This window comes from Balaenoptera physalus, assembly GCF_965194825.1.
Source record: "Balaenoptera physalus genome assembly, chromosome: 6".
NCBI lineage: Eukaryota > Metazoa > Chordata > Mammalia > Artiodactyla > Balaenopteridae > Balaenoptera > Balaenoptera physalus.
The window spans coordinates 104,825,235-104,969,413 of NC_138885.1; the positions used below are offsets into that span (position 1 = coordinate 104,825,235).

General features: G+C 37.8%; 1 protein-coding gene and 1 long non-coding RNA gene across 2 annotated transcripts; both read right to left on the reverse strand.

The window, feature by feature from the left end:
* Positions 1-8,457: 8,457 nt before the first annotated feature.
* LOC309663508 lies at positions 8,458-16,872 on the reverse strand. Its single transcript, XR_014265324.1, has 2 exons — positions 15,420-16,872; positions 8,458-15,097 (listed from the first exon to the last, which is right to left on the reverse strand). It is a non-coding gene; the product is annotated as an uncharacterized lncRNA (long non-coding RNA).
* Positions 16,873-31,288: 14,416 nt separating this feature from the next.
* On the reverse strand, positions 31,289-108,212 carry BARD1 (BRCA1 associated RING domain 1). The gene is made up of 11 exons (XM_082467471.1): positions 107,907-108,212; positions 95,725-95,781; positions 91,735-91,883; positions 77,787-78,748; positions 68,366-68,446; positions 66,491-66,663; positions 51,826-51,934; positions 45,505-45,637; positions 44,812-44,904; positions 34,810-34,907; positions 31,289-33,769 (listed from the first exon to the last, which is right to left on the reverse strand). The coding sequence occupies exons 1-11, from the start codon at positions 108,047-108,049 to the stop codon at positions 33,437-33,439; spliced, it is 2,331 nt and encodes a 776-aa protein (XP_082323597.1). The 5' UTR covers positions 108,050-108,212; the 3' UTR covers positions 31,289-33,436.
* Between the last annotated feature and the right edge of the window lie 35,967 nt (positions 108,213-144,179).

The window sequence follows — 144,179 nt, forward strand, 5'->3', positions numbered from 1 at the left end:
CACAAAAAGTAAGAAAGAAGGGCTTCCCTGGTGGTACAGTGGTTGAGAATCTGCCTGCCAATGCAGGGGACACGGGTTCGAGCCCTGGTCTGGGAAGATCCCACATGCCGTGGAGCAACTGGGCCCGTGAGCCAAAACTGCTGAGCCTGCGCGTCTGGAGCGTGTGCTCCGCAACAAGAGAGGCTGTGATAGTGACCCTCACACAGAAACGAAGACCCAACACAGCCAAAAATAAATAAATAAATAAATAAATTTATTAAAAAAAAAAAAGTAAGAAAGAAGAAGACAGATGAACACAGTAAAGGGTCAAGGGGCAATTAAGAGCAGAGCTGACTGTAGAGATCCCACGTGTAATAATACAGTGACAGCAGGAAGATACCAAGCAGGGCAGCAGGGGAAAGGGACAGCTACACCCACTTCGGACCCTGTGGCCTTCACTAAGAGCACGGGTGTCCAGCCAGCCCAGCAATCTAGAGAGTGTTTAGTAAAAAAGAAATAATTTTTAAAGAAAAAGTTCAATAACTGCATAAAGAATCTTAAATGGTACCACTCTGAAACCCTACTACACAGTAACAAAACTTGGGGGCAGTGAATGGGCAGTTTAATGTCTACTCATTTAGTAGCAAACTAAATTTTATCAACTCAAACTGAAATAACTGAGATTATAGGGACTAATATGTGCAATATGATAAGTTAAATGATAAGGAAGTAAGAGCAAAACACTTGGGTGTATAAGTAAATGCACAAAGCAAAAGAAGCAAAAGAGTGAGGACAGAGAGAAGCAGAAAAAGCTATAGTCATCCTAAAAGAGGAAACATGAGATTGTTATGCAATTTAAATAGAATAATGTAATTAGAAAAGAATTATCAATAAAATATAACTCTATGGAAGTATGACCTAAAGATCAGAAAACAAAAGCTAAACTTATGAAAATTATGAAAACTATGAAAATTAAGGCAATTATGGTCAAGTAAAGCTAATAAATTAGCTGTTAGAAACAATTTGAGCATCTTGACATTTTTTGAATGAATCTCAGTAAAAAAGTAGAGAGTAATTCTCTATCCCTGCTTTTTGATAAATAAATACACAAATTAGTTTTCAGTAATAAATGTATTATTTCTGAGTCATATGTATTTTCTGAAGGTGCTGATATTGTTGGAAAACCCAATATAGCTTTAAGAAGCTACATGTATTTTAAGAGGGAGAGTCAGCAAACTATACCTGTCAAACAATTTTCCAAATTCAAAGATATGTATTAATATTTATAAACATTATTAATATTTAATACTATTTCACAGGTTGGAATGCAATCCATTTCTTTTTAACACCTTTATTGGAGTATAATTGCTTTACAATGGTGTGTTACTTTCTGTTTTATAACAAAGTGAATCAGCTATACATATACATATATCTCCTATCTCTTCCCTCTTGTGTCTCCCTGCCTCTCACCCTCCCTATCCCACCCCTCTAGGTGGTCACAAAGCACCGAGCTGATCTCCCTGTGCTATACAGCTGCTTCCCACTATCTATTTTACATTTGATAGTATATATATGTCCATGCCACTCTCTCGTTTCACCCCAGCTTACCCTTCCTCCTCCCTGTGTCCTCAAGTCCATTCTGTACGTCTGCGTCTTTATTCCTGTCCTGTCCCTAGGTTCTTCAGAAACATTTTCTTTTTTTTTTAGATTCCATACATATGTGTTAGCATACGGTATTTGTTTTTCTCTTTCTGACTTACTTCACTCTGTATGACAGTCTCTAGGTCCATCCACCTCAGTACAAATAACTCAGTTTCATTTCTTTTTATGGCTGAGTAATATTCCATTGTATATATGTGCCACACCTTCTTTATCCATTCATCTGTCGATGGACACTTAGGTTGCTTCTATGTCCTGGCTATTGTAAATAGAGCTGCAGTGAACATTGTGGTACATGACTCTTTTTGAATTATGGTTTTCTCAGGGTATATGCCCAGTAGTGGGATTGCTGGGTCGTATGGTAGATCTATTTTTAGTTTTTTAAGGAACCTCCATACTGTTCTCCATAGTGGCTGTATCAATTTACATTCCCACCAATGGTGCAAGAGGGTTCCCTTTTCACCACACCCTCTCCAGCATTTATTGTTTGTAGATTTTTTGATGATGGCCATTCTGACAGGTGTGAGGTGATACCTCATTGTAGTTTTGATTTGCATTTCTCTAATGATTAATGATGTTGAGCATTCTTTCACGTGTTTGTTGGTAATCTGTATATCTTCTTTGGAGAAATGTCTATTTAGGTCTTCTGCCCATTTTTGGATTGGGATGTTTGTTTTTTGATATTGAGCTGCATGAGCTGCTTATAAATTCTGGAGATTAATCCTTTGTCAGTTGCTTCATTTGCAAATATTTTCTCCCATTCTGGGGGCTGTCCTTCCGTCTTGTTTATGGTTTCCTTTGCTGTGCAAAAGCTTTTAAGATTCATTATGCCCCATTTGTTTATTTTTGTTTTTATTTCCATTACTCTAGGAGGTGGGTCAAAAAGGATCTTGCTGTGATTTAAGACATAGAGTGTTCTGCCTATGTTTCCCTCTAAGAGTTTTATAGTGTCTGGCCTTACACTTAGTTCTTTAATCCATTTTGAGTTTATTTTTGTATGCAGTGTTAGGGAGTGTTCTAATTTCATTCTTTTACATGTAGCTGTCCAGTTTTCCCAGCAACACTTCTTGAAAGGGCTGTCCTTTCTCCATTGTATATTCTTGCCTCCTTTAACAAAGATAAGGTGACCATATGTGCGGGGGTTTATCTCTGGGCTTTCTATCCTATTCCACTGATGTATATTTCTGTTATTGTTCCAGTACCATACTGTCTTGATTACTGTAGCTTTGTAGTATAGTCTGAAGTCAGGGAGCCTGATTCCTCCAGCTCCATTTTTCTTTCTCAAGATTGCTTTGGCTATTCGGGGTCTTTTATGTTTCCATACAAATTGTGAAATTTTTTTGTTCTAGTTCTGTGAAAAATGCCACTGGTAGTTTGATAGGGATTGCATGGAAAATGTAGATTGCTTTGGGTAGTGTAGTCATTTTCACAATGTCGATTCTTCCAATCTAAGAACATGGTATATCTCTCCATCTATTTGTATCACCTTTAATTTCTTTCATCAGTGTCATAGTTTTCTGCATACAGGTCTTTTGTCTCCTTAGGTAGGTTTATTCCTAGGTATTTTATTCTTTTTGTTGCAACGGTAAATGGGAGTGTTTCCTTAATTTCTCTTTCAGATTTTTCATCACTAGTGTATAGGAATGCAAGAGATTTCTGTGCATTAATATTGTATCCTGCTACTTTACCAAATTAATTGATTAGGTCTTGTAGTTTTCTAGTGGCATCTTTAGGATTCTCTATGTATAGTATCATGTCATCTGCAAAGAGTGACAGCTTTACTTCTTCTTTTCTGATTTGGATTACTTTTATTTCTTTTGTTCTCTGATTGCTGAGGCTAAAAATTCCAAAACTATGTTGAATAATAGTGGTGAGAGTGGACAACCTTGTATTGTCCCTGATCTTAGAGGAAATGGTTTCAGTTTTTCACCATTGACAACGATGTTGGCTGTGGGTTTGTCATATATGGCCTTTATTATGTTGAGATAAGTTCCCTCTATGTCTACTTTCTGGAGCGTTTTTATCATAAATGGGTGTTGAATTTTGTCAAAAGCTTTTTCTGCATCTGTTGAGATGATCATATGGTTTTTCTCCTTCAATTTGTTAATATGTTTTATCACACTGATTGATTTGCATATATTGAAGAATCCTTGCATTCCTGGGATAAACCCCACTTGATCATGGTGTGTGATCCTTTTAATGTGCTGTTGGATTCTGTTTGCTAGTATTTTGTTGAGGATTTTTGCATCGATGTTCATCAGTGATATTGGCCTGTAGTTTTCTTTCTTTGTGACATCTTTGTCTGGTATTGGTATCAGGGTGATGGTGGCCTCATATAATGAGTTGGGGAGTGTTCCTCTCTCTGCTATATTTTGGAAGACTTTGAGAAGGATAGGTGTTAACTCTTCTCTAAACGTTTCATAGAATTCGCCTGAGAAGCCATCTGGTCCTGGGCTTTTGTTTGTTGGAAGATTTTTAATCACAGCCTCAATTTTAGTGCTTGTGATTGGTCTGTTTATATTTTCTATTTCTTCCTGGTTCAGTCTCGGAAAGTTGTGCTTTTCTAAGAATTTGTCCATTTTTTCCAGGTTGTCCATTTTATTGGCATAGAGTTGCTTGTAGTAATCTCTCATGATCCTTTGTATTTCTGCAGTGTCAGTTGTTACTTCTCTTTTTCACTTCTAATTCTATTGATTTGAGTCTTCTCCCTTTTTTTCTTGATGAGTCTCGCTAATGGTTTATCAATTTTGTTTATCTTCTCAGAGAACCAGCTTTTAGTTTTATTGATCTTTGCTATTGTTTCCTTCATTTCTTTTTCATTTATTTCTGATCTGATCTTTATGATTTCTTTCCTTCAGCTAACTTTGGGGTTTTTTTTCTTCTTTCTCTAACTGCTTTAGGTGTAAGGTTAGATTGTCTATTTGAGATGTTTGTTGTTTCTTGAGGTAGGATTGTAATGCTATGAAGTTCCCACTTAGAACTGCTTTTGCTGCATTCCATAGGTTTTGGTTCGTCGTGTTTTCATTGTCATTTGTTTCTAGGTATTTTTAGATTTCCTCTTTGATTTCTTCAGTGATCTCTTGGTTATTTAGTAGTGTATCGCTTAGTGTCCATGTATTTGTATTTTTTACAGATTTTTTTCCTGTAATTGATATCTAGTCTCATAGCATTATTGTCAGAAAAGATACTTGATATTATTTCAATTTTCTTAAATTTCCCAAGGCTTGATTTGTGACCCAAGATATGATCTATCCTGCAGAATGATCCAGGAACACTTGAGAAGAAAGTGTATTCTGGTTTCTTTGGATGGAATGTCCTATAAATATAAATTAAATCCATCTTTTTTAATGTATCATTCAAAGTTTGTGTTTATTTCTTTTCATTTTGGATGATCTGTCCATTGCTGAAAGGGGGTGTTAAAGTCCCCTCCTATGATTGTGTTACTGTCAATTTCCCCTTTTATAGCTATTAGCATTTGCCTTATGTATTGAGTTGCTCCTATGTTGGGTGCATAAATATTTACAATTGTTATATTTCTTCTTGGATTGATCTCTGAGCATTATGTAGTGTCCTTCTTTGTCTCTTGTAATAGTCTTTATTTTAAAGTCTATTTTGTCTGATAGGAGAATTGCTACTCCAGCTTTCTTTTGATTTCCATTTGCATGGAATATCTTTTTCCATCTCCTCATTTTCAATCTGTATGTGTCATTAGGTCTGAAGTGGTTCTCTTGTAGACAGCATATATACAGGTCTTGTTTTTGTATCCATTCAGCTAGTCTGTCTCTTGGTTGGAGCATTTAATTCATTTACATTTAAGGTAGTTATCGATATGTGTTCCTATTACTATTTTCTTAATTGTTTTGTGTTTGTTATTGTAGGTCTTTTCCTTCTCTTGTGTATCCTGCCTAGAGAAGTTCCTTTAGCATTTGTTGTGAAGCTGGTTTGTTGGTGCTGAATTCTCTTAGCTTTTGCTTGTCTGTAAAGGTTTTAATTTCTCCATCAAATCTGAATGAGATCCTTGCTGGGTAGAGTAATCTTGGTTGTAGGTTTTTCCCTTTCATCACTTAAAATATGTCCTGCCACTCCCTTCTGGCTTGCAGAGTTTCTGCTGAAAGATCAGCTGTTAACCTTATGGGGATTCCCTTGTATTTTATTTGTTGTTTTTCCCTTGCTGCTTTTAATATTCTTTCTTTGTATTTAATTTTTGATAGTATGATTAATATGTATCTTGGCATGTTTCTCCTTGGATTTATCCTGTATTGGACTCTCTGTGTTTCTTGGACTTGATTGACTATTTCCTTTCCCATATTAGGGAAGTTTTCCACTATAATCCCTTCAAATATTTTCTCAGTCCCTTTCTTTTTCTCTTCTTCTTCTGGGACCCTTATAATTCGAATGTTGGTGCGTTTAATGTTGTCCCAGAGGTCTCTGGGACTGTCCTCAATTCTTTTCATTCTTTTTTCTTTATTCTGCTCTGTAGTACTTATTCCACTATTTTATCTTCCCGGTCACTTATCCGTTCTTCTGCCTCAGTTATTCTTCTATTGATTCCTTCTAGAGAATTTTTAATTTTATTTACTGTGTTGTTCATCATTGTTTGTTTGCTCTTTAGTTCTTCTAAGTCCTTGTTAAATGTTTCTTGTATTTTCTCCATTCTATTTCCAAGATTTTGGATCATCTTTATTATCATTACTCTGAAGTCTTTTTCAGGTAGACTGCCTATTTCCTTTTCATTTGTTTGGTCTGGTGGGTTTTTACCTTGCTCCTTCATCTGCTGTGTTTCTCTGTCTTCTCATTTTGCTTAATTTGCTGTGTTTGGGGTCTCCTTTTCTCAGGCTGCAGGTTCGTAGTTCCTGTTGTGTTTGGTGTCTGCCCCCAGTGGCTAAGGTTGGTTCAGTGTGTTGTGTACGCTTCCTGGTGGAAGGGACTGGTGCCTGTGTTCTGGTGGATGAGGCTGCATCTTGTCTTTCTTGTGGGCAGGACAGTGTCCGGTGGTGTGTTTTGGGGTGTCTGTGACCTTACTATGATTTTAGGCAGCCTCTCTGCTAATGGGTGGGGTTGTGTTCCTGTCTTGCTAGTTGTTTGGCATAGGGTGTCCAGGACTATAGCTTGCTGGTCGTTGAGTGGAGCTGGGTCTTAGCCTTGAGATGGAGATCTCTGGGAGAGCTTTTACTGTTTGATATTATGTGGAGCTGGGAGGTCTCTGGTGGACCAGTGTCCTGAACTCAGCTCTCCCACCTCAGAGGCACAGGCCTGACACCTGGCTGGAGCACGAAGGCCCTGTCAGCCACACGGCTGCTGGTGTTGGAGGGGTTCCTACAGAGGCAAGGGGCAGCCCCTGTGGCTCACCATGGGAACAAGGACACTGCAGCAGAAGTTCTGGGAAGTACTCCTTGGTGTGAGCCCTCCCAGAGTCTCTGAAATCCATTTTAAGGACTACTTTACAAAAGTTCTACCCTAGCAGGGGCTAGTAAATTACATTCTTAGGGAATTTCACCAGTACCAGGTAACTGCTTGCCTAAATACCAATGCTTCAGGTGTCTCATAAAATATAGACTTATACATGTATAAGTTTTTATAATGTAAAAATTATAGTCGTGTCCCCAGATATGTTTTTTAAAGTATAGCTAATTTACAATGTTGTGTTAGTTTCGAGTATACAGCAAAGTGATTCAGTTATACATATAGATGTATATCCTATATATAAATATAGAATATACATGTATGTGTTTTATCCTAATTGCCTACATTAGTGGTTCTCAACACTTTTTTTTTCAGCTTTAACATATGTACTGGCCAATGTTCACAAGTTCCATTCCCTTGGTTACACAGATTTTGCTGACACAAAGAAAGAAATAGCTGGGACCTCTGGATGTAATGCAGAGTTATAATTCACATTTTTATTCATACTTTCTTTATCCTTACGGTCTTCCTTACTGTTAAAACTAAATAATAATAATAATAATTGCAACTTATTAGGATTTAAATGATTCATAATCTCTCACATATTATCAGTACATAAGCAGCAGTTGCATTTCAAGGACAGGCTGTGAAATGCAAACATTTCTCACTTAGCTAATGATTATAACTCCACTCCTTTCCTCCCATATCAGAAAGCACGCAGGAGAGAGAATCTTGGGTCTATCTTAATTTTTAACAAAAGGTAACTAACTCATTTATAAACTTTGGTACTCTTGTTAGTAACAAACGACCTATATCTGGGTTCACAATCCATTTTTATCACAGTTGCGTAAGTGTGGCTTGACATCGTTTTGAAGAACTGTTAACCTGTTAAATGCAAACTGAAGTGTCTGTAAAGAAAAAATTCAATTTCATATGTTGTGTCTTCAGAGGGAAAAAAAAAGACAGTAATTCTGGATCATTATAGAACATGCATTTGGAGAACAGGGTCAATGTATATTAATAATTTTTATTATTTTCTATTTCCCAAGGTCACAGCCTTCATTCTACCTATGGACCAGAGTTTAATGAAAACATGAAATGTTATTATAAAAGAAACAGCATAAGAAAATTCATCATCATGCAGATCCTATGCAGATTTTCAAAATCTCATTATGACCTTCATATGCAATTTCTAATGTTCCTTGTGCCTGGTGTGACATGATGGTGAGGGAGGAGCAGCAGGGAAGAAGTGGCTTAAAGTATTTAGGAGTCTGAGTTGATAGTAAAGCTCAATATGAGTCAACAGTAGCAGGAGGCAATCAAAAACTCTCACACATTCTTTATTAGAAATGTAATATTCAGAACGGGTTCCCTGCCTCACAGACTATGCCTAGATTAATATGTGCTATTTGAACCTCACCTTCTTGAATGGGATGTGGAAAAAGAAGAGAAAATTAAAAGAAAAGTGACTGGGATGGGTTTGAAATCCTGTATAAAAGAACTGTCTTGAGGACATGCTAGGTAAGATAAGCCAGTCACAAAAATTTTATGATTCCACTTCTATGAGGGTCTTAGAGGAGTCAAATTCACTGCGACAGGGACTCAGGGGAAGGTGGCATGTGGAGTGGCCATTTTATTTTATTTTATTTTTTGCACACGCTGCACGGCTTGTGGGATCTGAGTTCCCCGACTAGGGATTGAACACGGGCCACACAGTGAAAGCCCAGAATCCTAACCACTAGGCCACAAGGAACTCTGGAGCTGTCATTTTTAATGGGTATAGAGTTTCAGTTTTGTAAGATGAAAAAGAGCTCTGGAGATTGGTTGCACAACAATGTGAATGTACTTAATACTATGGAACAGTTGATTTAAAAATAGTTAAGATGGTAAATTTTATGCTATGTGCATTTTACGACAATTAAAAGCTTAAAAGGAAATCTGCTAAAAGAACAAAGATTGTTTAACCAGGAAAAGAGAAAGACTCAGGGTCAAAAGATAGAAGAAAGAGGTCAAATCTATTAATGAAGAATCACTACATGGGAAAAAAAAACAAAACAAAACACAACTTATTCTTGTGACCTTAAGAAAAAGCCAGCACCAGCTGGTACTAGCAACTGGGCTACAAATTTTAGCTCAACATACATAAGAACAATTCAACAGTCAGAATGTAGGACAGAAAGGTAGAATAAATGATTGATACCTATGATTCATGATATTAGTGACCCTGAATAATGCATGCCCCAGGAACCAGTTAGTAGCAGTGATGTAGTATAAAGAGCATTGGGGAAGGAGTCAGACGATCTAGGGTGTATGTAAGTCCACCCTTGTTACTAAATAGCTGTTACTATCTTAACATACTTTAATGGACCTTAATGTCCTTATCTGTAAATTAAGGGGTTGGAAAGGACTTCCAAGTCAAATGGCAACTGAGGTGGGCATTTAACTCCACACCACACCAATTTCTACTCAAATAATCAAAAGAGGAAAAAAATTGTGTAGCTATGTCAGAAACGAGGAGATGTGGGGCAGATATAGTGCACATAGGTCAGACCAAAAGCAGACACCAAGATGCTATCTGCAACTCTTACCAGTGAGAGAGCATCTAAAGAGTAGAAAGGATCTTGGAGCATCACGTTACAAACCTGATTATCAACATAATTTAGAGGAGTCAGAAATCAATTCATGGCTGAGCCTGGGAAGAGATGAAAAACATCCCTTTGAATCACTTTGACACTGCAGAGCATCAATTGATCAGCTGTTCTAGACTGTGGTTTGACTTTGTCTCCTCTCTTTATTGAACCCCATTCAAAAGATAGTAAAGGATAAAAGTCCTCTAAGACTAGATGGAGGCCTTCAGCAGATGGGCTGTTTCAACATATTTCTAGAAGAGAAAAAGCAGATGGAAGCGTGCTGACAAATGAGATAAAATTGTGGAAGCTGTAGTCTAGAGTTCAAACAAAGTAGGATTCAGGGCAGTAGAGAGATAATCAAGTCTCCAACTTAAGACCAAGAACAGGTAAGACAAAGGACAGGAGGGGAGAGGGAGCAGACAATAGGGTAGTTGATTGCCGGTCTGTGTGTACCGCAGAGAAGTTGATTCACTTGACCCATACTGAATGGCCCAACCCAGTCAAAGCTACAGATGTCTGCAGTCCCAGCTGACACCAGGTAGAACAGAACCATCCAGGTGAGTCCAATCAAGCCAGAGGTTCATGAAATATAACTTTTAAGCCACTAAGTCTTGTTATACAGTAATATATAACTGACACACACACCCTCCCATGTTAGACTGATGATAAAATATACAATTTGTTTTCATCTGACTTAGACTTAAAATATTTGTTGTCTCTTTAAAATAATGATTCTTAAACTTGTTAAATCATCAGGAAAAGACAATTTCTCCTCATGAATCAAAAACTATGTCTTATCTTTAAGTCCATACTGTCTTGAGCAGTAGTATAGCTGGTCATTTTGTAAATATTTATTTAAGATACGATGCTTTTCAAGAGATATACATTTATAATGTCAAAATGAAATGGGAGGGGTGGGATCGGGAGGGTGGGAGGGACGGAAATGCAAGAGGGAAGAGATATGGGGATATATGTATATGTATAACTGATTCACTTTGTTATAAAGCAGAAACTAACACACCATTGTAAAGCAGTTATACTCCAATAAAGATGTTAAAAAAAAAAAGACTAAATGGGGTGTAAAGAATGAAAAGTTTTTGATAAGCAGCATAAAAATCTCAATAAAAGACATTCTTTTGGAAATTATTTTGAGCATTTAAAGGAGAATGACATTAACAGATGGAATGCTTTCCTTCAAAAAAAAAACCAAAAAAAAAAAAAAAAATGGAAGGAAAAAAAGAAAATAACGTTTAGTAATCTCTCTGTTGGTCATATTGAATTGACCTTTGGTTTCTGATTACTTTTGAGAACATATTTCCTGTACTGTCACGTAGAGTTTTGCAAGTTTTTAAGTTCAAAGCCAAATTTCAAATTCACATATTTTTACTACACTGTAAAGAACAAAAATACATGCATTTTTTAAGATACCTCTCATGTGATTACTTTGCGATTTCAATAGTCTATGCCACTAAAGTTCCCCTTTTTAATTCTTGAAGGTGATGTTGAATATATGCGTGACTGAGAATCCAATGTAAACATTAATCTTGGCTGCAATTTATGATTATTTGATCCCAGTGAGAGTATGTAACTATGAAGAATAGCTCAAGAAGATATACTTTCTATTCTGTAAGTTTAAAAAAAAAAGAGGATTAGGAATAAAACATTTTTATTTGAGAATATCTCCTCATTTAAGAATGTAATTAACCTTTTCCAAGAAATAACTTACTACCTTAAATATGAAGGAAGGATAATAAATAATCTGAATTGAATTATTATCAGAACTGCATGATAATTGTATCTCGGTAACAAATAATGTATCTGTGATTTTGATAGAGTGTAAACCATTTATTTGAAAATATCATTGATTTTATTTACCTTTAATTACATGACATCTATAAAATATTTCAAATTTAGATAGGTGGCTAATATTCTGACAATAATATTACAATTATTGCAATCCTATATCTTGAAACTAGAGAGCATCTGGAGGTGTTATCCATCTCTAAAATATCATACCTGTTTGATGTCAAAAACTCTTCCTATTTCTCCTGACAGCCAATAACTTTGCCTGCCTGGATCAAGTACATCTATCAGCAAATTTCTTCCCTTGATAGAATAAACCCTGAATTTAGAAAGGCTAGTATGGTGTTAAAAGACTCTTAAATTATAATTTCTTATATCTATAAAGGACCTAACAATTTACACGCACATTATTACTTGATGTGCAAAGCAACCCCATGGGATAGCCAAAGATGATTATTCTTGTGGTACAGGTCAAAAAAAAGAGACTGTGAAAAGCCTTGTCCGAGTTGACAGTTAGTAAATGGCACAGTGGGGACTGAATCCAGGACATGCCCGGTTTAATGCACTTGCTACTGTATCATGCTGTTTCCAACCACACAATATACTATAATTTGAGGGATTGATAGCAGAACCTACAACTGTTGACTTAAAAAGGAAAGTGTACATTTATTTTATGTTGTATTAGAAATTACAGAATATTGTAAAGGACGGGGACATAACGTGTGGTTATTGTCAAGAAGAGCCTTTGCAAAAACAGTGCCTCAGCAGAACATATATTTCCTCCCCGTGTGTCTTCTGATTCACGTCTGCTTAGCTTACTCAGAAAACATAAATTTTTTACTACCACCCCTTCTGAGGAAGCAATCTTGCTACAGAAGAACAAAATGCATGCTATTCTGTACTCATAAATCAAAAATATAGCTGGCTAAATTCTGATTTCAGAGTCACCATTGTTGGCAATGATATACAAGCCAAAAGAAACTTTCTTTGTTAAAAAAAAAAAATGGTTTCAGTGCTATGTTCTTAATATATAAAATAAATACAAATATTTGGCAAAATGTTATATTTGAACCCTGTTTCAGAAATACTTGAATTTGTCCTGATAGAGGCAGAAATTCTTGACATCTTAATTTCTGGATGTGAGAGTGCGCTCTGATGTAAGAGTGGCAGTTGCAGATCTTATTATTAGGAGATGGTGATTTAATTTCATAAATCCTTGACTTTTGTGTGGCAGAAATATGTAGCAAAGCTCCAAGAAATTGAGAAACACTGTCCTGGCCCAATCATGCCTAGCAGTGATTTGAAATTAGGTAAAGCAGAATCCTTCAAGCCAGAGAGAGTACATCGACATAAATAACAGGAGATTCTGTGTGATTGCATCAGCTCTTATCTTTATAACGGCAAACACCGAGCAGCTGAAGCCAGCAAACTCCATCAATGCCACAATGAAATGGGCTTGACTCATAACTGCAGGACACAAATACGCCTATCTTCCTCCAAGGGCGATGACGACTCTTAAACACTAAAGGCTCAGTTCTGGATTTTCTGGTAAGATCCCAAGACAGCCCAGCACTTAAATATATCTCCAATTTTTTAAATGTTTCTTTTTCACTAGATGGGACAAATTTTCCCTCTTTTCTGCATTCTTTTGTTACTGGTACATTTTGCCTAACAAGCAAGAATCTTCTCTGAAATAGCCTGTCTTCTGAAAGGGTAAAAATGAATTTTATCGGACTAGAGGCGAAAGAAATGTATAGAGGTCACTGTCCTCTCTCAAATGCAGGCATATTAAAATCACATTACCTTATATTTTAAAGCACATAGGGGGAAAAAATCATAGTTATCTTTTTCAGCCAGGCTGTTTCCCAGCATTTCTATATAAGAAATTCACTATTAACAGTGAACCTGGGCATTATTCTTCATGGGTTATATTTCTATCTGTTCCATCCATCTTGCATTGGCACTCTTGAAGATTCCTTTATTTAACCCATTACATATATGGCTAAAGAAATGTATGTACCTGTTGTTTATCATCTTAGCTATTAAATATTGCCAATTGAATTATTTGAGTGAAACTCAGTATCATTAAAATTATTACCCTGTTTTATAGTTACAATTTCCTTGTTTTAAATCAACCTCAGAAATGTGTTTGGCATAACTGTATCTGCATTTACCCTCAGATGAACTTAAGCCTCGTCAAACGAAAAGACACCAAAATGTCATCTAAATATAATCTGATCATGTATCCACGGTTAAATTAACCTTTGATTATATAATTGTTTTGAGCAATGGAGCCTCAGCATTGAAAGTATTTTTCATTACAGATCAATAAGGCTAATGAAATCAACCATTTGCAGGGCAAATGTCAATCCACTGGACCATGTTGGTAAGGAGACCTCCAATGTGAAAATGTCACTCTAGAAAAGAATACAGTGTGCAGTGGGCTGATGACAAATGGGCCCCTTCTGATGGCCGCAAAGTCCCAAGCCAACCACGTGCCTTCTATCACCACAGACCACCTCTTGTCCTTTAGAGCAAAGATGATGCTTTCAGTTCATTATCTACTGAGTGGATGTTTTGTGGTTTGGGTTTGCTTTCCCCATGCGAGAGAAGATAGGTTGAAAAAAATCTACATTCATTACTGTCTGAACTACACTCATTTATGAGAAGGTTGGCCAAGGACAGACGATAAGGGGGCAGGTAATTAATCTCTGTGGAGTTCAAGCCCAATACAGAGGCTTTGTGATAACTCTGCCTAACCAACTAAGGTAACTTCTTAAGACGTGAATGTGACCTTTATATATATATAAAATGGCATCTGCACACCATTCTTTTGCAAGGGTCAAGCTCATTTTTTTCTGTCTTAATATTTTAATGTTTGTAGCAGGAACATCCTTTCATTCCCTCTCTAACTTATTTCCCCCGGCTTCTATGAGGTGTTGCTCCTTACGTTTGCTGCTGGCTATAGCTGCTACTGCTCCAATTCTTCCCTAGTTTTGTGGTAGTTTGTTCTTTCTGCTATGGCTTCTGGTACATAACACACACATGTAAGCTCCATGTATAAATACACATGCACACTCACATACCTATGTTGGCTAGCTCCTGCTTCGTTGCTAACAGTTCCATTTTCTTTTGTTGTTGTTAAGGGTCAACACTTTGCAGATAGGGTTATCATGTGACTTTCTGATCAATGAGACAGAAGAAGCAGATTTTAGGTGTGGTTGACAGAGCTGGTAGCTCTCCGGCTCTCTCCTTCCAGTCTAAAATGCAGATGAGATGGCCAAAGCTATAGTGAACACCTTTAATAATGCTGTAAGGTGGAGAATGGGACCCACTGTACCAGCCTTGGACCACTTGCCTCTAGATTTTTTTGTTACATAAGATAAAAATAATTCCCTACCTCATTTAGACCGCTGCCTTTCAGATCCATGTGACTGATCTATTCCTAAGACAGATTCCATGTATAATTATTACCCTATTCATGCCAAGCACTTTATATGTATTAATTTAAGCTTCATGACCCTTCAAGACATTTTTGTCCCCGTTTTACAGATGATGAAACTGAGTGTCAGACACGAATCATTTAAGTTAACTTTATAATTTAAAGTTAGTCCAGGGCTTCCCTGGTGGCGCAGTGGTTGAGAATCTGCCTGCCAATGCAGGGGACACGGGTTCGAGCCCTGCTCTGGGAAGATCCCACATGCCACGGAGCAACTGGGCCCGTGAGCCACAATTACTGAGCCTGCGCGTCTGGAGCCTGTGCTCCGCAACAAGAGAGGCCACGATAGTGAGAGGCCCGCGCACTGCGATGAAGAGTGGTCCCCGCTTGCCACAACTAGAAAAAGCCCTCGCACAGAAACGAAGACCCAACACAGCCAAAAATAAATAAATAAATAAATTTTAAAAAAAAAACAAAAAACTCCTTAAAGTTAGTCCATTATTAACCACTATACTACGTTCTCTTTCACACTGCTTTTCCGAGTTCATCCTCTTTAGAGTTGTTGCTTCAGTGAGCTTAGGGACTGATTCTTTGCACTAAAAACTCTTCTGGAGCCACATGTGCGTTCCAAGATGTTGTGGAGGGCTGAGGTAGTAAATAGTTCATGCCCTTGAGTGAGATTATCTGGATTCAAGTCTCAGCAGGACTAAAGCTATCTGTAAGGCTTTGGCCAAAGTACTTTTAAACTTTCAAAGCCTGTTTGCTTATCTTTAAAATGGGACAAAAATTGTACCAAGGAAATGAAAGCTGTTACAAGAATTATTTAACACTTGTAAACCAATGAAAATGATGTCTAATCATGGTAGGCATGCAATAAGAGGGCATTCACTGCTTTGATTACTATATAGTCCTGACTTTTAAGGAGCTTATACAAATTAGGTCATGGTTTCCTTCGTAAGAGCCAAAAGACCATTGACTTTCACCAGTAACTGGAAATAAAAGTTTTGGTAATTTTCTGATAGCTACACTGAGTCAATGTTGAAGTAAAACCCAAATTCTGGAGAGAAAAAAAGAGAGAAAGAAAAAAAGCTAATAATTCATAAGGCAAAAAAAAAAAAAAAAAGTAGTGTTTTATTTACTGAAGTGGGTGAACCTCTGATGGCTTTATAAAAGTAGACAATTCCAAGAATCCTGTGGAACCTTGTTTCCTCTTGGATGACAAAGCTAGAAAATCACTGGGGAGCATGGAAACAAACTTTTTGAGACTGAATGCCATTGAACAGTCAATGAGAAGTAAAAATACAGAGAAAGCAGGAGAATGGTGATATGGGGGGAATGGAAGTCTAGCTGAAGCCAAAAAAAAAAAAGGAAACCAAAGACAATGCAATCAGTCTCCTGTTCAAGATGTAGATGTAGGGCAGAGGTAGAGGCAGAGACCTTTCTATTAAGGAAGAATGTATTAAAAATATCTGGTGGTAAAACTGGCAATAAGAAAACACTCAAATATAAAGTGGAGAAAAATGGGGGGAAAAAAAACCCCTTAGGTCCAATTCTGTAGCCTTTTAGTTTATATGTGATGTAACATTTTATTTTTTTTTATTTTTTTATTTTTTTAATGAATAGCGCAGGTTGCTTTTTTTCTTTTTTAAAGAAATTCACGTTCTTTTATTTATTTATTTATTTATTTATGACTGTGTTGAGTCTTCATTTCTGTGCGAGGGCTTTCTCTAGTTGCGGCAAGTGGGGACCACTCTTCATCGCGGTGCGCGGGCCTCTCACCATCGCGGCCTCTCGTTGCGGATCACAGGCTCCAGACGCGCAGGCTCAGTAATTGTGGCTCACGGGCCCAGTCGCTCCGTGGCACGTGGGATCTTCCCAGACCAGGGCTCGAACCCGTGTCCCCTGCATTGGCAGGCAGATTCTCAACCACTGCGCCACCAGGGAAGCCCTGATGTAACATTTTAAACGAGACAACTGAAGCAACATGCTATATTTAGTGATCCTTAGATCACCTACAAATGGAAATGATTTATAATGGAACAAAATTTTGGAACAGGTTCAAAACAAGAGAAGAAAATGGCTCAGGATCGAGATTCTAATTCACAATTTCCTGAAACTCAACACAAGTTGACAGTATTACTCGGGATGATCCCATCAAGGACATGTTGAACTCTGAATTTTTTTTTTTTGTTCTATGGATTCCTTTCCTTCAAAAATTATTATATAATATTAAGATATTCTCCAGAGATAACCACCTGAATATGATATTTCTATGGATTATTTACCACGCAGAGCAGGGTAAGAGGTTTATTGCCCTAAACTCCCACAATATACAGATATATTGAGAATTGAATGACTATATTTTCGGGCTTCCCTGGTGGCGCAGTGGTTGAGAATCTGCCTGCCAATGCAGGGGACACGGGTTCGAGCCCTGATCCGGGAAGATCCCACATGCCGCGGAGCAACTAGGCCTGTGAGCCACAATTGCTGAGCCTGCGCGTCTGGAGCCTGTGCTCCGCAACAAGAGAGGCCGCGATAGTGAGAGGCCCGCGCACCGCGATGAAGAGTGGCCCCCACTTGCCGCAGCTAGAGAAAGCCCTCGCACAGAAACGAAGACCCAACACAGCCATAAATAAATAAATAAATAATTTAAAAAAAAAAAAAAAAGAATGACTATATTTTCTAACATATGAAAAGCCACAAAACCACAAGCTTACCTTTGAATGAAGAGGTGTAGCTTATCTGCCAATTCTTAAGAAATTATAGTGTAATTTGTGTATTTATTAAAGCAATTATTATGTATGCTTCATTTTGTTCATTCTTTCTTCCTCTTTCCTCAACCATAGTTCTAGGAGATTGATAGACTTTCTACTTGGTAGTCCACCCTCCAAAATGTCCAATTGGTCATCATCAATTGGCCTTATCTTTTTGTGTCATCATTACCTGATAGCATTCTCTTCTTATGCCCTTTTAAAATCCCCATCACCTCCCCTACATCCAGATGACTTTCATTTCATTTCAGCAGATCTCCTGTGAATACTGCCTTTACTTTTAGGCTCTAAGATTTATAAATCTCAATAGTACTACCTAAAGAAAAACATGCCTGGTCAGGAAACATTAGGTGCGAAGGCTTGCTGCTAAAAAGATTAACCATGAATATCATGATAGTTTGTATACAGAATACTACAGATGGAATCAGTGGGCTTTTCTGGGCAAAGAATGATTCAGCCATTTAAAATCACCATTCAAGGGCCCAAATCTCATTTGGAACTGTTTAACTAAGTTCGGTTAGCAAGTTGCTCCAACTAGCCTGCCTTATTTTGTCAAACATTACTCTAAAGAGGGCCAGAGAACACCATTTTAAACAAACTATGCCCAGTTATTTCCAAATGACAAAGTAGTCCAAAGCACTGTTTTATTAACTATATATAAAAGGTAAAAATTTCTGGTTTTCAGAAGAATGAGTACAGATGTTAAAGGCATTGTTCCATTGCTTGCCCCTTTCTCTGCCTGGAAACCACACTGCAGAACCCAATATATGGTGGATGAAAACAGTATACAGTAGATGAAAATGACTTCGTAGATGGGAGGAAGGTCAAACCCCAGTGCCTGCAGAGGGAACACAGACAAGGAGGAAGAAGTTGACTCACCCCTTAAAACCCCACTCTGAGGGAAAACCATTACCACCTAAGAATTATTTACCAAGCCAAATGTCAGTGGTGATGGGAGAATAAAAACATTTTTCAGACAAAATATTTAGAGATTGTATTGCTTCTCATGAAGCTACTGGAGGATATCCTCCATCAAAATATCGGTGTAAAGCAGAAAACAGGGATTCCAATAGAGAAGAGAAGCAGAGGGGTTTCCCAGGACCTGGGAGAGAAGAGAAGTCGCAGGATGAAAGCTATGCAGCAGATATTACCGGTGAGCAGTCCACACTGGAGAGGGGAAAACAGAGGGCTTAGGAGGGAAGTGTCCAGAAAAACACTGAAACCAGTCTATTACCCAAACAGGTTCATCTTGGAGAAAAATTATATTGTGAGACCTTTCTCAAAGATGCCAGGAAGTAGTGGAAGATGTAGACATAGGTTCAAACATTTGAACGTAAATTTTTAAAACTAACAAAAATTCAAGAAAAACAAAAAGGTTTGCAGAAAGGAAATGCAATCACTGCAAATAACTTGAAAGAGCAGGGAATATTTCCATAGTCATCACGGTGAAAACCCTGAAGAGAGATTTAAGTCACTTATTAGGAAGATTTGGAGAGGAAAGGAGACAGAATCTCAGACTGCCAAGATGACCATGTACCATAAGAGGAAATCAATAGGTGTCTAGAATGGATGAATCAAGAGAATGCAGGGCACACATACATACTAATGGAGAAGGCAAATACCAAAGTAAACTGCTGAAAGGGTGCAAAATGATTGTTTCTGGGGAGAGACTGAGAGAGAGATTCAGAAGACTGATGCTTTTTCATCTAAATCTTTTAGTAGTATTTGACTTTTTAAACTATGTACACAAATTACTTTGCTACAAAATGGAAATTATTTTAAACGCCAACAATCCATATAAAAAGCCTTTTTCTTACATTAAAAAAAAATCCCTTCTTAATGACTACATCTGAATTCATAGAAAACCAGCATGAATATTAAAAACATGCATTTTTTTGGAAAAAAGGTAGATGACATAATCTGGATAGCTTTAACTACTGTTTAAATTATCTTGAGATTAAATGTGATAACTTAGCAAGTTAAACACTGATAGCCAAAAAAAAAACCAAAAACCTCATTTCCTATTCATGGCTTCAGCAAGCTACACTTCCTATTTCTGACTTGACTTTCTAATTAAAAAAAAAAAAAACCTGGGCTTCCCTGGTGGCGCAGTGGTTGGGAATCTGCCTGCCAATGCAGGGGTCATGGGTTCGAGCCCTGGTCTGGGAAGATCCCACATGCCGCGGAGCGACTAGACCCATGAGCCACAATTGCTGAGCCTGCGCGTCTGGAGCCTGTGCTCCGTAACAAGAGAGGCCGCGATAGTGAGAGGCCCGCGCACCGCAATGAAGAGTGGCCCCCGCTCGCCACAACTAGAGAAAGCCCTCGCACAGAAACGAAGACCCAACACAGCCATAAGTAAATAAATAAATAAATTTAAAAAAAAAAAAAAAAAAAAAAAAAAAAACCTAATAACATATTTTTTTTTTATTTTATTTATTTTGTGTGTGTGTGTGTGTTAGTTTCTGCTTTATAACAAAGTGAATCAGCTACACATATACACACGTCCTAATAACATATTGATAAAATGTCATTCTTAGAAATATCATTCAAGGGAAATCAAAAAATGTTTTATGGTGAATATTAATTCATCTGGTCCTAAGAATGAGTCCTAGAAACCTTTTCAAAACATACCTGTCTATCCAGAGCAAACGCTGGTTGGTCCTTCTGCCAAGTCAGTCACGTATGGCTGTGTGTGAGGAAGCCTTCTTGATGCTCTGACATAGAAATGCCCACTAGGGTACAGGTCTCCACCAAGGCGTTCTTCCTGCACAGGTGACAGGCGCCAGCCTTGCCAGAAACAATACCACCTGTGCAGTCATCCCTCTATTTGTTGGCTCTCCTGCTGGAGTGTAAGCCCCTCGAGGGCTACGGCCATGTCTTATTCACCTTCATTGCTCCAAGTGAGCAACAAAGCCTGATATCCAGCAGTTTCCAGATAAATATTTGATGAATCAATGTACAAAGTAGTGAGGGAATCAGTATCAGACTCTTGTTCAACCTCCTTTGAAAACGTACATCAGATCTATATTTTTCAAATGGAAAAGGATAAAATGCTATGTGTAATTATTAGTGAATCTTTGCATAGCACTTGAAGAGGATACTTACTGAAAAAGTCAATTGCCAGTCCTTTGTGCTTCTGTCATATCTGCAAAAAAAAAAAGTCAATGAAAAATAGCTTCACACTTCATTTACTTTTCACAATGTATTAATTCCTTTTTAAAGTAAACATGATACTTATTAATCATTACTTCCACAGCCCAGAAAAATAATATGAATTTACCACCAGGTATCAGAACTCCAGCACTCACAGAAAAAAGAAATGATTATTATAGTGAGAATGATGGTTTTAAGGCACATGCATCAACCACATTCTATAGCAAAAACCGCATACCTTAGCTTTAGAAATGCATATCTTGAGGAATCAGATATATTACATACACAATATAGTTACATCTAGTCAAATACACACATGCACATTTTGCATTGCAATAGGTGCCTGAATCAGAATACAATCTCTAAATGGTGTGACCACATCACAAATACATTTCCAACAATAAATAGTACCAAAGATGTAACTTGTACTGTGGGAAGTGCAGGCATTAAAATCACCTAGAGAGCTTTTTCAAACCATATTCCTCCTTCCCACTTTCTCCCTGTCTTTGAGCTTTTATCCTCCTTCAACCGTCAACTAGGAGGGCATGGCCTCCCAGTTAAGAATCACTTCTATACTGAGCCACAATTATTGACTGGAATAGGTCCTATACTTCCCGTATGCTGTGGGGAAAGCAATGCACATATAAAGATTCCTTAAGTTTTTCAAGCATGGCTCAGTTTAGTGATGGTAAATACATCCAAACTGATAAACCAACTTGACCAGTTGGTTGTGGCTGCCTGAAGTAAGAGTTGAGAAAGATTTTAAGACCCTTTTTGGTCTCAAAAACAGAAGTAATGATTAGTAACGTCTGCTGAGGTAGAGGCGGGTGGGGGTCACAGCATGCAGGGGATGGATGCCATCTACTCTTCTAGATGCTCTACATCAGCTTAATAAATTCTTTTAAGTAGAAGTCAGATTATAGGCTCTATAACAGTGAGTGCTTTGCATTTCTTAAAGAAGCAATGTACCCTGGAAGGTGACGTGGCAGAAATAGAAGAATGCATGCTTTTAATCTGGGCCCAGCCAACAACGAGGTATGTGATCTAAAGGTCTCCAGGCCCGTTTCCTCATCTTAACACAAGAGCTCCTAATTGGCAAGATGACCCGTAAGATCTCTACCAAACAGCCAAAAATTCCTTTTCTGCTTCTTTTTCTAATTAGCTTCTAACCCATAAGAGCTGGAGTGTTCTGAACCTTACATGTAAAGCCTCATCAACTCATGAAAATCATAGCAATCAACGAAGGCTCATTTTCTAATTTTTATATTTTAAGCATAACTATAGGTCTTAATTTAAATATGTAGGATGTGCACTGCATTTTATAGGGATGGTAATGGTAGATACTGACTTGGCTTGACATTTTAAAGAAAATCTCTCCCTTCCCCCAGGACCAAAATGTATTATAAAGATGTTTATACAGCTTTATCTGTAATGGAAATAACCCAAATATTCAATAGCACAGATTTGATAAATTATACTACATGTTGTTGATAGGAACTATCAACTACAGGAAATTACATTTAAGAATATTTAATTACATGGAAAAATATGGGAAGTATTTTCAGGGTTTAAATCCTTAGTTATAAAAGCTATATGTGTGTGTGCTTGCATAGAAGAAAAGAATGTTAATAGTTGTTATTCTGAGCTGTGGATTAACTCAATATTTCCAGGGCCCAAGTAAATGAATAAAGTGGAAGCAGGGTAAGACAGTAAGGAGTGCTGGGGACTGTGGAAACCCGAAGCATACATGACCTTTCAATAGCATTCAATCTATTTTTTTACATTATGAAAGCCAAAAACCAATTTGTCAGTTTATGGTCCCTGAATTTGGCTATTATTTCTTCCTTGTGTTTTTGTATGTTGCAAATTTTCTACAGTAACTATGTAATACTTCTGTAAGAAGAGTTATTAAAAAACTTGAAGGTAGCCACATTAGTAAAATTTAGAAAAAGACCTATATATTTCACTGATGGAAGAATATTTTGGCAATATTATTTTAGCCAGCAGGCAATGGGGAGTGATTTTGAAAATTCTGTAGTATTAATAAAGAAAATATGAGTTTCACAAGTTATAAACCAAAGGCAGCAAAAAATCAACCTTTTTTTTTTTTTTTTAAGAGATGTGTAAAGTAAGTTTATCCCAAAGTCATACAGCAGAAGGGTTGAGGTGTCCAAAAGGGATTGTGACACAATGCTGACAGGAGAAGTTTGGCCAGTGCTTTCTAAGGGGCATATATTAAGTATGGAAGGTGAGTAGTCTTGGTACCCAAAGTACCCGCATTCAGGGGATGAAAGCCGAACAAAATCTTACCTGAATGGGTAGGAGAGGCTACATAGCTGGGGAAACTTCACTCACAGCTGGGGAGAGAAGTCAGACGTGAGAAATTAGCCAGACAAGCCAGGTCCTGGATGTTGTTAAGGCTAATGTCAGTAAAGTGAAGGTAGGACAGCCAGCAGCTGAGCTGGGGATGGGGACAATAGCCAGGATGATTCAGGACCAAGACGAGCTGTGCTACCCAAAGCCACTTTTCAAGAGCTGCTTTTAGAGGTGTCTCTGATCCATCTGGCTCACATAGGAATGAAAGGTGACCCTGTGAGTGCCTACAAGGTGCTCAGTGCTTTCATCCACCTTGACACCCATGTGAGACAGACAGTATTAGCCCAACTTTATAACTGTACACACAGGTTAACTAAACTAGTAAAGAGATGGTAAACAAACCCAAGTCCAACTGACTTCAAAGCTTGTGCAGGAGGCATGCCCTTCCTGGGTCTTTAATCCAACCTTCAAGCCTGATGTTAGGCTCACTGACCTTCTCAGAGTGGCTTGCGCAGGCAAACTGGAGCACTGGGACCAAAGGAATCCTTTTAAGTGCTGGGGTGTTAGTCACAAACCCTTTAAGCCAGGTCAGAGTCAGAACAGTTCAGTGTTTTCCTCAGTTCTCCCATATCACCATTCTAATAGAAACTTCCAGGTATAGAAAGGTACACTCAGAGCCTTAGAAAGCTATACAAATAATCAACAATCCCTAATTCATAAGAGAGTATGCAGCTAAGTAGCCAAACATAATACATATCAGTTGACTGGGAAAAAAAATTAGAACTGCTTAGTTTTCATTTATTAGTTGCTTTGATGTGCATATTCTTGAAAAGGGCTGACTTATAAAGATATACATTAAGTTCACAATTTGTAGTACACTCCGTCTTCAAATAAAATAGTGGCTTATTGTTATCAAATAAAAACATTATTTCCTGCCACATTTAGAGAAGAGACATTTGTGACTATGATGAGGTCCACAAACCTTTAGAACATCACTGACTCTTTTTTCTACCCCAACTCATGGAGGCAGTAAGAGCTAACGTGTAATGTGGTCCCCCTCTCTGCATCTTATTTCCACAGGAAACATCAAACCTTCCAAAACACAATCTTCATCTATGCAGAGGTCACTTAATTGCTGAATTCACAAAGAAGGCTCAAAAGAAATCAAGAAAGATGAGATAAATGATAAGTCTTACCTATGAAAATTTAAGTATCTAACTCCTAGGTGAATCATTAAAACTCTCACACATTGTTTATTTATCCTTATTTCATCCATAATTCTAATATACTTCCTATCTGGTTTCCACTTCCCAGAAAGTCAAAAGAAAAAAAAATTAACAAATTAGATAGGGTAATGTATTCATGGAAATAGATAAGTAGCTATAAAGTAGCAGCTGTCAAGGGGAAAACTGCAAGATACAGGTCGAACTAGAACTAGAAAACAGCCATGTGTAACACTGTAGAAAAGCTCCCAACCCTCTGACTTCAGTAGAACCATAAGACTCTGACAGAGGTGATTCAAGATGGAGGCATAGGAAGAGGCTGAACTTACCTCCTCCCACAAACACGACAAATACAAAACTACATTTGGATCAATTCCTTCTGAATAGAACCTGAGAACTGAATACTTGCTCCACAAGAAAAGATAAAAGGACATCAAGATGGGTAGGAGTGGCAGAGAAGCACTCTTGCCAAAAAATCCCACCCACACCTGGTGGCACACAATAAGGAGGGATTTCACCAGGCAGGTGCTTCTCCTGGAGGAGCGTGGGGTTGGGGCTCCACATCAGGCACCCCAGCCCCTAGGATCTATACCAGAGAGACCAGCCTCAAAAATGTCTGGCTTAGAAAAGGTCCCAAAGTGCTATAGGAAACTAAGACTTCCCTCTTAAATGGCACATATGTGGTCTCTCTCGAATCAAGACCCAGCTAAATAACACCAGTTTGAAAAGTGCTAAGACTGTGTGAAAGAGAGATATTTGCAAATCTGAAAGCATCAGCTGGAGGGGCTGGGATGGTGGAAACACCACCCAGAGATTGAGCTGCTGGGAGAGGCCATTGTTGCACTCCCCACCTAACCTGCTAGCACAGGTGGGCCAACCCGCCCAACGAAACTACACAGACAGCAGACTGAAACACAACCCGTCTTCCTTGTGAAAAGCCTATTTACTTAGCCTGGAGCTTGATCCTGAGGGGCAGGCTTCAGGATTTCCACAGATGTAGAGGTTAGGGGGCACCCACAGGGAATGTAAGCAGGGGACACCACCCTTATGCACCTCCTTGGTCTTCCTACAGCTCAAGGAGACTCCCCATAAAAGAGCTTATACACTCATCAGGAGCCCTAATTTTTGCAACTGTTGCTCAAGGAACACCTCTAGATCCCCTTGGAACATTGACAGGTATTAGCACACCCTGAACAACAGAGGCCTATCAGAAATAAATTAGGCAGTATAGACAACCACAAAGACCCAAGAGACAACCAAGAGCTAGTGCAGGGTTGAATGAGAAGAATCAGCACCTATACGAGGCTACTCCTTCAAGACTAAGAGAAGTAGAAGTTTTGCCTAATACATAGAAAAAATACGGAGAGCCAAGAAGAGTGAGGAAACAGAGAAATATGTTCCAACTGGAAGAACAAGACAAGACCTCAGAAAAAGACCTTAATGATACAGAAATAAGTAATGTACCTGATAAAAATTAAAAATAATGGTCAGAAATACGCTCAGTGAACTCAAAAGAATGAACACAGTGAGAACTTCAACAGAGTTAGAAAATATAAGAGGGAACCACTCAGACTTGAAGAATACCATAACTGAGATTAAAACTGCACAGATCAGCAAAAGAAAAAGAACAGCGAAAAGAAAAAACGAATTAAAAAAAATGAGAATAGCTTAAGGGGCTCTAGAACAACATCGAGCGTGCTAACGTTCACATTATAGGGATTCCAGAAGGAGAAAAGAGAATGGGGCAGAAAATTTATTTGAAGAAATGATGGCTGAAAACTTCCCTAGCATGGGGAAGAAAAGAGACATCCAGGTCCAGGAAGGACAGAGTCCCAAAGAGGATGAAACCAAAGAGGTCCACACCAAGACACATTATAATTAAAATGTCAAAAATTAAAGAGAGAATTTTAAAAGCAGGAAGAAAAAAACATCTAATTACATATAAGAGAACCCCCACAAGACTATCAGCAGACTTTTCAGCAGAAATTTTGCAGGCCAGAAAGGAGTGGCATGCAATATTCAAAACACTGAAAGGAAAAAACTTACAACCAAGAACACTCTGACAAGGGTGTCATTCCGAATATAAGGAGAGATAAAGAGTGTTGCAGATAAGCAAAAATTAAAGGAAGTCATCACTACTAAACTGGCCTTACAAGAAATGTTAAAGGGAATTCTTTAAGCAGAAAAGACCATAAATAGAAATAAGAAAATATTGATATATGAAAAACATAAATCTCACTGGTAAAGGCAAATATATAGTAAAGGTAGTGAATTAACCACTTACAAAGCTAGTATGAAGATAAAAAGACAAAAGTAGTAAATCAACTATAACTACAATAAGTAATAAAAGAATAAGCACCAAAAAGATGTAAAATATGATGTAAAAAACATAAACCTTGGGGGGGATGTAGTGTTTTTATTTTTATAAATTTATTTATTTTTGGCTGCGTTGGGTCTTCGTTGCTGTGCACGGGCTTTCTCTAGTTGCGGTGAGCAGGGGCTACTCTTCGTTGAGGTGCGCAGGCTTCTCATTGCAGTGGCTTCTCTTGTTGTGGAGCATGGGCTCTAGGCACATGGGCTCAGCAGTTGTGTCTTGCGGGCTCTAGAGCACAGGCTCAGTAATTGTGGCGCACGGGCTTAGCTACCCCGTGGCATGTGGGATCTTCCTGGACCAGGGATTGAACCCATGTACCCTGCAGTGGCAGGTGTATTCTTAACCACTATGCCACCAGGGAAGTCCCTAGTGTTTTAAACTGTGCTCAAACTTAAGCAACTATCCACTTAAAATAGATTGATTTATATATAGACTGTTATATATGAACCTCATGGTAACTACAAACCGAAATTTCTAATAGATACATCAAAAAATAAAGAGAAAGGAATCCAAACATAACATTAAAGAAAATCATTAAACCACAAGGAAAAAGAATAGGAAAAGAAAATAGGAACAGAGAATTACAAAAAACCCAGAAAACAACTGACCAAATGGCAGTAAGTTCCTAATTATTAACAATTACTTTAAATGTAAATTAACTAAATGCTCCAATCAAAAGACATAGGGTGAGTGAATGGATAAAAATAAAAAAAAAAAAAAAGAAGACCTATCTATATGCTGCCTACAAGATACTCACTTCAGATCTAAGGACACAAACAGGATGAGAATGAAGGGATGGAAAAAGGTATTCCATGCAAATGAAAACAAAAAGAAAGCATGGGTAGCAATACTTATATCAGATGAAACAGACTTTAACCAAAACTGTAACAAAAGACAAAGGACAATACATTATGATAAAGGGGTCAACCCAACAAGAGGATATGACATTTGAAAATATTTATGCATTCAACAGAGGAGCACCTAGATACATAAAGCAAATATTAGTGAACATAAAGGGAGGAATTGACAGTAATACAATAATAGTAGGGGACTTTAATACCACACTTACATCGATGAATAGATCACCCAGACAGAAAATTAATAAGGAAACGTTGATCTTAAATGACACATTAGACCAGATGAACTTAAGAGATATATACACAAAACATCCCATCCAAAAACTGCAGAACACACATTCTTTTCAAGTGCATATGAAACATTCTCCAGGACAGATCACATGTTACGCCACAACACAAGTCTCAATAAATTTAATAAGACTGAAATCATCATCAAGCATCTTTTCCAACTACAACAGTATGAAACTAGAAATCAATTACAAAAAGAAAACTGGAAAAAACACAAACACGTTGAGACTAAACAACATGCTACTAAACAATCAGCCAATGAAGAAATCAAAGAGGAAATCAAAATATATCGAACAAATAAAAGTGGAAACACAACTTTCCCAAATCTGTGGAATGTAGCAAAAGTAGCTCTAAGAGGGAAGTTCAGAGAGACAACACTATGTCAATAAGAAAATGTACACTTGAAACTAACACAATATTGTAAATCAACTATATCTTAATACATTTTTAAAAAATAAAAATTAAAAAAAAGAAAAAAGAAAATTTACAAATAAACAATCTAACTTTACACCTAAAGAAACTAGAAAAAGAAGAACAAAGCTTTCAGTTAGTAGAAGGAAGGAACCAATAAAGATCAGAACAAAAATAACTGAAATAGAGACTAGAAAAATAAAAAACAATAGAAAAGATCAATGAAAGTAAGTGCTGGTTCTTTGAAAAGATAAACAAAATTGATAAATCATTAACCAGACTCATAAGGGGGTGTGGCGGGGGGGGAGTGGAGAGAGAAAGAGAAGCCAAATAAAGTCATAAATGAAAGAAGTTACAACTGATACCATAGAAATGCCAAGGATAAGAAATTACTATGAACAATCATATGCCAAAAAAATCAGACAACCTAGAAGAAATGGCTAAATTCCTAGAAACACACAATCTTCCAAAACTGAATCATGAAGAAAGATAAAATCTGAATAGATTAATTACTAGTAGTGAAATTGAAAAAGGAATTTTAAAACTCCCATGGGAATTCTATCAAAATTTTTTAAAGTTAGTACTTATCCTTCTCAAACTGTTCCCAAAAGTTGAAAAGGAAGGAACACTTCCAAACTCATTTTCGAAGCCAGCATTACCCTGATACCAAAACCAGACACCAAAAAAAAAAAAAAAAAAGGCAAACCAAAGTCATCAACAATACATTGAAGGATCATACATCATGATGAAGCATAATGAAATAGGATTTATTCCAGGAATGCAAGGAGGGTTCAATACCTGAAAATCCATCAGTGTGATATACCACATTAACATTAACAAAAACAAAGGATAAACATCATACGATCAACTCAACAGATGCAGAAAAAAACATCTGACAACATTCAACAGCCATTCTTGATAAAAACTCAATAACGTGGGTATAGGAAATGTACCTCAACATAACAAAAACTATATATGACAAATATACAGCTAACATCATACTCACTGGGGAAAAGTTTAAACCTTTTCCTCTAAGATAGGAACAAGACAAAGATGCCCACTCTCACTACTTTCATTCAGTGTAGTATTGAAAGCCATAGCCACAGCAATCTGACAAAAAAATAAATAAAAGGAATCCAAACTAGAAAAGAAGTAAAAATGTCACTGTTTGCAGATGACATGATACTATATACAGAAAATCCAACACGCCATGAAAAAATTACTGGAATACATAAATTTAGTAAAATTGCAGGATACAAACTTTATAGAAATCAGTTGCATTTCTATATACCAAAAACAACCTATCAGAAAGTTAAGAAAACAGTCTCATTTACAATTGCATAAAAAGAGAATAAAACACCTAGGAATAAATTTAACCAATGAGGTGAAAGACCTGTACTCTGAAAGAATTTGAAGACAACACAAATAAATGGAAAAATATACCATACTCATAGACTGGAAGAATTACCACTGTTAAAATGTCTACACTACCCCAGGCAATCTACAGATACTATGCAATCCCTATCAAAATACCAATGGCATTTTTCACTGACCTAGAGCAAAGAATCCTAAACTTTGTATGGAATCACAAAAGACCCAAATAGCCAAAACAATCTTGAGAGAGAACAAAGCTGGAGGCAAACCATAAAGCTCCTAGAAGAAAACACAGGCAGTAAGCTCTATGACACTGGTCTTATCCATATTTTTTTGAACCTGTCTCTTCAGGCAAGGAAGGGACACAAAAGCAAAATTAAACAAATGGGACTACATCAAACTAAAATGCTTTGCATAGCAAAAGAAACCACCAACAAAATAAAAAGTGATGTAACCTACTGAATTCATAAATCATATATTCCATAAGGAGCTAATAGCAAAACTATATAAAGAATTTTTACAACTTAATATCCAAAAACAAAAAAACCCAAAAAACAAAAAAAAAAAGCCACCAAAAAAACCCCAGAAAAACCCTATTTAAAAATGGACAGAGGACCTGAAGAGACATTTTTCCAAAGACATACAGATGGCCGACAAGCACATGAAAAGATGCTCAACATCACAATCATCAGGGAAATGCAAATCAAAACACAGTGTTTATCACCTTACACCTGTCAGAATGGCAATGATCAAAAAGACAAAAAATAACAAGTGTTGGAGAGAATGTGAAGAAAAAGAAACCCTTGTACACTGTTGGTGGGAATGTAATTCATGCAGCCACTATGGAAAACAATATGGAGGTTCCTCAAAAAGTTAAAAATAGAACTACCATATGATCCAGCAATCCTACTTCTGGGTATTTATCTGAAGAAAACAAAAAGTCTAACTTGAAAAGATATATGCACCCCAATGTTCACTGCAGCATTATTTACAATAGCCAAGATACAGAAACAACCTAAGAGCCCACCAAGAGAAAATGGAAAAAGATGTGACTTATATGTACAATGTTTATATACAATATCAACAAATTCAGCCATAAAAAAGAATGAAATCTTGCCATTTGCGACAACATGAAAGGACATAAAGGGTATTATGCTAAGTGAAATAAGACGGAGAAATACAATTTCTCTATGATTTCACTTATATGTGGAATCTAAAAAACAAAACAGAAGCAGTCTCACAGATACAGAAAACAAACTGGTGGTTGCCAGAGGGGAAAGCGGTTGGCGGGTTGGGTTCAGGCAGATTCAGTGAAGGGGATTAAGAGGTACAGACTTCCAGTTATAAAATAAAGTCATGGGGATGTAATGCGAAGCACAGGAAATATAGTCAATAATATTGTAATAACTTTGTGTGGTGATAAATGGTAACTAGTTAACAAGGTGACCATTTTGAAATGTATATAAAATATTGAATCACTATGACGCACATATGAGACTGATACAGTACTATGTCTATTACACTTCAGTTTAAAAAAAAAATGAACCACAAGGGAATCACTGTGTAATAAATGACAGTCTTAATGATGATTCCAAACTACCGAGGTTACACTGCATTCAAAAAAGTTTATTTAAGTAATAAAGTACCTAATATACTTCAGAAATACAGCGGTCAAAAAGACAAGCTTTTGTCAGCTGAAAGATTTCCTCACAAGTCTTGCAGAGGCTCGCTCTTCAACAGTGCAGAGTAAGTCACCTCTATAGAAGAAACAGAGATGTGGAAGCACAAAGAACTTTAGTGATTTATGGTAAATAAAAAGGAAGTTTGAATCTATGACTGAAAAATGAAAATAATTACAAGTATATCTATACAGAAAATACAAGTTTCAAGAGCTTAACATCAATTAACTGCTGCCAAAATAAATATTTAAAGAAACCAAAAACAAAACTGCTTAATAGTGGGACACAAAATACAACAAAGAGGGAGGAGGACAAACCAAGAAAGTGAATGAAGGAAAGCGAGTAGCAACTCCCCGAAGTGTTTTTACAAACGGGAATTCAGATCAGAGGAACAAACACAAACCTGTCTAGGAATATGACCAATGAGGCAATAGAAAGTGACTACAAGTCAGTTATAAATCAAAAATGACAACCAAAATCCCAGAGTCTTATTAAATTATTTAATCCAGACATTATCTAACCCCTCAGATTTGCTTGGTGCTATGTTGTTCATCATTCTCCATTTGAATGAAATGTGGAACAAACACAATACTGGTTGGAGAGAGTGTTTCAGAGCTAATTCACCCTTGAAGGTCAGGGTCAGCAGTATTATTGTGTTCACATAATTTATTTCTTGATATGGAAAAATAACATGTCAAAGAAGGGATTAAAGTAAATTTTATTTTGAAATAATCAGCCGAATCTCAAACTTCAAATAAATGGATCTTAAAATGTTCATGAACTTCAGAATCTCAGTATTCTAATCTAGTGGTTACCAAACTATTCATTCCCTTTGGCCCAAAAGGGACCAAACTGGCAAGTCTCAACAGTAACACCCTTTCCATGTCTTTAATATTATAAGTACACTAAATTTCTAGAAAGACTTATTAAAGAATTCTACTTCTTAGAAAATGTTTTAAAATGATCTAATCTACCTTACTGATTCACAAATAAGAACACTCAGACCACAGTAACCTTCCCAGGTCTCCCCATTCTCAGGTGACGTCCTGTCTACTATTCTGCAGCCTTGATGGTCCTGGTATTATGAATAAGTCCTTTTCACTACTACCGTTAAACTTACTGTCATAGCCTTTTGTATCACCTGGACAAAAATCTGTTCTAAATCAAGTAATCACCAACTTCTGCCTCCCCAGCAATCCAAAAATGAAAAACAATTTATGAAGAAAGAAATTAAGACCTACAGAAAAAATTATTTTAGCAATATGTAAGGTCTACCAGAAAGACTGCTCCCTAATTTATTTATATTTGACTGACAATGTCTCTAAAATGTGTTAGAGAAAATGTTCTACACATATATATATATTATTAACACAGTTATAAGTTGATTAACAATAAGCAAATATATACAATAAAAATATATATCATGAGCCCAATGTTGACTTTCACCAACAGAGAACAGTAATGTTTAGATTCAAATCATGATTTCCTGATTAAGAGACAAGATTTTTTTTTAAAAAGGGAACAAAAATGTAGGAACAAGTAAATTATAAGTAGCAAAATAAATACAACTGTAGACAGGAGAAGAATTTAACACCTATGGTGGCACATTTAGACCAGGTAATCTATTTTCATTATAACAAAGCCAGAATAAATTATTTGACAAAATTATTTGCTTACTAAACGAAGGCAAGTATTTTTGCTGGTGGCAGGTGTGGATTTTTTTCATCAAAGAACATTAAAAGGGTGAGACATAGTGATACCACCTGTATGTTTAACCAACAGTTCTGATCCCCTCATTAATCTTTGACAGTTGATAATGTGAATAGAAAGACATGATGAATCAATACATATGCCAGTTTTAAAAAGAAAAATCCCTTAAAGCAATCTCCGCATCTAAATGGTAAACATAGAATGAATTCATAATCTGGCAAACAATTTGTTTTTTTTTAATTCAAGGGAAAAAAATGTATGAATGAGTCTACCTATTTGTAAAAATGTGAATGATCAAAACAGTGCAGTCACTGGGCTCTCACACTGTGTAAGTTCAATTTGAAATGTACGTCTGGTATAGGATTCAGCTGTCAAGAGGGAGCAACTCAAAGGACATCACACAATCTATAAACCAGCTGGAAGGAGCCATCCAGACTTTGCCCTGCCTAACTCTCTCTGGGCGATGATTAGACAAATCCTCATAGATGATATACTGTGTGCAGAAGTGCTGATCAGAATCAGGTTTGGCATGGTACGCGACTGTATTGATGGTTTGAGTCACGTCACTGTCTGGCTTGGGCTTTCTACTGAGGATCTGTCCCCCAGCTGCAGTGACAAGCTTAATAAGGTTGTCCTTTGGATGGTGTTTGAAGGTTCCCCCAAAATAGAAATAGCATCCATCAAACAGCTTTGGCAACTGAAAAAACAAAAAAAAAAGCTCATTAAAAGCAGACCAAAATATTTAAAAACACTGCATATGAATAGGGAAATAAAAATAAAAGTCACAAGCAGTTAAGAAGCTACTTAATGAGGTGCTAGGACAAGCTGTATTTCAAATAAACCATTTAGGTCAAAAAAAATACTCATGCAAATAAAGGTTTCCTATACAATTTTTTCCTTAAGACTCTGGTGCTTTTCACTCTTCTCACATTTTAGGTGTGCTCTGTGTGTGTGTGTGGTATACATACACATAAAACCTGTTCATCAAGCGTCTTATATCAGAATATTTATTCATATTTCGTGGGACTTAAAGCCCCAAGAATTCCTTCCTAGGGTATCTGAAACATGCTTCACAGATACCAAGCTAAACTTAATTGTAAGAGTAACAGCTTTTCTATGGAGTTTTCCAATTCTGCCCATCCATATTTAGGTTCCTATATACTACCAATCTAAGGTCCCCAGGGCAGTGACGTGGGAGTGTGGCCTCCAGGATTCTAGAGATGTTTTCCTTAGAACACAATACATTATAAGGCCATGGCTAGGGATCCAATTAGATATGAAACACACTTCTGTGAGCTTTACAGAAAAAGTTTCACAAGTCCCTTCTACAAAAACTTTTCTTTGGCATTTTTAATATACCTATATGTCAACAGGGTAATGGAATTTTAGCCATTAAAACTACAATATGTGGTAATAAAGACATGGCTAACTAAATCCGAGCAGTAGCTCTAAGTCTTCTCTCAAGCTACTTCCTATATCTGAGACTCACCTCAGATTCTGAAAGGTTTATGGGAGTGTTCAAGATGCCCAAAATCTAGTAACAGTATGAAATTATTACCTTCTGGTTTTTACTGCTCATTGTGATCATCTCTCAGAATCAAGTGCTTGAAATAAGCACAACTAAAATTTTAATCAGTCACCTGTACTTGTTGAAAGGGCAGGAGAAGTTTTTCCTGACGGTAATAATACTATTAAGTTATAATAAGAACAATAAAAGTAGTATCAAAAGGAAAATACCAGCTGTTCTCTGTTGAGCCTGCTTCTATGTGGTCCTTCAGGAATTTCATACTTTTCTTCCTGTTCACATTCTTTTCTTTGTAGACATGCTTTCACCCCTGGGAAAAAAACGAGGATAAAAGCAAAATAAATATCAAGTGAGCATTATTTCTTTCACATTGAAATTATGCCATTTACCGAAGTGATTTTTCTTCTTCATGGTTAAATATTGTTCTGAAACAAAAAAAGAAACCTTACTTATGCCAAAACAAAATGTAATAAAACTGGTTTTCCATATAAAGAAAATGTAAGAAATCTTTCCTTCAGAGGACTGAGCAATGAAGTAGTACTGAATACAAATTTTAGTTTTCTTTCTGAAAAACCTAAATCAGTACATTATTTCATGTACAAGGATAAAAATCTAAATTTTAATTTATAACCATTATCAAAATTAAAGTGAATAAAAAGTCCCTCATTTAGTTCAGCCCACAATGATCTGACCCTGAGGTCTTATCATCTGCCCCACTCATTCTGGCAGTCTTATGCCTAACCTCCTGTTAGACTATAAGTGATCTGACATTAAGGAAAGTACTTGAGTCCAGAACACCTCACCTTATTAAGCTGGTCAAATAACAGGGGCTCTACAGCTCTTGTTAAAATAAACAGTAAAGCAGAGTCTGGGACGTGTTTGGAATTGACAGGTACACACTGAAGTCACCAGTCTAGAGATGACTTCGTGAATATTTCAAATGTTTTAGAGATGCTTCAACTGAGATATTACAAGACGTTGCGTAATATATAAAAGTTAGAATATTTTAATGACTGAATACATCTATCGCGCCAAAAGCAGAGCTTTGTCAAGGGACTGAAGTTTTTCTTAACTTGGGACTATTAATGCATATTCCAGTTGAACACTCAACCCTGGCATATCTATAATTCCCTATCATGTGATTCTTAATTTTTTGCTAGTTTTGCCTGTGTTTTAGTCCCCAGTGTTTTCAATACAAGGATCATATCTAGCTAAGTTTGCTACGCTGAATTCTACTCTTCTCACTAACTTATCAATATGATGGTTTTTATAAAAAATTGTTGGTTTTTTGCATGTAGTAAAAATTATATTTTAAAAATAGAATTTTTAATAACTACTCACAGGGTATAAAAAACTATCTTTCCAATGAAGCTAATACTAAAATATTAACTTTACTGTATACTGAAAATGAGTCTCAAAATAAAATTTTTGACAAGGTCAAAATCATAAGAGAAACACTGACAGTGTGCTTACATGACATCATATGTTGGTTCTACATTAAACACCAACGCAAAAAACATTACCAATCTAGCCAAATCATTGACTTACCTCAAACTCATTATTTCACATATAAATTATTACTTTTACTTTTTATCACTTAAGCATGTAATCCCCTTCCTAAACCTCCTTTCCTGATATTTGAAGAGCATTTATACCAGTATCTTTAGATGAACTGTATATGCCAGCATATAAAGCCAAGGACGGAACATTGAATACTCCTATAATATCAAGTAACTGTAACAAGTAAACAGCTAATGTCTAACTACAGAAATAAATAAATGGGCTGTGCCTATGCTGGCTGCTTATCCATTTTATGGGTTTATTTGACTGGTTATTTAAACTATCAAAAAAGCATACTAAAATGGTTTCAATTGATCTGGGCAAGATGCCAGCACTAGTCAATCAACAGAATGTAGTCTTAACAGATACCAGAAGGAGATAAGCATGGCATCAAGAGAAATGAGATGGCAGACACCAAGAGGGCAGCATGGCAATACCAGAGGAAGATGCCAGTACTCTTTCAGTGTAAATATGCCTCAAGTCACAAAACTTTCAACCTTATAGCGATTGTTCAGTAAATTTCTGTAAAGGCAGAAAGAAAAATCCAATGCTCTAATTACAATTACTGAGCTAAATGAAGAATGTGCTCCTCTGATATCCTTTTATTCCAAGTAACAATTTGCCAACTCTCTCTACCACTTAATATCAGCTAAAGAAGGAAAATACAGCTTCCCCCTGAAAACTAAGGAACAGTTTCTAGGTCTATAACAACCCGTTAGAATTGCCGTTGTAGAACAGAAAACATGGAGAATTTTTTGAAACTTGGGTGTGACATCTAGTCCAAAGACTGTAACTCGAACGCCTACAAGGGCCATTCAAATTACATAATCATGTGGGGAACCTTGTGTTAAGTGGTAGGGAGTTATGGAGACTGTAACAAATAGGAAAATGTACATCCTACCTAAAGACACAAAAATTAAATGATTATGCTGAACTAAACCACATAAATTGTATCTGTTTTGGACTTAGATTGCCAATTTGAAACTCCTGATGCTTGTCTAATCAACCTCTTCATTTCATAGATAAGGAAACTTAAATCCTAAGAGATTTAAGCAGCTTTCCCAGTGATACATGTGAGATGAGAACTCAGATATCCTCCAACTTCTAGATGTGTTTTTTTACCTTTATTAAAAAAATAAAGCATCTTAGGAAATGCCAGGTATTCTCTACTCAGATTTAATATATTGTTATCTCAAAATAAATGACATAACCACTTAACAGATGACTAAATAGGAGGATCCTTATTTTTAAGAGATTAGCCAAAAAGTATACCAAAATGTCAAAAACTGCTGATTACCTGGGAGTGGGGGGTTGGAGGGGGGAGAACAATGCATTTGGCTTTGTCTTCAGTGAATCAATGAGTTTGTTTAACCTGACTGATGCCAAAGCTGCCACTCTCTCATTTGTACCCTATGAGTTTCAGAATGTTCATACTTCTCAGTAGACATTTACGATAATTATATTTCATATCAACTTCCTAATAGATTTCTTTTGAGATAAACCAATTGAACTGATTTACCAAAACAAGAATGAAATGCTTTAAACTTTCAATCAACCTAAATGCTGATATATTAACATCATCAATGAAATGAAAGAATCTACAAGCCAAAATACTACCTAATTAACAAACCTAAATAATAGATAATATTTTAAGGTTTTAATTACTCAACGTAAGTTAGTTAAGCAAACTGCAGCAAGAATTGTTAAATCTATTTTCCATGTTAAACAAACTATCAGAACTTTCTCAACATTCCTAGTCATAAACTCATCTAAAGTATAATATATACTGTAATCCTTAATCTCTATAAAGATTTTAAAACAGGTCATTTTCCACCAATTTAAAGATACCTCCTTACTGTATAGCACACAGAACTATATCCAATATCCTATGATAAACTATAATGGAAAAGAATATAAAAAAGAACGTATATATATGTATAACTGTATCGCTTTGCTGTACAGCACTAATTAATACATTGTAAATCAACTATACTTCAATAAAAAAATACATCCTAAAACTCAACCAAATTATATTTTGTATTTGTACTTAATAAAGTCCATATTATTCCATTATCTGCCAATAAAATAGTTCAGCAGAAATGGATTCTTGTGAAGAAATATGCATATGCAAAATCACTAGTTAACTTTCTCAGCTAAATAGGAGGATCTGAATCCAAACTGAAATGACTATACGTGAATAATTTATATTGTTTATGTAAACACAAGAGATTTCTGAATATGCCAGAATGATATATACTTTAAAATGTGTCAAGCCACTACCCTTGTAAAATGTATGCTTTATGTCATCTTTCTTACTTTTCACATGTTCTATTATATTTTAAGATTTTGACCAAAGCTATCATTTTTCAGAAATACAGGAATCAACTACCTATCTTATTAAAACTAAGATTCTTTTCAGTGCAGATGTATTCCGGATCATGTCTACCATTTCAGGTAAGCTTTCCTCTTGCCCTGATTTTATTACTTTTTTATATAGAGGTAAGCAGCCCAATTCCCAAAGTACTGCTTAACTCAAAGTCATTAACTCAAAGTCATTAAGGTAGCTCTGGCTACCTAAGCAAAGTCTAGAATCTGTATACTAATGCAGCTTTTGAATTCTGGGATATGATTTTTTTTTTTTAAAAGACGCTTGTACCATCCAGAAATGTATTCCTTTATTCTGAATCTCTAGTAGCCACTCTTGCCTCCTACCTCATAAAAGCACATATATCCATGGATGTGTATTTTCATTTCAGCTGCATGAACCACTGATGATGCTCATTAATCTATATTAAGCTTAGTCACTTTTCCTAGTTTTAGAAAGAAAAGAAGGATTGCACAAACGGGAGGGAGTAGAAAAAAGGGTTTCTGAATCTACAGCTACATACAAATGATTATAGAATACAATGAAGACAGAATGAAGCGTTAAAATGGAGATCTGTTAAATGCCCAAAATTCCAAATGTCCAAAGGGGAAAGTATCCCTCCATGAAGACCACAGAATGTGCTTACTCTCTTCAAAAGCTAGAGCAATAAATAAATTCCTAATTTAAAGAACTGTTATTCTTCTGGAGCCACTGGCTATTTGTAACTGAAATAGCACTGAAAATCAGAATTAAATATTACTCTTAGCCAACACTAAATGTTATCCTAATAAAAAAAAGAAAATACAGAATCAAATATTTTATGTCAAAATCAAAAATCCTAATAAATTTATGTCGTTAGATCCAAACTGGGCACTTATGTAACTCAAGAAAACCGCATATTAGTAAAATAAACACTGAAGAATTTCCTTTCTGATTGTATTGAAAATGAACACCCAAGTTGTAAAAACAAAAAAAATTACTTTTAGATGCTTTTCTAGTAGGCTTTTTAGTCAAACACGCTATGATATCACTAAACTTCAGACAAAAGGAAATGGTTTTTAAGAGGAAACTTTTTACAATGACAAAAATGGAAAAACTACTTTCACTCTCACTGTAATTTTTTAAAAATTGGATGGCAAGTAAAAGAAGAGCTAAGCCCAATACTATGATATTCCACAGGGAAGAGTGGAAGGACAATAAAATGAAGGCTGAAAATGTAAAATAAGAAGTAAATGCTCCTCTCGTGCCATCATAAACATTTAGATTTAGGAAATCACCTGTCACAGATCATTAGATTTTGTGTTTTCAAATAAATACCATTGAACAACTGTTTATTTTTGGCTACTTTTTAAGCCAATATTCTAATTATAAGCATATTCATACATAAAAATCCATTTCCTCATAGGATAGTTTGCTAAATTTATTTATTTTATTTAATGCATATTGAGAAGCAGGTCAAATTCTATCACAAAAATATATTACTGTATCATAAAATTTGCTTGGGCAAAATTTGGGTATCAATTCTAAAACCTTGTATTATGAATAATAATATCAAAACAATCCTTCTCTTTATAAATGTGGTTAAAGACCAAACTCAGCCTAATGTCCAAAATTTTTCTCAATAATTTAAAAACTCATACTTGGTGTTCTTTGTTAATCATATATTTAAAACTGAAATATTTATGTAAGACTTCCATTTTTCTTGGACAACAACCATGTTAAAATGTATCTGCTCGGTCTGCACAGCAGGTGTCAACAATCTGGTGCACCAGACCGGAGCAATATACATGCACAGGTTCTAATTTCCCTGATTAAGAATGAAACCCTTACCTACCCAATTAATTTTTAGAAAAGATCAAAAAGAAGATCTAATTGTTATTAGAACTTGAGAATTTGAACTTCTTTGTAAAAAACTTGAATTTAAGAGACATACATTGATTTTAAAACTGTTATAAACAAACAGACCTCTACCTACCGATCTACAACTGTTTTGATTGTTTCTTTCCCTGTACATATTCACACATTTATATACTGACAGTGAAGATATAATTGTTTTATGCTCTTTAAAAAATTTAAACAAATTTGTTTTTTCATATTTCACTCCTACTAGTTATCATATAAAAATAAAATTTTTTTCAGAAAACACCTTTAAGCACTCCAGAATGTTCTTTATTTTTTCATATTCCGGTTATTCCCCCCTACTTCTTGTTATAAGAAATAACAATGCAAATAGTTTTTTTTCTTTCTTTTGTATTACTTGCTTGGAGTATATTCTCAGAAGTAGGACAGATGTTATATCAACAGATGTTAATTTTTTTTTATTCTTAGACAATCTTTGTAAAATATTTCTCTAAGCATGAATTTGCCTAATCAATCTTAGCTGACAGAAATGCTTTGGTATACTTATTTTTTGATAATTAGCAAAATATGACTAGTAAAAACTACCTGTATTTTTAAAATTCCACAGCTCACTCAACATCCATTTGAAGAAATAAATTTTAATAGAAAAGTATAAGTTTATTAATCTGATCATGAAGTCATTTATAAAATGATGATATAATGATTGCCTCTTAGGCTTCATCTTCCTCATCTAAAACAAAAACAAAGAAACACCGTATCTGGCCCTTCCTCTCCTCACAGACACAAGTCCAGTGCAAAATGTCTGGCACATTCCCACAGCAATTCCCTTAGGTGCTGAGGTCTTTCAGAACTTCTATAGCAGCAATTTTATTTAAACTTAGATGAGAGTGGAGAAGAGGAAGAGATTATGAAAGAAAAGAGGACAGTCATCTGCTCTCCCCTTCACAATGAGATGAGAAATGAAGAGGCAGAATTAAATTTTTTTTTAAAAAAGGTTAGGCTAGAGGAGATTTTGAAAGCAGTGTACTGAAAGAACAGGTCAGTAAAATACATTTTCACTTTCTGAAGGCTAGTTTACATCCTTAGGATGCAATTCCACCTTTTTCATTCTCTAAGAGATGAATAAAATGGCATATTTATATATCTTCTAATCTTCATTCTAGTCACCTCTTTAATTACCAAAATTCACCCTGTACGGGGATGGTTATTAGTTGCCTGTGAGGAATTAGCACCAAAACTAGGACTAAAGCAGAATCTCAGGCACAAATTTAATCTTGAAGAATGAACTTTCTTAGCTGTGTCTCCTGTTTCTGTAAAATAAAGATAAATACCATTTGATAAAATATCTGTAAAATAAATATGATGAGACAGAATGGCTAGTACAATAGTATAATTATGCCCTATTCTTAGAATGTTCATTCAAAGTTCATTAACTATGACACTGTAAGATGCTCTATATATATATAATATAAAAAAATAAGAGATATGAACCAATTAAGACAAAGTAAGTTTCAACAGAAGACTTCCAAGAGTTAAATTTGGATCCAATGGATCCAGACTGTTTTGTATAATTCTTTTTGTTAATTTGTTTAAATTTGCTTAAGTTTTTAAATAAGACAGTTCTCTACAGAGAAAATTTAGATGAAATTTCCTCTTTAATCTACTTGGTTTGTGGAAAATGCCATAATAAGTTGATACTAAACTTTCTATATAGTTCAGCCAGTAAAGCTTCTGTCTACCAGGCAAGCTGGTGGATATACTCAAACACAAGATCTAATTTTAATAAGTCATAAATCTTTATGATTAATTTTGAAAGCTTTGGTCCACCACATCTTTCCTTAATATAGATTGTTTTCAACTAATTTTGAATAGCTGTGAACATTTTTTTAAAAATCACACTAAGTTGCCTGACATTAAGAACAACACAGAAACCATAGAAAAATGTATTAGGATAGAAAGTATTTGAGGGTTCTTGCTTTCTTTTTATAAACCCAGCGGCTATTTAAAGTAATTGTCTCAAACCCTAAACCTATTTCTCAAACCTATTTGAACTTTGTATTAGACAATATGGGGATATGAACTTCAGTAAGAGATTCCATCCATCTTTTATCCTAAAAGAACGATTGATATTAGAGTATATTATTCACTACTGTGAAAATCACCAAGCAGCATGCTATTAGGTCAGCTTGAGTCCATCAGTGATTCTATAAAAATGACATGACCAAGCCATTAAAGTGACAAAACTTCCATTTCTTAAAGAAGGCAGATATTATGGAAATGAATCATGTAGTCTGTATACGTAACCAGATGCAAGTTTGGCAAATTCACAAGAACTAGACTTACTGGGTAGGTGGTAACTGTCTTAATATTCAAAATTTCACATGGCTTCTTTATTAATGAGACCTTATTATTATGAAAATCCATTCCTTCCTATAACCACAGGCAAGGTTTCTGGCACAAGTTCAGTACAAAAACATCTATAATCCTGGAACCATTTTAAGTCATTTTTTTAAATACTGAGGCCCAATAAGGCTTGCCACAGATTAGAAAAGGAAATGAAAGTTCAAAAATAAGAGACATAAAGAGAAACTTTTTTTTCTATGTAAATGGCCAATCAGTCCAATTGTTTATCATACTTGTTTAACTGGTTGACTGGCAGAGTCTAGTAACAGATATTGATGAGAACAGATAGAGTAGCATTGCTAGTCACAGCTGACTCAGACCAAATCAGTGGAGACTACCATCACAAGAAAAGTGGTAGCTGTATTTTATACAGATGTGAATATCAGTTGCTAAAAGGAAACTTTTTTACAAACCAAGTTAATTTCAAACAACAGATTAAATTAATAATATAAAGATTTTGATTAAATCAAGCATCTCTGCCATAAAACCTTCAAAACACAAAGCTATAAAACAAAAGATTTGGGGCTTCCCTGGTGGTACAGTGGTTGAGAATCTGCCTGCCAATGCAGGGGACACGGGTTCGAGCCCTGGTCTGGGAAGATCCCACATGCCGTGGAGCAACTGGGCCCGTGAGCCACAACTACTGAGCCTGCACGTCTGGAGCCTGTGCTCCGCAACAAGAGAGGCCACGACAGTGAGAGGCCCGCGCACCGCGATGAAGAGTGGCCCCCTCCCGCCACAACTAGAGAAAGCCCTCGCACAGAAACGAAGACCCAACACAGCCAAAACTAAATAAATAAATAAATTTTTAAAAAATAAATAAATAAATAAAACAAAAGATTTTTCAAAACTAATCCATCATTTGCTTCTTAAAAGGAAAGTTTCATTAAAAATACTCACTATTCTTTTTTAACTTTTTAATTTGAAATAATTATAGATTCACAGGCGGTTGCAAAGAAACATGCAGGGAGGTTCCATGCACCCTATCTCCAATGTTAACATCTTACACAACAATAGCACAATTATCAAAAGCAAGAATTTGACACCTATACAATCCAAAGAACTTATTCAGATTTCATCAATTAAACATGCTCTCTTTTCTGTGTATGTGTGCGCGCATGCACACGTACAGCTGACATTTAATCACATGTGTAGACTGTGTAACATAACTACCACTAGGATCAAGATACTCAACTGCATCATAACAAGATTCCCTGTGTACCCCCTTTATAGCCACTATTCTTTTATAAACAATTAGCTAGCAAAAAAGGTCATTTCACTGTCCTGTATTAGCCATCATATCACAAGTAGATACTTTAGTGATTGAGGAGTAGAAAATAACCTTGCATGAGCTTTCTTTTTATTTTGTTAAGTCCTAGGTGAATCCAAGGTTAAGAAAAACAGACAAGTGAGAGCTGGGAAGGTGAGAGGCAGCTCCAAAGGTAGTGGTGTTTGACTACGTAACTAGAAAGGGGTAATGGGGACACATTTTCATCAGAGGTTTAGAGACTACCTAGTGTATTCGCCCCAAACCAGGTAGTACAGGGCAGTCTAAATTGCCAAACAGCTTCCTAAAATATACCATATTAGCTAAGACAGCAAAAGAGAGTTATACAGTTAAGTTTTTAGGAATCAAAAAGGGAAAGCAATAAACTACTTTCATTTCATAGTTGTATATTTAAAACATGCATTTATTAAGTTAAATATATCATGTAATGGTAATACAGATTGTTTAAGCTTATAGGTCTATTACATAATCCATTTACTCTTGATTAAAATAGTTGGTACTGTAGAATAAAAGATTTTGAAACCAGGACATACTTGTGGATATTTACTAAGAACATCTAAATGATACCATTAATATGAGATGCTTTTTCAAAATGCAGTGACTAACCAGGGGTAAAAAAATTAGCATAAGGTCCTTAAATAATTATTGGCAGTAGTGCATTATAAAAATGAAATTAGTCAATTTCATTTTATTTCATTACTTAATTCCTTTTGTAACTCTCCCAAATCCAATACTTGCATTCAAATTTTAGGATCCAGCAACCACTGAGAATCCCAAGCATACATTTCAGGGTGCTTTGAACTGTATCACCAGGAACAATGACGTGAGTTACTGGAAAACAAAAAAAGCAATAAGAGAAACAAAATATAAACCGAAATAATTTTTTAACCAGTCTGCTTTTTATAACCAGTTAGTCTACATTTTATAAACTTATACCTGAATTTTCTTGAAAGGCAACAATTTTTATACTTAGGTATAAGACTTCTTTTATTTAGTTTCATTCTCTATTCTGGCTACCAACATGAAAAACCAGATCATAAACCATATATCTTTTTTTTTTTTTATAAACTATATATCTTAAAGCCACAGTAGCCAACACAAATTTTTCTTTTCTATTTCAAATTATAACTAAGGAATTAAAGCATTATGCTGCATTACAATTTATTTGTCATTAGCAAACTCATAAAATTGCTCTGACGTATTGTTCTGTCTTAAAATAGGTGCAAAGCTTTAAACTTTATATTTCCTAACTAAATTAAGACTTGTAAGTAGTTTATAACTGTAAAAACATTTTAGAATTATTACCAGATTCAAAGTATATAGTCAGATCCCAATGGTTAAAACATATAAATTATCAAAGGGAGCTCTACAATGGAATTACCCATTTAAAAATTTCAACCAAAAATAAATAAATAAATAAATAATCCTCACCTGTACTGTCAAACTCAGCACATTTTTTAGCCTTAAGAATTGCTGCAAGCTCACTGAGCATTTTCTGTTGTTCTGAAGAAAGTCCACTGCCTATAAGTACAAGAGGCCCATCCCTGCGCTGACCAGTGTTTACCTGTCAATGGAAGAGGAGATGCCACAGTGTTAAAAACATTTAAAGATTAGAGAAAAATTAAACTGACTTTCAATTGATACAAGCTTGGATTTCATTCCTTAGTTTATCTAGTAATTCCCAAAAATTTCCATTGAACCTTAATGCTCAATGCATTTGAATAACTGTTTTTCTATTTCTTTACCCCCTTCTCCCAATAAAACACTACTTGGGCTAGCTGTCTATACCCAGGATGTCTTGTTTCCTTGATTCTTTTTTTTTTTTAAATAATTTTATTTTATTTTTTATTTATTTATTTTTGGCTGCACCAGGTCCTTGTTGCTGCATGGGGGCTTTCTCTAGTTGCGGCGAGTGGGGGGCTACTCTTTACTGCGGTACGCATGCTTGTCATTGTGGTGGCTTCTCCTGTTGCAGAGCACGGGCTCTAGGCGCGGGGGCTTCAGTAGTTGCGGTGCGCGGGCTCAGCAGTTGCGGCTCGTGGGCTCTAGAACGCAGGCTCAGTAGTTGTGGCACACGAGCTCAGTTGCTCCGCGGCATGTGGGATCTTCCAGGACCAGGGATCGAACCTGTGTCCTCTGCACTGGCAGGTGGATTCTTAACCACTGTGCCACTAGGAAGTCCCTCCTTGATGCTAAATTGGGTCTCTCTAGGGTTTTACAACTTCATTCTGTCACCAGTAAGCACTCCTCCCTTTTTTTAAAGTAACCCAAAATACCCACTTAAAATGATCAATTCTCTATCTCCCCCCCACTAACTTATTCCAATAGAATTAAACTCAACTTGGTCTTTTTAATTTAAACTGAGATTACATAAAAAATTAAAGAAAACTAAGTCTTCTAGAACAGCACTGATCTCAAAGACAGAAAACAAAATTTTAACACTAAAACAGTTACCTCTTGAAACCAAGAAAGTGAAAACAGACAAAGGAATACCAAAGTTACATCAGATCCACCAACAGTAGTAAGTCAATGCAGCTTATGAAAAGGGAAGTGATCTAACAAAGACTAATATTTTCATTTTAATAGAAAGACTTAGAACTTACAGAAGACAAAAAAGACAAGAATAAAAAGGAGGCACCAATGGATACCGTTAAAGATTAGACATGAAAGATTCAAAGAAGCAACGGGACAGTGTTTTCAATAGCAACCAACAGAAATTTAATAAATGAAATTGGAGTGAGAGTTAGCCAAAAGCTACCTGATAAAAGAAAAGCAATGACCCAGCAGATAAGAAAGAAAACATAAATCAGCACTACTGTATTACAAGATAAAAAGCCAAACACAATACTTTAATTTTCAAACACCATACAAAGGGTCCTCCTACATGTATGAGTGTATATGTATTCTGGACATCTGGGCTCTCAAAAGTTCCACAGAACATGAGTGAAACACTGCAGGTATAATTACCAGTATAGTTCAGCAAGTAGATGGGAGAAAATTGATATTTAAATATTCACTTCACATATCTGAGTAGCGATAATTTATCCAGTCTGATGCCACACAATATTAGACATAAATTGTTGGCTACAACTGTAAACAGACTGATCTCAATAATTCATTCACTCAAAATACATTAAGTAAGATTCTACTATGTATTTAAGTGTGTATTCAAGACATTTTAAAAAAGATTTCTATAAAAAGTTTTTTTAATGGCAATATTCAACACTTAAAAGTTCGGCTTCCTGAATTACTTCTTTCTCTAAGGTTCAAGCTGCAAAGGTTTTCCTGGATGTGCTGTGCACACACCACACACGTACTGACATCACATTTCTGTCCACTTACCTTTCCTATTCACTAAATTATAAGATGAGGTAACCATGCCTAACCTAAACACTGTAAACACTCCGTAAGATGAAAATAGTTCAGTCTACTTTATCAATCATTCAATTGCTATACAATGATAATATTAAAAAACAGCATTTCAAATATTCTTGTCACTTATACAAATAAGCGCCATAAAATAGCTCTAAATGGAACACATTACTTTTCAATTTCTATAACTCCACTTCAGCTAAAGTAGTTCTCTGCACGAAATAAAAAATGAAAAGATATCAATTCTAAATATAGCATATGATACTATTTCCACCAACCTCAGGAAAGCACCAAAGTGGGTCAAGCGTTTTCCTATCCAGTTTCTAAATTAGAATAAAAAATAGAAACTGGCACTAATTTTTCATAGTTAAGGAAAGGTCTTTAAAAAATGAATAAAATAAAGCAAACAGCTATCAAAGCCACATATCTGATGTGGGGTGGGAGGTGGGAGTGGGGAAGGCATCTGATTTGAGAGTAAGCAGAGGTCTCAGAACCAGGAGGTTCAGAAGATGTTCAGAAAACATCCAAAAGTTTCAATACTCTGCTTTTAGAGAGATTAGATATTATGTACACTGGCATTAAATACACTCTTATTTAAGGAATAATTAGATATGAAACTTTTTCTTAGAAAAATTAGTTACTCTGAATTTATCAAAATTAATGAGTTTATCAATAATAGGACCTGAAAAACTACACAAAGAGTCGAAGGGAGTGAGGAAGCATGCCATGTGTACATCTGGCTCCCTACAGTTGTTCCTGGTGGAGAAAACAGCTCATGCTAAGGACCTGAAATGGTACCGTGTTTGGGGGGGGATTCAAGAAACAGCAAGGCAGCCTATGTGGCTGAAAACGATGAGTGAAAGGGAGTCTGATAGTGGCTGGGGAAGCAGATCCCAGAGCTTGATTTTAATGAGTGCACGTAAAGAAACAACCCTTTCAACTTAAGGACTTGTTACCATTCATTATCGCTTCCTTAGCCAAGGATCTACCATTAAGATAGTAAATAACAACATTCACAGGCTATGTCCATGTGACATGAAGAAAGTATAGGTTTCTTACATTTAATAAAAACATGATAGTAATTGGATAGTTGAATTAAAAGGAAGATTGCCACTCTCAGATTCCGATAATACCATAAAGATATCTTTATTTTTGACATATCTAAAATAATCCTTTCCCAGCCTTTACATAAAAGAAACATTGGCAAATGACAACTTAGTTATGTTATGTTCTGCCAGCAGAGTTCAAGTCCAAATGAATAAAGTAAGTGCCAATTTATAGTTAAGTATGATGGGACTGAATGAATACTGACCTAAGATTTAAGAAATTTAAGTTCTAATTGATCCATTAAAAAAGTTTTTTTTCCTATGGCTGGTTAACCCTGGGCAAATCACACTACATCTCAGTTTTCTCATTTATAAAATGAGGAAATTAAACTGCTAATATCTAGGTTCTCTTCCAATTCTATAGATGGGGCACACTTAAAAGGCTGAAGTCTAGAGCAGGACATTAAGAGTTTGCAAAGTATAAGGGTAACCAGCCTGTGACAGCACCTATGACCACCTCAAATTATAAACACTTTCGGTTACCTCCTTATATCTTAAACAATGGGGTCAATCACTACTCCACTGCCCTCACTAGACAAGAAGTCTTCTCTGAACAGTTCTAGATCTCAGCTCATCCTTTCCTCTCATTTTCCCCCGTCTGAGCAGTTGCTAAGACACAGTGTGTCCACCATCCCTCTCTCTCTAAAGCCCCTCACCTCCTCTCCACACACCTGCTCCTTCCCCCGCCACGTGTAGCTGCAGTCCTCACCATTTCACACCTGGACCCCACTTCAGTAGCCTCCTAACCAGTCTTCAGTCCCGGCCTGCCCCCAGTCATCCCCTGCAGAGCCCCATTCCACTTAGAGACACGCTGAAGGTGCCCCACTAACTGGGGAATAAAGTGTAAACTCCACAGGGAACTCAAGCTCTTTCACAATCTCCTTACCTCCAATTCCTCTTTAACGCACTTCATGCTCCTCTCACACTAAACTCTAGTTTCTCAAATTTCTAAGGTCCTTCGTGTCTCTGTTTCTCTGACCAGCTGTCCCTTAGATTTGGCTTGCCATCCCTGCTTTGTACACCTGATTGCAGCAGGCAATCAAAATCCATTCCTCACTCCCTCCACACTAAGAGAATCCTAATTTTGTTCAGACACCCAATCTTCAAGGACTGACCCTATCTTCAACCGTGATGTATGCCAAAAACAATTGTGTGACCAGTTCTGACCAGTAAGACATAAAGGGGAAGTCCACCGGAAGGCTTCTGGGAAAGGTTTTAGTCGTAACGCTGGACACTGTCACATCTGGAATTGTGGCAATTATCCTGCAGCCACTAGGAGGGAGATTAGTGAGGACAAAGCCACCAAGCGGAGGATGGCAAAGTAGAACAACAGAAAGAATTTGGGTCTTTGGTGCAGCCACGTAATTGCTAAACTAACCAAATTAAGAGCTATCCTATATTGGGATTATCTTTATATAAGATAATACGCTGCCGGGCTTCCCTGGTGGTGCAGTGGTTGAGAATCAACCTGCCAATACAGGGGACACGGGTTCGAGCCCTGGTCTGGGAAGATCCCACATGCTGTGGAGCGACTAGGCCCGTGTGCCACAATTACTGAGCCTGCCCGTCTGGAGCCTGTGCTCCGCAACAAGAGAGGCCGCGACAGTGAGAGGCCCGCGCAACGCGATGAAGAGTGGCCCCCGCTCGCCGCAACTAGAGAAAGCCCTGGCACAGAAACGAAAGACCCAACACAGCCAAAAATAAATAAATTAATTAATTAAAAAAAAAAAAAAGATAATACGCTGCCTTTAAGCGTTTGAGTGAACGTTTTCTGTTATTTGCAGTCACTAGCACTCTATTAGATACCTTGCTAAAAGTTGTACCTTTAAAGGCTTACTTAAACACCTTGTCACCTTCTCTTCTGATCCTTCCTAAAGTCAGCTTCTTCCTTCATGATTCTACTGTACATCTTCTATGGCATGTATTACAAATTCACTGCAGTGTGTGATATTTTTTTTTACATCCATATTCCCCACTAAACTAGAGGTTCCTAAGGAATAGGCATTCTTTCCACAAGGCAGTAAATGGCACCACCATCTTCTCCACTATTAATTCTACTCCTTCTCCACACTTTGTATGTAATCCATCCAAAAGTTCTGGTGGCATTAACTCAAAAATACATACTGGGCTTCCTTGGTGGTGCAGTGGTTGAGAATCTGCCTGCTAATGCAGGGGACACGGGTTCGAGCCCTGGTCTGGGAAGATCCCACATGCCGCGGAGCAACTAGGCCCGTGAGCCACAATTACTGAGCCTGCGCGTCTGGAGCCTGTGCTCCGCAACAAGAGAGGCCGCGATAGTGAAAGGCCCGCGCACCACGATGAAGAGTGGTCCCCGTTTGCCACAACTAGAGAAAGCCCTCGCACAGAAACGAAGACCCAACATAGCCCAAAATAAATAAATAAATTAATTAATTAATTTAAAAAAATACATACTAATCTCATTACTTCTCATAATCTCCACTGCTGTTACCTTAATCCAGGACGGTATCTTTCTCCTGTCACAAGGAAACAGTCCTAAGTGATCTCCCTGCTTCCACTCTTGCTGCCACCCCATGTTTCTTGGTTAGAAAGCAGCTAGAGTGAACTTTCTAAAGCATAAATCAAATCATACCATTCCTTGCTTTAAATCCTATCAATGGTTTCCCATTACTCTTAGACATGCCCTATTCACTAGCAATAATGACCTTCTCTCTAATCTTCAAATACACTAAGGTCATCCACTGAAGGGCCTATATACTTGCTGTTCCCTCTGTTTGGACACTTGTCCTCCAGATATTCACCTGGATGCCCCCTCATCCTCATTCAGGTTTCAGACCAAGTATCGGTTCTTTAAAGGCCCTCCTCGATGACCCAGCTAAAACAGTGCCTTTTCTGGACCCCACTTTCTCCACTCCGTTACACTCTATAAAATCTTCTTCAAAGCACTCATTTATAAGTTCCCGAAATTATTTTATTTATATTAGTTTACATATTTACAGTCTTTTTCCTTCCTAGCTCTCACTAGAATGTAAGCTTCTTGAGAATAAGAGTTCTATCAGTCATATTTATTGCTGTATGAGTGCTGCCTAAAATATAGAGGGGGCAGATCAATAAGTATTTGTTGATTTATTCTGATTATGTCTTTGAATTTGAATTCACAATAGCTACTACACAGAAAGTGCTCAATAATTGGTGAATGAAAGCAGTTCGCTAACTGGAAATTTTGCCATTATGTTCATTTTATAGCTGATTTCAATAAAATACATAAATTTCCCAAAGCTAAAACCATACTCACTACCGAACAATGGCTAGTTGATGATGATTCATTCTTCTCTGGTAGCAGCAACAGCGATTTCATATTTTCACTGTCTGTATAATCCACAGGCCGCAGACCAAACATGTTACTGGTAAAATAAGCGCAGATGGGTTTAAGTAAATAAAATGTGTGATCTGATTCTTAACTAAATGAATACACTAGTGGAACAACTTTTTCAACTTCCTTAATAATATACAATTTTTACTAAAATAAATGACTCAAGAATTCACATAAGGCATAAGGATCAAGTACCACAAGCTGCTGAATAGAAAAAAGATACAAAATTTCAATTTGACACCAGACCATTATAGGGAGTATTTCTAACTGGATATATTGTTACTTACACATGAATTTTTTCACAACTCTGTATTCTTGTGTATTCATATTCATATTTTAAAATATAGCTTCATAATCATTAATCACTATGGGGTGAGATGCTTTCAAATGCAAATAAAAATCATTTACTATGGCTATTATAGGCTCCATAGTCTATATAAACAAATACAGAAATTAGATAAATTCACAAGATAGGAATTTAGATCCACTAGAAGGAAAACTATGCCATATGACGAACAATTTAATAAAGTAGTAAACAGGGTACTTTTAAAATTAATTTTACTATGTATGTACACTATAATCTATAATAATCACAGCCATCACAGAGCAAACTGATGTGATGCAGAGAACATGCTGACGCAGAATTCCCAGCAGGCAGTAATTCACGAGTCACAGAATATTATACTGGAAGAGATATAATACTCTCAGAAACATGGTACAATGGTTATTTCATAGATTAGAAAACAGAGAGAAAGTTTCCAATGACTTGACAAAGGTCGCATTTTCCTTCCATTCATTCCAACAATATTCCATATTGACCATAACTAGTCTTCCATTCATAAATAGTTAAAACTACAGCACCTTGTCTATTATTCCACTTCCTTACATACAGTTTCAAAATGATTTTAATTTATTATACCATGGCAGAAAAATTTTCTAAAATGAACATTTCTTTTAAAATCTTCTATGTTTTTTTAAGATTACAGGATATCTATATAATGGTCATTAATGTTCATGTAAAAAAATGCAATGTGTTAAACAGGATATAAAATGATAAACTCAGTACAATACCAGTTTTTAAATTTGTATTAAATGTATAGAAACAGATCTGGAAGGAAACGGAGGGAAACATAAGGGGAAGAAGAAGGAAGAAGGTGTCAACTCTGATGCTGCCTGGAGGGCACAGAGATGAGGGATGCGAGCATCTACCGGGTTTAGAGATAAGGTCATTAATGACCTTGGAGAAAGCTGTTTTGATGGCAGAGTAGGAAAAGAAAGCTAACAGATTAAGAAATGAACCACAGCAAATGTTTCCCTAATGACTGCTATTCATGACTATCAGGTTCAGTCACTCTTCCTTCTTGGGAAAATGCTACCTAAACACTGATCAATGCTTTGTGACCACCTAGAGTGGTGGGATAGGGAGGGTGGGAGGGAGGAAGACACAAGAGGGAAGAGATATGGGGATATATGTATATGTATAGCTGATTCACTTTGTTATAAAGCAGAAACTAACACACCATTGTAAAGCAATTATACTCCAATAAAGATGTTAAAAAAAAAAACAACACTGGTCAATGTGTATTCTCAGATTCACCTATATGCCCAGGTCCTATAACCTGTAACTTTCTTCTGGCAACAGTTTTTGTCGAACTGAAGTACAATACAATCAATTGTATTTCAACTTTCTGATTTACGGCAAAGTGACACAAGTTACTGTACTGGAAATTGGGTCTTCCCAAATTCCCATACATTAAAGCAGACAAGCTCACCTTATTTCAAAAGGTAGCTGATCTCATCCACTACACTTGATACTTCGCAATTTCATTCTCTATTATGCCCAGGTACCAAATATACAAACTCCTCACATACATATGTTTTAAGTATGTACCAAAAAGGAATCAATACTCTAGGTCTTAAATCACCAAGTGCAAAAATGAATAAACAAACCAAAAAAAAGTCACTACATGCATCAAAAAAAAAACCAAACAATCAATGCACACATAAGGACTTTTTCACGAAGACAAATGTAGATTTCTCCAAGGAAATAAAATTTAAGAGCCCAATCAGTGTACTTAATGCACAGCAACTACAGCATAGATATTTTACACAAATACAAATAAAAGTCCACTATGACAACATTTAAAAATGTTAAGTGAAACTACTTCCCAAAGAACGACTATCAGCTAACAAGGACTTTAAATCAAAAAATAACCAATGAAACAACTGTCTTTAAACAAGATGCTTTCACCATCTAAAGAACTGCTTCATAAAATGACTAGCAAGATCCTAATTTACATTTAGAGTCCTTAATACAAAAGCTTACTATGTGATATGGCTTTTAACCATGTGGTTTCTCCACTTGGACTATGGATGGCTTCTGCTTATACACAATTTGCTAAACCCTTAGCCCTCCTGCATTGCTAATGAACTGGAGAATGGCACATTAAAAATGCTACAGATTGGGGCTTCCCTGGTGGCGCAGTGGTAGAGAGTCTGCCTGCCAATGCAGGGGACAAGGGTTCAAGCCCTGGTCTGGGAGGACCCCACATGCCACGGAGCGGCTGGGTCCGTGAGCCACAACGACCGAGCCTGCACGTCTGGAGCCTGTGCTCCGCAACAAGAGAGGCCGCGACAGTGAGAGGCCCGCGCACCGCGATGAAGAGTGGCCCCCGCTTGCCACAACTAGAGAAAGCCCTCGCACAGAAACGAAGACCCACCACGGCCAAAAATAAATAAATTTAAAAAAAAAAAAGCTACAGATTGAAATAATCAGTTAACCCTTAGTCCTGCATCGTGAGAGATGGAGCCTATTAAATCCTGTCATGATTCTGCTCTGCCGTGGACCACTGAAATTTGGAATTAGACAAAATATTTTGTGACACCTTCGAAAACCATAGCAAGAGAAGACAGAGCATACGTAAGACTTCTCCTTTATTATGTGAGCACAAGAAAGTCGTTAAACTTTTTTTTCTCATAATGATATATTTGAATGGAATAATACTTTGCTTACAGATTTATGTGAAAAATCAGTTTAAAATATATATAATTACATTTATTCTTTTTAAAAAAATAGGTAATACATGGAGGACAAGTCACAAGGGACTATCAATGTGACTATTTTTTTAATTTATTTATCTTTTATTTATTTATTTTTGGCTGTGTTGGGTCTTCGTTGCTGCCTGTGGGTTTTCTCTAGTTGCGGTGAGAGGGGGCTACTCTTCATTGTAGTGTGCAGGCTTCTCATTGTGGTGGCTTCTCTTGTTGCAGAGCACAGGATCTAGGCACATGGGCTTCAGTAGTTGTGGCACGTGGGCTCAGTAGTTGTGGCTCGTGGGCTCTAGAGCTCAGGCTCGGTAGTTGTGGCGCACGGGCTTAGTTGCTCCGCATGGCATGTGGGATCTTCCCGGACCAGGGCTCGAACCCGTGTCCCCTGCATTGGCAGGCGGATTCTTAACCACTGCGCCACCAGGGAAGCCCTCAATGTGACTATTAATTGAAGACAGTGATATATCAATTATTCCCCATCTCTACATAAGGAAGAAGTGTGTTTTGTTTGTTTTAGATTTATTGCAACACCATGGACTCAGGATAAACATCAATAATTTAATTTGCTATTTTATTAGAATGGGTTACTAAGAGAGCTTATAGAATGATTTTTTTCTAAATGTTCTTAAATAGAGCATGTTCCCTATTTTCTGACATACTTTAACCTAAAACCTTAACCTTAAATTAGGTATTTTGGAGGGATACATAAAACTTAGAAAACACTGTCTTTGCCTGTAATCCTACTGAGGACAAATACTCATTCAAGAGATAAGTATAAAACTGATAAGGTATAAACCAAGGCACAAGTAATGAGGCAAAATGTGAGATGGATTTCAGAGGAGGTAAAAAAAAAAAAAAAAAAAAAGATACACATTAGCAAATAAAATGACCTCAAACCTAGGACTAGAAACTAGAATTTGGTAGATGAATGTGAAAGGCCTGTAAAGGGAATAAGCGATGTGATTGTTGAAATGGATGGAATTAATGGAAGAAAGCCTTCTATCAAGGCTGAAGAGTTTAATTACTGTATGCTCATGTGTCTGAGCCAAACACAATATGGAGAATTGATGAAATAATCAGGCATAAAGCAATAGTCATTAGAGACAAAGATAGTATGTAGCTGTGAAAAAAGAGAAGCATAATTGTCTAGTGGCTAAACTATACGGGTCAATGCAACACCAATATAATTAAAACTATTTTCAGAACACAGGAAAACATCAACATCTTCACTGCTGAATTTACATATAGTACACGACAGTATATTAATAGCTTTCAAATGCACCACTTTTGACAATTCAGTTCTCTTAATGACCTTATCAAAAAAAGCCCTTTATAATTCAGTGAATTGCAAATGATTACATACAGATATACTTTATCAATCCTAAATCATAAAAATCGGCAATCGAAACATTTTATATAGTCACTAACCAAGAAGGTATCTCTGATTCCAAATTTTTTTTTCTGTTCCTTCACAACACAGTACATTGGCAAATTTTACCAGTTTTTTTCCATCTGATATATTCGTGCTCTATTCCTTTAGCTGTGATTTTAAATCATAATTTTAAAAATATTTCATATAAAATTTTTGAAGATATGACTTTTGAAGATCTAAGTGCCCATAAGTTATTGCTTTTTACTGTCAAAATGTTACTAAGAAATATTGAAGGATCATCGTTACTGATACAGATTAATGGATTCAACATAAAAATGCATGTATATATTAATATGCATAATATACATATATCACAACTAGTAATAATCATTTATTTATTTAACACACACAGAATGAGTATATGTGCATACAGTCAGCCCTCCGTTTCCACGGGTTCCATGTCCACGGATTCACCAAGAGCAGTCAAAACATTAAAAAAAAAAAATTTTTTTTTTTTTAGGAAGTTCCCAAAAAGCAAAACTTGAATTTGTCATGTGCCAGCAACTATTTACATAGCATTACATTGTATTAGGTATTATAAGTAATCTAGAGATGATTTAAAGTATATGGGAGGGGACTTCCCTGGTGGCGCAGTGGTTAAGAATCCGCCTGCCAATGTAGGGGACACAGGTTTGATCCCTGGTCCGGGAAGATCCCACATGCCGCGGAGCAACTAAGCCTGTGTGCCACCACTGTTGAGCCTACACTCTAAAGCCTGCGAGCCACAACTACTGAGCCCACGTGCCACAACTACTGAAGACCATGTGCCTAGAGCCCGTACTCCACAACAAGAAGTCACTGCAACAAAGAGTAGCCCCCGCTCACCACAATTAGAGAAAGCCCATGTGCAGCAACGAAGACCCAATGCAGCCAAAAATAAATAAATAAAATATAAATAAATGTATTTAAAAAAAAAAAGTATATGGGAGGTTGTGCATAGGCTATATGCAAACACTATGCCATTTTATATAAGGGACTTGAGCATCCATAGATTTTGGTATCTGTGGTGGGCCCTGGAACCAGTCCTCTGTGGGTACCAAGTGGTAATTGTGTACATATAGGGGAAAAGCTACAAACATCACTTTGTACTCAGTTTGACAAACAGTCGTTCATTCAAGTACTTCTAACGACTCTTTTAGTCACTAAAGAACCAATGAGATATAAGGTCTGCACAGAGCTCAGTGGGGCAAAAGCAGAGGAAAGAAAATAGGAAGAACTTAAAAGCCTGGTGAAGCTGCTTAGATGTGAAAGGAGAAGAATAAAAGGAGGTACAGAAGTAGAATAAAAGGAGGTACAGAAGTAGAATAAGTCTCCCAGCAGAGAGAAAAGCTTGTGCGAAGGCGCTGAAGTGAGCTAGTGTGGCAAATGAGAAATGCCAAAAAATTTAAAAACAAAGAGAAGAGCAAGAAAGACAGAAGAGAAGAAGGGGGAGAAAGACAGAGAGAGAAGAGAGAGAATGCACAGAAGAATGGGGTGTTCTGGAAATGTGAGCTGTGACCAGAAACAAAAAGGATGGTACTGAAGAGGTGGACTGTCTCCTTAGGGCACAAGAAACCCTGAACAGCTCCCTAGACGGTTGCAAGCAGAAGGGATATCATCAACAGAGCAGGGTAGCTAAGAGCTAGGGTTACACAATCAGACGGCCTGAATTTAGATTCCAGCTCTGCCACTCAATAGTTGTATGACTTTAGAGGTATTTAACCTCCTATGCCTCTGTTTCCTCATCTGTAAAATGAGAATACAACCTACTTTGCAGGATTAATATACGTAAGGATCAAATGAATTAATGTATCAAAAGCACTTAAAACAGTGCCTGGCAGATAGTAAGTGCTCAATAATTGCTTGCTATTAATATTATCAGATTGGCATTTCTGGGGAGACAGATACAAAATGAAGATATAGGAACATAAGTTACATCTCCAGCGTTGACCTCTTCTCTTCATTTTCTCCAATTTTATGACATACTTCATGTATGCTTTGTAATGACAATTTAGATGTACACTAAAGGGAAGGACAGAAGCCTGGTTTCTTAGCAACATTAAAATAGGAGTAGATTTATGTTTTCCTATATGGTACAACATAAGGATAAAAAGTATGAATGGTACAATGTAAAGATAAAAAGTATAAACTAGGGGCTTCCCTGGTGGCGCAGTGGTTGAGAATCTGCCTGCCAATGCAGGGGACACGGGTTCGAGCCCTGGTCCGGGAAGATCCCACATGCCGCGGAGCAACTGGGCCCGTGCGCCACAACTACTGAGCCTGCGCATCTGGAGCGTGTGCTCCGCAACAAGAGAGGCCGCGACAGTGAGAGGCCCACGTGCCGCGATGAAGAGTGGCCCCCGCTCGCCACAACTAGAGAAAACCCTCGCACAGAAACGAAGACCCAACACAGCCAAATAAATAAATAAATTAATTAATTAATTAATTTTTTTAAAAAAGTATAAACTAGATGACTCTGAAAATTCCTTTCCTCACTAGGATTCTTTTTAACCACTAAGGCTAATAAAAAGGAAGTTTAACACTTCAGCTTTTCTTCAGGTGTTTAACATTTTGGCTTTACCCCAAAGGTAGAGTTCAGAATATAGTATAGCACTTCAATGTCCTTTTCCCCTCAAGAATGATAGAATAGACACCCACCTACAACTGTGCCCAAGATGAGTTTTACCACTAGTAGAAGGGGAGAAGGAGAGATGGGAAAATTTAAACTTGCACTTGCACATATAGATCATTCAATCCCAAACACACATGCAAAAAGGCTTTTTTACTAATGCTAAACCTATCATGCATGACAGAATACCAAGACGGCCCATGATGAAATCCTTTATGAACAACTATGAAATTGCAAACATAGATTTTAAGCTTTCAAGTCACTTGAATTGCAGTGAACAAGAAAAAGCAGAGAAATTCAAAAGAGCAACATGTTTTTCTAAAAGCTATAAAACATAAATTATCTCTGTTATAGATTAATTTTTTAAACATTAACTAGGGCAGTGGAATAATTAATAAGTCCAATGGTCTATATACTATTCTAATTAAGAATTCTACATCCTTGCAAGGAAAACTCTGTTAATAGCAGACAAAGTACCAAATCCTAAACTCTGTATTTCTGTTTAAAAAAAAAAAAAAAAAAAAAAAAGCATATGATATTCTCCAAACACTCGAAATAGTTCTGATGTGACTGGAATAGCGCTGGTTTTAAGTTCACACTGGGATGCACAGAAGGCAGTGCAGATGGATAGCCAATGAGGTTTTGAACAGTTATCAATATAAATATTCTTGAGCAACAAAGAAGTATAGAAGATATGAGAACCTTATTCTCGTATCTGAAGTTAATATAGAACGAATTTTCCTTCTTAGGTAATGGACTCTTATTTTAGTCCTTAAGAAGTAAATTTCTCATGCAAAACACAAGTAAATTCAGAGTTAAATGAATTAACACTGTATTCAAATGTAAGAGGCATTTAAAAAATGCCAAAGTTTGCGCAGCAAAAGCTCAAAGCACGTAAGAAAGTACTCTAAGCAAAATGTGACTTAAAGAAAACAGTAAAGTATTAGAATATTAAAATTAAATCAAAATAAAAGATAAAGTCAGAAGTACATATATGGCCTTAGATAAAATTATAAAATAGGTAAACTTTGTATTATAGTCCACAGGGACGATTTCAGAATAAATTTAATGGGATAACAAAAAGTCCGTTTCTCTTTAGTTCCTGTACTCTATTATTAATACATTAGTATTTCAGAGTGATAACAACTAGTAACCAAATTGAGAGAGATCTCCAAATATTATACAGTATGAGAGCTATCTAAATAATGTTATATCAGGTTGGAGACAAGGGACAGGGGATGGAAAACAGGAGGTAGGGTGGGAATTATTTCTGTAAGATACTCCATTCACATCCCCCACACCAGAGAAGGTCGAAAGCATTCTGATTATTTTTAAGAAGCTATAAGTATGATTTTCATATCAAAATCTGAGGGCAAAAAATGAAACCTAAAACAACAAACCATTCTAACTTATACCTATAGATGCAAAAGTCTTAAATAAAACCCTAGCAAACTAATGTATTTGTTTAAAGAATAACACAATATACAAAGTCAAGTTTATCCCAGGCATGCAACATGGTGTAATATTTTTAAATGTGTTAATGACATCAACAGGCAAAAAGTCTAAGATCATCTCAAAATCATTTTATAAAATAAAATACAGTCTTGTTTAAAAATGGTAAAATAACTGGGAGGAAGATTTTTTTTTTTTATTGAAGTATAGTTGATTTACAATGTTGTGCTATTTTCTGGTATATAGCAAAGTGATTCAGTTATACATACATATATACACACATATATATATATATTTTTCATATTCTTTTCCACCATGGTTTATTATAGGATATGAATACAGTTCCCTGTACTATACAGTAGGACCTTGTTGCTTATCTGTTTTATTTATAGTAGTTTGTATCTGCTAATCCCAAACTCCTAATTTATCCCTCCCCCATCCCCTTTCCCCTTTGGTAACTGTAAGTTTGTTTTCTATGTCTGTGAGTCTGTTTCAGTTTTGTAAGTAAGTTCATTTGTATCATATTTTAGAATCCACATAAAAGTGCTATTATATGGTATTTGTCTTTCTCTGTCTGACTTACTTCACTTAGTATGATAATCTCTAGGTCCATCCATGTTGCTGCAAATGGCATTATTTCATTCTTTTTCATGGCTGAGTAATATTCCATTATATTTATATGTATACCACCTCTTCTTTATCAATTCCTGTCAATGGACGTTTAGGTTGCTTCCATGTCTTGGCTATTGTAAACAGTGCTGCAATGAACATCAGGGTGCATGCATCCTTTCAAATTATGGTTTTCTCTGGGTGTAGGCCCAGGAGTGGGATCCCTGGATTATATGGCAGCTTTATTTTTAGTTTTTTAAGGAGTCTCCATACTGTTTTCCATAGCAGTTGCACCAATTTACATTCCCATCAACAGTGTAGGAGGGTTCCCTTTTCTCCACACCCTCTCCAGCATTTATTACTTGTAGACTTTTTGATGGTGGCCATTCTGACCAGTGTGAGGTGGTAGGTACCTCACTGTGGTTTTGATCTGCATTTCTCTAATAATTAGTGATATGAGGACCTTTTCATGTGCCTGTTGGCCATCTGTATGAGAAGATCTTTACTTTTAATATTGATTTTAATAGTGACTTATAAACCTACAGTCAATATCTTTTAAAAATGAGAATAAAATAAGCATGCCAACTATCAATATTATTTTATAATATTGTTCTGGAAACTGTGACAAAGGCAGTAAGAAATAAAAGTTAATAAATGACCATTAAATCCTTCAAATTAGGTGTTGGCTAGGTATAAGAGAAACACACGAAAATCAACAGCTTTCCTCTGTATCAGGAATAACAAGTTATATTTATTAACAGAATATCCACTTCACCAGGGCAACAAAAGGCTCAAATACCTAGGAAAATCTCAATAAATAGTTAGCTGCATGTGTATACAAACACACACATATAAAACAGATTAAAAACTTGACTAAGATGTATAACAGAAGACTTAAATAAACAGAGAAACATACCATGGTCCTGAGTGAGAAATCAACTTTATTAATCCACTATAGTCTATACACTTACCCAATTTTAATGAAAATCATAATAGGATATTTTTGAAACTTAACATAGTAAATCAAACTTCATGTGAAGGAATAAACTGATAAAAACAGCCAATTCCCCCTCCACCCCCCACTGCTACTGCCACCACTTTAATTCAGACTCTCATCACTTGTCCCCTAGATTATTGAACACACCTCTTCACTGAACTTCCTGCCCAGTGTGGAGGTGAAAGTTTTCAACTTAAAATTTGAACTCTTTAGCACACAAGGCCTTTCACTGCTTCTGCCCACCTTCTCTGGCCTCTCATCTCATCCTCTTCCCTCCCTTCATTCCAGTCTTGTATCAGCTCCTAGAAGTGAACCAACAAGCAGTCTGGCCGTAGTACCTTAGCACCCATCATCCTCTTTCTGAAAAGCCCATCCTCCTATTCTTTTTCTTCAAATTCAGTTGAAGTGCTACTTCCTCTAGAAAGCCTTTCATGACGTCCTCTAGTCATATTTCTAGCCCCTACCCTGGATTTTCATAGAATCTTGGGGCATTGAGCTATGAAGGCCTGTATCATACTGTTCTGTAACCACTAATATAACTGTCTGTTCACTCCTACTAGAATACAAGTAGCAGATAAAACAACTGGGGAGATGAAGAAGTAAAGGGAGTGATGGAGAAGAGAATGAGAAAACCTAACAGCATTTCACTGGAAACCCAGGAAAAGAAGGCATCTAAGCAGAAAGAAGACTTCAACTTTGAGATAATAAAGATTGCCAAAATGTCTGTTCTAGAGCTAAAGAATGCCATTTAGAAATTTAGAATAAGCAAAAGGACCCTACTTATCTACAACTTCAATTAGTCAAAGTACCAAGCCCTAACGAAGGAAAGATAAAAGAATAGTTTTTGCCCTTTCTTCTACTCTTTCTTCCACTCTAAGAGTAGGGAGAAGTTCCCTACTCTTCTCCCAGGGATGGAAAGAGTCTAGTCCTGGTTATTGAGAAAAGAGATACATTAAGAGTAACAGAGAAAAAAAAGAAAATCATGTTTGCCAACTCAGAGTCTGGAGTCTGAGATATTAATGGCTTAAAAGGAACAAGAGGGCTTCCCTGGTGGCGCAGTGGTTAAGAATCTGCCTGCCAATGCAGAGGACACGGGTTCGAGCCCTGGTCCGGGAAGATCCCACATGCCGCGGAGCAACTAAGCCCGTGAGCCACAACTACAGAGCCTGCGCATCTGGAGCCTGTGCTCCGCAACGGGAGAGGCCGCAACAGTGAGAGGCCCGTGCACCGCGATGAAGAGTGGCCCCCACTCGCCACAACTGGAGATAGCCCTCACACAGAAACGAAGACCCAACACAGCCAAAAATAAATAAATAAATAAATTAATTAAAAAAAAAAAAAGGAACAAGAACTTCAGGCAAAAAAAAAAAAAGAGTAGTAAGAACCCTATATAGTCCCTATGCCCCGCTCCCCATGCTCTGCTTAAGGGATGGAGGAAGGCACAGGAACAAACTTCACCTATTCTCACCTGGAAGTACTTAACTCTAGAAAGAAAATAGCCAGAACACTGGCAGAAAGAAAAATAGACCTTAAAAATGCCAAGGCTGGAGGAATTACTTTGGGAAATTATTTTGTGATCCCACAAAAGGTAACATGGATTCCTAATGGCCAAGAGACTAACAATTCTGCTCAGGGAGCTCACATCATTTACTCTGACATCTACCAGGAACCCATTCTACCGGCCTAGACAAGGTGCAGCTTACGGAAACTTGGTTTTAGACATTCTCTTCACAATTACAGTCAAGTTGGGAGCAGAGGGAAGCAATTCCTATTTTCAGCTCATCAGCCCCTTTTATCAAGAGAGGAAAAAATATACCATCTTTTTATGCATTGGAACACTTACCAATTCACTCTACAAATAAATGCGGGTACGGACTACGTTAGGCACTCGGCAGGGCCTGGGAGAGCAGGCACGATCCCTGGTACCTAGCGCATACGACCTAATGAGAAGATAGTAAGAGGCAGAGGCACCACCACCTCTGGTCTGTGACTGGGAGGAAGCGTCACATACAGACAAAGGATTCGGGAAAGCCAGCCAAAAAGAAATGATACCTAAGATGAAACCCAAAGAATGAGAAACTGACCACCAAAAACGAATACTCCAGAAAAAGGGAAAGCATATTTAAAGGTTAGGAAGCAAAACAGCTTGGCACATTTTAAGGAAATAAAAATTTAGAAACACTAGTGCAAAAAAAGGCTGAAGGAGAAGGGGAACAGGAGGAACTGCGGAGAGACGGGGCTGGAGGGATGAGGAGAGCCAGACCGTCTGGGGCCCCACAAACCACGTTCTGAAGTCTGACTTCTATTTTAAAAACATTAAGAGGTGCCAGTGAAGGGTTTTAAGCAAGTAAGTCATTTGACCAGAATTGCATATTTTTAAAGTTCTTGGGCTGCTTTATGAAAAGTAATCTGAAAAGGAAACCAGTTAGTAAATGGCAAAGCCAATCAGGTCAACAACAACTACCACAAAATAAAACAGAAAGCAGAAAACACAGAAAATACTTAAGTATAATGACCAATAGTCCACAAAATAAGGATGTTTAGAAACAGCTCCCACCCTGTTATACCCTAGATTAAATCGACTCTTGCATTTGCCCTATAGTTGCCTTACTATCCTCTATCCAACATCATTCCCAACTTCTGTCACCAAATAAACCTTCCTTCCCTACTATCCTAACTATATCAACCAGCTCTCTAGAATGCAGTAGCCACTTGGCATATGTGACTATTTAAATTAATTAAAATACATTTTAAAATTTATTTCCTCAGTAGCAATAGCCACATTTCAAGTGTTGAATAGTAACAGATGTCTAGTAGCTACTGAGTGCCCAGCACAGATATGGAGCATTTTCATGAGTGCAGAAAGATCTACTGGACATGCTGGGCTATCGATGTACCTAAACCTGGCATTTCACTATGTAAGCCTACTGAGAACAACACAGCTATCTGAGAAGGCACCTGTGAAGGCAGACCCGCTCACTGTCTCAGGCCCTCACCTTGTGTATTAATGAGCTTCACAATGTGGTGAAGAATCATGGTGTACACACCATAAGACAGGCCCTGTGTTTTGGCTCATTAATCCTCACTGTGCTCTGAAGAAACAGAAAAGCAGCCGGCATCACCCATGTTTTATAGGTAAGGACACCAAGGCACAGAAACTAACCTGCCTGAGGCTATGAAGTCAATAACGGAGTCACAAATAAAAGCTGGAATCCCTAATGCCCTGACCACTGCTCCATTCATTAGAGTAGTCATGGCTGATTTAAGAACCCACGAATAGAAACTGTTCTGTTTCACCTGACCCGAGCAACCACTTGCTCTATCAAATGGACTGCTATGCCCACAGGAGGGTCATATCTGTTAGATATGTATATATATGTATATACACACACACACACACATACATGAACACATACCACGTACGTGTATGTGTGTGTACGTAAAAAAACAGAAAAATTTAAAAATATAAGATATGTATTCCCTGAGCTTGCCCTATCTTATTACATGTGATGGGAAATAAAGGATATTAAAAACACTTACCAAAACTAACAGCACCAAGGTATGGTACATTCCTGTGTTATTAACTTGTTTTTCAATTACATTATATGATTACCTATGAAAAAATTACAACCTAGAAGCTCTGCATTTTGTAATCCTTATTTGCCTCTGTAACCAGCGTTAAGTCCTGACTTTTGTGTGCTCCTTTCAAACCTGTAGAAGTAATGCTGGCACAGAGAGGCAATTCTTGCATTTTCATTTCAACTACCTCATTAACTGAAAAGAGTAAAATAATATATAGGGAGACATGAACCAAGTTAGAGATTAAAGATATAAAATCCACATACAGCATTTGCTTGTGACACTCTTGACAACAGCAATTTTAAAATGCAGCCGCCAGCATTCACTAATGTGTCTCTCTGCCCTAATGCTGCAAAACAATTTACCCAGAGCTCATTTGAATGATGTAAAAAAATCTAAAATAATTTGACTGCACTTGCCTAACATCTGAATTCTTACATATTTTAACTGTGGTTACACTAAATATGCAAAAAAAAAAAAAAGGAGAAAAGGCACAGAATATTTAAAACAATTCTAAAGTATTGGGAAGCATACAAAGTAGTTATATGCTTCTAATTCTTGCCTTATTAATAAGTATGAATCACTTTATATAATATAAAAACTAAGTGAATTTTTCCAGAAAGTCAAAGTTAACTTGACAACTGTTTCTGAATTAAAAGAGCAAATCTCCCTCAAATATGTAAGTATCATAAAGGAAAAGGGTATGAATGCTGATTTTAAATCCAGAATATAATGGCCACATCTAAATTTAGTTGTGAAAGAAAACAGAGCCATCAACTTGGGTAGTAAAGTCTGTTTCATCACAGACCTTGACTCAAGAATAAGTCAGTGAAAAAAACAGTTTTTAAGTTGAACTACTTACACGGCGTTCCTGGAGGCTCCATAGGAGAGTAACAGCTTGACTATATCCACATGCCCATTCTTGGCTGCGTCGTGAAGAGGTGAGTCGTTCTGATACCCAGTGGTGTTCACCAACGCCTTGTGCTGGAGCAGCAATTCCACCACCTTCAGGTGCCCGTGATTGCAGGCTTCGTGCTAATTGAAGAAAAAGAAGAGTGATGAGGAAGAGCAATAAACAGTATCATAACAAAACCACACTTCAGAAAAATAAATGTGAACCTCAATCAGTAAATTGGTTCTTACCTAAATACTCGTACTAAACCATAAGTTGTTGACAGAGTAAAAGCCACTATTAATAGTCTTTATGGTAAGATGCATGGCGATCAAGATTTATGCAATTCATGGAAAAATATTTTTTTCATTTGAGCCTTGGGTCAAGCTCTCTTAATTTGGCAGAAAATATAGCTCTGGGCCAATTATGGCTCCTAAATTGTTCTACAGTAAGAAATTTAAAACAAGACAAAAAAAAAAAACATAGAAAATATTTAACAACCAGATCATGCATAAAATCTGAAATCCTCCAAGGCTGAATAGAACTCACCAAATCAGGGGCTTAGCCATAAGCTAAGCGGTGCACCTGCATGTATATATAAGTGCCTAACAAAGTGAATATCCTAGAGTGAGTATTTATAAGAAAAGCTTCTCCAACTGCTGAAGCTACAGATACTGTATGGCTGGTGCCAATGATAACAGAAAAAACACAGAGTAGGCACTCAAAAAGAGCTTACTGAATGAATGTTCAAAGATGCTTTACATGCACATCTTTCCTTATGTTTAATGATCTGCTAACAATGCCACTATGTTGTATTATTCTAATAAACCTCTGGCATGCCATACTTTTTAAGTACATACATTGAAATCTTAATAGGCGATACACCACATTAAATGTCTGTAGGTCTATTTCTAGGAGAAAGGGATCCAAATAAGGCATCAGGTCCTCTAAATCACTCACCAACTTCTACTACAGTTTGCCTTAGTGGCTTAAAGGAAAAATTAACCATTCTTTGAAAAGGTTAGCCAGCCTGTGGAGTCCAAACAACAAAGTGACTCTGATCCAGACTAAACACTCCCAGCTTAAAAAATTGGCAAGGAGAAGTCATTACATACAACTTTAAAACCTTTTTTGCACCTGTTCTAATGAGACTCTCTCAATTTCTGTGAATTTACAGTTCACAGAATAAGGGCATCCACCTCATCTCTTAACACTTCTATGGCTGCATTCAAGCCACATGCTACTGTCCTAATGTAATTAGCCGATATAGCACTTGTTCCCATGTATTTGTACCATTCTTTTTCCAGACTATCCTTCACACTTTTTTTTTAGTAATAATAAGCAAAGACTTTAAAAAATGTTTAACATGAGCAAAGATTTCTACTGCCTCTGTGTGTTATACCCTGGATAGGGTATAAGTGAGCCTAAGACAGATCCTCAATAAGAATCACTGCCTTGTGATACATTCCTACACCCAGTTCCTCTGACCTCTCTTTGTTCCAAGAAATGTGGTTCCAATGACATGCAATGCTGCAGAATGGAGCCTGATGTCAGCTGTAGCAGTTACCTCTCCATAAATGAGCTAAATTCAGCAATATGGTGTAATTGGATTCTCAAATCTAAATGTAGTCAGTCAAAAGGTAGCCAATTTTTCGCCCGTCACAACAGAAAAGCTAGATAAAACATAATCATTTACTCTTATTTGTTGAAAATATAAGTTCTTCAGATTACAAAGAGATTGTATATGTGGTAGAGGATGATATATAGATGACTACATAACTATAAACTATAATAACTATAAAACATAAACAGAATGATAATAAAAACAAACAACTAGAAAACTACCAATGGTGTCCATCCAGCATGGTCTTTAACATTCGGGTCACTTCCATTTTGTAAGAGGTATTCAACAGAAGGTATGTCGCCCTAGTAGAAAAATGAAAAGGTAGAAAGAAATTAAAAATCATCAAGGAAAGAAAAAAAATATTAAGATTTAAGATTTTATCTTCAAGATAAAATTTAAATCTTTTCTCTTCTATGCCTATTGCTCATGAGTCAATAAATAGTAAGCTATGTATGCATGGATTGTTCTGAGGTGCCAACTCATCAAAGCCATGTGGTCCATCACTGAACACAGAGTACAAAATCTCTGCTATTAGCAACCTGTATCAAAATTCATTTCAAAATACCAAGGACACTAGCCAAAGATCACCTGATCAAAATGAAGTTTTTAAAGTCACCATTTCGTTTGTGAAAAACATCCTTTCTGAGCATACATGAAAATGGTTTCTGATTTCCGTTTAAAACAAAATTAAACCCAAGAGAGCTGCTCAGTGAAACCAATGTTAGAAAGCCAAAAACTGTTGTCTTATTGGCAGTTAATCCACTTATCCTCGAGATATTAATTTAGTTTATATTCACTTTATTTGCTCAAAGATATTTTTTAGGCAAAAACAAAGCTTATTTTCTCCAAAATAACTGACAGCTTACTCTGAAAAAGGCTGAATAAATAAAAGTTACATATGACAAAAGTTATACATGCCAATGTTGTGTTTTGAGAAGAGCTTCTTTAGGGAGAAGGACATCTCCTCTCTCCTACCACTCCCAGCCCCAGCACTCTTCTGAAATGAGTTTTTCTCTATTGGTTTGAAAAATGTAGAAGTCACTAAGTCCCCTAAATACAGTAACATTTGCTTTTATTGGATTGTTTCAGACTACCTCTCAAATACAGCAAACCTTAAAATGGTAGCTTACTCAGTTTTCTAAAAAAAAACAAACCCGCATACAACATATATTTTTAAGATTCTAAATTAGCAAAATGACCTTAAATACTAAATGGGCCTAAAAAAACAAGTATTCTATATGTTTCAAATCAAATGCCCCACTTCCAATAAAAAAAATATTTCCCTTAGTTCCTTAGAGGTACAAATTCTACACCTCTAGCGCAAGTTAACATACACTTAGCAACTTTTGCACTATATTCAAGTCAGTTCCAAATGAGCTCAGGAAAATCTGTCAAGATACAAATTTGATTTTTTTTAAACGATCCCATGAATATTGGGGCAGATGAACTGCCAGAACCACGCACATTCCTGACCTTCAAAATGAAGTATCCACAAAAAAATACATGTAAACCTTCTCAAAAATGTCCTCAATCTAATTCTACATGGCAATCACAAAAACATATTAACCTAAAGAAGCCTGTAAAATAATATAAACACAACTGTGGAATGGAAGAGTCCCATGGAAAAGTCACAGAGACAATTAGTGACAATTTAGAAGCTAAAAGCAGAATCTCTTTTCAGGTTGCTAGCCAGTGGTATTTTTCTTTCATGTCACATCTTCATATTATCAAAGGTGTCTTCTGTTAACATTTTACCCCTATACTTCCCTGAAATGTATAGCTGATTTGCAAATTGCTTGCTTTTTATACCCGATCTGCTTTTTCCTCCCTAGTACTTAAAAGTTTGTCATATTTTCTCCTTCTACTTTATGTAAATTTAATATCATGCACATAAATAAAATTATGATAATTAGATAGGGTCCACAGTAACTGCGTAAGCTTGAACCAATATAAAGTTTCCAGGAAACAAATTAACTTCTGCTTCTGATTTCTTTAAATTACTTTCTTCTCAAACAGAATATTTTCTGAGTAATAAGAACTCACTTTTAGGCTTCTCACAACTTAAAAGAATAATTGAGATTCTCTTAAAACCACAGGGGGGGAAAAAAACCATCTAAGAAAAAAGTATTTACCAAGGCTTATAAAAAATTTTAAACAGACTCGGTGTTTTCAAATAAAACCTTAAAGGCAGAAAATAAGGGAACATGAGTGTCGCATTGAATTTTCTTATTGTTAACCTTTCCATTCAAAGGAAATATTCTTCAGACGTGCATATGGCAGTAGTATAAGTTAACTTTCCAAAAACAAATACACACACACACAAATAAAACTTTTTCCTTATAAAGGTTAGCTCTTCTAAAATACTATTAAGAATAAATATTTTTATAAAAATAGTACAGGACATTACAATTAAGTACAATAATGATGACTTACCCAAACGGTTAAGCTTTTCCGCATAAATGAACTAACCAGATACCTAAAATTTCTCCTTTTAGCAACTAGGTGTTGTTAAAAAAAAAAAAAGTTTAGTCATCTGGAACGGAGCTCTAAAGTTTATTAAACATTTTCTGAGTGTCTTAGTTATTTACTGAATAAAATAATTTCACAGATGACTCGGACAACCTAGCCATCGTGACAGTAAGTTATTGGTATTACAAAGATGGTGGGTGACAAAGGGAAAAATGGAGACTGACTCCAAGAGGTGCTCTAGAAATTGAAATCTTGAAAATATCACAGATGCCAGTTTGCTTTTGAGTCCTTTGTTATTGTCTGAGGAAGCCAGTATGGAGGATAAGTAATAACATGATTTTACACACAATATAACATGACTGCCTTAAGGTATAATGAATGGTTACTAAGTCAAACCCTAAAAGAGATGCCTCACAAGGGATTTTCTACCTAAGAGATCCTCATCACCTTTGTTATGTTAGGCATACCATCCCTTGTAAGTTGCCTTCAAAATATTATCTATTATGTCTGCACCTTAAATACATCATGGCATGTCAACTTCAAGTCACTCTTCTATTTCTAATACATTCACTGCTATGGCAATGAATTATGAGTAATCATTACCATTTGAAGAATCTGTGCTAGAGAACTTTGGGGCGGTTTATTCCAGCATCAACAAATTCTCAAGCAAAGGTGAAAAAACAGAATAACAAACCAAATTTTTCTCTCTGTATAACGAAATGTCAAATACTAAGATTCTTCTTATTAAATCAGAAGAATAAACAATGAGGGTTTATCTTAGTTTCTATGTAGGCATAACGCTTCCTCGTAAAATCTCTTGTTTATAACATAATGTTCTCAAAATCACTTTAGCCATAGGTGACATAGATATTCAAGTACAAACATGGGGGCATGAAGAGAGCACAGTGAATCTCAACTTTTGTTCTGGTTGAATAAGGATACTCACAACATCCCAGACACAGTATTAATAAATATACTGCTTGAAATTCCATAGTGTAAGAAAATAAATGTATAAATAAAGAATTCAAGAATAATCCTGTCTAAGGTATGCATTCAAATGTCACTGAATGTCCAACAACTAGCTGGCTGGCCTATAAGCCCATGATCCTGAGGAGAAAAGGATCTGAGAACTGAGAACATAAACATTATCTGCTGATGATATAGTAACTGTCTACATTCAGGCAGCCTGATATTTAGGCAGTCTGGATATTTAATAAGAGCCTTCTACTGCCAAGTATGGACCGTTTCAAGATAAATAAGGTTAACAGATGCTTTACATTAACCCAAAAAAGTCCCACTTCTAGGAACTTATCCTAAGGATATACCTGCTCACATATGAAACAAAGATTGCTCACTGCAGCACAGTTTATAAAAGCAAAACAATGGAAACACAGGCATCCATCAGTAAGGGACCAGTAGAATAATAAAAATTCATGGAACGCTATGCTACAACAGAATGTACAGAAAGTGTGTACTAATATGGAAAGCATTTACTTATATTTGTGTACAGAAATTCACAAAAGATACACAAGAAAGCAAGAAAGGGCTTGTTCAGCAAGAGGGTGGCTGAGGACAGAAATGGGAGTGAGGCTTTCCACTGTAAATACTTTTATTCTTATTTTTGAAGCATGAAGTTATTACTCACATTTTGAAATTACATTTTAAGTGGGGAATAAACTCCACATAACCACAAAGTCAAATTGAGGAGTCATATAATAAACAGAAAGCTAAAAACATATAAATGCGAACAAAACAACGTCACCATAGAGGAAAAACCAGCTCTGGGAATTGTGAAAAAGACTGATTCAGAAGGCAGGCTATAAGCTAGATTTTGAAGGTTAGATACAAAGGATCATTAGGGAAAAGGGAAAGATGCAGAGGAAAGGATATAAGAGGCAGAAAAAAGAACATGTGCCAAGTATGGGTAGCATTAAAGTTCAGTGTCAGAAGAAGAGGGTTCAGATCATGGCTAAGTGGGAAAATCACTCAGTTATTCAACAAATATCAATCTATTACATACCAGGCAATGTTCTAGACACTGAAGACAGATCACTGAACAAACAACTCTTGCTCTCCTTCTAAAGAGAAAGACAGGAAACAAAGAGATCTATAATAATGACGCCAAGAAATAATAATAGGAAGAAAAACAAAACAAGCTAAGCATATGGCAGAGACTGCTATTTTAGGTAAGTTCAGAAAAGTCTCTCTGAAGAGGTGGCATCTGAGCAGAGGTCTGTATAGGCCATAAGGAGGACTGTGGATTTTATTTTAAGTGAGCCGGGAAGTTATTGGTAGGGCAGCACAGAAAAGACAAGTTATGACTTTGGTCAGATGACTCTGGCTGTTATACAGAGCACTGAGTGCACTAAGTACAGAGGAAAAGCAGAGAAGGTAGTTCAGTGATGTGGATGAAAACTGACAACACCCACGCTGCCACCAACAATGTCCACGTTCTAATCCCCAGGGACGTGTGACTATGTTACCTTACACAACAAAAGGAACTCTGCAACGTGATTAAGTGTACAGACCTGGAGGTGGGGAAGATTATCCTGCACTGTCCTAGTGGCTCCCATCTAATCACGTGAGTCCTTAAAAGCAGTGAACTCTTCCTGGCTGGGGCAGAAGGATGGAATGCCAGGACTCCACCTGCTGCTGCCCGCTCTGAATCCAGAGGAAGAGGTCCACACACCAAGGAATGTGACAGTCTCTAGAACCTGAGAAGGGCCCTCAGCTATAAGCCAGCAAGAAAACAGGATCTCAGTCCTACAACCAGAAGAAAGTACACAGTTCCTGCCAACAACCCAAGTAAGCAAGGAAACGGGTTCTCTCCTAGTGTCTCCAGAAAGTAGCATAGCCAACGAACTGATTTTAGTGTGGTGAGACTCATACCAGACTTCTGGCCTACAAAACTGTAAGAAAATAAATTTGCCTTGTTTTAACTCACTAAATTTGTGGAAATTTGTTATGACAGCAATAGGAAGCTATTTCAAGTGGTTAGGACAAGAAAATACAGGTAGCTTCCACTAGGGTGATAGCTATGGCCAACAAAGATGCCCAGAGGTAGGTCTGGGGCAAGATATTAAAGAATTTTATTAATGACGTGACCAAGTTCAAAGATCATTCTATAAAGCCATCACTGTAGCAAGGGAAGCTAACTAGCCCAACAGAAGAGTAAAACTACCGTGGGGCTCTCTGCCCTCAGCGCATCCACCAGGCACGCACAGTGCAACAGTGCACACTTAGGATCTGGGGGAAACATGGAAAATGTGGACATTGCATGTCTACAAGATGTTTCAGGGGAAAATAACAACTACAATAACAACAACAAAATCTACCTCTGACAGCACAAAACCTCATTTGTTCTGGCTACCGGCAAAGTCATCAGGTCTGTATTCATGACTCAGCTGCAGTAACTCTTTCCTTCTCCCTGCTCCTCGTTCCATGTTATAGTACAGCTGACCCTTGAACAACACAGATTTGAACTGTGCGGGTCTGCTTATACACACATTTTTTTCAATAAATATATCGGAAAGTTTTTGGAAGATTTGCGACAATTTGAAAAAACTTGCAGACAATCCAGGTAGCACAGAACTATCAAAAAAATGAAGAAAAGTTAGGTATGTCATGAATGCATAAAATATATGTAGATAATAGTTTATCCTTACATAGACATAAGGTGATATTTAATATAAAATTAATAATGTGTTAGTCTTCTTACTGTTTTATACCTTGGCTCTCACAGAATTACGTTACCATACAAGATGCCTCTCTGTACAGCATGCCTCTCTCTTGTAATTGGAGAAACTGCCCATTAGCCTATCATCACAGGTAAGTGGTTTTTAAAAAAACGTAACGATGTTTCCAATACCGTAATATGAATATGACTGTAATACTTAGGCCATAAAATTTTATGATTCACTTATAGTGTATAGCTAGGCTACAGTGATGCAACTCTATCAATCACACTAGTCTACCATAAAGCAATCATATTGCTGCTTCTTATCAATGCATGATTCATTATACCTGTAAATAAATATGAATTTCTCTTTCACAATATCTTTACATTTTTGATGTCTAGTGTTAGTAATACATATACTAACTACAGTGTTTTGTATCATGTAAGACAACATTGATGCACGTACTGACAGATAATTCATCTTATAAACAGATGACGTAAACTTATGCTATCTAAATGCAGTACAGGGCTTCCCTGGTGGCGCAGTGGTTGAGAATCTGCCTGCCAATGCAGGGGACACAGGTTCGAGCCCTGGTCTGGGAGGATCCCACATGCCGCGGAGCAACTAGGCCCGTGAGCCACAACTACTGAGCCTGCGCGTCTGGAGCCTGTGCTCCGCAACAAGAGAGGCCGCGACAGTGAGGCCCGCGCACCGCGATGAAGAGTGGCCCCCGCTCGCCGCAACTGGAGAAAGCCCTCGTACAGAAACGAAGACCCAACACAGTCATACATACATACATACATACATACATACATACATACATAAATAAATGCAGTACAGTACCATAAATGTATTTTTTCTTCTTTATGATTTTCTTAACATTTTTCTCTAGCTTCCTTTACTGTAAGAATACAGTACATAATACATATAACATACAAAATATGTGTTAATCGACTTTGTTTTATCAATAATGCTTCCAGTCAACAGTAGGCTATTAGTAGTTAACTTTTTTAAGAGTCAAAAGTTACACGAAGATTTCAACTATGTGGAGGTCAGCCCTCCTGACCCCTGCCTTGTTCAAAGGCCAACTGTAGCTTTAACTTTAGAGCCACCTCAAATCCTTTTTTGAAGTAGGTGGATACAAAGCATAAACAAGACAGCAGGATTGCAGCATTTGGTTTTCAAGTAGGCACAGATTATTCATGCTCGGTTGCAAACAAAAAAATTAGGATAGAAAATGAAATGAATACTATTTATAAAAGGATAAATATACTGATAAATCCTTTGATTTTTCTTCAAGTATTTGTTTGATTATTAAAATCAAGCTGAGATGGGGACATGCATTCAACTTATAATAAATTTGTAAAAGAGAACATTATTGTTAAATAGGCATTTTAAAAAACAATAGAAATCAATTAACTTTTCTTAAATGTACTATATCAGAATCTGCCAATGAATGACAGTATAGTATTTGATAAGTTCAAGAGAATCAAAATGAGTAATTCTAATTCTGGCAAGACAATTGCTAAGTAAAATGACAATCTGACAAAACTTGTTTGGAGCAATCTTGAACATATCAATGGAGAAAATTCACCAAGATGGCATCATGCCACCATTTTTTCCTGTCTTAAGATTCCACTGGGCTTTTTTCCACAGCCTACGCCAAGCACAGATAAACTATAGCCTGTAGGCCCGACACCTAATTTCATGTGTAAAGTTTTATTGGTTTACATATTATCTATGACTACTTTTGCACTAAATCAGAGTTGAATAGTTAAGACTATATTCCTAAAAAGCCGAAAATATTTACTCTAATTGCCCCTTTAAGAAAGATTTGCCAAACCATGGCCTAGACTCTAGGTCCTAGAGATCCTCACTAATAAAGATAAATGATTCTTATGATTGAGTGAAAAATTATCTACCAATGAAAGCAGATGCTTAACTGCTGGTCTGAAAATAATTCCCAGTAAGCAAAATGTAGAAACTAAAGCAGTCTACATGTATGTATTAGCCAGAAAAATGAACAAAAAATATTTATTATTATGCTAGCTACTTATATCTATGAAGCATTAATAACATTATAATGTTAGGATTATTATACCTTATATATTATATAATACACACACAAACACATATATATAAATAAAACAAAGAGGACAAAAAATATAGTCTGCTTTTTAAAATCATGCTTTGCAAAAAAAACAAAAAACAAAAACAAACAAACAAACAAACAAAAAAATTAAAAAAACAAAAAAAAAATAAAATCATGCTTTGCAAAAATCAGACTAAAACGTAACCAGAGCCAACTCCAAAAATTCAAGTTGTTCAAAGGATACGAAATGCCTAGAAAGTAGTCATGTTGCAGGTTCTCCCCTTACTGGCATCAGGCGTAGAGATCCTACATTCATCATTTATTGGAAGATAAAGCAAGAAAAAAAAAAGCATTGGAAGAAACTCACTTTTGTGCGTTTCCCCTTCTCCACAGAAAAATACAGAAATCCCTGGACTCAATGCCTACTCCATGTTCTTCCCAGACACTTTATGTTGCTCACCAGCTTCATGTTCAGGGTCTCAAGGGGCTCTTTCCAGACCTCCCAAAGTTCCTTATCCATGCAAAGGACCCAAGGGTTTCCCCGTAAATTTACTGAAAGATCATAAAAGCTATGCTAATTTAGTAGTAATCTCTCCCATATTGTATTTTCATAACACTTGCATGAATTCACAGACCAAAGTCTATAAAGCTATGATGCTAACTGTTCCCCTCTACGTGCAGCACTTGCGTCAATTTCAAAGATTAACCACTGCAAGTACGTACACCACATGCTCAGCCAACTAGCCAGGTTCCGGAAAACGAACACTGCCGCATCCCAGGTGTAGAGGCAACAAAGGTAACTCAGTGAATAGGCTAGTAAAAGGAATGGGCTGACTATGGGCCCCAGAGAAGCCCCTTTATGGTGAACCACAGGAGCCATTTCTGACAATCAAATTTTCAGGTCATTGGAGAAATGTACAGACCACGTCTTGCAACCTCCCAGATCCCGGCAGTACCCACTAGGAGTGTCAACAATACAGAAGCTCATCCCCTCTCACACTGCCCCTGAGCTCTGAAGTTAGGTAATAAAGATGTGTTGCCAGCAGTAACTTGGCAGTTGTCTGTCTATATCCATAAAGCATGAGAAGAATGGGTAAACAAAATGGTGAAAACTGAAAAAAAAACATTATGGAATAGACGAAAATAAAAGCGCTTGGCAAAGCTGAAGCTGAAATACGGAAATACTGGTTTTCTCCTGCAAGATCACGCTCCTCAGGACCAGGGGCCACTGCTCTGAGGTAGGGATACAGTCCTTATGAATTTTTGCTTCTCTGGTTCACAGGGAGTATCACATCTGGTTAGGTTAATTAGCCTAGTAATCTTATATCATTTTCCACAAACTCCAAAGAAACTGTTTTATACTGGGTCTCATTCTGAAGTTGTATTTTCGAGTAAGCGTCCTACCTTAATTGAAGCAATATGGAGCAAAGTCTCTCCTCGATGATTTCTTTTCATAGCCATAAGACTACTGGGTGAGAGCTTCATTGCTGAGGGACTACACATCATTCGTCTGTAACTTGGACTATTCAGTGTAGAAGGGGGCGTACCTGGTGAGAGGCTAATGGATTCATCTAATATATTATTGCTTTTCCTCCTCAGTGTGTCACCACCTGTAAGTTTCTTTGAAGGTGGTGAAGAACATCCAGGCAATGGCACGTTTTTTGAGAGCACTGTTTGCTTAATTGAATTTCCACTGGTGCTCGGACTGCTGCTTCTACATCTCTTAGAAACAGGACTGGAACGTCTGTTGCGACGCCCATGTTTCCCATTATGACCTGATGGCAAGGATTTCTTAGATGTAAGATCGTTTTCACAGAGAGTCTTCTCAGGAGTCACTTCTTCATTCCCGCTCTCAATTTCTGGAGACTCTATTTGCTCAGCCAATGGTAAAGAGACTTCAGTTAAGCTTCTAAAACATTCAGATTCTGTTACGGAGCCACTTGCTAGTAAGTCTATTTTACCATTTATCTGCGGACTAGCAATAACAGATGGTTGGCTACAGAAGGATACTAGCTTTTCCTTAAATTCCTCTTTGGAGTCAAGTTTACCATCTTCTTTTTCTGCCTCTGAATTCCATTTTTGGTTGATTTCAGCCAAAGTTTTCTTTTTCTGTTTTTTTCCAGATTTTGTGGAAGCCTTCTTAGCCCTCTCAGAAACATCCACTGGAGGGCTTGTAGAGACAAATTCATACATGGAGGCCTGCTGAGCATTTTCATCGCTTCTCACAGGAGGCTGAGTTTGCACTGAAACTTTACTCACAACATACCTGACCTTCTTACTTCGAGGACTAAACCACATTTTTATTGAATTCTTCTTATATTCTGCATCACTAAATAAACTTTTCCTAGATGTTTCTTCTTTCAAATCTGATAGGAAAAAGGAAAAGAAATCTGTTACACGACTTAATCTCTCCCATCTTGAGCTCCCAAAGAATTTTGTTGATAGTTCTCCTAAGGTGTATCACCTTTTATTTGTGTACTTCTTCCTTCCCTCCTAGATTTTGAACTCCTTGAAAGCAGATATCCTCATTCAACAAATATTTACAGAATCCTACTTTATTTCAGACAATGTTCTAGTGGCTGGAGATACAGCAGGGAACGAAACATGGGAAAGACAAAATATACAAATAAATATTTGTATATTTATTCCACTGGGAAAGACAAAATATACAAATAAATAAGTAGAACATACAGTCTGCTGTACGGTAGTGATAAGAGCCATGGAGAAAAGCTATACTAAATAAATAAACAGACTGATAAGCAGGTATGAGATTTAATAAGCAGTAGTCAAAAAAAAATTAAGACTTATTAACTGATGCTTAATTAAAAAAAAAGACTTGAAAATCAATCAATATAATTCACTGTATCAACAAACTAAAAGAAAACCATGTGACTTTTTTCAACAGATATAGAAAAAAAAAAAATCTGGCAAAATCCGACATCCATTCATTATTTTTAAAAAGGTTCAGCATTAGGGATAAAAGGAAACTTCTTCAACCTGATAAAGGACATCTACAAAACTACACACCGCTAGTACCATCCTTAATGAAGAAAGACTGGAATTACTGTTTTGTTCCTATTATCTTGTTCCTGTCATCAAGAACAAGGTGAAGATGTCTGCTCTCACCATCCCTATTCAACGTCATACTGAAAGTCCTGGATAGCACACCAAGGTAAGAAAAAGATAATAAAAGGCACACAGATTGTAAAGGAAGATATAAAACTGTATCTATTCACAGCTGATTTGATTGGCTATATAGAATATCCCAGAGAATCTTTTAAAAAAAATTAATAAAACAGGTGACTGTAACAAGGTCATAGAATACAAGGTCAATGTACCAAGTTCAACTGCAACCGTATTTCTGTATACTAATAATGAACATGTAAACTGAAATTTTTTTAAAATCTGGTACTGTTTATAATAGTACCAAAAAAATACTTAAGTACAAGTCTAACAAAATATGTACAAGCTCTGCTTGCTGAAAATTAACAATATTTATGAAAGAAATCCTATACAATTGGAAAGACATACCGTGTTCATGAACTGGAATACTCATTACTGTTAAGATGTCAATTCTCCCAGACAGATTTATAGACTGTAACATAATCCCAAGGAAAATTCCAGTATGTTTTTAAAAAAAATAATAGACAAGCTAATCCTAAAATTGGCATGGAAAAGCAAAGTAACTATAATGTGGAAAAGCAAAAGACCTGGATGGCCAACACAACACTGAAGAAGAACAAAGTTGAAAGGACTACGCTACCTGATTTCAACTTACTTCAGACAAAATGAATCTAGGGAATTAAAGATAATAGTCACAACTCTTCAGGTACCATCTAATATAACCTCGAGCTATATAAACGAAAAACTAACAAGAATGAATGAACTATAACTATATACTCAAACATACTCTTGAGCAAAAGAAGCCAGATATAAAAGAGAACATAGAAACAGCTGTAACTAACCTAACGTGTTAAGTCAGAACAGTGATCATCCCTATGGGGAAAGGAGGCAGTGACTGGAAACAGGCAATGAGAGGGGCTTCTAGAGTACTGTTTATTCTTCTGGGTAAGTTCAGTTTGTGAAAATTCATCAAGTTATACACTTACGATGTATGTGTTATATACTATAAAAGAAAGTTTTTTAAAAAAAATACGTATTTATAATCAGGAATTAAAACACAAAGATTCGGTAGAATTTTAAAAAAGAAAATAACCATTGTCCCTAAGTAGACAAGGTGTGACATTTTGTGAGTGAGCACTCTTCTGCACAAACACCTGCTGCTTCAGCTAAGGTCATGAAGAAAGGCCTCTCTGAGGAGCTCACTTTTAAGCTGAGACCTAAATGACAAGAGGGAAGCAGCCACTTAAGGATCTAGGAAAGTGTTTCCCAAGCAGAAGGAAGAGTAAGTGCCAAGGTCCTAAGATGGGAACAAGTTTAGCATATTCAATGGATAGCATGCCATTGTGGCTGGAACTTGGAGAAGGAGCAGAAAATGGAGGGAAATGAAGTCAGGCAGGTAAGCAGAAGCATTCTATAAAAAGCTCAGTCTCAGGTTTTTTTGCTGGTACTCCTCATTCCACTAACCTCTGAAGTGGGAGGGATCAGGACTTTATCTGCAGTCTCCCCCTTAATAATCATATATATATATATATATAACATACACACAGTTATTTATGTATACACTGGCAACTCCAAATGTGTAAGTGCGGCCCAGACCTCTCCCCTGGACTCCAGGCTCCACTCTTCAACTGCCTACTTAACGACTCTACCTGCATGTCTACTCCTAGTAAGTATCTCACACCAAACATGACCAAAACTGGGCTCCTGGTCCACATCCTCCCAAACTTGCTCCTCCTACAATTTTTCCATCTCAGTAAATGGCACATCCATCAGTCCAGATGCCTTAGGACAAAACCCTTAAGAGTCAAACTTGTCTCTGTTCTCTCTCTCACATCCCATATGCAAATTGCAAGTTCTACCAGCTCTACCTGAAAAATACATCCAAAATCTGACTACTTTTTGCACCTCCACTCTTACCACCACGGTACCATACTGTCTCACTAGATTACTGCCCCACCCTCCTTTGTCCTCTCCCTGACGATGTCTTTGCCTCCTCTGCTCTAAGTCGATTCTCAACACAGCAGTCTGTGGTCCTTTTATAACTGGTCAGATCCTGTCACTAAAACCCACCAAAGACCGTCAATCTGACTCTTAATAAAAGCCACAATTTTAGTCTAAAAGGTCAGAAATAACCAGACTCTCCATTTCCTTCCTGATCTCACCTCTTGTTCTTTCCTTCCTCACCATTCCAGCCACTGGGCCTCCCTGTTGTTCCTCAAACACACAAGGTATGCTTCTGCCTCAAAGCCTTCACATTTGCTGACCCTTTGCCTGGAGACCTCTTCCCCAAATATCTGCATGGCTCACTCTCTCACCAACTACAGGTCATTGCTCAAATGTCACATTTTTTGTGAGATCATCCCTGACACTCTATTTAATTTTACAAATTCTCACCTCCTACTTATTTTACATCTCTTTTTGTGTCTTGTCTGTCTCGTCCTATCAGAATATAAGCTCTAGGAAGGCAGAAGTTTGTATCTCTACCCTGCCATTCCCCAGTGTCTACTCAATGTCTAACACATAGTAGATGTTCAATTAATACCTCCTGCTAAATGAATGAAATTAATGGGATCATATAATCCAGCTAAAGCAAGATGGATCTCATTCAGACTCAATTCAGGGAGAATAATGTTTTATGCTTTAGAATGATCACTCTGGCTGCTACTGAGAAGGAACTTTAGAAGAAAAGAATGGACACAGTGACCAATTACATAGCTATCATCCACTAGAAAGATCACAGTGGCTCTAACAAGCACTGTAGCAGTAGAAATGGTAAAATACAAAACCTAAAAGGCTACTAATTAACTAAACAAATAGGCAGGGGAGAGATGATAAAATGCTTAAAGCCCAGTAGCAAGAGGGCGTATGATATATTTCAGTAACTAAAAGACAACCGGTATACTGGCCTTGCAGAGAGACCAAGGAAGAAAGTGGTTTAAAGATGAAGACTATAAAGCAATAGCCAGACCGTGCAGGTTCTTGCTGGCAATGTTAAAGACTTCGATCCTATGCTCAGAGCAATACAAAACCAATAAATTGCTTTATATGAATCAGGTGGCATGACTACACCTGTGTTTTTAAAAGATCCCGCTTGGCTTGAATGTGGGAGAATAGGTCGGAAGAAGGCAAGAGTGGGTGCAAGAATAATCATTAAGAGGCTGAAATAGGAGTCTAAGTAGAAGATGACAGCCTGGGGAGGTGATAGTAGAAAAAGAAAGAAGTAGAATTATTTGAAAAATATTTAGGAGATAAGATTTACAGGATTTGGTGATGAAATGAATAAAGGAGAAGGTGACAAAAACAATTCATATGTTTCTGGCTTACACCACGGAAGGCACCTAGAGAAAAAACACTGATGCTGGAAGAGACAGGCCGCCCGGGCTCCTAAACATCCCTACACACTCTTGCAGGACGTACCAAGAAGGCAAGGCCCTGGCTGCTTTTTACCCAGGCCATTTCTCAGGGCTGTGTTTGCAGCAAGCCACCGTGAGGGATGCAGTAGCGTCTCCCCAGGGGAAAAAAAGCACGCCTATTTCTGCTTACTATAAAAACAGTCAGTTCCCCAAAGCTCAGAGCTCCTTTCCTGTATCGCAACCCCCTGTACGTGCAGGAAGCCATGATAGGCTCTTTGCCAAGTATCATCAAAGATGCAGCACTGCACTGAGGAATTTCAGGGGCAATGTGATAAAATATTCGCAGATTTTACATGCACATGCTCTTTCACAAAGCAACTTTACCTCCAGTAACCTATCTTACAAAATATACAAAATATTCATACATGTGCCTGCCTGCAAACATAGATGTGTGTTAATTGCAGCCATATTTGTAATAGCCCAAATTAGGAAAAAAGTCAGTGTTCACTCACTGGAAATCAGTTAACTATGGAGCATTTATATTACAAAACCTTATGTAGCCGTGATACATGTCAATTAACATGCAAACATCCCCAAGACACTTTAAGTGTAGCACAACCCTATTTACATTTTAAAAATTCTATTGTGTTTATGTCCAAATATTTTCATAAATTCGTAAAAGAAAGACTAGGAAGGTTAAACAATGAAAACAGTACCTCTGAAAAAGATTTTGTGTTTTTTGGTGGGGGATAAAGGGTGAAGGGGGGACTTTCACACTTTATACACTTTTATATTGCTTAATCAGTTGCTAAGAGAATGTTCTCTTATATTTCTTAGGTAAATTAAACAAATAGAAAATAAAACTTGCATGAAGTTATATACCTAATTGGTGATAGAGCTGGCATTTCACATGAACTGGCAGTTCATATGAACTGAATTCATATGTTTTCACTAAGTAAACATTCAAAAGTTTCACTAAGTACACACTATATGTGATATTGTGATTTACAAGAAATATATATTTGGTCTTTGTCCACTGTCCCAGGCACATAGTTCCTAAAACCCTTGTAATTTCCTGTATGAACCACAGGGGCATCTTTTGTTATACTTAGTTGTGTTCCCAGTTCCCAAAATAGCTCCAATGAAAAAGGTGAAATGGGTGTCTTTTATTATTCATAACAAGCCCCGTTTCAACCACACCTCAGTTTATGTTAATGAGGTGACTTTTGGAAAGCCCCTAATGATGGGGGCTTGTTGCCAAGGGAACCAACCTGGATTATAGGGTTAGAACTTTCAATCCCACCCCCTGACCTCCAGGAAGAGAGGAGGGATTGAGGTTGAGCCAATCACCAATGGCCAATGATTTAATCAATCATACCTATGTAAAAAAGTCTCCATTAAAAAACCCCCAAAACAGGGCTTCCCTGGTGGCGCAGTGGTTGGGAATCCGCCTGCCAATGCAGGGAACACGGGTTCGTGCCCCGGTCTGGGAAGATCCCACATGCCGCGGAGCAGCTAGGCCCGTGAGCCACAACTACTGAGCCTGCGCGTCTGGAGCCTGCGCGTCTGGAGCCTGTGCTCCGCAACGAGAGAGGCCGCGACAGTGAGAGGCCCGCGCACCGCAATGAAGAGTGGCCCCCGTTCTCAGCAACTGGAGAAAGCCCTCGCACAGAAACGAAGACTCAACACAGCCAAAATAAATAAATAAATTTATTTAAAAAAAAAACAACCCCCAAAACAGGGTTGGAGAGCTTCCAGGTTGATGAACGTGCGAAGCTGCTGGGAGAGCGGCACACCCAGAGGGGGCATGGAAGCCCCTTGCGCCTTCAACATACCTAGCCCTGTGCATCTCTTCCATCTGGCTGTTCCTGAGGTATATCCTTTTATAATAAACCAGTGATCTGGTAAGTAAAACGTTTTCCTTAATTCTGTGAGTCACTCTAGCAAATTATTCAAACCTGAGGAGTTGACGGGAGCTTCCAATCTATAGCCAGTTGGTCAGAAGCACAACCTGGACTTGAGATTTGCACCTGGGGGTGGGGGGGTGGGGAGTGGAGGTGGGGGGGCGGTCTTGTGGGACTCTTAACCTGTAAGATCTGACACTATCTCCAGGTGGACAGTGTCAGAATTGAGTAAACTGTAGGATACCCAGCTGATGTCACAGAATGGCATGATGTGTGGAAAACCCACACATCTGGTGTCATAAGTGAAATGGTACTGTATGTAACACAGTGGTGTGAGTAGAGGAGACACAAAGGAGAAGTGAGTCTTTCTCTACACACATATAGTATAATCTTTGTACGTACTGTATTTTTTCAGACCTACCGACCTTGCCTGTTAACAGACGCTCCAGAAATAGTGATGAACTGTACAGTTTTCCCTTTCTGATTCTGGCAGTGATCCCTCTTCGGATTCTCTTGCTTTGTTTTTGCCTTTAAGCCCATTCACTTTTCTTTAAAAAATATTCCCTTAAAATTCTCTTCTCTCGCCCCATACAGGCAGGTAAAACCAACCCAGGTCAGCCCAGCACAGAGGTGTGCACATAAATCGTGCTCAGAAAACACTGATGAACTGATGAATAAATTATCTGATATCCTCTCTTAAATCTTGACAGGTATTTATACAAGGGAGGTTAGAATTCAATTTAAGGGCTAGAAGAAATCTTGAGGATCACCTGTCCAATTCTCTCATTTTAAATATGAGGCATTAAAGTTAAAAAAGGAGAGGAAGGGAGTCTCCGAACTCCCAATCCAATCCTCTTCTCTCCACACAAACTGGATTATCAAGAGGCCATTTCAGGTACAAAAAAGAACACCAGAAAGGCAGGGAAACTGGAAAAAACTCCATCACCATGACCACCACCACCTGACAGGATTGACAGTGACTAACAAGTAATTTCGTATTGCCTGATACTCATTCTCCAAATTAACACAGACTGAATCTCCTATAACCAACTAGGACAACTGAAATATGTTTTATTTGTCTTATTTTTTAAAAAAGAAGGAAAAAGGACATTATTTGAATCATGTTTTTCTCCTGAGAGGTCACTCCTCATTGAAGCTGAAGAGAACTCTGTATAACAGTTTTCTTACATTATGGGATCAAGAGGAAAATCTTAATGAACCAAGTTCTAACACTAAGTTACTTTAAGAAGAAAACCAACAGCCACCGGTGCATCTTTCGCCTGTGTACTGGTAACAGCCACTGTGTAGGGAATAAGCGTGTCTGACGTTACTACAGTGTTATATAAAATTGTCAAGCGTGCTCTTCCTACAAAGCTTTCATACTTAAAAGAGACAACATAATTTTAATTTCATTTTTCTTATTGTTTCTGGGAATACATTTCAACATTTCTCATGTCTTAAAATATTAGCAAAAGAAAAGGAAGTTATGAAATATTATTTTTTGAATTCCTTTTAGATATTCTTTATTCACACAGAACACTTGATTATTTTATCAGTTTAAAATTATTAATACACAAGAAGATTAATAAACTAAAATCTCAGGTCTTCTCTAAAATTCAAAATCTCTTTTGCCTATTCTTTCACCTCATGTTTCTTAAGTACAAAAGTCCTATCTTTATAAATAGATCTGCCAAGTAAAAGACAGCACTTTAAACAGACAAGAAAAAAATGAAACAGTGGATTTTGAAAAACAATTAGCATTTATCTCTGTAGAAATTTCAGGGATATGATCCCTGCTAAGCAAAAGAATTCAAACTCCACTCCACTTCAAAGAAGCTATCCCTTCCTCCTGGAAATGGAAAAGGAAAGCACTGCACTGAAAAGTCAGTAAATGATAAACCCAGCTGGAAGGAGGAGTGGGTATCCGAATAAGAGCAGACCCTCTGTAACCCTTTTACATCCGAACTGAACATCACCTGCTCAGAAAAGTGCTGTTAGGACAGGATCTTGGAAATAAAAACAATCAGAATAAGGATCCATTCACACAGACTTTCTGTCTAAATTCAACAAGGTCTTTTCTCTGCAGTGACAAGTAGATTTCGAAACCAAGTCCTTTCCGACATAATCTCGAGACTAGAGAAAAGGTCAGAATGAAATGTTATCAGGATTACTTTTTAAGAAAGACTCAGGATTACAAAGACTTAAAGGTTAATCCTCTGGTAGTCTGTAAAAACTCGTACTTGATTTTTTAAAATTTATTATTAAACATAGCTGATGACATTTTCATTTAAAAACAATGTCGAATTCTGAAGTCCTCCACACTTATAAAACTTTCAAAATGCAGAATTAGGCATTTTAAAGGAAAATTAAGGCTTGTAGGTAGTAACAACACACTCAATCAACTAAAAAATCTAAATCTAAAAAGACAACAAAACTTCAAACTCAGGAGCACATATTTCCTAACTTACAAAGGAGTAAATGCAGAGAGCATATATTTATGTAGTTTATATGTACACAATAATCTCACTAATCATCCAGTAATAAATTTACTTAAGAAGATTTTGATTATGCATCTTGTCCTAACTAAGCAAGAACCACTACAGCAAGCATGATTTTAAGTTCTGGATTTTGCACAGTATAGCTAAGTTAAGACTGTAAAAAGCAAAAACACCACCACCACTGCTGGAACATAAATCATACTACTAACAGCTACAACCGTTTTTACGGGTGAATGCTTCTAAGCATGATAAATTATCATACTCATTTCATGAAGAAAAATATTGGTCCTTCCTCTACATAGTAAATTTCTTAATGATGACATTTTTAAAAGAATTCTACTCTCTGAATTTAAATATTTCTGAGTATACCACAAAATTTCGAGGAACACACACACACACGTTGCTAAGGAGCTGCTTAGCCAAGTGTTTTTCTTAAAATTTAGTAATAAACTATAGAAAAGGGAGGCAATTAGAAAATGTGACTTAGCTATCATTAATCTACATCAAAGGATTATAATGATGTACACTGTGTGCCTTTCAAATTATTCTCTATTATAGGTTTCACAACAGAAGTTGAGAAATCTCTTTGACAAACTAGTCCCTTATTAAAAATCAAAGGAAAGTACTTTGCTACCATCTGTGCAACATTAACGCCTTCACTAAAGAATGATTATTTTGTAAGTTAGAAGTATTCAGTTCTATTTAAAACAAAACAACAGCCACACAGCTATTCAAATGCTCATCTTCATCTATTATAAAAAAGTCATAGCATATATGAAACACTATGTAACTCGCTACAGAAAGACCAGGATCTCTCCCAAAACCAGAAAACAGAAAGGAAAGCTGGGATCCTCTGAAAGCATAATCAAAGCATTTTTTTTAATGTCACCAACACCAACATATGCTTCACAAAACCTAACCAGCACCTGCAAGGTCTGATTTAATATGATAGGGGGCAAGAGAAAATAAAAACTTCTAAATTTAACGCCACTGGTAGAAAGCAGACTACGTTTTAAAGAATAAGGTAAAATTATCCATAAATGGTTGTCAGAAAAATTTATGACAGACAACCTCTTCTCTTTAAAGTACACTGAACCAACAAAAATTTCTTCAAGCATTTAGAAGTTCATTTGAGAAAGTATTACTATAAATCAAGCTTCTTTATCTCCAATATACTATATACTATGCCCACGATTTAACAAGTTCTTCCTAATTACCCATCTTAATTATAGTAATTATATATTTTATAGTAAATGAAAGTAACAAGGTTCATTTGGAAGACGAATTGTGAACTACAGGTTTAAAAAAATAAATATAGAAAATGTGGGAGATGTCCAACCATTCCGCTTAATTCATCATCTTCAGCACTTGACTATTTAACAGAACCATATGATTTTGGAGCTAAAACTCAGGAATCACTTAATCTAATACCTTTATTTTATAATGATATCATTTTCCAATTTTCTCACTATAAAGAGGATCAACCGTTATTCGTCCCCAACTATTAGTTCCCTCTACGTATTCACCTAGTTTGCCTTATACTTTAGTTTTAGAAGTACTTGCTAGATAATAAACTAACATAAAGGTATATATACATGAAATATATTGAATAGATAAACTATAAGGAAGCAAGGGATATACTGAAAGAAAACACCTCCAATGCCCTTCAAGGCTAAATTTGTTTTGGGGGACCTTAGGAGGAAAAGTTGATAACGATGCAAGTTACAACGAGTAGAAAACGCTTTGCACCATGGAAATTACAGATCCAGATAGAAAAGTGTATGTTTATACTCTAGACTTATTTCATCTTCTCTAAATGTAGCAAAGGATGATGTCACCATTATAAAATGGATTATTGAAACCAAAACCTAAGAGTTTGTTTTAAAATCGTTTTAATTAAGTCTAGTCTCTAGGATATGAATTAGTCTTAACACTGCCAATTTTTCTCCAACACAATTCAACAAATAAAACAAATGCCCACACTTCTAACAAAAGCACCGTGTTAAATGATAAAACAATAAGCAAGAAACTGACAGCATGACCACCCTGCTTAACCTAGGCCCTCAATTTCCTCACCTACAGAATAAAGATCCTAAAATTCTGATTATAGGTTAGGCAATCAGTGAAATTTCAATTCATCTTAAAATAAGTAAAATATTAAAGCCAGCACAGCTAAAGTCTGGTAATGACTAATGTAATTATTATTCATTATAATAAGGAAAATGAACACAAAATGGCCTTTGGAAAGTGAATCACCATAATTCTCTCCCCAAACTCCACCTCTCCTCTGAGATGAAAAAGACAGCATTCCAAAAGGCCTCAGGTCCCACACAAAAACTTCTTCTCAACTCAGCAATATTCCTAAATATCTTTTTTAATGATGAAATATTAAGGCATTTCATATTCCATGGTCCACAAAATATGAAAACCATACTAATAATTCAAACATCACTAACTACAGCAAAATTTCTTGAGGAGTCATCTAATTGTTTGCACCACATGGTACGCAGTACCCCGGCATGCGATAACTGACTACAATCAACCCACTGAAGGTTATTCTGCTCCCTCATTATCACCATTAAAAATGTCACATTACTTGTTTATGGGTTAAACTGTGTCCCTCCCAAAATTCATATATTGAAGTCCTAATCCCATTACCTCAGAACATGACCTTATTTGGAAACAGGGTCATTGCAGATATAATTGGTAAAGATGAGGAAAGTGGGGCTCTATGCAATATGAATGGTGCTCCTACAAAAAAGGGAAATTTGACACAAACACGCATACATGGAGAATGCCATGTGAACATGAAGACCGCCTTCTACAAGTCAAGGAGAGGCCTGGAACACACGCCTCCCTCACAGACCTCAAAGTAACCAAACTCACCTAGCCCTTGATTTAGAACTTCTCGCCTTCAGAACTGTGAGACAATAAATTTCTGTTGATAAGCTACCCAGTCTGTGGTACTTTCTTACAGCAGCCCTAGCAAGCTAATATATTACTCTACAGCAACTGAAGAAGAATCAAACATCATGACAGCCACAGACAAAATATAGATAACACCCAAATGTCAATGCATGGCCAACATTCCTAACAGACCACACATCTTTAAGAATCTGAGGAAAGCCACTTTCACATTGACATGAACATTTTTCATATTGTACACTTAACTCAAGAGACTCGCTAATTCCCCCCGACTTTAGCTAATTCACTGCTAAAGATGCATGGATTCTTAATTAAGAACTCCTATTTTAATCGATGGTAAAGGGGTGCGGGGAGGGGGAACGGATCATACACTAATCTGTTTTAAACAGAAAATAAAACACTATCAGCACTGTCTTTGATAAAGAAGGAAAACAATACAGAGAAACTAATAAAACTTTTCCTCACTGTGCTGTTAAAGAGGTTTACTACATATCATTTTTTTAAAGTACTTTTTAAAACATGTGCATATATAATCACATCTGAAAATCAGTAAAACTTTATCACCATAGCACATTTTGTCATGGAAGAATGGTGTCTAATACAATAATCAGAAAACTAGACGAAGAAAACATTTCTTAGGTAAACTGCGATTTAAATTCTTCTCAGAAATATGGACCTTGTCAATAAGACTCAAAGTAGTTGCCTTATTTCTTTATTTTGCCCAATCAACTTCACCTTTAGTAGCTGACAATAACACATCATGTTGGAAAGCTAAGATCAAAAGTTTTCAAAACAGAAATTCAACCATTTTATATGAGCTTTATCAATCATTCATGGCATCCTGCCAGTCAAGAAAAGGTTCTCCCATAAACACAAGCTAAAATGACATTATCTGGTCAACAAAAGGACAATTTCAGTATCTGATTATGAAGATTCAAAACACTTTACTTGCTTTCCACAGCTAATTAGTTCTCAGCGGAAAGCACAATGGGAAAATATATAGTTAATACACACAGCATAAGAACAATTTGAAAAACATTAACCTCCATTTAAATAGAAAAGAAAATGAATATTAGATTTTTGCTCTTTCAAAAATGTGCAAAATTAATCTAACTAATTTGTAGAAAAGTGACACCCAAAAGGTTGTATTCTATCTTGTGAAATAATAGTTAACTGGGTTTAAGGACAAAATCACTATTCCATATATATTATACAGAAATTATTATAACTGTAAAAAGCAGGTAGTATAGGTGGTGAAAAAGTCTCTGGACTGACAGTCAGAAGAAACGGGCTCTATTTCTCCTGCTCCTGGTACTAACTGCATGTGTGACTTCAGGCAAGATCATTTAACCTCTCTGGACCCTGGTTTCTCATCTATAAAATAAGGGAGTCAGACCTAATTACCTCTAAGGTATCTGTCACCTCTCAAAATGATTCCTAACACTATAAATCTTAACATCTGAAATATGTCATTCATATTTTACATACTTTATGAAATCAATATGAATTTATCAGTTATTTAACTAAGAGAGACAGTGAAATTTCTCACCTGAAAAATCAGTGCCATGTAGCAAATTTCGCAGCTTACTGCAAAGCTGGATCATGCTGTCCAACTGTCTATTTATCTTCACATCTTGGATCCAGGCTGGGGTGTAACACACTGGACATGCGGTTCCAATGCAGTCACTTACACAATTACTTAAAAAGGATCAAAAAATATATAGAGATCAATACATTCAGCAGGATCTGAATTGAAAAAAATAAACAGTTTGAACTAAAGTAAATGAAGCAGAGGCTGTTCTAATAAACAATGGTCAATTATAAAATATTAGTTAAAACAGTGTTTTTGAAAGAGTATGACACTGACACACAAACACACACACACCCTATCTAAATCTAAAGTTGCTTATGTAATTTGCTATGTAGAGACTACACTTGGCCAGACAATAGTCTGCATAATTTTTCCCTGCAAATAAATCTATAGTTTCTAAAGAGTGAGAGTACAGAGGGAGATATAAAAAAAATATTACCTAATGCATGTAAGCCATGCATCTCAACCTTTCCTACTCTAAACCTAACACTGTGCTTCATGGAGATACCTAAAATTACTGCAAAGAAATGGGGAAAGGTGTTTTTTGTACAAGTGTCTAAAGGCTTTAGTTTTTGAGAAAAGATGTTTGGTTCCTTCAGGTACTTTTATAACCTGTAGACTCAATTAAATTACCTCGGGTTATATGTCCAAGAGTTACAGTCTCATAGTTAGAAAGGTTTTTCCTAACTTTGGGGGTTACAAACCCTTTGTGATTCTGATGAAGATGTGCACAAGCGTTTGTTCACAATCCCCCCTGAAGCCTATCTGTGAATCCTGAAATAAGAAAGCTCTAAATCCACACCTCCCTTAGCTTCACCAGATGGGCTCTAGCAGGACTGGGTAATATAATAGTCGTAAAAGCCACATCTACTCCAAACACTACGTCCCTTTTCACGTGACCCTCTCATTTGTAGGGCCAGAGGATTCTTACAATGGAGCGCCCTTCCAAATATGTAACCTGTCTTCTACTCAGCAAAATAAAGAAATCTGCAAAAATGTAAAAACAGTGCCACTCTTCTATTTTTCTTAGTTTGCAAAATAGTTATTCCTCCTTAAAAAGTGTTATTTATGTTATTATGTAATGGGTTTTTTTACTGCTATTTTTAAATGAATTAGTATTTTTTAAATGTCTCAGTTTTATATGGGAAATACACACACACAAGTAAACAAAATCTCTTTGGGGTCATCAATTTTCAAGAGTGTAAAGTGGTCTGAGACCAAAAAGTTTGGGTCCCCCTGCCACATGACTTAAAGACTTTTTTTTTTTTTTTTTAAACTTACATCTTAAAGAGAGTTCATGGACTACTTTTATTAGGGATTGGCATGAAAGTATTCTGAAGCTAGCAGAACATGTCAATAAGATAAAAATCTGTGTTCCCTACAACCTCCCCTTGACTCCAATGCTTCAGTTGCACTGCGACATATCAAAACCATCTTTTAAAACTGCATGGCAGGAGTTCCCTGGTGGCCTAGTAGTTAGGATTCTGGGCTTTCACTGCCATGGCCCGGGTTCAATCCCTGGTTGGGGAACTGAGATCCCGCAAGCCGCACAGCGCGGCCCCCCCCCAAAAAAAAGAATAAAAACAAAACTTCATGGCATTTATAGCACTGCTCAGCAGCTTTACGTATCTCCAAATCTGCAAAGAATACAAACAGCTACCCTAATTCTTGGCATCGTATAATGAAAATGAACCAAAACTACACTGAATCAATTCTTTCCTCTGTTCATATACAGATGACCATTTTCTCTTTTAAGATGTTCTCATGCCTCTCTTAATCTTTCATTGGCCATTTTAAGTCACAGACCCCTTTAGAATCCAATTAAATGTATGAAACACACACACATACACAAGCTTTACATACAATTTCATTACATACAATTTCAAGTTTGTTACGTTCCAGATTTGTCACTAATCTATCATATACAGTGAGTACAACCCCTGAAACAAATCTGCTTGCTCCAGAGTGAAGACAGGGAGTGGCCAAAATTTTATACAGGAATAATGGGAGGCCTCTTGGAGGAGGTAATATTTGAGCTGAAATGGAACTGATGAAAAGCTAGCCTCACAAAAATCTGGCAGAAGTACATTCTAGATGGAAGGAATAGTAAGTGCAAAAGTCCTGGGGCAGGAGTGAGTTTGATGTGTTTAATGCACTAAAAGGAGAAGGTGGCTGAACAGTGTGAGCCAGAGGGATGTGCGGTCCGAGAGGCAGGCAAGGACTGGGCCCTGCACAGGGTCTCGTGGGCCTCAGTGCAGAGTTTGGATTTCATTCTAATTGTAATAGGAAGTCACTGAAGGACTTTAAGAGCCGTAATGATACGAACGTGATTTACATTTTCAAAAGATCTCTTGTGAGATCACTCACAAGAACGTAGAAAATGGGGAAGCGAACCAGCTGTGAACTTTTGACAATAGTCTGAGGAGAGATAATTTGATGGTGGCTTGGACCAAAGTATAAACAGTAGTAAATATAGAGAAAAGTGGGAAAATTCAAGATTTAGGGCACATTTTGAGGTGAAACTGACAGAACTTAATGACGTGGGATAAGGAAGAAAAATAGCAACCAGGTATGACTACTGGTTTTTGCTTTGAGCAACTTTAATACCGTTTATTCCAGTGGCACCAGTTACTGCTATGAAGATTACCGAGGCAGGAACAGATGATCAACAGATCTGCTCTGAACATATCAAGTCTGAAATCCCATTTCGTCATCCAGATGGAGACATCAGGTAGGCAATAGATACTATTTCCTACCCCAACCTCCTGCTGGATATACCCTATGTAACAGACCTATGTTTCTAGAAACAAAATTGGGACCCCAAGCATAGCTGCCCTCCACATATCCCCAGCCCACTGAAGTCATACAGTAAATTACTTCCACATGTGCTTAAACTTCATATTGCAGTCTGTGCATGCCCAATAATTACAGTCATAACTTGAAATAATTAAAAGATTCAAAGGAGGATATATTAACCCTGTCTCAGACAATTAAACTATGACATTCACTCCTTTAATTGATTCCTCCTGAATAAGAAATAAGATGAGATGAAAACCTAATATTCTAACCTCTCAGCCAGGGCTTTAATGGATATAATTTTATAATAACTGTTATGGCTTAAATTGTGTCCCACCAAAAGATGCTGAAGTCTTAAACCCTAGGACCTGTGAATGTGACCTTATTTGGAAATAGGGCCTTTGTAAATGATCAAGTTAAGATGAGATCATCAGGGTGAGTACCCTAATCCAATATAATTGGTATTTTATAAAAAGAGGAAATTTGGACACAAAGACAAACACGCACACAAGGGAGACTGCCATGTGAACATGAAGGCTAAGATCAGAGTGATGTATCTATATAAGCCAAGGAAAGAATGCCAGAATCCAAAGATTCTCCACCAGAAGGTAGGAGAGAGGCATGGCACAGATTTTCCCTCATCGCCCTCAGAAGAAACCAACCTACCTGACACCTCGCTGTCACACTTCTAGCCTCCAGAACTGTGAGACAATAATTTCTGTTGCTCTAAGCCACCCAGTTTTTGGTACTTTGTTATGGCAGCCCTAGGAAACTAATCCAGTAATGATAAGAACTAAAGTTTCACAATTTGCAAAGTCTGGATTCAAAACTAACCGGAAAAATAAGAGACATATTTGAATTATACAACAGATATTAATTTTTCCCCAAAACTTAGCAAAGCCACTTACTAAGCTTTGTAACTGTCAACAAGTCACCCTCTTTGAGCTTTTAGTTTCTGATTTGTAAATTAAGACAGTTGAAAGGACCAAAATGAGATAATGTACAGTAAGTCACTTTGCAATCTATGAGAGTTACACAACATAAGGTAATACTAGTATCAACATGATTACATGACTATTACCTAGTAAAAAACATAGTTACACTAAATTTGTGTGTATGTGTGTGTATCTATCATAAACCATAATTACTTACCTACAGAAGATGTGCTCACACCCTCCTAAACACACAGGCTCCCTCAGAGTATTAGTGCTGTTTGAAGAAAGAAAAATAATCAAGACTTAGGTCGTTGTTAGATAAACATTTTTTAGTCAACATTTCACAAGTCCAAGGCCTAACACTACCATATTTCTTTCTCAAAACAGAAGACATTAAGGATGTATTCATTTGAAAGGTTGTTACTCCCTGATTAAATATTGTATCATCACACACCTGCTGAATTCAAATAGCAACTACCAAACTCAGTTCAAATTGTAACACTTTTTATAATGCATATACTGTGAAATCATAGAAAGAAGCAACATTGTTCAATATCTCTGAACCTCTTACAGGCAAAACCAACCACTGGCTGCTTCTTTCAACTAATAATGATTCAAAGTGTAGACCATAAATCTCAAAATGAGACCCACAAGTAGAATGACTATGTAGTGTATTGTCCAAATGAGAACACTTCTGAGAGTGAAGGGGAATGATAACTAGATAGAACAGCAGGGCTGCCACAGAAAAATAGGACATCTGGTCACTTTGCCCATAAGAATTTTAAAAATTTGGTTTCCGGTTGTTGCCAAGTACCCACCAATTTTTTTACAGATGGCTTATCAAAAATGCAGCCATTCTTTCATTTTATAGGAAGTTGTTTGTTTTCTTTAAAGCAACTGCAAATGGGAATCATCACGTTGGCTGTCTGCAGACAATTAAGTATTCCCAACGTTTCCATCAAAAAACACCTGCCAAGTTTGATAATCCTAAGAAGGTAATGCTACTTAACTAATAAACACATATCAAGTCATTATATCCAGAGGGCGTAATGAGGCACGAGCAAACAGGAGAAGTAAAGCTTTTAAAGAACGAACATTTTTTGTGCTTGGTTTATTATACTAACCCGAGGACCTGTAGGTATTTACACCATTATTATCCAATTACCTCTGTACACATACCATATATCAATAAAAACAGTTTTCCACACTTCTTGAAAGATCAAAAGTATCACACCGCACATTTTGATAGATATGAACATTAAAGTGAAATTGAGCTTTCAGAAAGAGTGCTAAAATCAGAGCACACCCACAATGTTATACTCAAGATATCGAAAATGGGGCTCACTGACATTATAAAACCCATCACTTTTTAAAAACTCAGAATATCTGATTTTTCTATCACACTACACAGAACATGGTGATAAAATTATGACTTGCGACGTGCCAGCCACTTCTGTGACTCTGGCAGTTCAGAGTATCCTTACTACAATGCTCATGCTGGTCCTGTAATTTTTGTTCATTACTTGACCTACCAAACCTAACCTCTGATCTCGAATCAAGTGTGCTGAATTCTACTTCATTACGAGCTCTGCCCCTAAGATCCCAAAAGTGGTGTGATCTCACTTCCTCCTATCATAATATCCCCCTTCTCTTTTATCCCATCACCCTGACCAAACCTCCATATTCAGTTTGCTTTCCACATGGGAAGACTTCCATTCAGTATTAGCTCCTTGGATTCCCTACCAGCCCAGGCCACAGAGCTAACTTGTTCTGGGCCATCTTCACCACCACCCTAATTCTACTAACCTCTTAGGCACTCAAGGATGCCAATCTATTGATACAATGCTAGACAGGCTCCCCAGTCCACTCCCGTGCCTGCTCTCAGGCTCTGAATAACCATTACAAAAAGACAGGAAGATACACAAACTTGTCTCTATAAACTCATTTGGTAGTTTCCTCACCTCTGTATCTCTACCAAAGTGATGTAGTAGATGTTCTGTGGGTAAACAAACAAATGAATAGCCGGCTATACAAACAATCCCCAGGCCCTAAATCCCATTAACGTTACCGCCACCAAGCAGTGTGAGCTTTTCACCACCAGACTCATTCCTACCTCTCCACCCATAATCTTACCCCTCCCTCCAGGCTCAGAGGAAAAGAACTCCTTCAGTCATTCTTCCTTCGTAAAATGTGCTGCTCTATTGTCCTTAGACCCCTTACCTTCTCTGCTTTCTAAGAGTCTATTCTCATCATTACAGTCACCTTTCATCTTCCATCTGCATCTAAACATGCAAAGGTAATCTCTCCTGCAAACTAAAACAAACAAAAAACCCTTTAGACCAGCAGTCCCCAACCTTTTTGGCACCAGGGACTGGTTTCATGGAACACAATTTTTCCATGGACGGGGGGGCGGGGTGGGCACGACAGGGCAGAATCAGGCAGTAATGCCAGTGATGGGGGGATGGTTCAGGTGGTAATGCAGGCGATGGGGAGCGAGGCAGATGAACATTTGCTCCTGCTGTGCGGCCTGGTTCCTAACAGGCCGCAGACCGGGGCTTGGGGACCCCTGCTTTATACCCTGCCCCCCACTCTACCGTCTGCCCCAGCTCCTCCCTTTCTTGCAGATGTAAGTTCTTGTAAGTTCTCTGTAGGTGCTCTGTACCAGCTAACTCCATCTCCTTTCCTTCCTAGCTTTAATTCCTACCACTCTGCTCAAACTGCTCACCAAAGCATCTTGTGGTCCTCTTTCTCCCTGACCCTCTGTGAAATAACATCAACCTCACCTTCTTTCCTGAAACCTTCCCTTCCATTGAGTTTTAACTTCCTTATAGCACATTTATGTGCTGATTTCAGCTCATCCTTAGCTGCTTCTTTTCCCATCTCTCCATGTAGGTTTACCCCCAGGATGCAGTCCACAGCCTTCTGGCTTTCTCTGCTAATACCTGGCTCAGTGCCTTGATTCTATTTCTAAACTTAAATTTCCATCCTAAGATGACTCTGTACCCCTTGATCTATAGTTCTTACCCTTCACCCTAGCAACAAGATGCTACAGTGCAAGTAGCAATGAATCTAGTACTACAAATAATTGATCAACTGTACTAATTATTCTAATTAGTGACCTAGAAAATACTTTTTATTGCTGTTAATAGATGAGAAAAGACACTGGGAGAGTGAATGAAAAGTATGTGCACGCATGTGTTGGGGGAAGGAGCAGAGAGAGGAGTGTTATAGCCAAAGGTGGGAGACGGCAGTGCCAAGTTCAAAAGAATTTTAATGGAAGAGCTCAAAGAATAGATACACTGCACAGAGGGTGGCACGGATCTTTGTCAAAGCGAGACTTTCTGAAAATGTCTAGAGCTTAGCTGAGAAGACACTCTGGAATAAAAGAATTATTACAACCAGACAGTATCTATCAAAATTTTAAATGTACCAAACTTTAACTCAACTATCCTACTGCAAGGAATTTGTTCTTCAGATAATCTCAGATGCTTGAAAAATTGAAATTTCAGAACACTAAAGATATCTATCTAAACAAAATACCAAAAGCTTCCAGGAACTAAGAAATAATAAAATGTCAGATACATATGTGTGTGTGTGTATATAAATATATATATATATATATATATATATATATATATATATAAATATAAATAAATATATATATATATATTTTAAAGGATTCAGAATAGCATAAGACATCTCACGGGTGACAAGGAACAAACACTTGGCCTTCACAGTAATGACTGAAAATTATTTTGTACTTTGAATTCTATATCCAGTCATCTTCCACAGTAGAAAGTTGATCATTGGTAATTAAAAAAAACTCATCTCTCAGAGTAGGAAGTTAGGAAGTTAACAAAAAATGTCTAAAATGGAAAAAAAAAAAATCTAGAACTAGCAATAGAAACACATTTGGTAATGTGGAAATTAAAGAATTAAAAGAGATGAAAGAGGTTGTATCTGGAGTATAGAACTCAAGGGTATGATAAGGGATGAGGCAAAAGAATGTTTTCATTATAATCTCTGTCCTACTGACTTTGTCAACTGTGTTCACGTATAATTCTAATAAAAAATTTTTAATGTAAAGGCACATGGACAAGGATATTCACTCCAGCATAAGTCTTGTATTTATTACAGCACAAGACTAGAAACAATCTAAATTTCTAGCAAGGAAATGGTTAAATAAATCATGATACATCTACCTGATGACTGGTACCCTCTCATCTGAGGTACAAACATAGAGAACCTCTTAAAGGATACACAAGAAACTGATCAGAGTGGGTTCTTGAAGAAGATTCAGACTTACTTGTCATTCATTTAACAAATATTTAATAACCGTATACCATGTTATTTTAATTCTTTGGCATATACATGTATTACTTTCAATTTTTAAAAACTTAATATTAAAAAGTTCTTCACAGTCTGGTTACTGCAAAGCCAGGCAACCTTTGTTCTCACTGCTCCTCAACAAAAACTGCTCTTATCAGGCCAGTCAGTGTCTGTAACATTTGTCAAACACCTTATGACCAATTCCAAGCCTAGCACTGCTCAGACTGTCCCCAGCCTAGAATATACTTCCTCCTCCCACAAAACTATTCAAGCCAAACGCATTTTCCAAATACCATCCAGGATGATACAATAAAATGACACTAAACAAAGAAGCACAGAATTTCTTGGAATTTAGTTTCCATGCCATCACTTGTGCAGAATCTGTACCCTGCAGCAGACACATACAAAGGACACAAAGTTGGCTGCATTGCACTCTTTCCTAAGGGGCTTATAATCTAGCTGGGTAGTTTTATAAGTCAAGTTAACATATGACTTAAGTACAAAATGCTCTAAAGTTCCAGAGATGGCATCAAGCTGGGGCTCTGGAAATCAATGTTGAAAACTAAGTATTTTGTATTTTATCTGCCTGATTCTTTCTTTTCTTTTCTTTTCTTTTTTTTTTAAGTCTCCAAATAGATTGTAGTCCTACAGACAAGAGATCTTGACTTTCAATTCTTCTGAGCTCCCCAACACACCGTTACCTACCTAGCATGGTGCTATGCGAACAGCAGGATTTCAATAAATCCTTAGTGAACGAACTAAGTGGAAGACTACATACAAAATGCATTTATATTAACAATTCTATTTTATCCTTACCCTATTTTTTGTTTGATATACATATATATTAGAAGGAAAAAAAATCCAAAAGAATAACAAAAGACATTTGCATGGTAACAGGACTTCTGTACCTTGAAAATTCAGCTACTTTATTTTTTTCCATCTGCAGTCATACGTCTGTTACTTTATATGTAGTTGATTTGGAAAGACCGGTACAGTCAGAGGATTATAAGTTAGGGAAGAACTAAGTAGGGAAAACAAACCTTTTTTTTTTTTTTTTTCTTTTTAAAGGTCCTATTGAGAGAAAATTTTCTTTGCAAAGAAGAAAAGGAAAGTAAATTCAGTTGAGATTACAATACAGAGGCAGACCTATTTCTTAACTGAATGACTCCCTAAGCTTCCATGAGATATCAACTGCTATTTAATATTAGGCAAGATAGCTACTACAGTGCTCTTGCGTTTTAGAAAATTCCCATGCTATTTTTAGGTGTGGACCAACACATTTAACACCAAAATGCAGAGGCTCCCCAAGCCAATTAAACAATTGGCTTTATTTTTCTTGAGGAGAGTAAATAAAATTGTTAACAAGTAAGGGATATGGATAATGACATGAAAGTATCTTATTTTGTATAGTTATTTTGTATGCCATATTAAAGTAAATCACATGGGAAAAATAGTAACTCATGTCTAATTGTTCAGTGTCAATAAATACTGAATAAATCAATGAGTCAAATATCCCCAAAATCAAAGGGGTAATAGAATTCTATGTATTAATGACTATTTATAATAGAAGCTACTATTAGGAGACAGATAAGCCACAGAGAATATCATGTATACCCAGCTCAAACAGTTTTGGTTATTTTGTCTTCTACATTCCCTTTCCTCCAAAGCAAAACAGTATCTAAGTAATTGCTGATATTCCTGTCCTTAAAGCATCACTTCCTCCACCCGATGTTCAAATATTGAGTTTCCAGGCTCAGACACAGGCATTCACCTTTATACCCTCTTCCCAGCTCACTTCCAGAAGTATGCCTTCAATTGCCACATATATGCAGATAACTTTCAAATTTGTACTCTCGGCCTGAAAACTGTCCTCTGGGCCCCAGACCTGCATAACAGTAACTTCACTTGTAAGACCATCTCCTCTGCTATGGAGGACTGTACTAAAGGGTGCTCAACGTGTCTGCTAAGTCTCCCTGGCAGTCACAAGCCCTATATAACACCAGGCATGTGTAGCCTGCAACAGGACTGTGCATGTCGTGGTTCTAGCTCTTTCCCGGGGGAAAGACCTGCACCTTCTACATCTCCCCTGAAACTTCAGTCACTGTTTACTACCAGGAACCTACGGAGGATTCTTGGCAATTCAAATGAATTAACCAGGTGTTCTGGTATTTCCACCTGCAACGTGATCCTAACTTACCCTAAATTTTCATGTCTTAATTTAACAAACACTAAGAAACTATGTGTCGGGGCTTCCCTGGCGGCGCAGTGGTTGAGAATCTGCCCGCCAATGCAGGGGACACGGGTTCGAGCCCTTGTCTGGGAAGATCCCACATGCCGCGGAGCGACTAGGCCCGTGAACCACAATTACTGAGCCTGCGCGTCTGGAGCCTGTGCTCCGCAACAAGAGAGGCCATGATAATGAGAGGCCCGCGCACCGCGATGAAGAGTGGCCCCCGCTTGCCGCAACTAGAGAAAGCCCTCGCACAGAAACGAAGACCTAACACAGCCATAAATAAATAAGTAAGTAAGTAAGTAAATAAATAAAATAAAATAAAAATTAAAAAAAAAAAGAAAGAAACTATGTGTCCAGCACTGTGACTGCAAATGTGAGCCTGTCTTTATGAAATGCGCAGTATAACTGAAGGAGCAGGTGTCAATCAAAGAATCAAAATACCACAAAAGTAAATAAATCCCATAATTTGGAGGGACATATGATACGTGAACACCAATGATTTGTGCCCTTTTCTATGTGTATGTCAAACTTCACTAAAAAGTTTTAAACAGGGCTTCCCTGGTGGCGCAGTGGTTGAGAGTCTGCCTGCCAATGCAGGGGACACAGGTTCGAGCCCTGGTCTGGGAAGATGCCACATGCCGTGGAGCAACTGGGCCCGTGAGCCACAACTGCTGAGCCTGCGCGTCTGGAGCCTGTGCTCCGCAACAAGAGAGGCCATGATAATGAGAGGCCCGCGCACCGCGATGAAGAGTGGCCCCCGCTCGCCGCAACTAGAAAAGGCCCATGCACAGAAACGAAGACCCAACAGAGTCAAAAATAAATAAATAAATAAATAAAGTAGCTATAACAAAACAAAAAAAACTCATTAAAAAAAAAAGTTTTAAACAATATTTTGCATCCAAAAGACAGTAATAATTCCAGAATCTGTGAATTGGAGACAGCCTGAAAAATCAATTCATCCATTTTCCTCATTTTACATATGAGGACACCGGAGTCCTGGGAAAGTTACACAAATTGGTCTCCTCAGGGAGTAACTATGTGAAACAATGTTAAACTTCTAACCCCTAGGATCTGACCTTGTCTTTAACACTGCCCACCTGACTCACTCCCCCTGTATTCTACATACTTTCTAGCATATTTTTATTTGCTATAACCCTCTACCCCTCTAACCCTATAAAAATCTCTCCAAGCCCCAATTCAAAAGTCCAGGAATCCTTCCTCCACTGGTCATCCTGATTTACCCTGAACTGTGTGTACACTTCATCCCTTGTAACTAAGGATCGCTCCTTCAGGGTGGAAAGCCTCACTGCATCACCACTTCCACCACTTACAGTGCCTCAGGGATTGTTTGCCCTCCTAACAATGAAGGGAGCAATCAACCCATCAAAGGATGAATGGCCTATAAGAATGCCTCTCAACATTCCAAACTAATGAAGAAAGACAAAGGCTAACGCTGGAGTCAGGAAATCTACCCTTTATTTTACAAGCATTCATATAGCACTTAGAACACAGCACACACTGCTCTGAGTACCTTACAAATTAACTCATTTAATTCCCCTAACAAACTTATAAAGTAGAAACTACTACTAACTCATCGGCAGGTCAAGAAAAGGAAGCATACAAAGATGAAATAATTTGCCCAAAATCACTGAGCCAGGATTTGAAGCCAGGGTCCAAAATCCATTCTCTTAACCACTAAACTATGCAGCCTCAAAATGTAAGAGAAAACAATCTCAATCACCTTTACTAAAACGACAAGAGATAATTTAGAAAAATAAAATCACCTATCTTAAAAATCACAAGACTGCTTTTTGACTTTTTACTAAAAGTTGATTAAAAAATCACTAGAACAACAAGGTCCTACAGTATAGCACAGAGAATATTCAATATCCTGTAATAAACCATAATGGAAAACAATATAAAAAAATGTACATATATGTATAACTGAATCACTTTGCTGTACACCGGAAGCTAACACAACATTGTAAATCAACTACAATTTTAAAATTCACTAGAGGACTTCTCTGGTGGTGCAGTGGTTAAGAATACGCCTGCCAGGGGCTTCCCTGGTGGCGCAGTGGTTGAGAATCTGCCTGCTAATGCAGGCGACACGGGTTCGCACCCTGGTCTCGGAGGATCCCACATGCCGCGGAGCAACTAGGTCCGTGAGCCACAACTACTGAGCCTGCGCGTCTGGAGCCTGTGCTCCGCAACAAGAGAGGCCACGATAGTGAGAGGCCCGCGCACCGCGATGAAGAGTGGCCCCCGCTTGCCGCAACTATAGAAAGCCCTAGCACAGAAACGAAGACCCAATATAGCAATCAATCAATCAATCAATCAATCAATAAATCTTTAAAAAAAATAATAATAATACGCCTGCCAATGCAGGGGACACGGGTTTGATCCCTGGTCCGGGAAGATTCCACATGCCGCGGAGCAACTAAGCCCGTGCGCCACAACTGCTGAGCCTTCGTGCCTAGAGTCCATGTTCTGCAACAAGAGAGGCCACCGTAATGAGAAGCCTGTGCACCACAACGAAGAGTAGCCCCCACTCACAACTAGAGAAAGCCCACGCGCAGCAACGAGGACCCAATGCAGCCAAAAATAAATAAATAAATAAAAATTTAAAAAATAATAATAATAATAAATAAATGTCACCAGAACTCCGAATTAAAATTGTGGTAGATGCTAAACCCCAGCACCCACCAAAAAACAGATCAAGAGGTATCTAATTATTTAAATTCCCAAAACAGTGTCATGCGACACCTGGGCTTTTTCACTACAGCTCCCATTTCCTGCTTCCTTTAGGAACCCATTATTCTCATGCTTCCTGTCTCATTTTCCCAAATCTTTAAATAGCTTCTATCTGGTTGTGAGGCTTGGACCTAACACATATGTCACATCTGGCCTCTTGAACAATTTCATCAGCTTCACCTTGGAGTCATACTTATGTTAAAGGTCAAGAAAAGATGCCCTGGAATGGAGCCAATCCGCCCTCACTCACAAGTAACGCTTGCTGCAAAACAGATCCAATGTGCTACACAGGACAGCTGACAGCTGGGAGCGCGAGATGGGTGACAGCTGCAAGCTGAATGTGAGGGTAATTGGGGTAGTCACTAGCCCACTGAGGAAAACTTGGAAGCTCTGTAAAAAGGACAGACACACTGACACACAATTTCAAATAATATGACACTGTTTTGAACGACGGGTAGCAAAAGCAAGAAGCAGGCCATCCTGAGTTGCTCCTTTGGAGTAATGATGTCAGGCAGCTACTAGGCAAAGCACAGGAGGGAAGAATGGGTTGGTTTTTTCCTATGCTTTACTCACTACAGACAATGCCAAACGTGCAGTGACAGGGAGAGGAACACTAATCATTTCTAAACACTAAACCCCATGGGACATAAAATTTTACAACAAAAAGGATTTTTAACCTTAAGATGTTTTACCTGTTAAAACAGTTTTGCAAACTACTGCCTATGCACCAAATCAAGCCAGGAGCCTGTTTTTGTACAGCCCTTGAGCTAAGAATTCTTTTTTTATGTTTTTAAGGGTTGTAAAAAAAAACAAGAACAGACACTGTTTGTGACAGCAAAGCCTAAAATATATACTATATGACCCTTAACAGAGAAAGTTTGCAGAGCCCTATGTTAAAATATGCACTAAAAGAAACAGCTGAGATTTAGTTAACCCATCAGTGGTTCGTATATTAATTTTTTTTTTTTTAATCACTGGAGGGAATTCCCTGGCAGGCCAGTGGTTAGGACTCCTCGCATTCACTGCCAAGGGCCCGGATTCAATCCCTGGTTGGGGAACTAAGATCCCACAAGCCGCATGGCGAGCTGCGGACCAAAAACAAAAATGTTTTTTCATAAATAAACAAATCACTGGAGTTCAGTATCATTAACCATCCACAACGGGTTGTATTAAAAGTCTGGACCTAGTTACTGATGTCTACTTTCAGTCTTTTGGCTCTTACTGTCTGCTCACTTCAGTTAGAAACTGGAAAAATACTGGTAGGGGATAAAAGTGAAACTGGCTTTATCAGATTTCAGGACGAGCTATAAATTATTCCTCTTTTGTCTCCCCCAAACCATTCAGCAAACAGACTGTATTTTTGTATTTTCATAAAACACCGGCTGCTAATCACTTATTCTATAACAATCACCACATTCACCACTTTACGTGTATAATTTCATTTAGTTTCTTCCCTCCCATAGAACGTTAGCTTCATAAGGGTTGGGGTTTCTGTCTGCTTTGCTTACTAATGAATCTCCAATGCCTAGAGTAGTCTGGCACTTGGTAGGTGTTCAATAATATATTTTTTTTATTATTAATGAATCCTCACAGGAGGATGAGCTGAGCACTATCGTCACTCAGATAAGGAAACTGAGGCACAGAGATGTTGGATGACTAGGGCCATTCAGCAGTAGCAAAGCTGGAACCTGACCCCAGCAGTCTGACTCTACGGTCTACGTGAGGCATACCGCTGCCACCCTAGTGCCTTCCATACAGAAATGTGCCATCTGAACGTCTAACTTTCGTTGACCTATGAAGGTGTGACTACAATTGCTTCTATTATAGCAACCAGCAGAGCCAGTTTTAAATTTCTTAGTCTCTGATGGATGACCCTTGTGCTATGGGAAAAGACACACAACATCAGAATGTCTTCATGGACAAAAGTGCCACTTTTCTAAGGAGGGTAATGATGTCATTTTTGTCACAAGGTTTAAAGTTTTTGTAAAACAAAATGTAAGTGCAAAACTCTGACAGTTACGTCCTTTCCATTTTTAAAGAAAGAGTTGCTATGTTACTTATGCTTTACGTACAACAAAGTTCTGCAAGTTGGACATCAGAGGGGGGAAAAAGAAATCAAAACCAAGTCCAAAAAAGAAATAGGGTAGAACAGCTACGAGCAGAGAGAAAACCTGCCAGAGTGATACTGATGCAGAAATACTGAGCTGTGCACACAGCAGGCGCTCAATAAACGCTTTTGGAAGAAATGAAAAGTGAGATAAGCCCTTCTTGGGTTTTATAAACCTTCTTTATTTCTATACTAGGAGGAGCTACAGGACAAGAAGAAGCAAGGAGGACCAGTCAAGAAAGTGATGTCTTCAGATGGAATGAAAACCTTGAACTTAAAGGATTCCCATGGTGTAACAGCATGAAGAAAGTAAGAAGCAAAAAGTAATAATAAACAGCATCTCTTAAGAGCTGGAACCCCAAGCCATACAGTCTTTGATCAAACCAAGGAAATGTGATATTGAATGAGAAATTGGCGGTGTCCATCACACCTCCATCTTCAATCTACCCCCCACAAAAGTCCCCCAAACTCTCCTCCCTCCCCAAATAAGGCTGCGACGGAGAAAAGGTCAAAGGGGCCAGCTCAGCAAACAGTGACAGCTGCTTCAAATTTAGTGGGCCTCTTCAAACTTAACAGCCCTCGGCCTAAGGTTCTGGAATTACCCTGGTCACAAGAATCACGGGCCCGGTGAACAGTGCAGATGCCCCAGCGCTACAGATTCAAACTCTGGAGGCGGGAACAGGGATCCGCATCTTTAGCCACGCCTCTAGACTCTTAGGCCCGCTAAAGTTCGAAAACTACCATCTTAGTTGGGTTTGGTGCAAGAAAGGCTAGAAAGCCGCCCAGAAAGGGTTGAATGGGGGCCCGGAGTGGGGATAAATAACACCAGATCCCTGGTCAGGTACTAACTCTGCTCGGCGGCCCAACTGCTGGGGGAGGTGGGGAGACGGGAATGAACAGAGGAAACCGGAGGTTTGAAAAGACGCCTGCCCCCGCCGAGGCCCTCCCGGCAGCCCCCTCGAGGGTCGGTCTTTACCAACGCGAGCAGCGCAGCAGCTTCTCCAACCGGTAGAGCGCGGCGCGGCTGTGGGCCCAGGCCCCGCGACCTGCCGGCTCCATGGCGGGCGCGGGATGAGGCTCGTTCCCGGAGCGGATCCTCGGCTGCCGGTTCCCCCGCATCGCCCCGCCCTCGCGGAGAAGGCTCCTGGGAGAGCGGGAGGCAGGGCGAACTCGGGCAACCACCCAGACAGCGCAGGCCTGCGACCTGATCTCCGGGCCCCCCGCCCCAGCTGTTCCCGCTTCTGTGCCGGCGGGACGCCTAGGGGTACGAGGCGCGCGAGGTGGGCGGGGCACGGCCAAAACGCGCCAAAAGTCCCGGCGCGCGGGCCGGGGGGCGGGGCCTCGGCGCGGGGCGGGGCCTCGGCGCCGGGCGCGGCTGCGGTAGGACCCCCGCTGTCGGCGGGAAAGGGGGCGGGGCCACAGGCTGCCCTGAGGCGTAAAGGTAAGAATGTGAGCAAGTCCTTGCTTTCCCAGAGCGCGGATTCTAGGGACCCTTGGCCGAATTTAATCAATGGAAAGTCACAAACCGAGAAACTTTTTAGTTGAGCATGGTCTATAAGGAGTGCTGTTTCGACTACTGCTGAGCTTGGAAACGCTTTGCTCGTAACATTGACACTCTTAATTCCTAAGAAAGTAACTTTCTTTTCTCTCCCCACGCCACCCCCGGCTTTTCATTGATAGCCATATATACAGATACACCTACTACGCACCCCTTCACCCTCCCCATCCAGTCCGCTGCCAAACCCTTGCATTTTTTTCCCCCTTACTCTCAAATCTTCCCACTTCTCTCTGTCTTCACAACAAGCCCAGTTGTATCATTTTCACCTGGAGTGTTCCCATAGCCTTCTAGCTGATAACCCGGTGTCCACCCAAGTCCCGCTCAGTCTTCAAGCTACACGGCAGCCATCTAAAACATTTCCAAATAAACACGTGGTTAATAGACGCAGAACGAGTAAAACTAAATAAGATCTTACAGGGTGTTTTACCTGACCTATGATAGCACATGAAATTAACCAAATATATATAAATATATATATTTAACCTCACAGGTAGCCAAGAAGTTAATCCTTGATTTTTTTAAGCCATTGCTTACCCTTTGCAGAGAAATCAAACTCTAGAGAACTTAAAATGTTAAATGAACTTGAAGAGATGCTATGGTGTATAATGGAGTTAGCTGGAGACTTCAGGAGCCGGGAAGTCCTACTTCTAATCCCACTTCCTCCACTGAATAATTGTGTGATTTAAGTCAAGCCTTACGTTCTCTGAGCATTTGTTTCCTTATCTGCAAAACCGGGATAACAGTATTTATCCTGTAGATTTGTGGGATTACAGTAAATGTAAAAGCACCTACATCATAAGTACTCAAAACTAATGTGAAGATGATCAGTACTGTGAATGCTTTACTTACCACAGAATGACATTGAATATTTTTATCAGATGCTTTTTTTTATTAGGGCATAATTTAACTGTGATCAGAGGAAATGAAAATTTCACATTTTGGTCAAATGCTTTGAGGACCAAACAATTGTTACTGGCCTGTTCGTACAGGGCTATTAAATGAATTATGATGCAGGTGCAATGACTTCTTTCTCCTATTAGTTTCCTCTTCCTTCTACCACTGCTCCATTAGCGCTCCTCAAACTCACGAAATTCTCGGCAGCTGTTTCATGGTGGCCATAGTACACTGGTCAAGAGAATAAGCAAGGTTACTCTTCCATCTGCCACTTCCCCTTCCATTTGCTTCCTCCCAGCCCTGCAGTGCTACAGCTCAGGTGACTGATGCTTAGCTTTTAGTGGAGATGGGGTATGTGTTTTTGAACCAACTCTTCCTCGCAGGCCTGGATCCTGAATTTCAAGAGCCAATTCTTTCTCCCATGTCCATTATGTGTGCAGGTAAAAGATGGGTGACCTACCCAGGATGAGGTACACCAACAATGTGTGAAATCCTGAAATTCTGTTCCCAGAAAAAAGTTCCCCAGGGAAATGCAGTCCAGCTATAGGGTCCTGGTAAAGCCTTAGCTTAGGGCATTAATAATATCCCCTCTCCACTTTAAAAAGGGATAAATGGTATCCTATTTCCCTTTCCGTTTCCCTGCAAGGACCTCCTGAGTCCATCAAGTTTAGGTTTGTTGCTCCATTTCACTCCTAGTCTATCCTCCTCTTCTTCCAGTTAAGCAGTATTCCCCAGAAACTTAGAACCTTCAACCCTTCCAAAATGATTCATCCTACCCCAGTGTAACTCTCCGGTCCCAGGGGGGGGATTCTGAGGCATACAAATTGGCTTGCTTTAGCCTATTTACCCATTCTTCTCTTTCCATGCCCTGCCCCGCATCACTTTGATTACCATCTGTAATTCTACTGTACTCCAAAGGCATCTCCAGCCTGGATCTCTTTCCCAATCTTTAGGCTCAATATAACAGTTTGTTAAAAACAGTCTAAATGCTATTTTTTTTTTCTTCTGTTGTGTTGTGAAGTATTTTACAAGTAGTAAATCTTCCTCATATTCACTTGGATAAACATATAGAACAAGCAAAATGGGACAAGAGTAACACCCCGACTCTCAGCCCGTGGAATGTGAGGCTATCTCACAAATTCAGCACGTACACTAATTCTTCTCTGGCTGTGAATTATGGTGTCATGCGGTGAAATCGACCACCTCAATTCTTTTGAGTGCACTCTCTTTGACAGATATAAATTTTGTTTGCAAGGACCTCTATGAAACCTAGAGTTACCCCCAGAAAATGCAGTTTAAAAACAATTGATAAAGAACAATTGAATGTGGTAATTGATGGAGTGGAACAAACCTCCACAGCATCTAGGAGTGTGGTGTCTGCTCTCTGCGTTTGACTGAGCTAGCCTTCCTATGTGAAAATGCCATTAACCTAAGTTAAAGTCATAACCTCTGTGCCATTTTTTCTGCAATCCAATGTGGTATAATGATTAAGTGCCATAGAGCTCTGGAGTCAAGCAGAACTGGGTTATAAACCGACCCCTGCCATTTCCTAGAATTGCGCCCATAGGCCCGTTGTTTAACCTATCTTGGAACTTAGTTTCATCTATTGTAAATGTCAGATCAATGTATACCGACCTCTCACAGGGTTGCTGTGAGAAAGGAATTACAAACTATGAAACTGGTCGAAGCCAGGAATGCAGCACAACCAATGCAAATCCCTTCACAATGGACTGTCCTGAACTTTAATACATATAGTGAAGCTTAAGTCACAGCGCACAACACATTTTCCCATCTTTAGAACTGGTTTTAGCATTGTTGAGTTGCAGTAAGCCAGTTATGCTTGCTTTAAAATTCTCTTACGAAAGAGTACATCTTCTGAGCTAGAGGGAGCTGCTCAATCCCGTGACTATGGAACAGAGATACTTGCCGTAGCAATTCCTTTGCAAATATGGTGCAATAACTCTGAAAGGAAGCTTGAATTTTGCTTAATGACCATAATCTCTCTTAGTATCATCGCAAATGAAGTTATCTACTGAATTCCTAACACCATCCTTGGCAAACCATTATAGTTTTGTTCAGTTAACTTGGAGATCTTTTATTTATTTTGTTCTTCCTTTAAGAGCAAGGAAACCTCAACAATTAAAAACAGTAATTTTGCCCTATGTACTATAGACAGCTTATATGAAGCAAACAAAACAGTATGGCCCAAACTAATCAGTACCTACCACCCACAGACACCATATGATGAATGTGGACCCCTACTTGGGCAGTACAGTTGTACATACATGTATTGATCAAGTTAGTGGCTACAGTCTCTCTGAGTTGCACATATAGACACAGTCTCAGTGTCATGTAGACCTTGGCATTTACTGAGAAATTACCTAAGTCACTAGAAGCATCTAGATATTTTGAAATGGTTTTTGAAAGGATGTTAACCCCATTCTTGACCTGCCTAATTTCTGTTACAGAATCAAAAGTATGTAGTCTAAGGACATAGATATATTATTATGTCCCTTCAGCAATGGTTTTAAAGGTTTTGGTATCTTCTGTATTTCCTGATCATTTATCAAATTCAGTCTGACACAGATATTTCACTGGTCATTGTTTTTGGTTCAACAGACTTCAGAGTTCAGCTCATTCCACTGCCTTTTATCGCTTGCTATTTTTAAGGAGAGATCTCAGTAGAAACCCCCTTTTTCTGTACAGTGTAATTACTGAAGCACATAAAATGGTTATAGCAGGAATTTATCACTTTCAGGTGGAAATACTCCCAGCCAAATAAAAGATAGAGTAGGAATGCCAGAAGCAATTTATAACAGGCTCACTGACATTTTGTGTTGAGAAGCTCTACCACTGAATAAGTATTAAGTCATAAATCTCTGTAAATGTGATTAAAGCCAACAAGTTATTCTTTGACGGGACACCATAATGAAAGAATGTTGTGATGCAAAGCAGGAAGATTCTGTTGACAAAAATCACCAAAAACAGCTGTTTGTAAAATTTACAAACAGCTTGTTTTAAATTCTGTTGAATTCCAGCAGCTGTTTGTTTGCACATAAAATGTTCATTTAGGAAATGAGCATTGACCCTAGTTTGGGTTCCATTGTGTTTCAAAATTTTGTAATCAGTGCAATCAAAATTCATACAATAATTTAAATTTCTTTCCAAGGACACGTAAGAGGTAACCAGTATATTTAAGTATGCCTTGGACACGGTATATGTTCGATAAATAGGGAAATGAGTGAATGACTGTATACCATTGTCCCTGAAAGCAATGGCCAGCTACCAAGTGCATTTCAGCTTTATTTTTTTTCCATTCACATATACTGTTTTGGAAGTTATGCCTTGTTCATATTGGATTCATTTTGCTAGTATTGATAATACCCCTTAATAGGCCTTTAGAAATACATTTTGGAGTTTAGAATATTGAATTAAAATTTAGTTACTGCTGTAAAGTCACTCTCTGTGACAGAAAGTTTATTAAATCTCTCCTCAATATTTTTACATTGCCTTCATTTAGTTGCTTTTCTCGCTATCTCAAAAGATAGCTTATATATTTTTTCATCTGTGAAGTAGGGATAATAGAAAATACCTCATTGCTGTTGCATGGATAAAATAAGCTAATAACCTTAGCAAAGTTCTTGACACACAGTAAGTTCTTAATAAATGCTGTCACTTATTACTCTACAAACCTACTCTACTCTAGGTTCAAGAATAATAAAATGGGGCTTCCCTGGTGGTGCAGTGGTTAAGAATCTGCCTGCCAATGCAGGGGACACGGGTTCGAGCCCTGGTCCAGGAAGATCCCACATGCCGCGGAGCAACTCAGCCCGTGCGCCACAACTACTGAAGCCCAAGCGCCTAGAGCCCATGCTCCACGACAAGAGAAGCCACCGCAGTGAGAAGCCTGCGCACTGCAACGAAGAGTAGCCCCCGCTCACTGCAACTAGAGAAAGCCCACGTGCAGCAATGAAGACCCAACACAGCCAAAAATAAATAAGTAAAATAAATTTTAAAAAAAAAAGAAAAAGAAAATGATAAGAAATTTATTCTTAGATAATAAGAACAATATCCTCTTGGATAGTCAGGTAGACTGCAATCCAGTATATTTCAACTTTTAAAAATATCTGTTCCCCCCAGCCTCAAAATAATATAATTATATATATATATATATATATATATATATATAAATTGCATATGTATATATGCAATTTTTAGGTGTTAATTGGGAGATTGGGAAGTTACCTCAACGAATAAACCTTATCTTAAAAATAACTATAACAACACTTTTCATTAAGCCAGACATACACAATGATAGTCTTTCCTTTACATGAATTAATCAAATCATTGAGAAAAATATACAGTCGTTCCTCAGAATGGGACAGGGGTCGGGGGGGTACGGAGGGGGTGTTGGTTCCATGACCTATCACGATACCAAAATCCAAGGTTGCTCAAGTCCCATGTAAGCCCTCTGTATCTGGGGTTCCATATCCAAGGGTTAAACCAACCTTAGATCATGTATTAAGTTTGGGATCCATGGTTGGTTGAATCCGTGGATGCAGAAACTACAGATATGGAGGGCCAACTGTGTTTACTGAAAAAAGTCCACGTACAAGTGGACCTGTGCGGTTCAAACCCCTGTTGTTCATGGGTCAACTGTATCCGTTGGTTTTAAATTTCCACAAAGAGTCTATATAATTTAGACTTACCATATAATCCTAACAATCACCTGAAGGTAAAGAGGTCATTATCCATCCAATTGACAGAAGGGGGAAAGGGGCTTCAGGTTGTTTAGTAATCATCCCAAGGACACACAGGTTATAAGCAGCAGAGTAGGGAAATAGATTCAGGTCTGCCTGACTTCAAAGCCCAGATTTTAAGCACCTGCATAACCTAGTTTTAATTAACTTCCAAGGACTTTAAGTCCAAGTCAGTTTAAATATGAGGATGTGTACTGATTTTCAGCACAACTATGCATTGTATGATTACAGAAGAAGTTTAACTTATAGTCTTTCCTCTCAGAGAATTTACTGTCTACAGACAAGATTAATATAAGAAACAATACAAATAATATGATATGAGACAGGTTATAATTAAGTGTTCAATTATGTGGTGCACATGTAAGTATCACAAAAGGTCAGGGAAGAGAATGCTTAAAATTGCTTACAGGGTCCTGTTGGTCCAGTGGTTAGGACTCAGCGCTTTCACTGCTGTGGCCCAGGTTTGATCCCTGGTCGTCAGGGAACTAAGACTCTGCAAGCCTTGTGGGCCGGCCAAAAAAAAAAAAAAATTGCTTACAGAAGACTGGGGAGGACTTCCCTGGTGGCACAGTGGTTAAGAATCCACCTGCCAATGCAGGGGACACAGCTTTGAGCCCTGGTCCGGGAAGATCCCACATGCCGTGGAGCAACTAAGCCTGCGTGCCACAACTACTGAGCCTGCGCTCTAGAGCCCGCGAGCCACAACTACCGAGCCTGCGTGCTGCAACTACTGAAGCCCACACGCCTAGAGCCTGTGCTCCGCAACAAGACAAGCCACCGCAATGAGAAGCCTGCGCACCGCAATAAAGAGTAGCCCCGGCTCGCCGCAACTAGAGAAAGCCTGCGTGCAGCAACAAAGACCCAACAGATCCTAAAATAAATAAATTTATTAAAAAAGAAGACTGGGGTGATCGTGGATATCTTTGTGGAAGAAGTGAAAGCAGAAGTTAAGTCTTAGAGATAGAGAGGTTTAAAGTAGTAGAAGGGTGGAGGAAGATTATTTCAAATGGGCAAAATGATATAAACACAGAGACACAAATGATGGGGGAACATCGGCACCAGTTTGACTAGAGCAAAGACATTAGACTGAAGCATATGAAATTACTGTTTCTGTAGGTCAGAAATGGTCAGATAACAGCAATTTCATCTGGCTCAACCTAATGCATATTAGATAGTAGTGATTACATATAGTACATAGCTGAACGCAAAAAGGAACTTCTGGAATTTGGAGAGGAATTAGTGAAAAGTCACCTTCTTGAGAGGGAAGCTAGCAGGAATCAACAAATAATGGTTGAGATTATTATTTGCTCATTTATGCATTGTAAGAGAGATTTGGAAATAGGTTGCTTAGAGATTCAAAGAAAAGCCCCAGTCCAATCAAAGCAAATAGAGTAAAATTAAAGGACTGAATTTTTTTTTTAACTTGCCCTTTCAGGGCAACTTGAGCCTGAGAATAAAAATTGTCACATTATTAATAATAACAATCTACATTTACATAGTTTTGGCATCTACCAGTGATGTGTGCTAGCTGGTTTATACAGGCTCGTAAGAGCCAACCTTGTATTTGTAGGAATTTTACTAGCTATTTGTTAAACATAGCCATTATTAAAAACCATATTGTGTAAACTTAGAATTAAATAATTTCTTAAAACAAAAGTAATAAATATTTAAAACTCATCACTTCCTAAATGTCTTACTACATTTTTTTTATTATCTAACCTCTTAATGTGAATTACATTTTTAAAAAATGTCTATAATGGACATGCCATAGTATATAATGGTATGCCCTTGCACATTTCTTGCCAACTCCACGTTCAGTAACATCATCTTGGTAGCTCGAAATCTATGTTAATAATACAGATTAATATGTCATGTCTATAGCTCTTGTATCATGAATAGGTACAAAAAATTGATGATTTATTTTTCCAGTATTCAAAACTGATTGAGCAAACAGTTCACTCACATCACTGACAAACAAGTTTCACTTTTATGTTACTCATGAATTGAACACAAATATCAGTGAACGTGTGTGGGAATTACTCTCAGAAAGCCAGTTGTTCAACATTTACCTGTACACCAGCGCATCTTCCTGCTGTGTTGGATCTGGTGTCTCCCCCGCACCCCCCACCCCCAACCCAGTGGAAGTCTTCAGGCTATATTTCACGTTTACTCACAAACACAGTGCTATTGGCTACAGTATTGGCATCTAGATTTTCCCTCTTCCTAGGCTTTGATTCTGAGCCCTGCAGTAATTTCTGCTGCCTCGGCTCAGAAGCCTGATATGCTCTGAGATGGTGAGATTCTTACTCCTTTGGACTCCACAACCCCTCCAGCTCAAAATCATCTCTAGCTGCTGCCTTTGGAAGGTACTCTGGGTCAACACTGCTTTATTAGAATAGGGAGATTTCCTTTTCCCCAATCTTGTACCTACTCTGTACTAATTATGTTGCCTAGTGCCTTCAGTATCTCCCAAAAAGGATGTATGAAGTTGACGCTTCTGGTTTTGCTGTGCTTTTATGTTCACATCACATGCCTGTGAGGGGCCGGACTGGTGGAACACTTCCTACCCTGTTTTACCTTCTCCGTGTGCTTCTGGCGGGTATCACTAGCTAATACATTATATATTTAACTTATATTTATCTAATTTAGTATCTGTGTTTCCTCATGGAATGTAAGCTCCAGGAAAGCAGGGATTTTTGTCTACTCATTGCTATAACCGCAGCACACAGAACAGCACCAGGAGCTTAGTAGGTATTTACATGAATGAGTGAGTGAATGAATGAGGACAAAGCGACAGATACGCTGTAGTCAGAATCAGCTTGGCCCTTTGATGCTGGGGGCATTATTTCTGGACCAAACTTGCTCTACTTTCTCTTTAATTAAGATAAGTTTGTTGTTGTTGTTGTTTTCTCTAGACATCCCTAAATCATTTGTGCCCTCCAAGTTCTCTAAAGATGATTAAATTCTCCTCGGTGGGTATTGCTTAGATTCCTCTCTGCACACCATTCCCTAGTCACACATGAAGTCGTAACTGGAACGTTGTAATGTAATCTAACTGAATGAAGAGAAGTAAAACCTATGAGTGTGTTAAATCAGAATGTTAAAAAAAAAAAAAAAAAAGCATTTTCTTAATGGTTCAGATTGGAATTTCTTTTGTGAGATGCTTTGGGAAAATTCTTGATAAGGTGCTTGGCTAAGAGGGATATTAGCAAAAGCCAAAGCAGCAACAGGCAGTGTTTAAACTACTTTCCGTGGACAAGAGAAATTAGGTTTGGGGCTTGGGAAGGAGGAAGGGGAAGAGAGGGAGAGGGACAGAAGGAGGAGGCGACAAGATTGTCACGAGATGGGAACTGCAACAAGAAAAGGCAGCCAGTGAAGAGTCCCAGGAGTTGGGTGACTGAGAACCTTAAGAACAAGTCCTAAATTATGGAACTCTTTTAGCTGGATGTAGGATTCCTGTGGAAACAAACCGGAAATCTATGGATTTATGGCGCCTGGCTCCCTGGAAAATGCTATGGATGCTGTGTACACTGATTGTAGAGGTGATAATATTTCATGTCTGAACAGGTAGGTCTCTTGTGCAAGTGAACTGGGTGAACACATTATTGCTTACAGATCAGAGTCAGAGCACATCATCATGTGGCCAAAAAAAAAAGGTAGGAGCTGGCTGGCAATCCGGGACCTTGAAATGATGAGGAAAGTATGAAATTGTTAGCAAAGACGGTGAGAGCTCAGATTTGCACCAGTCTGGTTTGAAATCTAATCTTTTGTTTTATCTCAGTAGGGCTGGGTAAGAAGCTTCTGGTTTTTGTGTTTTTTTTAAATATCAGATACTTCCTGCCCCCAAGGGGAAACGGTTTGCTACAGAACAAGATGGACAAAGGCCGTGGTGCTGGAAGATGTTTCAGGCTTTTATCGTCTCACTCTCAAAACTGTCCAAACAGCCCAGCAAATGAAGGCTTATCCTGCCAGAGGCAAGAAACGACAGTCCGTGTGGGTAAAATATATTACCTGAAATTTTTTCTGATCATATTATCTTCTCAATAGAGTTCTATTTTCACACTCAGTGACTTGATGTCAAAGATTTTCACATCTTTCTGGCTTATTACTTTAGGTGAATGTGGATGCTGTGATAGCAGTAATTATCAAAACCCAGAAAGAACAGGAAAAGGAAAAAGACCCTTTGTTTTCCAGCTCTTTTTAATGGTTAAGAGTATTTAAAACTAAAAGGAGAAATATACTTTAAAAGTGTACATATTTTTAAGAGAATTCATGAGCATCTCTTGGGGAAGGAGCAGGCAGGAAAAAGCAGGAGAGGTGGGATGACAACTAATGAATAGGCAAAACAAAAACAAAGACAGGACATTGTCCTTGAAACTATAAGATACATGGTCAAGCCCTGGCCCTGCCATTTGCTAATTTGTTTTACCTAAGCCATTTAATGCATTCTTCCAATTATCTCATGCATCAGATGGTTCTTGAGCGCTTACGTATCAGTCACTATCTTAGGTGTTGGAAGCCCAACCTGACCCCCTCATCACAGAGTTTACAATCTCTGCTTCCCTTTTATTAACTCTACAATGGGAAAAATAATAATTGCCTTCTCATAGTGTTTCTGTGACGATCAAATGAGAATACCTTACGTAAAAGCAGTTTGTTCGTAAAATAGATAGCTAGTGGGAAGCAGCCGCATAGCACAGGGAGATCAGCTCAGTGGTGTGTGACCACCTAGAGGGGTGGGATAGGGAGGGTGGGAGGAAGGGAGACGAAAGAGGGAAGAGATATGGGAACATATGTATATATATAACTGATTCACTTTGTTATAAAGCAGAAACTAACACACCATTGTAAAGCAATTATACTCCAATAAAGATGTTAAAAAAAAAAAGCAGTTTGTAAACTATACACGTGAATGATTATCATTATATTTCTCTTTATCCAAACTCAAAATAAGAGGTACTCAGCGAACCCTACATTTGTTAAAATTAAAACAAATGTTTTAAACTTCAATCATCAGTGCACAATGGCCTCTGCCGAAAAAAAATACCTTCTTTTAAAAAAATCTATCAAGATTTTGTGCAACTCCCATTATGATCAATAGACAATGTGGCTTGCTTTGAAATGTCTCCTCTTCATTTCATTTCTAAGTAGGAATTAAATTTCTTTTCTTGAATTATAGGGTGCCAGAATAAATGATTGAAGCATTGGGGGAGAATCACAAAATCGCACTCATTCTGTTCTGATATTTGAACCACAGACAAAAAAGAAAATCCTATAATTTGAATAGAGATATCCTCAGACTTAGGTAGTATTTAATTACACAACATTAGTACAACATAGTTTAAAAAGAAAATCTAAAGATCATTTTTTAAAATACTGAATTAAAGTAACAATTTAATTTGCTTACTCAGAGAATAAATTTAATATCAAATCAAACAGAACCATAGCCCCACATCCTCTCTTATTCTCATTCATGCACTATATCTCTTTAAATAAAATTACAGCACTAACATGGTCACAGGTCGAGCAATCTTGACAAGCTCAGCTCTGCTTAAGTGTGTTATAATTATTCAAAAATTAAGTATTACTTGAAATGAGTATTTCTTGTATTTTAAGTATTACTTGCTGACAAGCATACCAGTTTTGAAATAGTGGTAATACCTACTTTAAACAGTATTTGATCCATTGATCTTCTAAATAAAGACGCCACTAACTTTTGAAAATAAAGGTTACCATAAGACAATAAAATAGATAAATACATCACCTTCTTTCCTACAAACTGAACTACGTTTGCAGCCTTTGTCAATAAATCAGTATGTGTATTCATTTCTCTGTTGTGCTTTACTTAAATTTACAACCAAGTAAACACAGAACAAACCACTACATATACAACTAAGATCAAATGCATATAAATGTAATAGTACATACATACAAATATATTATTGTAGTAGGATATAAGATTAAACTGACTCATTCTTAAATTCATAAGGTTAAAGAGTTGCAGACTCTAGAAATATAGGAAAGAGTTTATTCTGCAGTAAATTATTGCAGACAGTTGGACATTCCAAAGTGCTAACAACTGGGCCCAAGCAAGCATAAAGAATAAACAGATCACTAAATTTGGTTTATGCAATATTTAAGCACAAGCAATGCAGTTTTTGCCTTTATAAGGCAAATGTATTTTAAAATCAATTTGTAATGTGACAGAAAGACAATAAAATAGTTTCAGTAGTCATGTGATACACCGTGATGGTTTAGTTCTGTGCAAACATGAATCAAGACATCCATATCCTGTCAAGGCAACAAAGGACCTAACCTTGCTAAGAGAGAGCAATATGAATTTCAAACAATGCGCTTCTTAAAGGAAACATTTAAGGAGAAAAATGGCACCAAGCTCTTTGGAAGAGAAGTACAATCTTATTCCAAGTTGATTGTACTGCAGCCTCTGTATTTTAAAGTAGCTTCACTTGTTATCTTCTTTGTATACTACTTAATACATAGAGTATATTTATTAAAATTCCTAATGAAAATTTGAATACAAATACAGTACTCATTATTTTACAAGGTTTGGCATGTGTTTTAATACAGTAAAAGTTAAAAATATTCATGTTTGTGAAAATCAATATTTTAACTCACTGAAATGAAGTATAGGAAGAAAAACTTTACAATTGTGAATTTGTTTTTAAAATAATAAACTTTCTTTTGTAGTTTTCCAACATGACTTCGGAGGGGATAACAGCTCCTTTCTATGATATATTATTCATATTCTGCATAAATGAAATGAAGAATATCATGAAACAATTTATAAAAGTTTATAATCAGTCAATGAACTACATTTTACTTAATAACTATTTACATGAAATATAATAAAATCCTATATAAATCATGTTTTTATAAAGCATAATGATTTCACATTTTATACTGGAGCTATGTCACTGGTGAGATTTTCTTTAAAATAATCTATTAAGATCAGTTGTAAGGTATCTGAAGAAAATAAACTGCAAATATGGACAGCCTCTTAAGATTCAAACTCAACCTAAAATTTATGCTTAATATTTTTATTGGGCATCTATACTAGAACTAGGGGTGACCAAATGACCCAGTACTAATGACCTATGGTTCATTAGAAAGCACTGGGAGGGTAGGTACCCATAGTTCTTATTCCTCACTTGTATGGATGCTCTTGGCTGAATCATAATGAGCAAAGCTGTTCAGTCATATCCCCTTTTTCAATTACTCAAGCCGGGGAGAGACTGAAAATTTATTCTGGTGATGGTATTCTCTGATACTTGGAATTAACAAAAAGAATGCATTGAATAGAAAGAGATTCCATTTCAAGTCCAGAATGAAAGGGAAGGATGTGAGAGATTTGCTTCCACACGTTGCAGAATAGTAATGCAACCAGAATGGCCTCCTCCTGAGACTGTGCATGTTGTACCTGTTCGATTTGTTGAAACTTGATTTCCATTAGAAAAAAAATTTTTTTGGTCAGACAAGTATTTAGAAAGATCTCTAAAATGTCCCTGTTTACCACATGGTAAATAAAGCATTCCAAAAACCCGATTCTCGAAATCCAGGACATTCAAGGAGAAAGTATTGAGGAAGAGGGACAAGAACCTTAGGGGACTGATGACATTAGGAGGCAGGAGAAGCAAGATGATGCAGATTAAAAGAAAGAATTCAGGTATAGAGGAAGCATCACTTAAGTTTGAAAAACTTATTTTGAAGAAGAGTTTGGGATTGTACGTGAATAAGGTGCGTGCAGGGAGGAAGAGACTGAAAAACATCGCGATCGCATTCTTCTTTTTAAAAAACTCTCCTCCAGCGCTGAGAGGTCAAGGGTTGAGAACTGGGAAAAGGCCACCGATTTTGGATATTCTACCCCGCAAAAGATGATGGCATTCCAGAACAAGTGTTGTTACCTATGTCCCCAAATGCCTGCTCTTTCATCTTTTTCAGAATATTGAGATCTGAAATGGCTCTGGCTCATTCCTTTTTCTGTTTTTGCCCAGTAGATCCCTGGGATCTGACACTATTTCGTACTGGGGAAGGTCCACTTGAGGTGGGAGGTGGGTCCTCTTAACTCCGGGGCAAAATTTCATAACAAATATTAAAGTAGGAGAATGAAAAAAAAAGAGAAGAGGCGATGGAGAAGAACGAAGAGGAAAATAAAAGAGATTTGATGGATCTTTAGCTTAAAAAATGAAATTTAAATTGTGAAAATAAATTATCTTATTTAACATTTAGGTTATAACTGCAATTATGTGTTCATTCTTTAAAAAATAAATTTATTTATTTATTTGTTTTTGGTTGTGTTGGGTCTTTGTTGCTGCGTGCGGGCTTCCTCTAGTTGCCGCGAGCCGGGGCTGCTCTTCGTTGCGGTGGGCGGGCTTCTCAGCGCGGCGGTCTCTCCTGTTGCGGAGCACGGGCTCTAGGCGCGCGGGCTTCAGTAGCTGGGGCTCGTGGGCTCCAGAGCGCAGGCTCAGCAGCTGTGGCTCATGGGCTTAGCTGCTCCGCAGCATGTGGGATCCTCCCGGACCACGGCTCGATCCCGTGTCCCCTGCATTGGCAGGAGAACTCCCGACCACTGAGCCACCAGGGGGAAGCCCTTGTGTTCATTTTTAGAATGAACCAAGAATGAGCCAAAAATTCATTGCTTTGAGGTGTAACATGGCAAAGAAATGTTTTTGATAGTTGGACATGGCATTATTAATCCACCTTTTCCCAAGGGCCTCTCTTAATCCTTTGATAGTCAAATAATTCTCTTTTGAAGCTCCTACCTTGTCATCATTGCTACTGCTTTCTTTTCTCTTCTCCAGTGGTTGAGTGGTGAAATTCTCATTTGCTCAAGATTCTAGAAACTGTCCATTGTCACTTTCAGTGACTTCAAGAAAGTTTGCATCTTATGCAATATTTGTATTTTTACTTTGAATTTGATTTGCATTGTATTTATATCACATTGTCCAGATGCTGATGCTTTAAGAAACAGGGATATACAATCTAGTGTTAGGCATAGAAAATTCTGTGTTGAGTGAGTACTAATTTTATAAATGGCCAGTTTTGTATTATGTATTTACAAGTATTTTGTATTTTCTTTCGTATACAATCTTGTATAAATCCAGGAATTTGATTATGAAAACTCAGAAGAAAGACCTCTCTGATCTCTAAATAATCAAGAACGGCCTGTCTTCCCAAACATCCTATAAATGACTTGATTTTTATATAAATGAAATGTAATCATTGAGAAATATCATTTTATATAAATGAAATGTAATCATTGAGAAATGATTTCTCAAATCCTTGAGAAATAAATTGAGAAATATTATTTCACCCTCAGAAATCTTGTTATGCTATTCTCATGTCATAATAATATATTTTGGGAATATATGCCTAGTCTTTAACAAGTTAATTGTTCATCTCAAAATTTAACTTAAAAAAAAGCAGAAAAATAATTGCTTACCCACTGTCTGACCGGTGAGCTGTTAACAAACAAAAGATTCTCTATTTTAATTGCTTTTCTCTGTGGCAGTTTAAACTGGTAAAAAAAATGATTAGTCAGAGTGTTAGGTTTGTCTTTAACTTTGTTAAGTTGTATATGTAGGGAAAAGATAACTGTAAATGATGACAATTTGAAATGCAATTATAATCTTATGATACAATGCATATTCACAGTCAGAAAAATACAACGTTGGAATGAGACTTGTTGCTAGGAAATGAAGCTCTCTCTACCAATTAGCATTTCTGGAAATTTTCACTTAAAGTGATGTATTGATTCATTTTGAAAGTTTCTCTGGATAAATTTGAATTTTCAAATCAGGTTTACATAAGAAACTAAGATGATAAAAAATGTAAATCAAGCTTAAATCTATCCAATCCTTTTCAAAAAATAATTAAGAATGGGCATTCTGGCAAAATTCCACATATAATTTTAAATCTCCACATTCTATTTGTACTAGTGATTTAGGAAAAATCATCATAATGCATCATAAAATTCACTTGTTTGGCTTTCCAAAAAAAAGATTTGCTTTTGGAAGAAGCACTTTCAGTGCCCAAATTGTTTTGCATTTGGTTGCATTAGAAACCAAGCCATTATTGGCCAACAGATATTCAGTAAATGCAAAGATTCAGTAGAGATGCACCTCCTTTCTGCCATCTTTAATGCTTGTCTATTCTAGTAATTTGGTCCATATCTTGCCCTTTTTGAAACATCCTTTTTTTTCAGTCATTTCTTTATTTAGAATCCTGTGAACCTTCTCATTGCTTTAAACAATGGGGACCACTTCTGACAATACACTGTTGATTCCACTTTTCCCCCATTGTCAGCCACAAACATGCTCTAGTAATTATTAGAAATGACCAACCAATTTCCCTAGGACAATAGCCATAAGATTTGTTTTTAGAACTTGGTCCATGGCAGGAGCAAAAGAACTCTGTCTCATATACACTATTTCTCTCACTTTCCAATGAGTAACAAAGAAGTAGCATCCTATAAGAATAGGTCAGGGAAATAATATAAACAACAATGATGTCTTAGGATGATTCTCAATTATTGTTAGTCTTGTTTTGAATAAAATTCTTCAATAAACTCAATCACACAGTAATTTTAGTTCATGCATATCAAAATTTAGTAAGTTCCTAGAAACTTAGCAGTACATAAAAATTACCAAATGATTTAAATTTCCCAAGGAGGTCTAAAAATTATATATTACTGTGAGAGGTGCATGAGAAAAAATAGATTATAAAAATGCTAGACCATGGTAACTGCCGTGCCTTTCTGCCAAACAATCTCTACGGAAACTATAAACATCATCTGTCATTTTACTCTACCTCTCTGAAGCTTTCAAATTCATGACAAAATAAATGACAGACATCAAATTATGGTAGAAAAACCCTAAATTGTGGGTCTCTCACTCACTAGAGAAGTCATAATACCCATAAAGTTAAGCTTCTATTGCAACCCCTCATCTGCTTTGCTCCAACTTAATTTGTCCGCTGAAGTCAAACAAATTGCACCTTGATCTTTCCTATGTGTTTCTCACACTTTTACTTTCTTCTGTATTTATTCCTGCACTGAAAGTATTTTTCCCTTCCTTTCTTCCAAAGAGAAGAACCTTTCTTCGTGCAAGAAATCAATAAAGATATAACAACTCTTGGACAGTTTTCTCAAATTTAACCCACCTTCCTCTTCACCCTAAGCACTTAGCAATCCTTTTAGCCTTGTATATAGCTGTAACTGATAGTGAAAAAGATTTCATCAATTTGGGTATTCTTCCTTGAATTTATCATATCTCCTCAACTGTAGCAATTTAGTGACCCTCATTACTGCATAGGCTCTAGAATCACGGAATCCATTCCAATTTTACTAAAGAAATTATGCAATTAAACTTGCATTTAGATTGCCCACTTCTGAGAAACTGCCTACCTTCCCCAGAGAAAGTGCTTTATGCATAACTGGACCTGCTGATGCTTATCCCATAACTGTTAGCCCAGGCTAGGCAGTCTGGCACAAAAGCTCTGTCCAAAGGAGATAACCTATTATAAATGCTGCTGGGCAAACCAATTGAATCCTCACCCTGGGGAAGTCAAAACTCAGGCTCAGAGGAGCTAAATTGCCATGATGGTAGACAAACAGACCAGAGAGATTTTATGTGCTGAAAAATGTGATAGTCTGAAAAAATAAGCCGATTCATGCATGGATCACTGGGATGGCCACCAATCTCATGCTTGTGTCTACACTGCATTTACATTTTATGTACCAAGTAAAGGCCAACTAAAATCAGCACGAGTTTCCCAGGAATGGAACTTGAGAAAAGTGTTGGAAATATTGAGTGATCACACAACATGCTGAGTTCAAAAAAGTCTTCACCACAGTACAACCACACTTGCAAGGAGGTTGCAGCAGGCTTATAAGAGGGAGGTAGAGGGAGACTTGACTACAGAGACAGAAAAGGAGAAGGTGGTGTGATGGTGAAGCAAAGACAGATCTGAAGATGGAGGAAGGAGCCATAAGCCAAGGAACACAAGCAATGCAGCTCTAGAAGCTGGAAAAGGCAAGGAAACAAATTCTCCCCTAGAGCCTCCTGGGGGAGCGTGGCCCTGCCGACACTTTAGTCCAACCCAGTGAAACCGATTTTGGACTTTTGACTCCAAGAACTGCAAGATAATAAATACGTGTTGTTTTATGCCACCAAGTTTGTAGTAATTTGTGCATCAACCGTAAGAAACTAATACAGAGATGTATGTGCATATTCTGGCTTTGTATTCGGTAAATAGAATCATAGATACACATTAGAAATTTTTTTTCTTTTCCTCACCACTATCTGGAGTTAGGTACCTATTTAATGCAAATTTCAATAAATTGACAATCAAGGGTTGCTCTGGACAAAATTTAGTTAATTACAAGATCTGATTATCTTCAAATAGCAAGCAAATTCTTGAAATTATTAATACTAATGTGAATTAGCATTATTCGTATTAGTATTATTGAGGTTAAAAAATGTACACATATTTTAACATTATAAGATGGGGTTGAAATAATACTGTAAGAAGTGGCAGGTAAAGATGGTAGAAAACAGAAAAATAGAATAAAGGTCCTTGATTGTCACAGTGGTTAAAAAAAAAGTATACATAAATATAAGACCTGAGTCTGTATCTTTCAAATCTTTCTATTATTTATTTTATCCAGTCTTTTATTTAGTTTTCTATTTAATTTTACTGAAATAGTAGCATGAGACATAGTTAATGTTTTCAATTTTTTAAAAAATTTTATTTATTTATTTATTTATGGCTGTGTTGGGTCTTCGTTTCTGTGCGAGGGCTTTCTCTAGTTGTGGCAAGCGGGGGCCACTCTTCATCGCGGTGCGCGGGCCTCTCACTATTGCGGCCTCTGTTGTTGCGGAGCACAGGCTCCAGACGCGCAGGCTCAGTAATTATGGCTCACGGGCCCAGTCGCTCCGCGGCATGTGGGATCTTCCCAGACCAGGGCTCGAACCCGTGTCCCCTGCATTGGCAGGCAGACTCTCAACCACTGCGCCACCAGGGAAGCCCCAGTGTTTTCAATTTAAATTGCATTAGACTTATACTTTGATTTATATTTAATTTGCAATTTTGTTGATTTTATTTTTTATTTATGTATTTATTTTAGTTTATAAGAGCTATTAGCTTAAGGAGTTTAGGCTTAGTCTTACCTTTGTATGTATGTGTATATATATATATATATATGTCAACCTCAGTATCAGAAACTTTTTTTTCCCTTTAAAAGCCACTATTTTTAAAGCTATTTTAAAAGCTACTTGACTCAGAAACATTATCCAAAGTTTCTGTGAGGCTTAGCTAGGCAATGGCTTTCTATTCCTCCATACTTGCCCAACAAACTTCCAGGAAGAGAGTATATCTCTCAAAGCCTGAGAAACCTTACAGCACCCATACACGTGTGCACCTTATTGTTAAAGATATTCCCAGATACCTTTGCTCTGGGATGTAATTTGCTAAATTCAATCTTTATAATGAATTCAACAATTAGGTGAGTTAAGCATAGTTTTCAGAGTAACTACATACTCACACTGGTTGGAACTCTTGTAGTTTGAATATGCAAAGTTTCAGTTAAGATAATATTTTTCCTTAGATGACAGTTTACATGATATAAATTCCACAAGTAAGGCACAATGGACAGTTAATAGACAATGGTGATAGATGTTAGAAATGTGAACTCCTTAGATCTTACTCATCTCTGAAAACTCAGCTGCTTTGTCATTCCCCTCCAGAAAGGCTTCCTGGGCCACCAGGCTCCAGCAATGGGCCTGGTGCTGCTCCTCTACACTCTCAGGGTACCTGTCCTTGCTGTGCTGTTTCCCCACTAAACAGTGGAGAAGGGAAGGGGGTAGGTGTTGGTCTATTTAATCTCTGTATTAGATAGAAGGTCTGTCTCAAGGCCTCAGACCAGCATGACTAGTGTATAGTAGACCCTCGATTAATGTTTGTTGAATGAGTCTAGTTCCTACAAATGCTATGTGCCAAGAAGAAGAACACTTTTAGTAAGAGGCCCTTTCTCAGCGGCTATTCAGCAAATGTCAAGCCTTTTAAACTGTTGCCTAGGAAAATCTGACACTGGAAACTTTAACCTTTAGAAGCCATACCAGCATTTCCTTGAAAGCTATGTTTTGCAACGAATAACAGGCTACATCTAAAGTCAGCTAACTTGTACTCCGATAACACAGATTTAATAAAAATGTAAAGTGGATAGTGAAATTATCAAAAACCATAAACTCCCAGCTTATTACTCTAAAGCAAAGAACATATTCTCTAGTTAATCTTCTATTTCCCAATGATCTATGGCCACTTAATCATCCCTAGAATCCAGCCAAATCAATTATAGCATTAGTTCTTACAGCTTCCTGGAAGGAATATCCTTCATCTGGCCACATCCTCACGTTTCCTTGTGGATGCAGATTTCATTGTATCATCAGGTGAAAGCTGATTTTTAAAATTACATGTTCTTTGAGTGATTTTCCCTATTTGAAAAAAATGAAACGATAGGAACTGTGGAATCAGCAACAGTACAATTGCACTTAATCTGTGTCCACTCGGGCTTTCTCTATGCTCACCACTTTGCTGAATGCATCTATAAATAGTTTATGACTCAGTCTAGTTTTTCATGAACACACGCACTCATAATTATTTTATATTTTATACATATTTGCATTCATTCAACAAATATTTCTTGAGCATATACTATATACCAGGCACTTTTCTAGTTCTATAATATATGTATATTTCTGCTAGTAAAATATTTCTAGCTTATATGATGAAATTAAATATATCAATGTTTTGTAGAACCGTGAATCTATGTGTTCTGCAGCTAAACGCAATCACAGCCCTCCCAAGATAGAGCCCATTAAATTATTTGTGCCCATTGTCTAGTCTTTGAAGCAGAAAAAAAGATAAGTCTGGAAGAACCATGTTTCATGCCTCCCTAATTGCAGTTCTGCTACCAGTGATTGGTTTATTTTTTGTCTAACCTGATAGATATAGTATTCTGGTATGTTAGCTTCTCCTGCCCGGTTTCATACTCTTCATGGAACTCTTGATTTATTAAAAACTTATACCTCCCTTAGCCTTCCTATCTCAGTAAATGGCATGGCCTTCAACACAGTGCTTCATTTCAAAAATTTAGGAGTTATCCTTGATTTCTCTCATCTCCTCCTCAGTATCTAATCTAGTATTTTGATAACTATTGGCTTTACCTTCAAAGGTACCACAAACCCATTAACTTATCTCCATCCCCTCTGCTCTCACCTGATCCACCACCATCTCTCACCTAGTCTACTGCAATTACTTTGCTATTAGTTTTCCCACTTCTGCCCTTGTAATTTTGCAATTCATTCCCTGCACAGCAGCCAGAGTGATGCTGTAAATGTAAACAGACCCTGTAACTCCAGTACTTAAAGCTCTTCTGTGGCTTCTTCTTCCACGTGGAGTAAAACTCAAACCCCTTTCTGTAATCTTCATAAGCTTGATGATGTGGGCCTCACTTCCGTCTCTAACTTCCTGTCCTGTCACTCTCCACTCTGCTCATTAAGCTGCAGCCACTCTGGCTCCTTGCAGAAATACTAAAAAGGCCAAGTCTCTTCCTTCTTCAGGGCCTTTGCATTTCTATCCCCTGGGCCAAGAACATTCTTCCCTAGTTCTTTGTGGGTTTGGCTCCCTCTTGTTCTTCAGATCTTCAAACAGATTTCATGTTCTCAGAGAGGGCTTCCTGGACACCCAATCTAAATGAGTCACCTTCCCTTTGTTTGCCAATCCGTCTCCCTCATTGCAGGGCTTCATGATCTTGTTTTATGTATTTGTTTATGGTCTCCTTCTACCCACTTGATCATAATCTCCATGAAGCCAGGGGATCCTCTCTCTCTTACTCACCTGAATGCCTGGATCAGGCACTTGTTCACCTAAATGGTTGCTGGGCACACAGTTGGCCAAAAGTACTTGTTGAATGAATACTTGAATGAAAAAAAATTTTTTTAAAGGCCAACACACTCAGAGTCTCAATGTGACTCATGACATTGCAGTTCGCTTTTCTGACACTCAGAGCTATGTATCTACATAAATGGTCCCATGATGTAGGTACTTGAGTTTGAGGATGGCTAGATAGATTTATTTGTTTGTTTACTGTGCATCAGGGTCAGTAAAGCTCAGTGGCTCATTTGATTTGGGTTGAGAGGGCATTGCCTCTGATTTAGCAACAGGAGCAGCCATACTCTTACCTAGTAGATATCACTTTAACAGAAAATAAACTAACAGATCCTTTTGTTTCTATTTTCCTAGGATAACTCACTGCCTATTTTCTGAAACTATTTTCTGGCTTCAGAGAAAAACAGATTCACAAAGAACACTTTAAACAGAGACCAATCTTTACACAAACTTTCAATATGAATAGACAGTGATCATTTTTATTCATGCAAATTCAAAACATTTGATTAAAGGAAAAATTTAGTGGCTTAGTGATATGCAGGAAATATGAAATACATGCTAATGTTTGAACTGCACACATTTGGTAGGCAGAAAAAAGTAGTTTTTTAAAAGATATGTTTCTATAGCTCTGTGTAACTCGCTTATAAGAAGTAATAAATATAATATTTTCTCCTAATTAACTAGGAGTTAAGAGAGGATCTGATCCATTTTTATTGAAAATGAAAAAGTGAGTTATTTTAATAAATATTAAAGTTTAGCTCTTGGATCAGACAGAAAAAAAAAATCAAGTCATATAGGAAAATAAAATGCTCTTCCGGGATAAAAGTAAGGAAGGCTGGAAGATTCCCACTGAGACAAAAGACAGAATTCAAAAAGATTAAAAAAATCATTGCAAGACACATGTATCATTTTATTCTTAAAGAAAAATGCTTTCTTGCTTTATGACAATACTCAGAACCTCTCCCTAAATCTACATGGAATTACAAACTCTACTGAATGCAGAACAGAATACAGTAACTTTGTCTGAGGTCTGGGAATTAGGAATCTCTAGACTTGCTTTGAATGCCAATGAATGTCAAATTCATAACTTACTAATAATAGCACTAACATTTGTGTAATACTTTATAGTTTATGGACACTTTCAAATACATTATCTCATTTGGTTTTCAAAATAACCCTTGGGAAAATCAGAATAAGTTTGGTGATATTTAACTGATAGGGAGAGTTTAGGGCAGGCCCAAAGTCACTTAATACCGTACTGAAATAAGCAAAATCCTCCCTGCAGCTTAACTTCATTTTACTTGGGAACAAAGCTTCTTATTCCACAAAAGTACCTAGGTTTAAGCTGCAGCTGCCCTGGGAGACTTAACACAGCAATTTACATTTCCATTAAGATGCAAATGACTGATTACAGATCCTTTTCTGCGGGAAGATTTTAGGAAAAGGTGCAAGAGTCTGGGAGCACTCAGCTCCAGAAAATGTGGACGTCCTTTAGTGAGGAGGTTGCCGGAAGGAAGTAGGAGCCCTTGAAGAGAAACCTGGCCTTATTCACAGGTCATCTCAGGCCACCCTGTCCTCACTTTCAGCTGTGCTAGTGAACATTGTGTGTGAAAGTGTATTAGTGTTCTTGAAAATGTTCGGCTGTGCTGATTTTTTAAAATAATGAATCAAGGCATAGTTTAAATTTGCTAAGTGATGTTTAGACTAAGATGGGAAGAGTGAGTAGGAGTTAGCCAGGTAAGGAGGAAGGAAAAGCAGCAATATTCCAGGCAGAGAAAGCGGCATGTGTGAAAGTCAGAGGCAAGAGGTGGTACAGCCCTCTTTACTACTATGTGCCAGAATCATTCACTGAGGAATTCATTTGTGTTTTGTTTGCACAGCTATAGATAGAGCAGAAGCACAAGAATTTTCTCTCCTCCTCAAACCCGTCCGTCCCAGTTAGGCTCTTGGTTGAATGGAGAACTGGACCTTATCTTGCAGAGTTAAGAAAATTTTGTTTTGTGAAAGAAAATAGTCCAAGAAAGGGGATGGGCTTTGAGGCCCTAGAATCAGGAACTGAACATGACAAAACTGAAAGAGGGTCCTAGGAGGGTGGTGATTAGGGGTCCTGGGAGTAGCAGACCTGCACTCTACCTCTTCAGTGCATCCCAAGGAGGTGTTAGGAGCTTGAAGAATGGCTGGATCCAATCACCAAAGTTCCCAGCCTCTGCAAGGGTCTCAGTGCTTATGTAATCAATAATACCTCTTTACAAAGAAAAGTCCAGGCTCGGACAATAAATTGTGACCTATTTGGGCCAAAGGCAAGACCTACTGAATCTGAGGTGGGGTGTAGTGGGTTGGCAGAGGGATAGGTGTGTTAGTTTTCTTAGAAGTATGTAATTGCTGTAAATACTCATTTAGGATATGTCGATTGCTTATCTCAGACTCAGAGACCTTCAGACTCTGAGGTCTGATCCAGGCCTTTGGAATATGAGTGGCTCATATTTACTCTTGTCTCCAGTTTGTGGGGTTTCTGAAGGTCTCAGGATCATCATTTCCAGCACATTCATACATTTAGAATTAGAGATATTCATTTTCACAATGATTTAATAAACTCTATATTTTACAATTGTCACGGTCACAAAGAACAGAAACCAATATGAACATAGGCCATGCAAAGGTAGAACATTTACCACATAAAGGTAAAAATAAGAGGAAACACTCATACACACAGCACAAGCTCTTTTCCAAGTACTGTTTTAAGTGAATGAGCTAGATTAAGTTGCATGATACTCTCAACAACCCTATAGATAGGTATTATTTTTATCCCAAGTGTGACTATTGCCATGAGAAGGATGGTGGATGAAGAAATGCAAACACTGACTAGGTAGGATTTTCCATCAGGAGAGAAGATGATATTGAGCACCAATGAAGTAAAGCTAAAGGTAATTCCTGGATCAAAATCAAATACGATCAAGAGAGAAAAATAATCTATTATTTTTACCAACGTTAAAACCAGACACAGAACAACTTTTGCCACACAGAGGATGGATGACGTGATTTATGTGAACTTATTTTGCCCCCTCCTTTCTGGGAGTCAGTTGCTTTTTGTATATAAGGCTTTTTGGCGTTATCCCTCTTGAGTTTTCATTGAACAATGAAGGCTTACTGTTGGGCGATTTCCAGCATTATCATTAGGAGGCTGCACCATCCTGGATCCAGCCATCATTTCCAGGCATCTCGGGGCCTCCCATTGATTGTAATAAGCCAAAATACTCTGAAATTGGAAATTTTAGGTACTATTGCTCAAAAGAATCTACTATCCAATTTATTTTACAGCAAAATCTATCACAAAGCATTGAGTAAATTAATCTGGCTTGATTGCCAGGAGATTCTAATGTTCCAGTATTTTTCCCCCAGAGCACCGAGGGGAGTTTGTTCTTCTGCCCTTCATATTATTCCCAGTGTTTTATTGTCAGTGACATGTCTGACCCTAGGCAAAATGGCAAAGCAGCCGAAGTACATTTTAAGAGTCCTTCCTTCTTTTCATGCATACCCTCTTCATCTTCTTGAGAAAGCATGGATTGTATCTAGTCCCAGGAAGGCTCAGATATCCATTGAAGCTCACTGGATTTATGAAGTGTTTAGACAACCAAAATTTGTCATCAGGATTGAATTGACCTTCCCATTGCTAAATCCACTCATAAATGCTTAGTCCTTATTTGACCTAACTTAGCAGCAGCATTTGATACCTCTTCTTTGATACATCATTTTTCTTTGCCCCGTTGGCCTCCCATTTGGACATCCCATTTCCTGGGTTTTCTTCCTATTCTACTGCTAGCTTCTTTTTGATCTCCGTTGTGCCTTCTCTTCCCTCTAGCCTTTTAACATTGGAGGGATGCAGTGCTCAGGCTTTGGTTGTCTTCTCTTTCCCTCTGTATTCACTCTCCTGATGATCTCATTGCTGGAAATATCATCTATATACCAATGACTGCCATTGTATCCCTTTGGTGGAGCTTCCTCCTGAACTCTAGACTCATGTTTCCAACTAACTACTTGAAAGCCTCTCTGGAATATCTAGTAGGCATCTCAAAGTGCAGCTGACCAAAACTGAGCTCTGTATCTACTCCAGAAAAATTGCTCTTCTTGAAGTCTTTTCCATCTTACTTGAAAGAAACTCAATCATTCCAGTTAATCCAGGAAAATCTTTAGAAACATCCTGGGCCCCTTCATTACCTCATATCATACATCCAACTATACACATCTAACTTCAAAATACATCCAGAATTCAGTCTCTCCTGATGACTCCAATTATCTCCAGTGCTACCACCCTGACTGAACCATCATCATCTCCTGTTGGGATTATTGGCAATAACTTTGTAGCTATTTTCCCGGTCTCTACCCTTATAAACTGTCTTGGCTTGGGTGTCTCCAATAGCAGATCCTGAGCAAGAATTTGGGTGTAATTTATTTAGGAAGTATTCCTGAGAAGCATTGTAGGATGTGGTGCTGAGAGAAGGATAAGGAGAAAAGCCAATAAAAGATTTAGTGTTAATGAGAAGTCACCATTGTAGACAACTGGGGCTCAATCCTGCTGGGGATCTTCTGAGAGACTGAGAAAAACATATCTCTGAATTTTACCACGAAGGAACAAGGAATGTCAGATAGTTAACCCTACTGATATGATATCTCCCAAATCCAAAGAGAACTAAAGTGCTGTGCCTCTTTCTTTGTGGTAAGGGTATAATAACTTGCTTTTCAGTATTGAAGGAATGTCCTGGCATTCCTCAAAACATTGGGTCATAAAAATATCACTAATGTACTACGAATTTTTTTAGGGTTTATTTATTTATTTTATAAATTTATTTATTTATTTTTGGCTGAGTTGGGTCTTCGTTGCTGCATGCTGTCTTTCTCCAGTTGCGGTGAGCAGGGGCTACTCTTCACTGTGGTGCACGGACTTCTCATTGCGGTGGCTTCTCTTATTGTGGAGCACGGACTCTAGGTGCGCAGACTTCAGTAGTTGTGGCACGCAGGCTCAGTAGTTGTGGCGCACGGGCTTAATTGCTCTGTGGCATGTGGGATCTTCCTGGACCAGGGCTCGAACGCATGTCCTCTGCATTGGCAGGCGGATTCTTAACCACTGTGCCACCAGGGATGTCCCTAGGGTTTATTTAATTTCCAGTTCCCACATGACTTTCCAGAGCATTTGCCACTTCATGCTCACTAGTTTGATTAATATGATGTTATTCACCTAGTGGACCAGCATGATGTTCTGTGGAGTGCTCCTTTAGCTTCTACTGCAAGAGAAAGCAAGAAAGTTTACAAAGACCTGGGGCAGGACTCTAAATGTATACTGCTCTCCATCCAGATGGATGTAAAGTGCTTTTGATTCTCCTTCCTGATAATGATTTTTAAAAATTCATTTTTCAGGTCAATCGCAGCTGTGTTGATTTGTTCTAGTAGCAATATCGCATATGACAGTAGCTGTGAATAAGGTCAGTTTTATGGCAGTCCACTATTATGTGCAGTCATCAACCTGATTTTTATAGGGGCTATACCAATGGATTAAATGAGAATGCAATGGAGTCTATCTTTTAAGACTTTGAGGATGGCAAAAATCTCTGGCATTCCAACTGAGATATAGATTGATTTTGATTTACTATTTTGCAGGGCCAGTTTCCGAGACTTGTCGTTGGTTTTTCCTAGCACCATGGCACTTATTTAGCAAGTCAAGGAGCCAATGGGAGGTTTCTGCTAGCTGCAAGGGATATCCAATTTTGCATTTATAATGGAGAAATGATCAATTACCTGGGGACTCATTGGACTCAGTGTGAGATAGACATGGGACAGGACCCCTTATTTGTCATCTGGCCTCCGTGTATTCCCACTTGAACAGGGGCCATGATGACATTTTGTGTCCCTCAGCATCAGTGTCATCTTTGACTCTATTTCAAGCAATCCTTGAAAGGTCTGGGTGTTACCCTTTCTCTAGTGGAAAGTTAATATGATAAAAAGCCTGAGGTTCTTTTGGAGAAGATTTGGTGAAATATTTATTTTATATACTTGCTATGATATTGCAAGTCCCTTTTTGAAGGGAACCTGGCCTCCTCTTCTTAATTAATGAGTCGTGGGTCTGATAACTGACTCAGATGCGAACACAAGTTAAGTGATCATAATTTGCTATTGCAATGGCTGACATCAACTATTTGCTTTCCAGCTTTGATTGTTTTTGCTTATACAAATCAAGCAACAATTGTTATTGGTTGCCTACTTATCTAGTTCCAAGGCACACCCTGGTCAATTAACCATCATCACAGATCCTTGTGGATCAAGTTTCCTTGGTTACCACTACAGTCTGTGCCTGTTATAGAAATAGTTAAGTGATGCCACCTGGCCTCTGTTATTCCAGAATCTTTTCATCTCCCTCATCACCAGGAAGCTCAGTTTCATAGCAGTCTCCCCTATTGTCAACCCTGACCTAGAGATGACATCCATCACTTAGTTTTTCAATGATGCCGGCACCCCCTCACTAGTGCATGCTTCGAGTTTTCCTGAAGAGTGCCTGCCCAGGCCCTTCTAGATAACAGAGTCAGCTAGTGGGTTCCCTGGACTTAAATAATAAACCCATCCCTTTGAGTATCAGGACCCCATTCTCAAAATTTTGCTGAGGCAGTGCTGGCATCTCCATCTCCACTGTAGACGTCCTTATCTCCAAGTTCAAGGCGTCATTCTAGCAGCGTACTGAGACCGACTCCAGGCATCCTTGTCAAGGTGTTGCACTCTAAGTCACAGGAGAGCACCCCATATTGATAAACTCTCCCCTACTAAGTTAATATTCTGTCCGCACCTTACCCCCAGCCCCCATCCAACCCCCTCAAAATTCATATCATACAAACCTCCTGGTTCTTGCTGATATATACTAGCCAGGTTCTGAAGAACTCTGGGGAAATTAGCTGTTTTCTACAAAACAGGGACAGTATTTCCCCCATTTGATCCATGCTGAGACCTGACCCCAGTCACTAGTCTAGAAGCCAAGAGGGGAGGTGAAGGCAGATCTTGAGGAGAAGAAACATCATTTTGTGAGACATCTGCCTCAGGAGAGGACTTTGCATGAGCCCCAGGCAATGGGAAGCTAGAGGGAAGGAGGTGCTCATGCCACCCAGAGATGCTGGAGGGTTAGTGCCAGTAGTAGAGACCCAACTCTCAACAAATAGCGGAAGGGGCTTGCCTGGGACTCACAACTCAGTGGCACAATTCTGAAGTGTATTCCACACATTCTCTTAAAAAGTCTGCAGCAAGATTGAGCTCTGGTCACTGACCGTGGTAACCTGCTCATCATAATGTTAAATAAAAGATACACAGATGCATAACAGGCCAGGCATCTGTGCTAATCATTTAACAAGAAGTACTCCTATCGTTCCTGTAAGAAAGGGAGGAAAGCCCATATAAAGTGCATTACTATCAGATGTTTGCTCCTAAAAACAGAAAATTAGGGCTTCCCTGGTGGTGCAGTGGTTGAGAATCTGCCTGCTAATGCAGGGAACACGGGTTCGAGCCCTGGTCTGGGAAGATCCCACATGCCGTGGAGCAACTGGGCCCGTGAGCCACAACTACTGAGCCTGCGCGTCTGGAGCCTGTGCTCTGCAATAAGAGAGGCCGCGATAGTGAGAGGCCCGCGCACCGCGATGAAGAGTGGACCCCGCTTGCCACAACTAGAGAAAGCCCTTGCACAGAAACGAAGACCCAACACAGCCAAAAAAAAAAAAAAAAAAAAAAAAGAAAAAAACAGAAAATTAAGATGACTAAAACATGGCTTTTGGATTTATTTGAATTTTTGAAAAAAAAATCTCATCATCTTGTTTTTGGTTTTAATTGGAAAGTTTGAGTTAGTCTAGAGCTCCTAAAGGACTGTGTTCTATCAATCCTTGCCCTTGCAGCAGCTAGCCTTACACCTGGTTCATGGTGACATCACCAATGGCCAGAGAAATTAATCATTCTCCAAGATTTGGGAAGGTAACTATTACAAAGACAAAACCATTTGTTTCAAGTTATATGTGAAATTTTAAAATATTTTAATTGATCACATTAAAATCCTGTCAAATGAAATAAACTTTATACTTGTATGTGCTAGTATTTGAAAAATTATCAATTCAAAAATATTTATTGAGAATCTACTATTTGTCCCAAAGTGTGCTAGAGACAAGATATTAATTCTCATAATCGCTGTCAGTGGAAGTTTCCAAGGTAGTTAATCCCATTCCTGGTTTTTCTTCTCAGCATCATTCTCATAGGGAAACTGTCCATTCAGTGGATTACAGAAGGCTCCTTCTAGAGAATTGTCACTGGGCTGTGATAGAAGTTCCAGGATGTAGAAAAGAGAATAGTCTGCTATAAATCTTAGTTTTTCTTGCTGCATGTTTCAGAGCTGTGTTTCATCAGATGGTTGTCCCCTGTGGCACACCACTGAGTTATACAGGAGAGCATTGATATTTCCCACCTCTGTACTCCATGAACAGCATAGAGACTGGCCCTACTCAGTCTCTGTAAAGAGAAAGATATTTTTGTAAATGACTCTACACACTAGCTCCCTTTATTGGTTTGGACTCTGAAAGTTGTACTTTAGTAAGGTAAACATGTCAGTGGCATGATTAAAATCAGTGAATCTGTCCAAAGAAAAGCCAAAAAGTTACAAGATTCCTCATCAAATGCTTTAAAAGAAGATCTAGCAATAATTTGTTTCTTGTCCTTGGATGTCCCTGGGGTTGTCTGTTGTGTCCTTACTGTAAAACACCCTGTGGTGTGCTGGAGCTGGTTCTTCCCTGCTCTTGCTGGTCATACACATGTCTTCCCAGCTCTGCACTTGGTGACATCACCACTGGTAGTTTGAAACCAACCATAAGTAAAATGCATTTACATCATGGAAATCTAGCAAATGCTACAAATCCTGGCCTTTTTTCCCCATGGAGACATTTACCAGCATACCACTGAGACCCTTTATTTAACAAGTATAGGGTTCCTTGCACCCAAACTCATGGACAGGAATCAAAGTTCAAAGCCATGAAAAGACATGGAGGTACCATAAATGCTTATTCCTAAGTAAAAGAAGCCAATCTGAAAAGGCTACATACTGTATGATTTCAATTATATGACATTCTGGAAAAGGTAAAACTATGGAAACAGTAAAAAGATCAGTGGTTATTTGGGGAGGGGGATGTATAGGAGGGCACAGAGGATTTATAGGGCAGTGAAAATGCTCTGTATGATATTGCTGACCTAAAGCAAATAGACTGCCAGATATTTCTCCAGCAAACATGGGCGTTATTCAGGACCAGCAGAGAATTGAAATTTGGGGTATACAACCATGATGAGCCACGCGCAAGTTTCCCCATGGCAAGGGAAGGAGAGCACTTTTATAGAGAGAGAGGATGGTGGGAGGGCTATAGTAAACAAAAAGTCCACAGCTTTTCACTGGCCAAGTCCTCGCCAGGAAAGAAGAGGCAAGTTCATGTGTCCAAGGCACGATGAGGCCATACAAACTGAAACGTCGGAGCTTGGAGCAGAGAAAGGTTTATTGCAGAGCCAAGCAAGGAGAACAGGTGGCTTGTGCTCAAAATCCCCTGAACTCCCTGATGATTTTCAGGGAGAAGTTTTTACAGGCAAAATTTGTGGTGAGGTCTGCAGGGTGATTGACTTTCTTCTGATTGGTTGGTGGTGAGGTAACAGGGTGGTACTCCAGGAATCTCAATCATCAGCTTTCAGATTTTAACCAGTCTGGGGTCTGAGCATGTAGTTACCTTTTTCCACGTGGGTGGGGGCCTTAGTTCTTGCAGAAGAACTCAGAGATACTGTTATGTATGTTCCTTGAGGAGGAACCAGGACCCTGCCCCAACACTGCAGTATTGTCTCCTGACTGCTCTTCCTTTGTTTCTGCATTCCCTCCCTTCCCTGATTAGCAACTGTTTGAATCTGCCCTTTGGTATTCCAGAAGGTCTAGGAGGCTGAAGTCTTTTTCCTGCAAATAAGAAATGGGAGACGGGGGCAATGTGTTTAGGGGGGCAGAATCTGCCACCCCAAAATGTGTCTCTTTGGAATATTATGTTAAGCTGGTTATTTTTAAAGAAACAGCAGACATGGGAAAAACTCTGAAAACCAAGTAGAAGTTACCTTTTTCCTAAGAAACATTTACATTTTTAAGGGAAATCTCCCTTTGTAATGGTGTCTCTCTTGCTGTACCAGGAAAAGGAGGATGACCAATTCCCTAGAAACTTATCAAAGGATGGTGTTTAAGGTGAGGGCTTCAGCCCTTTTGGTGAATTACTCAGTTTTCCTGGGTCTCTCCCACGTATACATGTTACTAAACTTTTGTTTGATTTTTTTCCTGTTAATCTGTCTCATGCCAATTTAATTCTTAGACCAGCCGAAAGAACCTAGAAGTGTAGAGGAAAATTTCTTCCTCCCCGACAGGGGTTTATGGGAAATCTCTACCCTCCTCTCAGTTTTGCTGTGAACCTAAAACTGCTCTAAAAAATAAAGTCCTTAAAAAATATATCAGCAGATACCTTAAACAAGAAAAAAAAAAAGGGAATCAAATTTCAAGTTACTTTTCACTTGGACAAGTTACTTATTCTCTTTGAAGCCCAGTTCCTCATTCACAAAAATGGAAACTATGATACTGCCTTATTTACAGAAAATAATGATTTTATAAGAACATATTAAAACTACAAGTCATCCTATAAAAACTTGATGAAACAGGGATCAATGGCTGTATTTCAAAGGATTTTATTTCTCCTGGGGTAACTCAAGTGTCTAGCAGACAATTTGTTGCTCTGAGCTACTCCCACAAAAAACAAAAAAAATAACGCCCCCCCCCATGAAGGTATTAGTAAGAAACACAGGATTTACAAGTAATTTCAGAGGAGAAGCAGAGGAACTTTACTCCATATGTCACTTAGCCAATGATTTAATAATATCTTCTTAAAAATTTCTCTTTTCCTCTGAAACCTGTTAGGTTGGGCAACTGTGTCCTCCTCTTTTTTCCAGAAACTTGCCCCTCCCAGCCCTTATGTCCTCCCCTCCCCCTCTCCCTTCATATTATTCAAATTACCTTCCTTTTTCAAGAAATGTAGGGGCCAACTGGAAGCTTCCTTAGACCCCACTACTGGCATCTCTTCAACAAATCTGTGTCTTTTCCCACAAAGGAATTCTCCTACCAGCTGCAAAGAAAAAAGCGTTTTTCCCCAGGTACTACATATTCCCCTGAGAAAATATTTCCTCCCTGACAAATCATTTATAGAGACTCTGTCTCTTTAGGCTGAATGAACAGAAGAGAAACAGAAGATTTATACGTGGTTCTCAAGCCTTAGGGTTCAGCCACTCGTGCTAGGATGGGCGAGGGTACAGGATACAGGAAATGTTTTCATCTCTTCCCATAGGGCATCTTCCCCACGCTAGCCCACCTCCCACTCTGGAGAATTCTCCTGTTCTTCATGCAGAAGTGGATTTCATTGGTTCATTACAGGAGCTTGGGGATATAAATTTGCCTGGGAAAGTAGCTGGGAAGCCCACGCTGGGTCCTCAATTACCCCAGAGCCCAGGGCTCATCTCTGGCCTTTCATCCCTGACCCCCACTCCCATTGTCTCTGAGGGCTACACCTGGCTTGTGTCAGCCTCACCTTCAGGCTCCCTGCCTCTAGTGGGAGGAAAGGGGGCTGAGAAGGTAGTAAGTCTAACAAGCTAGAATACCTTCACAAATACCTAACAAGCTGGAATACATCCCTGCCTTATTTTCTTGTCTCAGTTTCTGGAGGACCAGGGTAAAATTTGCCTCATAGATGTACTCCTTCAAGATGCCTACTCTTCTCAAAATAGAAAAAAAGAAAAAGAAAGCTGATTGTTTCTCTCAACAGAGTTCCCAGCACTCCTTTGTCTTCCTCAGAATGAAACAGGAGGGAAGGGGTCAGAGCACTAACTTTAAAAGAATGACATAGCCATTGATAATATGACATAAACTGGTTAGAACCAATCAGGCCCAAGATGGTGGAAGATTCCACTTCCAGGGGACCTTGAGCCTCATTATGTGCTATTATAATACATTAGGATATGCTAAATGACACACCCACAGGTGCCATGACAGTTCGAGGCTGACCATAAAAGGCCAAAAAGTGGGCAGTGGCCCAATTCCTGGAAATCCCCACCCCCTTCCCCAAAAGAGTTGGAATAATCCTCCCATTCACTAGCCTATAAAATTACCCAGCCCATAAAAACTAACCACCCCATATTTTAGGGCCCGCTCTCGCCTTCTGAGATGTACCACATTCTGCCTATGGAGTGCATATCTCTCTAAATAAACTCACTTTCACTTTACTGTGGCTCGCTCTTGAATTCTTTCCTGCGCAAAGCCAAGGACCCTCACTTGGCGGCCCGTCCCAAGGACTCACCTGAAACCTGGGACATGACCGTCCTCTCAGGCCCCATTTTTTCCTGCAACAGGAATACCAGAGGACTGGTGCTCAGGTGGTCGTGCCTATCCTGTCAGGGAATAGGTAGCCTAAACCACCTGTACATTAGTGGGTGGAGCTTAACCAGGACCTGAGCTTTTCTGTGCATCCTTCTGTGGAGGGCTGGGTTTTCCTCTTTTTGAGAAATCCTCCTGTGGGGAACTGGACTGGGGCTGGGAGACTGAATCGTAACAAGTAACTCTAGTTCCCCAAGTTTGAACTGGGACTTACCTGGACAAACTCCCTTTTTGGTTAACCTGTCACCTGACAGCAGCCAGATCTCTCCTTTTCTTTCTTCTTCTAAATTATCTTCACCAATTTTGGCAAATTTCTTTCTGACCTTGCCTCTGTCTCTTAGCTGTCTGAGTTCCTTCAGAAAAATCTGACTGTAATTTGTTCCTGTACCTACCCACAGAAATCTTTCTGACTTTGTCCCAGAGCATCTAGTTTAAATTCATATTGACACAGTCTCTCCAGTCCTGGTACAGGGGCTGAGGCCTTGTCTTCTTGTAATTGTATGGTCAGAATCGACCTATCGACGCCGGCCCTGGTAAATCCCTATATTCCTGAATATCTGTTGATATATTCCCAGATACCTGTTTTAAGGTCACAAGAGACATTCGAGGCCTTAAACTCCTGAATAATTCTGAATGCCAGGCCTAGAAATTCTAATTTTCATCCGCAAATCCTCCCCTCCAGTTCCTGGCACTGAGTACCTTGAAAATGCTTATATTTTCTAGAAACATGTAGCTCTCACTTGATAGGCACTTGCTACATAGTCCGACGTCAGCTGCTGAAGGATGGAAAAGGACCTGAATTAGCCCATTTCTCATAGCTTCAGATTCTGATCTTTCTCCAGGAACACTCCCACTTTCTAAAAAACTTCCATGGAGACCGGGTTAACTATTAATTTCTAGCCCGCTACTTCATGAGCTTGTTTCTTGCACTTAACCATGACCCATTCACCTGATCCTGCATTTATCTGATTCCCAGTAGGATCCATATAATCTTGAACCTTGTCATCTCCCCAAAGACTACATTGCCAATGTCATTATAGTTTCCACATTCTCTTGCAGAATTTCGAAGGGTGTTCCAAGAACTGACAATCTCCTTGAACTCTATTTTGAAGAGGTCAGGGTTCCGCTGGTGAGGGTACACTCCTGGCTCAGTTCCATGAAAATATCAAGACTCTTGGAATAGTCAGAGTGGAAAAGAACTCTGTAGCAGACACAGGAACACTCGGTGCCAGCCTTAGCTCCACCACTAATTAAATGGTGTAACTAAAAACAAGTCACTTAACCTTTTGGTGCCTCGTTTCCCTCATATATCAAAAGGGAAATAATAACTAGATTTGTTGTGAGACAAAATTCAATAATGAGAAAGTGCTTTGAAAAATATGAAACTGTACCAGTGTGAGGCAATTTTCTTATTATATAGCGTAAGTTGCTTTGGTCTTCTAATTTTAGTTGAAATTAAACATTTGAACACGAAATATCAATTTTGTAAAGAGAATACAGCAGAATAAACAGTAGTAAAAAGATCAATTTAATCTAGACTTCATGTTTTTATTATGTGAAGTCATTTAAAAAGAA

Bases quoted from the DNA above. Each gene is read 5' to 3' on its own strand.
- BARD1 (XM_082467471.1), bottom strand. From the start codon at position 108,049: ATGCGGGGGAACCGGCAGCCGAGGATCCGCTCCGGGAACGAGCCTCAT. The intron at 95,782-107,906 runs GTAAAGACCGAC...TTCTTCAAACAG, and splicing joins CTGCTGCGCTGCTCGCGTTG to CACTAATACTCTGAGGGAGC. The intron at 34,908-44,811 runs GCAAGTATTGGA...TTTTTTTCCCAG, and splicing joins CTGGATCCTAAAATTTGAAT to GGGTGAAAGCATGTCTACAA.